General features: G+C 45.5%; 1 protein-coding gene and 1 non-coding gene across 4 annotated transcripts; both read right to left on the bottom strand.

Moving 5' to 3' along the window:
* Window positions 1-51574: 51574 nt before the first annotated feature.
* Window positions 51575-117748, bottom strand: UCHL3 (ubiquitin C-terminal hydrolase L3). Of its 3 annotated transcripts, XM_055121726.1 has the most exons (10): window positions 117570-117748; window positions 117432-117443; window positions 100711-100839; window positions 99153-99309; window positions 98381-98466; window positions 96525-96572; window positions 68984-69175; window positions 63252-63327; window positions 52745-52803; window positions 51575-51793 (listed from the first exon to the last, which is right to left on the bottom strand). In XM_055121726.1, exons 1-10 carry the CDS (start codon window positions 117609-117611, stop codon window positions 51710-51712), a joined length of 885 nt encoding a protein of 294 aa, XP_054977701.1. In that variant the 5' UTR covers window positions 117612-117748; the 3' UTR covers window positions 51575-51709. The 3 variants fall into 3 exon arrangements, with proteins under 3 accessions (XP_054977701.1, XP_054977710.1, XP_054977705.1); XM_055121735.1 differs by lacking the exon at window positions 68984-69175; XM_055121730.1 differs by lacking the exon at window positions 117432-117443.
* LOC129400950 (small nucleolar RNA SNORA9) lies at window positions 79333-79464 on the bottom strand. The gene has a single exon (XR_008627996.1). It is a non-coding gene; the product is annotated as a small nucleolar RNA SNORA9 (small nucleolar RNA).
* Window positions 117749-144179: the final 26431 nt, after the last annotated feature.

Here is a 144179-nt window from a genome sequence, read left to right as displayed (position 1 = left end):
GTGACCGTCCCGGATTCGATTCCCAGCATCCCTTATGGTCCCCTGAGCACCACCCGGGGTAATTCCTGAGTGCAGAGCCAGGAGTTACCCCTGTGCATCGCCCGGTGTGACCCAAAAAGAATAAAAAAAGTAAAAAAGTTTAAATGGGAACTTCAATAAATTCAAGGGCCAGAAATATAACACAAGGGTTCAGGTGTTTTTTCTGCACGCAACTAATACTGGTTCCATCCCTGGATCCCTCACTTATGGTTCCCTGACTACCGGCCATGAAAATCACGGGCTGTGACCCAACGCCCCCCCCCTCAAAAATGAAATTCAAGTCAATATGAAAATAAATCCTTCTGTCACAAACACGTGCACATGTGCGCGCGCACACACACACACACACACACACACACACACACTCCATGAACTAACAATAATGCAAATGAACCAATGTCTCAGCAGTGTCAAAATAAGAAACCTCATGAAATGGCAGGACAAAAGTGCAGTGAGAGAGAAATTATGGAGAGGGGCCGGAGCGGGCAGGTTCAATGGACAGGAAGCTTGCCTTGCAACTGGCCAATCCCAGTTTGATCCCCAGCACCCCATACAGTTCCCTGAGCCCATTAGGAGTGATCCTTGAGCACAGAACCAGGAGTAAGCCCTGAGCACCACTGAATACAGCTGACAAAATAAAAAAGAAGGAAATCATAAAGAGACTCGGGGGAAAAAAAAAACAGAAAATCTGAATAAAAACAAAAAAATTGCCACCCCCCCACAAATAAATGTGAATGGTTATTTAACTCATAGAATCAAAATTTCAGAGTCAGATAAAGCTGTTATTTTGAAATAAAATTGCAATAAGAAAAGAATTCATAATAAACTTCCAGATAAGACCAGTTTTTTAAAAAAGAAAGACTTCTTATCTACATCATTAATACACTGAAAAACACTCTAGTCTTCAACACAACTAATTCTGTGATCTTGTAGACAGTTTTGTAGATAGACGTGCAATCATTCATATGTCAGATACAAGAAAGAGATTTCTGATATGCAAAGATTCAAAAACTTTTTCTCCCAAATCAGATCTAAGTATTTGAGAATTGAGCATAATTAAGTATAAATGAGATGTTTTGAGATTGAGGAGAAAGCAGCAGCAATAATTAGCCAATGTCCTGGGTAATGAGACTGGAACATAGAGGTTAAATCAGGACTCATAAGGCCAAAATTCTGCCAGGAAACTTCTCAGTCCAGCCCTCCTGTTGGACTACAGGGACAGGAGAGGGCTAACGGTATTCTATACGGGTTAGTTCATTTATGCTCATTCCCACAAGGGCCTATTTTTGGCTTCTCCCAAATCTAATTACACCGACTTCCAAGGCCATCGAAGGCTGCCTCCAACAACTACATCATCTTGGTTATTTGGTCAGTAGACTTCTGATTGGGCTGAGCCAATGATTATGCGTGTCAAACGGAGATGAGAAGGAATAATAATAAAGTCAGTACCTCTCTCCCCACCCCCCTTCCTGTCTTTCAAGAACACTGCAAAATTAAAACTTTCAGCAGTTTGCTTCAGATTCATCTTTCTGCTTTGGAACTACAGTATTTCTTTCTCTACCCTTCCCAGCCACTCTCAAGAAGCCTTCCCACTGTAGCTACTCTCTGGGCCCTGCCAATCCCTAGACGTCTGTAGAGTTTCTTCGTGTAAATCATGTGACTTGTGATCTTGCTAAAATCCTGCTGGGTACTCCAAACTGACTTTTTGGGGGATACCACTTTAATTAAAAAAAACAAAGAAAGTGTATTCTGGGGCCAGAGATATTACAGTGGATAAGACATTTGCCTTATAGGCAGTCAACCCAGGTTCAATCCCCAGAAACCCTGCTGGGAGTGGCCCCTGATTGCAGAGCCAGGAGTAGGCCCTAAGCACCATTTAGTATGGTAAAAAAAATTTTTTTTAATTAAAAAAATATATATATATATGTGTGTGTGTGTATATATATATATATATATATATATATATATATAAAGTAGGGGCCAGACAGTGATTCAATTAAAAGTTTAAAAATAAAAATAAATACAATAAAAACAAAAAACTTAAAAAAAGAGTAGGGGCCAGAGCAATAACACATCAGATACAGCACTTGCCATGCACACACTAACCATTCCCAGCACCTAATTAGATCCCCTGAGTCCCGCCAGGAATAAGCCCTGAGCACCTCCAGATATAGCCCAAAACCCAAAAAAATGAAATAAAATAAAAATAAAGAGGGAGGGGAGAAAGGCAGGAAGGGAGGGATGGAGGGAAAGAGGGAGGGCATTCTTAATTAGATTCAGGGCCAGAGTTTGGCTCAAAGAACCACAGCCCATATTTAGCCCATCTGAGCTGAGTCCCCAGCACTGAATGATCCCCGAAGAATGGATCAGGACCAGTGCTTGAGCACTGCTGGGTATAGGCCAAAATACTAACAAACAACAAACAAAAAATGAGGTTCGTGGCTGGCCCAATAGCACAGCGGATAGGGCATTTGCCTTGCATGTGGCCGACCCAGGTTCGATTCCCAGCATCCCCTATGGTCCCCCGAGCACCACCAGGAGTAATTCCTGAGTGCAAAGCCAGGAGTAACGCCTGTACATCGCCAGGTGTGACCCAAAAAGCAAAAAAAAAAAAAAAATGAGGTTCAAAGTTGTCATATAAGTCAACTATGCTTAAAGTGAGAAAAGCAAACAATCAAATTTCATTATTGACCTGTTGACTTTAAGAACATGATGCAGGATGTCAGGGGGATACTCCGAGGAGGCCAGAGTGTATGCTTTGTCTGAAGGAGGCCCAGTCTCAGCCCCAGCAACAGTCTCAAGGCCCCTCTGGCACCACCAGGAGCAATCCTGAGCACTGAGTCAGGAGGAGTCACAGAGCACCCTCCAGCATACCCCCCCCCCACAAATCAAAAGAAATCAGGAGGAAACAAAAATTGTGCTTAATTAAAAAGTCCATGCGATCTTCCCAGTTTGTCTGAGTAGCATAAAAATGTCCACTACTTTAATGCTGAACTGTAAATTATGTACTAATGACAGAAGAATCGCAAGTCTAAACTTACTAGAATAACATCAAACTATGTCTTGGGCTCTGGCCTCAGACACTTGCATACTCTCTTGGGCCACAAAATACCAAAACAATTCCAGACAGCTTCCAGTTGTATAGCTGGCTTCCCACTCTTACTCAGCGATTTTCCCTCCAGAAGCTCTGCATCTAAAAAAACTCTCATCAAGTCTCAGGACTTGACAGGGACTGAGGAAGACAGCTGGATGTACAAAGACTAGCCGTTTCCAAAGAGAAAAGTAAAAGCCTAGAGAAGTAGGAAAGTGGTCATCAGATACTTAAAAAGAAAACTTCCAACTTGAAGGAAATCAATGCCAAAAGGCAGAGAATGGGAAAGAAACTTGGAAGAAAGACACACAATGCAGGGATCAAGAAAAATAACTTACAGAATTTAATATCCTCAGAGAACTAAGACACTGGATTATAAGCACAGCAAAGTGCAATGAGAAACAATTTTTTTCCAAAAAACAACAGTGTGACAGCAACCTCACCAGCAACCCCCAAATAAATGTCAATGTTTTCCACCTGACTCAGAGAGTCTCTGCATTGTTGGACACAGTAATGTGGGAGCATTCCCCAGACTCCCTTACAAATCCAGGTGACACAGAGCAGAAAACGTGACACAGTAGCTGAGCACATGCTTTGCATGTGTGAAGCCCCGGATTTGATCATCTGTACTACCCCACATTAGCAAATACCACTGCATCACCACAATCATTACAATTTTGGAAGTAAGCAGAGCTCTCCTGATGAGCTTCCTAGAGAATCTCCTTCATGACTCGAGCACATTCTGTGCTTTTTCAATTTGGTCTTAAAGCCTAAACTAGCCACAAGCAGAGAAGCTTGACACTTTGCAGTTCCAGGCAAGGCCAAACGCTGAGGAGCTGGCCACATCGTCAGTTTGGGTGGCCCCCAAATGGCCCACCCAAAATGCAATTTTCCCCCCAAGATGTTTCCGTTTTTGCAAAGACTTTTAACTTTACATTGGCCATTACAAGCACAGAGAAGGTTGCTATAACTAAATTGAATAATGAAACCTGAATTTTAAATGACTTGGAAATAAGCAAGGGGCCAAAAACTCATCTGGAGTTTATTAAGCCAAGTAGATTCATTTCCTTACACGAAAAGGATTACTGTAAATTGCAGCGCGGCTCTCAACCACATTCTTTTTTACCAGAACCCAAGCCAAATTTCAAAAGTATCAGCTATTTGGCAAGTTATACCTTTCAAGTCTTATAAGCATTTTCCACGTCGAAGAATGTTTGCAAACTGGCTTAAAGGTTGGCCGTTGTATCAACTTCACCCCATGAATAAAACACCTAGAAAATGATTTCATTTCTTCACGGAAATTATAAAGGCTTCTCTTTCCAAAAATAGCTCATTGAGCTCACTGTAGGGCGACTATATACGATGTCCTTCTTGGAAAGGTCTTTCAGTGGCACCTTCCAAAGGGAACAGAGGAACAGAGCCAAAGAGACAAATGAGGAAGACAACGTCAGGTCACACAGAACATGAAAGGAGACTTAAAAGGGGGAGGGGGGCGGAGAAGAACAAAGGATAACTAAGATACCAGTTCTCCAAGGAGATTGGAAAACACAATTTAAGTGGAAAGGAGAAACTGACTACATGGACGTTATAAAGCTTCTCTTTAATCTGAAACTTCACGTGAGGGATGCCAAACGGAGGAGCAGGGCGCATTCGACACACAGCAAAGGCTGCCTTTCACGGGGTCATAAAAGTGGGATTCTTTTCCTTTGACTTGAAAGGTCCTAGGCAATCCAACTTGCCTGAGAGTTATACTATAAATTCATTCACAGGAAAGACTGGAGAGTCGAGCAGCGCTCAAATGAACAGGAGGCTCCCTGGAGACCAAGGGGTAGACGCCCCACCAAGAAACAAAATCCTCTCTGAAGGTGTGCGTTCATTTCAACCTTCCAGCCTCAATTTCTAGAGATGAAAGGATTTTTTTGTTTTCACTTTGGCTGGGTTGGGTTTTGGGGGCCGCAACAGGTGTGCTTGGGGTCTGCTCCAAATCTAGTGCCTGTTGGGGGGGAGCTCCCACATAGCTTGGGGGACCATGCAACGTTAGGGATAGAACTGCATCTTTACGTACAAATCATGCACACTTAGAGAGAGAGCACTTCAAGGGGAGGCCGGGAAGTTTGAGGGTGGGCAGATAAAATTTTCTGAACCTCCTTTGTCATCAGTTAAAAAATAAACGGTATTGAGCAGAACAATATACTTCAATCATATGACAGCAGAAAGAGAAAGCCTTCTGTGTTTTGCAGGAGATGCTCCCAAGCAGTGATTGGGGGGGGTGGGGGGCGGTGATGCTCAGCTAACCTCACCAGATGGTTCAAAACTAGAGAACTGTGCTGAGGACCCCCAGGGCCACATAGGCAGTGCTTGGAGTCTTCCAGGGCCATATCCAACAGAGCTAGGAGCAAGGAGACCAGGCAGTGCCCAGGATTTGACTCGGGGACTCTTACATGCAAGACATGTGTGCTAGCCCTTTAAGTGATCTCCCTGACCTCAGGAAAAAATCCTTTTTTTCTGGGGGGGGAAAACAAGGAACACCCAGGAATGCTTGGGGGCCACTCCCACATGTGTGTTCAGGGAGTCCGTGCAACGCTGGAGATCAAACGTGGGGCTCCTGCCTGCAAAGCATGCACTCTAGCCCACTGAACTATTTCTCTGCCCAGAAATCTTTTTAAAAAATAAAACAAAATAAAACCCCAGCTTGACTAAAACAGGCAAGGAGTTTCACCCTCCCTTTCTCCATTTCTGAATAAGTTTTTTTTTTTTTCCCCTCTTTTGGGGACCAGGCAGGTTGGGCCATGGCTATGCTCAGGACTTACTCCTGACTCTGCTAAGGGATCATCCTGGCGGCTTTGACGACACATGCAGTATATGAAGGATTGGACCCAGGCCGACAGAGTACAAGGCCAGTCCCCCACCACTGTGCTACCTCCCCAGGTCTTTTAAAAAGCCTTCATCTTGTGCTAGAGCGATAGTACAGAGGATAGGGTGTTTGTCTTGCACATAACTCCTGGTTTGATCCCCGGTATCCCATATGGTCTCCCGAGCACCACCAGGAGTAATTCCTGAGGACAGAGCCGGGAGTAACCCCTTAGCATTGCCCAATATGACCCAAAAAAGCAAATAATAATAATAATAATAATAAATTTTTAAAAATAAAAGCCTTCATCCTTAATGGGTGTTCGAGCATTGTATAACTGAGACTTAAACCTGAAAGCTTTGTAACTTTCCACATGGTGATTCAATAAAAGAATAAATTAATTAAAAAATAAATAAGCCTTCATCCTTAGTTTTATTTACCATTCCAGAATGATTTAAAAAAAAAATACTATGAAGCCCAACACTTTGAAAGTGTGAACCAGGACTGATGTTGGAGTTGAGGAAAAAGAGAGAAACACTATTTTTATCTTTTCTTGTTTCTAATAGTTTCCTGCGTGCAGTCCATGATCAAGCTGGGAGACACTAGTAAGTGGCCAAGCTCTTATGACAGACTAGTCGGGTTGGAAAATAATGCGTTGTCCCCCACACAAAGTGCTTAGCTCAGACGCCTCGTGTCAGATTTTCTTGGGTGCCGAATATCTCATGATATTTGCCTGCCTTTGGGCATCTTGACAATTTGATTAAACAGTCCGTTTCTCCTCGTTTAAACTTGCTTATTTAAAAACATGCTTCAAACGTGCTTCATCTAGAACTGAACTTGAAGGGAAAAAAAAAAAACACCTATTACAACAAAACCAACTTGACTTGTTGAGTGAAGCCTGGCCAGAAAGTCCGTCATGACACAGGACTTAAAAGATTTCAAGCACAAAGAACTGAAAGACTTTTTTTTTCTAATTCCCCCATTTATTTATCCAATGAATATTTATGGAGTGCCGACCACGTATCTGGCACTAGTCAAGGGCTGAACAGAAATGCAGGCCATGCCCGTGAGACACTCTTACTCTAGCGGGAATAACAGCCAAACAGAAAATAAGTCAGACAAGAACAGAAAATAAATGACCCCAGGGGCAAACGCGATGGGACACGGAGAATGGAGTTTCATGGAGTAGCACATGCTGTAAACACACAGAGTGTGTCAGAGAACACAGAGTATTATGGAATACATGATGGAGTGGATTTTGCATTGTGGAAAGCAGAACACGGAGAACCGTATGGCAGGGAAGGTAACTTACAGGGAAGGCGAGGGGACACGGATGAGGGAAACAGTTTGGTGAGTGGACGGGCAATCTAAAGGCCTTAAAACCAAACCCTTCTTGCCCCGCTTGAAAATGAGCAGAAAGGCAAGCAAGCAAGGTGAAGAGAAGGAGCAGAAAGGAGGGAGGTCTATAGGAATTGGATCACGTGTGTGAGGGCGGGCAGTGCAGGGGTCAGGGGTGGGGTGGAAGGGCACATAGGTCATAGTTTAAAAATCCAGATTTGAGGGGCCAGAGTGATGGTACAGCAGTTAGCCCACTGGCCTTGCACGTGGCTGACCTGGGTTCGATCCCTGCCATCCCACAGAGTCTCCTGCACACCGCCAGGATTGATTCCTGAGGGCAGAGCCAGGGGTAACCCCTGAGCATCGCCAGATGGAATCTGAAAAGCCCATAACTAATAAATAAATAGAATCCAGATTTGAGAGCCCCGGGAGATAGCCAAATGGTAGCACACATGCTTAGTGCAACTGAGACCCTGAGTTTGAGTCCCCACACTGCATGTCAATCCCACCTCAAACACCACTGAATGGAGCATGGTGTCCCTATACCCCTGCAGGTACGACCCTGGTGACCACCAGCATGGCTAGGTGTGGGCTGTATTAAAAAAAAAATTGACTTTATTCCAAATGTACTGGGTAACTTTAGAGAATGGTAGCATTGGATTTATAATTGTGGCAGTGCAAGAGTCGGGAAAGGTTGAGCCACCTTCGGGGGACTCAGGCATCACTCCTAGCACTGCTCAGTGGACCACGTGTAGATGCAGGGACTGAACCTGCAGTCAGCCATGTGTGAGGTGAGCACCAGAGACCCTGTTCAATCCCGCCGGCTTTTGGCTTACATTTCTAACAACGAATCTGGCTGTTACTTTGGGAACAGGGTGGGGATGCTGAGTATGGAGAGTGCTTGACAAATCTAAATGTATTGGAAGATACAGCAGCATTTTCTGATTAGACTGGACGACTGAAAGGGGGGAGCGGGGTGATTAAAACAAGAGCCCATAAAGTCTTCAAAGGTCAGGGAGATGCTCTAGGGACCAGAGCACATGCTTTCATGAGGGACCCTCGTTCAATCCCTAAAATCCTCACAGTCCCCTGAGCACTTCCAGAAGTCCCTGAGCACCACCAGATTTGGCCCCCAAAGAAATAAACACTGAGCAATGGCTCTATAGTTGAGGCCTTGAGCAGTTGGGTAAATAGTGGTATTATTTACTAAGATGTAAAGACAAAGGTGAACCAGTAAGAAGATGGAAGGGAGAGAAAATGAGAGCACAGAAAGTAGATAAAGGACCAAAAGTGATGACCTCTCGGTACCTGTGTTGCAAACCATAATTCCCAAAAGTAGAGAGAGAGTATGGGGGAAACTGTTTGCCAAGAAGGCAGGAGGAGGGTGGAAAAGGGGGGGTATACTGAGGAGATTGGTGGTGGAGAATGTGCACTGGTAGAGGGATGGGTGTTTGATCATTGTGTGATTGTAACTCAAACATGAAAGCTTGTAACTATATCTCACAGTGATTCAATAAAATAAATTTTTTTAAAAATAAAGAAAATGAGAGCACAGTTCAGATTAGTAAACTCTTATTAGATTACAATTAGAAATTGTGTGTGTGTTGAGACACTGTCAGAGCAGGGTATATAAACATGGAAGTCACATGGATTTGACAGCATCTACTAGGGACTGGAGGGATAGCACAGTGGGTAGGGCGTTTGCCTTGCATGCTACCGACCCGGGTTCAATTGTTCCGTCCCTCTTGGAAAGCCCAGCAAACTACCAAGAGTATCCTGCCCGCATGGCAGAGCATGGCAAGGTACCCAGGGCGTATCGATGTGCCAAAAACAGTAACAACAAGTCTCACAATGGAGATGTTACTGATGCCCATTCGAGCAAAGCAATGAACAATGGGATGACAGTGCTACAGTGCTACTAGAAACAGAAAGACATGGAGGGGGAAGAGTGGGTATGATGCTTGTCTTGCATGGGGCTGACTCCACTGGCCCCCCAAGCCTGCTAATCCCTGTGCATCACAGCTAGAAGTGGTCCAAACCCCCATCCAAAAAAAAGACAAAGAAATATGAACTCAGGGATGCTCAAAAGTACTAACCAAAATAATCAGGGGAGTTTCAGCCAAGCAAAATCAGAAACATCAAGTCAGTGGGAGAAAAATTCAGAGGGCACGTGATATGGACAGATATGTTTCAAGAGGGCTGCAGAGATAAACTAAGGCGCTCACCTTGCAGGCAGCCAGTCACAATTCAATCTCTGGCACCACAGGCGGCTCCTCAAGCCCCAGCAGGAAATAATCCCTGCACACAGAGCCAGGAGTCAGCCCTGAACATAACTGGGGAGGGGCAAAAGTTAGAAGAAGAAAAAGAAAGGCTTTTTCTTTTAATATAAAGGAAATATTTCAAGAAGGAAGGTGGGACATGGTTCTGCTGATAGACTGACAACATCATCCAACAATAAGGGAAGTTTCTAAGTAATTAGGTGCCACTTAACATGGCACAGGCAAAAATGTTTGTCTGCCTATTCCCCCCTTTCGCAGAAAGAAGAATTTTAAACTCAAAAGCAGTGTTTCTTCACTGGGGGCCATATGGCCCCATGGAGAGGTCGAGTAGGTCACTTGTGAAAGAATGGGGGACAAACCAGAGAGGGTGGGTTCCACACGCTGGAAACCAGAGACCGGGGTCGGAAGAGGAGCACAGTTTAAAACAATTTTTTTTTTGCTTTTTGGGTCACACCTGGCAATGCACAGGGGTCACTCCTGGCTCTGTACTCAGGAATCACCCCTGGCCGTGCTCAGGGAACCATATGGGATGCTGGGAATCGAACCCGGGTCAGCTGCATTCAAAGCAAACACCCTACCCGCTGTACTATTGCTCCAGCCCCTAAGAACACTTTTCTAAAGGAGACCGAATCAAGTTTATAGCAAGGTCCACAATGATTGCCCACCTTGCCTTGAAATATTATTAAATGGTAATATGACAAAGGGATTAAGATTACTTCCTTCCCATCTCAGTAGTGAGGTCAATTTCAGCCTAGTCAAGCAGGTGAAATCTTTGATAATGACCTTTGCTTCGGAACTTATAGGTCTCAAATATTAAGTAGAGGGTCCAGAGAGATAGTGCAGCAGGTAAGGCACCTGCTTTGCATGTGGCCAACCCAGGTTTGATCCCCAACAGCCTTGTCCCCCAAGCACCGGCCAGAGTGATTCCTGAGCACAGTACCAGGAGTAAGCCCTGAGCACCATCCAGTGTGGCCCCAAAGCCAATAAAACAAATAAATACAATACTGACAACAAAGTTGTCGATATTGACACATAGTCATCAAAAACATTGTTTTTTAAAATGTTAGAGAGGGGGCCAGAGCGAGAATAGAGCATGCGGGCAACCCGGGTTCAATCCCAGGCATCCCATATGGTCCCCCAAGCACTGCCAGGAATAATTCCTGAGTGCAGACTCAGGAGTGAGTAGGGCTGAGCAAGACCCCAAAATTTTTTTTAATTAAAAAGAAAAAAGAAGTTAGAGATTCAAAGCACTGTGTAAAAAGGCTCTTCATTTATATACTCACCCCCCAAAAAAAGTCATACAAGAAATTGATATTTTAATAAATTACCTTCTAGGGGCCAGAGCAGTGGGTACAGTGGGTAGGGTAGTTGCCTTTCATGCAGTAGACCTAGATTAGAGAACCAGCATCCCATATGGTTCCCTGAGTACCACCAGGAATAATTTCCAAGTGCAGAGTCAGGAGTCAGCCCTGAGCTTCATCAGGTATGGCTCAAAAAAGACCAAAATAGTAGTAATAATAATAATAATAATAATGATAAATTTTCTTCTAGTGGAAACCAGACATAATGAGTATAGTTCAATGTCATCATAAAAAGTATTTCCCTTTGTGGGGCTGGATAAATAGCACAGCGGGTAGGATGTTTGCCTTGCACACAGCCAACCCGGGTTCGATTCCCAGCATCCCATATGGTTCCCTGAGCACCGCCAGGAGTAATTCCTAAGTGCAGAGTAACCCCTGAGCATCACCAGGTGTGACCCAAAAAGAAAAAAAAAATTTCCCTTCGTACCTTCGCAGCACACTGGTGGCCGGGGGTGGGGGCCAACCCAGAGATGCTCAGAGTCACTCCAGGGACTACCGGGCAGACTGTGCAGTGCTGGACACTGGACCCGGAGCTCCCACAGGCCACGCACCAGGCCTGCCCTTTGAGCGCCCTTCCTGGACCCCTTTGGCAATGCATTATACAACCTGTTGAACCCCCATCCTTTACCTAGACGGGCCAGAGTCTATCCACTAAAAGGCTGCAACTCCTGAAGAGCCTTTATGGACAATTCTGAATGATCTGCTTTCCTTCTCCGAGGCATCCCTGTGACTGACACCGCCAAGCACCTCGCACCATTGGGAGGGGGACACTGGACACCCTGGGGCCAGGCAAGGCCCATGAAATCACATGGTCCGGCCCCGGGGAGGGACAGATGCAGATGCTTCTCCTCAGCTGCTCACATCCGAGGGTGCTGGAAGGCCTGTGAGGGGGTTATTCAAACCCGGGCAGGAAAAAGCTTCCCCACCTGTGCTCCACACGCACTTAAGCAAGTCGCCAGCCTTCCAATTCCCAGTAATTGGAGCCAGTGAGGGGGTCCCTGATCAGAGAAGATCTGATAGTCTTTGGAAAGGTTACTTGTTCCTGGGGTGACCTGCCATTTGTTTGTAGAATTTGCTAACACCCGTCTCCTTAAAGTGACTGAAGGAGTTAACCCTCTTTTTTTTTTCAAAGTTGAGCATGTGTGACAGCAATTATCCTTATTAAGAGCTTTGAGTACATCAAAAGTGACTTGATTTTGTTAGGCTTTTTTTTTTTTCAAGAAACACACCCAATAATTACCTTTAGAAACTAAAGAGTAAGCACAGGTTCCCCATCATTTATCATTTCCTCAGGCTCAAATACATTTTTGAAAGTTATTAGACTTAAGGAGATCTGCAAACATCAATTAAATAAGCCAGCCTTTTAATCGGAAACAAAACATTCATTCCTTCAGCAAACACTGGAGAACTTTCCTACACAGCGGCAACCGGGCACAATCTAAACAACTCTGCAGATGGCTGGAGATAAAATCGTTCAGCCACAGAGAGAGTTTGCTCCTAACTAAATGGGCGGGGGAACTGAGTTTGTGGGGCTGTTTGTCTTACCTACATTCTCCCCCAAAAAAGGACGTCATTTACTCATTGTTATGCTGAGCAGCTGTGCGTGTATCTTTTAAATAATTTTTTATTTAATTAAAGAACGCATGAAGGTACCAGCAGAGGAACCCAGGTGTGTAGGACCCAGGGCTGAGACCTCCAAGCCTGCTCGAATTGGGACTGGGCCTCTTCTGCCCAGATTCCCCATCTACCTGTAGCTAGACGGTCACACCCAGGGACTGCCCCCGGCGCCATGTAATCCCACCAATGGCCAACATCCAGAGACTTTAAAACCAAGCTCCCCCAAAGCGGCCTCGAGACATCTTATGGCCTAGTTCTCCCTCTGGGAGAGCCTGGCAAGCTACGAAGAGTTTCCTGCCCACATGGGAAAGCCTTGCAAACTCCTCATGGAGTATTTATATGCTAAAACCAGTAACAATGCTGGGTCTCATTCCCCTGACCCTGAAAGAGCCTCCAATGCTGCACCATTGGAAAGGACGAGTAAAGGGAGGATTCTAAAATCTCAGGGCTAGGACGAATGGAGACATTACTGAGACCACTTGAGAAATTCGACGATCAATGGGATGATGATGATGATGATGATGATGATGATGATGAATTAAAAAACTGTAATTTAAAAGTTGATAGCTGGGTTTTCAGTATATGTAGTTCAACCCCAATCCCACCACCAGTGTTCCCATACTCCATCCCAGACTCCCACCCCACACACCCCCACCTCTGCCTGTCACCTTGACAGGTACATTACAAAATTCCCGTGGTTGCAGCTTAGATCTCCTGTTTTCATTGTTGTTGAGTCTGTGTTCTGAATGTGTGGCTACACCAGACTCATCACCATATAACTGAAGCTTCGAACCCTGTTCACCCAGTCCCTTTCTCTTTGATCTTGTTGGGGTTTTGTGTTTTTGTTTTTTTGTTTGTTTGTTTTTGTTGCTTTTGTTTTTAAGAAACACACCCAGTAATTACCTTTGGAAACGAAGGAGTAAGTTTCTCTTTCTCTTCCTCTTTCCTTCCTTGATTTCTTTCCTTTTCTGTTCTTCTCCTCTCTAAACTCTGGGGTCAAGGGTGATCAAGGCATCTTGCTACATCTTGCTACAATACGTTCCCCCCTCCAGTTATCCTTTGTACCACCGATAAGTGAGCTCAACCTGTGTTTGTCTCTTTCGAGAAGCAGGTTTTCAAAGACATGTCAGGGGTGTAAAAGGAGTCAGATGATCTCAACATAAACAGCTCCCCAGCCATGCATGCTGGTCTCCCCAAGGTCACGTGTAAGGACTAGGACCAAATGGATCAAGTACATTGGCACACTTAGCTCTTTATTCCTCTTGCAGCCGTGGAGAAGCCCAGAGGAAGGCTATCCATGACAAATGGCTAAAGAAGCATCAAGACATTCGTTCCTCTTGCTCCCAATGGCCATTATTCTGGTCTCCAACACAGAGGTTCAACATGGAAAACACCTAAATGCAAAGTGAGGCCACTCCAGGAAACACGTCCTTAACAGCTGTCCACACTCAGGATCTCGGAGACCCCTTGAGAGGAGGGATGTCCTGCACCTCAAGTGAGCTCACAGCAAAGGATGGACCCTTGGGTGTCAACTGCATACTTCCCCAGTAGCAGAACCCAAATGTCATTTGTTAAATGCTTACCATACCTGGGGACCTCTGGATCATGCTTTTATTTCCTCTTTACAGGGGAAGTGTAAGTGACGATGTCCAGCTCTGCCCTTCCACCCCTCTTCCAGGCTGCAAACCAGCGAGGCTTCTAGAAGGTTCATTTGCTGATGTGTATCAGGAACCAGAAAAATCACTTATTCCCTTTGCTGCGGGGATCCTGCTTTCCTAGTGAGTCAACAGACACGGTCTTATTCCACTTTTTGCTTTTCCTTTTCCCACATTTTTGGGCCACATCTGGTGGTACTCAAGGGCCATTCCTGGCTTTATGCTCAGCAGTGACGCCGAGCAGTTCTCAGGGGACCATATGCAGTGCCAGAGATGTGGCCAGGGTTGGCTACATTCAGGTAAGCATGTGCTGTCTCCCTGGCCCTCTTCCTCCTTTTTTTAAAAAAAAAAAAAAAACTTTTTCTTTCTTTTCAGTTTTCCGAGTACCATGGAGGGATTCCGAATGAGTGACACTGTGCTGGAATCCTCCCAGTTCCTCAGGAAATACCAACAAGGGTCTGTTTACACTTCCTGGAACCAGGCTGTTCTAAAGGTATCCCTGCCTGGGTTTCCATCTGTGTGACCTGGTTCTGGGGAGGACTTTAAGAACGTTCTGGCTCTCTGTTCTGTCCCTCGTAACCTTTTTTCATGCTCCAAATAAAGACAGTGCAATCAAGAAATTAGTAAAATGCTGCATAAATTAAAAAAAAGAAATGGCATCAAGGTATCTCTTGGCTGTTATGCCCAGAAATACCAGAGAGAGTGGAAGAATGGCATCTATAAGAGCCATCACTTAAACCACTTAGGTGATTTTTTTTAAGGGTTGGGCTGGAGTGATAAAACAGCGGGTAGGGCATTTGCCTTGCACGCAGCCAACGCAGGTTTGATTCCTAGCATCCCATAAGGTCCCCTGAGCACCGCCAGGAGTAACCCCTGTGCATTGCCAGGTGTGACCCAAAAAAGCAAAAAAAAAAAAAAAAAAAAAAAAAAGGGTTTTATTTTCTATCTTGGATGGTGTATTGAGCACATGGGTATATACATTGGCCAAAACTACTGTAATTGCGCAATTAAAATCTGTGCATGGGGACCCAAGGCATGACTTAGAGGCTAAGAGTGCCTGCTTTGCAAGTGTGAGACCCCCAAGATTGATCCCCGATACATCACGTATGCCAAGCATCTCCCAGGGTCTCTGCTGGCTGGGGCTCCGGGCACTGCCAGGGAAGTGCTGGAGCACACAACAAGCATGTGTGGACCGCAGGAGCACACGTGAGAACACCACAACAGTCCCAGCAAGCACTACCACCAGAACGCGTGTGAGCACAACTAGATGACGGCGACTGTGACCCGGCAAGAATGTGTACAAAGCTGCAACAACAACAACAAAAAAAAAAAAAAATTGAGGGGGGTGTGCCGAGAGGGAGGGGAAGAATCTGTGCGACTCACTAGAGGTAAACATCCCGAGTGGAAACATACAACTGAGGACAAGTCCTGAAAGTGAGGTCGTGGACACGGGACGCAGAGGGCCCGGAGCCCCGAGGGCTTAAGTGGGAGCCCCAGTCCAGCCTCAACTCAATGCTCCCTTCTCTGGGAGCTTGCCTGACTCACCAGCTGCCTGCCTAAATGCCATCATTCACACTGGGCAAATTCCGCTACTCGCTTATCGGAAAGCTGTGTTCGGTTCTTCGCTTATCTGATCCTCGCGAGGATGAGCTTCTTTCTGGAGGTTTCTTTTTCCCCCTCTGAAGAAGCCCCTGTTGGTTGGTGTCTGTTTTTCTTTTCTTTTTCTCTCTCTCCTCTCCCCTCTCCCCCTCCCCCTCCCTCTCCATGTCTTTAGAAAGCCCGCAGTCAGTCGGAGCACATAATTCATGAGCACAGGATGCCCAGGTTCAATCCTCAGCACCACACACTCGCTAGATCACCCCCCGGGAGCAACCCCTGAGCACCACACTTTGAGAAACATTTAAGCATCACAGGGGATGATTTCCCCCTCCCCCCCCAAAAAAAATAAAAGAAAAATTGTCAATGAGGCTGGGGATGTGACTCAGTGACATGGCATGTGACTCACATCCGTCAGGCCTGGGTTCATTGCCTGGCACCACACACAGGAACTGGAGGCAAGGGTCTGGTATATAGCGGGCACATCCTACGCTCTTCTTTCGTGGCAAAGTGACCAAATGCAAGGTCACCGCATTCATGAGGGTGCCAAGGCAGAAAGTGACTCGGGACCCACGTTGGAGCTGAAGAGGAAATGCTGAGTCAACGGGCAAGCAGGCACCAGCCCTGTGCCACAGCTGGTGCCCACCAGACGACAGCCCAAGCAAAATAAGTCGGCGAGGGACACTGAAGCAAGTTCCCTCTGGGAAAAGAATGGGCCGCTCCTTGAAAGTAAGCTTGTTGGCACATATGCTGCCCAAACCCGTGTGCTTGCTCGGCCCACATGGCCGAGCACATGTGATGCCCGAGGACATGTGTCGCCCACATCTCCCTTCTTGACATGTGGACTTTTATGCCTTCATGCCTAATGCTGGGATGTGTGTAGGGGCTCTCTCCACCCTTGGAGAAGCCCACGCTCTCTCTTGAGCACGTTACTCTCCACTCTCTCCCACTTTCTCTTCCTCCTCTCCTCCAAAAACCTCCAGATAAAATCTTTCTTCAACAACAGGAAAAAAAAAAGAAGAAGAAAGTAGGTTTGTTTTCTGTGAAGCCCAGAAGACACACCACAAGCACTCACCAGTCCCATGCCAAACCCCTAGCCCGCGCTGAGATGCTGTCTGGCCCTCGCTGTGCTCAGAGTCCAACATGGGAGAACAGGCAGCACCGGACCAGAGGGCTCCAGGGGCCAGCCGGGCAGAGCAAGAGGCCGGGCAGAGGAGTGCAGGGCTCCAGAAAACGTGCCACATAAAGACTGGCGCACTGGGGAAGAGTTGAGGCCAGGGCCGTGGTTCAGGAGCTAAGGCACCTGTCACTTCTACAGGTTGGACTCCTGGTCTTCAAGCCGCATATGGGGCCGCAAGTACTGCCAGGGGTCACTCAGCTCAGAGGCAGGAATAGCCCCTTCCCCACTGGGTGTAGTCTAACCCAGCTCCCCCCCTCCCCCCGCCACAGAAGGCGGGAGGGGATAAAGTGGAGAAGCTGGTAGTAGGTGAACAAGAAATGAGGAAGAGTATTCCAGGCAGGGCTTGGAGGAGACGCCCTCGGCTAGGGAAGCACAGGACAATGAGGACCACAGATTAGGACTAGGACCTAGCGAGGACCTCTGCTCTGCATCTCCTTCACCTGCCATAGGAGGGAGGGTCCATAATTAGTTTTAAGTAGCAGAGCCAGGACTTAAACGATGATTTGATTCCAAAACTCTACGGGGGTGAGGAGGGGGGTCATGTTTTTTATTTTTTTCAATATTGAAATCAAATTGGTGTGCAGCATTATGAAAGTTTAAGGTATAGCACATAAGGGCGAGACTCAGATACTGTGAAATGCGCAAAATGGCAAGATGAGTGAATATTCAGTTCCTACAGTAACACACACAATGCTGTTTGTGTGGGGGGGTGGGGGACTGGGGGAGGTTGTTGTTTTGGTCCTCTTGGGATGGGAACTTTTTAAATCTACATTCTTGGCAACTTTTGAATACCACATAATAGCACTGTTAAACTATAATCATCATAAAATGAATGAAGGTGATTAAAAGATAGAATCTTCCAGTTAAAAGATAAGTACTAGGCATGTAGTGTACAAAATTGTGATCGCTTTCATATTATTTCGTTTTAGGCCACACTCAGTTCAGGGGTTGCTCAGGGATCATATGCTGGTGCCAGGGATCAAACCCATGTCAGCCTCATGCAAAGCACATGCCTTACCCGCTCTCCTCTTTCAGTGACATGCAAAGAGTGTGCTCGGGTGCTGAGCTAGTTCTCGGGCCCCCAAAACTGTCATCTTAATTTTTCTTCATCCTTATGCTGTTAGCAACTATCCAAAGAATTGTGGAGAAAATAACAAAAAAATTCAGATTGATATCTGAGCAGAGACAAGTCTGGCCAATGCTGCGAAAGCTACACTTCATAAGGTTTGTGGAATTTAAGCGCGAACTAACAAAATTTTAAAACTTAATTTTGGCTGTAACAATGCGTCTAAGAATTTCTAACATTTATAATCTCTTTTTTGTTTTGCATCACATCGGGCTGTACCCAGGGTTTACTCCTGGCCCTGAGCTCAGGGATCACTCTTGGCAGTGCTCAAGGGACCAGATGGAGAGCCAGGGTTGGAACTTGTGTCAGCTGCATGCAAGGCAAATGCGCTACCCGCTATATTATTATTTCAGCCCCTGTCAGGGGAAAATTGTAAATGTCATTTACAAGTTTTAACAAATCTGCATCATCATGGAAGCTTTTCTTCTCTTTATGTTGGAGGGGTGGAGCTGGGATCACACCCAGTGGTGCTCAGGACTCACTCCTGGCTCTGTGCTCAGAGGACCACGTGCAGAGCCAGGAGCCACACCAGGTTCCGCCACAAGCAAGACAAACTGCCTTAACCTCTGTACAAATGCCTCCAGACCTTTAACATCTAATTTTTAAAATTATTACCAATTTCCAGAGATTTTTTAAATGAATTTGTCCTCAAACAGTTCTGTTCTACATACATTGAAAAGCAAAAAATTAAAAAAAATAAAAATTAAAAAAAAGAAAAGCAACAGTATGAATCCATAATATCTTCATGTACACTCCAGTACCAGGCACTAAGAATTCATGTCTTAAGCAAACCCTTTCATGGCAAAGAAATGGGTGGAAAACTAGAAGGCAGAAGGAAACTTAGAAGGATCTGCCTGTATCAAAGGGAAGCCTTAATAGGTGATGTTTTAAATAAACAGCTGGAACAGCAGAAATGACATCTGCACCTGTATGTCCATTGCAGCACTGTTCACCAGAGCCAGGATCTGGAAAGAACCTGAGTGCCCGAGAACAGATGACTGGTTAAAGAAACTTTGGTACATCTACACAATGAAATATTATCCAGCTGTTAGGAGAGATGAAGTCATAAAATTTGCTTACAAGTGGATGGTCATGGAGAGTATCATGCTAAGTGAAGTGAGTCAGAAAGAGAGGGACAGGCATAGAAGTACTGCACTCGTTTGTGGAATGCAGGCTAACATAATTTGAGACTGACAGCCAAGGACAGTAGACACAAGGGCCAGGAATATTGCTCCACAGTTGGAAGCTTGTCTCATGAGCTGGGGGAGAAGGCAGCTGGAATAGAAAAGTGATCACTAAATCAATGATGATTGGAGGAATCGTTTGGAACGGGAGATGTGTGCTGAAAGCAGATAAAGAACCAAACGGGAGAGCCTCTCAATATCTATATTGAAAACCATAATGCCCAAAAGTAGAGAGATAATGAGGGAAATTGTCTGCATAGAAGCAGGGGTAGGGCTGGCAGCGGGGGGTGGGGGGGCACGGTTATACTGGGGAGATTGGTGGTGGAAAACATGCACTGGTGGAGGGATGGGTGTTGGATCATTTTATGACTGAAATTCAAACATGAAAGCTTTGTGACTATAGCTCACGGTTATTCAATTAAAAAAATAATAAATAATACTAATAACACAGCTGGAGAGAAAGCACGGCAGGTAGGGAGCTTGCCTTGCAAGTAGCTGACCCGATTTAAATCTCCTGCACCAGACGGTCCCTACTAGGAATATCCCTGAGTACAAAGCCAAAAGTAAACCCTGAGCACTGCTGTGATGCCCCCCAACAAAATCAACATCAAAGACAAACCAAGTTGGTGTACAGCACATCGTAGAAGGGAACAAACTGGAGCGTGTGGAAATACATCCCCACTGGAAGAAACTCGGGAAGGATTCCCATTCCGGTGCCAGGCTTGGCAAGAAGCTCGAGTTGGCATCCCTGCGGTCCTGCTACAGGTGACAGTGATACTGAAAACACTGAACCCAGAGATAACAGGAAGGACGGGGGAGGAGCAAGTTAATTAGTTAAGTTAGTCTGCGCTGACACGGCCATAAAAATGAACACTCACCCTAGATAACATCTGCACGCAGACTGCAAGCTTGTGACCATCCAACACAACGAACATTGGACCCGGTTTCCAATCACACTGGTATTTTATCTATTTATGACAAGGTTTTTCAATGCCACAACAAGAGACAGCTATTAAGTACAGAAAATTTAAAAGGTGCTGCAAGAAAAGAACTGAAAATTAGAGGATCCACACAGCATTTTCCATCACTCTCTCACCAGTTCCTTGGCCTTGCTAGAATCCGGCTTCACCTCTGCTTCTGCGTCCAGATCAGCTCAACTATTTGCTCTTAAATGAGGTCTCAGGGTTGGAGACATGGCTCAAATGGCCTGAGCATATGTTTGCATGCAGGAGGCCCCATTCAATCCCCAAGGTGCTGTGATCCCCCCGAGCATTGCTGGGAGTGACCCCTGAGCACAAGGCAGGAGAAGGCCCTGAGCACCACTGGGTACGGCGCCCAAAGAATGAAAATAAATAAAATCAGACAGAGAAAGGAAATGACATGTTCATACTGACACGAACGCAGCCCATCGAAGTTTTACATGGTTATTACTTTCTTAACCTTGGGCTAATCAAAGGTGAAGCTAAGAAGAAAAGGTAACCGACTATATGTAAGATAGAATGCACATTTAATATATCATATTGATGTGCGTGGACTCACACATATATGAAATACTTACGTTTCATGATATGCAATGGAAGGATAATAGAAGCAAATAAAAGTGAGTATATTAGCAAAGAGGAAAAACTACATCATAATCTTCATCTATATCCAAAGTTCTTTCTGTGGCAGGATAGTACACGAGGCATGGCAGTTGTCTGTCTGCCAGCCCTGGTTCGTATCTCCAGCAACACATATGGTCTCCCAAACACGGCCAAGAAGACTCCTGAGCACAGAGTCAGGAGTAAGTCCTGAGCATGTGGTCTCCCAAGCACCGCTGTGACCAAAACAAAGCAAAATCCCTTCTAAGTTACCCCTTGAAATTAATATTCCATCTTTAACTTAGAGGTAAGGGGCCACAGTGATAGTACAGCAGGTAGGATGCTCGCCTGCACACAGCCAAGCTGAATTCAACTCCCAGCACCCTATATGGTTCCCCAAGTCCCACCAGAAATGATCCCTAATAACAAAGCCAGGAGTCCACCCTGAGCAACACTGGGTGTGACCCCAAAAATAATGAATTAATTCATTAATTAGGGTCTCAAGGCGTTAAGAGGATGTAGCAATGAATCACTCATTCTGTTCATTTTTTTGTTTTTTGCTTTTTGGGTCACACCCAGCGATGCTCAAGGGTTACTCCTGGCTCTGCACTCAGGAATTACCCCTGGCCGTGCTCAGGGGACCATATGGGATGCTGGGAATCGAACCCGGGTCGGCCGTGTGCAAGGCAAACACCCTACCCACTGTGCTATCACTCCAGCCCTCATTCTGTTCATTTTAACTGAATTAAATTAACTAACTTTTAGGGGCTGGAGCGATAGCACAGCGGGTAGGGTGTTTGCCTTGCACGCGGCCGACCCGGGTTCGAATCCCAGCATCCCATATGGTCCCCTGAGCACCGCCAGGAGTAATTCCTGAGTGTAGAACCAGGAGTAACCCCTGTGCATCGCCCGGTGTGACCCAAAAAGAAAAAAAAAATTAACTAACTTTTAAAACAAGCATCGGTTGTAAAGACAAAGCTAAAGAGAGAAATATGGACATTAACTGAAGAACTAAAAATAAATCCAACAGTGAACCACTGCTGTCACGTCAAATACCCAGGAGTATCCCCAAAGTCTATGTCGATATGGAAGTTATCTTCAGTGCAGACACTGCCCTACTCCCTGTAGTATTCGGAATATTTAATCTTAATGCCCTGTACTATATTATCATGCAGTGATGTTTTCAAGCTCACTGCTGAAGAGTGTCCAATGACCACTGAAAAATGCGAGTGGGACGTTGGCACAGTGACATACCCGGAAACTTCTGTGTAGGAATGGGTCAGGGTTTGGGTCACATCCAGCAGTGTGACTCCTGGTTACAAAGGGATCACTCCTGGCTCTTGAGGGGACTATGGGGAGGCGGGAGGGGGAGTGTGGAAGGGTCTAGAAGAGCATCTGCCCTGCCAGAGAGTGAACTAATCAGACATATGCAAGCCAAGATGGTACCTTATCCCTGTACCATCTCTCTGAGACTTTTGCCTTGACACGATTCCCCAGAGTTTAATAAATAACAAATTTCTCATAAAACCCCAACCCACTTATGACCGTGCTATAATAAACCTTGACAGATTTCAAACAACTGTACACCAGAAATGGGTGGAAAATCACACACCACCGATTTCCTCAAGAATAAGCAGATACAAACTCCATGACCAAAGAGTAACCCCAATTTTCTTCCCTTCTTCCTCTCTCCATCCCTAACACAGCACAAAAGAGGCAAGCTTAACTTATTTTCTAAAATTATGTAAGACAAATATTACTAATGGAAAATTACCTTTGGAAAGAAACCTTGACTTTCCAAAGTGTATGAATGAGGGAAGTTATTTCTCTTAACTACATTGCTGGAATTTTTCCACTCTCATTTCAATTCAAAATAAGGTGTTTATTCTTCTCCCAGCCTCCAGGCCCTCCCCTTACACCTTTCTAAGTCACCTTCAGACTTGGTCAAAGTTTCAGTCCAAAATGACATTAAGAGCTCATTTCTTCAGCACCCCCTCCCTCCTCAAGTTACCGGGCAGACTCACAGTTCTTTATACTGTGTAAGAAATATGGCCTTTAGTTGACTCTTGATCTTTAGTTTACTCTTTTCTTCTACATATGGGCATGTGTTGCTTTAGGACAAATGTGTTCTTTTGAAACGCTGTTCGAGCTGGGACGCTGGAAGATCTTGTTTCTCCCCCATGGAATAATTTTTACACCTAATTTGAATCATTAAACACTCAGCACACGTGACACCCATAACTTCTAAATGTCTGCAAGGCCGCTGCGGGGTCCCAATTTTTCTGACAAGCAGCTGATCCCTGCTGCGCTTTCTGCTGGGAAAGCCTTCTTTTGCCTCGATTTAAGTCAGCTCGCGTTGATTTGTAAAACGAGGCACACCTGAAACTTACAGAACGTCACAATGCAATGGTACCTCCAGGAAAGCAACTTCCTGCCCTCCTTTTCACCCTGTTAGAATAGCGGCAAGAAAGAAACTGATGGGGACCAGCAGGAAAACGGAGCCCTGGGGCGCTGCCAGGAGAACCTCTCTTTGCCACGGGAAAGGTGTGAGGCTATCTTGTCTCTCAGGCTCTGCTGCCAAAGGAACCACCCTCCCGCGCGTACCCGCAGGACCTCTCGAGTCCAGCAGCTGCAGACTTTGGGGCGTGCTCGACCGCTCCCTCCCGCGTCCCCCCACCCAGGGCTGCGGGCGCAGCGGCGCAGAAAGCATCCCCGAGCGCGCCCCAAGGTGCCTCCTCCGCACGCCCTGGCAGGGGCACCCACACTTCAGACGCCGCCCGAGCAGCTGTCTGTCGGGCTCTTGGCGCTTCGAAGCACCCCTAAAGAAGCCTCTGCAAAGCCTAGCATCCTGGCGGGGGGAGGGAGGGTATGGAAGGGGGGGTCATCCGAGGTCCTCCCGGGGCCAGCTTGGCGCCGCAGAGCGGTTCACCGGGAAGTGCGGTACCGGAATAGGGTGGGCGAGGTCCACCTCTGGCCCTGGCGAGAACGGCGGGGAGAGGGAGAAGGGAGTGGCGGGGGTGGGAGGGAGTGCTTCGCTAAACTTCGCAGATGTGTAAAGGAAGCAAGCGGGCTCGCCCCACGAAGTGCACAAGCCACCGCCTTCTAACGTTTCTCTGCGCGCGCGCCAGTCCCGGGGTGCCGCCACCTCGCAGCGCGCGCGGGAAAAGGTTTAGGGGGGTCGTGGGGCGGCGGCCGAGGCGGGGAAAAGACACTCACCTCCACCCATCGCTGGGCCTCCGCGAAGGCGAGGGCGCAATCGGCCTCGGCCTCGTCCATCCCTGCACGCGGGGGAGGAAGGGAGCGAGCGAGCGAGGGGGGCGCGTGGATGGGACTCGGGGTGGGGGGGTCCCGCGTGCGCCCTTGGTGAGCCGCCGGCCGGCTGCGGGACGCCCCGACTCTTCTCTCTCTCTCGGTGTCTCGGACTCTCTCCCTTTGTTGCGCTCCGCAGCTGGGGCAGCGGCGGTTTGGAAGGCTCAGAAGTGGCCAAGACCAGACTGTCCTTGGAAACTCCTGCCCAGGAGCCCCGGTCCGCGGGCAGCGGGGTGGCCCGGCAGGGGACGCGAGGCAAGGTGGCGCGCGCCGGCCGGAGCACTGCGGGGACTTCAAAAGTCGCAGCGCCGCCGCCCTCCTGGGGATGGCCCCGCCCCGGGCCGGCCGAGTGGCCGCTTCCGTCCGCCACACCCCCCCAGCCCTGCCACACCCACCCCAGCCCCGCCACCCGGGGCTCCCCGGGTTCCCCGGGCTCCGGGCCGCCGCCGCCGCCGCCGCGTCTGCGCCAAGGGATGCCACAAAGCACCACCACGAGGTCCCCACTCCGCCCCGCGGGGATGCTGCCCCGTTCCCCGCATCCTCTTTCCCTACCCCCCACAACACACTCTCCCGGGGCTCCTTGGAAGTGGCGTCCCCCCACTCCCAGCCCCCCTCGGCTGCGGCCGCCCGGCCCGCCTGACATACCAGGAATAGCTGCACACAATTGCACCTTTCCCGGCCAAGAAACTTCCCCCGCGGAGAAGCGCGGCCGCCCGGACGCCCGGCCCGCTGCGCCCCGGCCCCGCCGCCAGGTGCGCGGCTCTGCGCCCGCCGCGCCGCCCCGCGGCCAGGTGGGTGTCCCGCGGGAAGGGATCCGCCGCGCTTTTGCAAAGGCTTCGAGTCTCCTTCACGCTGCTGGCTCAATTTCGGGCCATTTGGCCGCCCCCTGCCGACCCCCCCCCACACACCCCCGGTCCATTCTAGCATTCCTGCCTTGGATCCACGCCGGGGACCGGGAGGTGACAGGCTGTGCGGCGGCGACCGCCGCCCCCGGGTGGGTGTGCAGGTGGAGCTTAGGAGACGCCAGGGTTAGCTTCTGGGGATGCTCTGCACACCCCAAATCAGACCTGCGGAAAAGCACCTGGCTCTGTGATCCAGAACCCCATCACCTTGGAGGGAAAATCAGCTCCTTTCTGACTAGAAGAAGCGGCCCTGTCTTTTTTCTGTCTCTCTTTTTCTTTTCCTGGTACTTTGCAGTTTGTGATCAAAGACGAGTTCAAACTTAAAGATACCACTGTAGCGGCGGGAAGGCTGAGAGGTGGCCCAAAGACTTAGAGTTCTTGGCAAGATCTCTGTCAGGGCATGGTCTGGCATTGCATGGCCCCCTGCAGAAGCCGCAGGCAGGAGCTTCTGAACACCACGGACGTGTGACCCAAGAAAATAGCTACAGTTTTAAAGACCTTGATCCCTGCCTGCTAAACATCCACTTTTGCCAAACAGGATACTTTTCTATACAACCGTTAATATCATGCTTACACCTAACAAAACACAATAATTCTCCAGTATAAGCAGTCCACACCGGCCCCTCCAGCTACTGTCCCCAAAATATCTTTTACAGCTGACTTAGACAAGACCCAATGACCACACATTAGATTTAGTTATGACTTTTAACCTAAAATAGCCTCTTCCTGCTCCCAAATGGCCCCTCTCCACCCTTACAATGCCCTTGATTTGTTAAAAAAAAAAAAAAGGCAGCTTTCTGAATTTGATTTGTCTAATGATGTCTTCAACCTTTTTCTCTTTTCTCTATATTTCACGTTCTGGGACATTAGATCTGAAAGTCTGGCTTAAGGAGCGGGCGCTGCAAAGATAACTCAAAAGTTGAATTAGCTCAATGATTCAAAACTATAGTTTTCTCAACCATATTAGAAGTGCAAACTTGGCACGCAGGAGACTTGGGTTCTATCGTCCCCTAGCAGAGAGTACTGCAGGCTGCCAAACAGAAACAAATAAAAATTTAAAACTTATGGCTGGGTTTGTATTTATAAGTAATAATACAACTTTTTTAGTTAAGCCTTTACCCACTTTCTTCCACTCTGGGGTGACTCCCAAAGGATGGGTTTTGTTAGATTTATTTTTGGTCAACCCTTTTTTTTTTCATCAATGCTGCCTTTAATCAGTGGTTCTTTTGAAAAGAGCTGCCAATTGTTTCTGCTAAAGTGGAAGGCCATTGACTGGACCATCTCTTTGCCTCTTGGCTACACTATGATCAGGCCAAACCCCAAATGAGGATGGGAGGATGAAAGAAACTGGAGAGATGTTTTCCTCTTCTGGCTATTTGAAAGCTATCTTGCTAAATAATTACAAATATTATATGTGTCATAAGTGATACAGAAATGGAGGGGAAACATGAAACACGAAATCCTGTGGCTTCCGTGTCTGGAAGTGAACCCCACTTCCAGTCCCCAATGAGCCAGACCTTCCACGGGCTACGTGAGCATCATTGCTACTGTGGCTACTGTAGGTTTGTCTCATCCTTTTAACAGAAGTTGGGCACAGAGAAAGCACCGCAGAGGCTTGAGTCAGCCACAGGAAGTCTGTTGGCTGTGAGGCTTCTGGGGTCCCTGTTCCCCCACATTCCAGCCCCCACGCTGTGGCAGCCTGTGGAGGAGCCCCAAGCCACTGCAGGAAATGAAGTACCCACATCCACATAACAAAAGGGAAAAAAAGACATTCTTTTCCATGGATATATTTTTTACATCCTGATCCTTGCCTCTGCCCCTACACCTAGGCAGCCCCTATACGCAACTCATCTTCAGCTCTGATGTTAGAAATTATCCTGTAAACCCAAAAACGAATGCTTTATGACTTCAGATGGCGAATATAAATATGCCCTCTACGAAGAACAGACCGACCCCATGAGCCGGGGTGCACAAAACTTGGAGTAGCTCCTGTGTCCTGCCAGATGTGTCCCCAAAACAAAAGAATTGCCTGCCTGCGGCCCAGGAGATAGCTCAAGTAGTTGAGCACATACTAGCATTTGCAAGACCCTGAGCCTGAAATAGAACCCACTTGCTAGCACCATCGAATGCCTGTGTCTCTTAGTTAGTAAATAGAATAGTCTGCCTGTCACCATGATACAGAATTAGGATCCTACCTTATAAGGATAGGGAAGCAACTAAGATCACTCTGTGTGTGTGTCTGTGTGTATGTGTGTGTGTGTGTGTGTGAGTGTGTGTGTGTTTACTCCAATCTGGCCCTTAACCCTGACTCTGAAAATAGAGTTTTTTTCTATGGAAGCACCCTTGGGAGGGGAGCAGGCCCAGTCCGCTCCACATCAAAGTCCTGACAGCTGCATTTGTGTTGTTATAGCTGCAGCCAGGCCAAGGGCCCAACTCCACTGCGTCATGATTAAGCTCTGCACAGACGCCAAACTGCAGAAAATTTCGGGGACACCAGTTTTTAGGCTGAGAACTCTGGGGTCTTCTCCGAGCAGATGCAGACAGCCTCCCTTCCCCCGCTGAAGCCACACCCCCAATCCCACAACCACTGCCATGTAAATTCACTGCCCAGTCGAATATTCTGGGATTTCTGGAGTGTGCAGCCGCATTTGCAATACTGACAAATTCTACAATACTGACATCCCAGTAGGACCGACCACATTAGATGGAAAGCAACATGTCAGCCAACTAAACTCTATAAAGAAAAACAGTAACAGAGGGTTCAAGGAGCAATGAATAGCTCAGTAAACACCCCCCCCCCCCCAGACAAGGACTTGATGACCCCATGGTGAGATATAACAATTTTTACAAATTTCCTTTTACTGAAGTATTTTTTGATAATTCCATTAGCTATTAGTTGTAACAAACACAGTAGAAAATAAATTATTTTGATTGTGCCAAATTATTTTGTGCCAGTTGGGGGTGAGGGGCTGTTTAGTTTGGACAGTCTTGAGAGGGTGGTTGGGAAAATGGGGACAATGTAGTGGAGGAAAGCCACATTGGTGGGATTGGTGCTAGAACATTGAATTCCTGTAACTTATGTATCACAAACAGCTTTCTAGACCACGGTGTTTAAGTAAAGGGGAAGGGGGATGGTGGATTAAAAAATTTTTTAAAAAGAAAGAAAAAGTATTATCCTCCATTCAGCAAGATTTCTTTTTGTTTTCTTTTTGAGTCACACCCGGCGATGCACAGGGGTTACTCCTGGCTCTTCACTCAAGAATTACTCCTGGCAGTGCTCGGGGGACCATATGGGATGCTGGGAATCGAACCCATGTCGGCCACGCGCAAGGCAAATGCCCTACCTGCTGTGCTATCGCTCCAGCCCCAAGATTTCTTTTCAATGAACACATTGAAGATTTTTTGTGTGTTTGGGGTTTTGTTGGCTTTTTTTTTTGTGGGAGGGGAGGGTGTTGACTGGCTTTTTTGTTTGGGGTTTTGTTTTTGTTTGTGGGGCCACACTCAGTGATGCTCAGGTGATGCCAGGGCTTGAACCTGGGGGTCTTGAGCCCAGGTCTCCTGCATGCAGAGCACAGAGCATTCAGCCCAATCAGCTCACTCTCCAGCCCCAACATGTAGTTTAAAAGTGCTGCAAAGTCACTGGACTCACAGCTTTGAGGCCAGCAGCCAGGATGGTAAGAAGTGCATAGGCTTGGACATGTGAATGACTTAGATATGAAACACTGAACTTCCATTTCCTCACTTGAAAAAATATATACAATAATAACTATGTCAAAGGTTTGCTGTAAGACTAAAAGGGTATATGTAAAAGCCCAGGACCTTGCTAGCATCCAGTAGGCGCTCCAAGATGAAATTTATTTCCCATTAATTTCTAAGAATAGTTTGTGCCAGATATGGGTTAGTCCCATCGGACTAAGCATACAAGGATGTCATTTATATGCTCAATATGTAGGAAAGTCTGCTGTGTTTGCAAATTCTGCTTCAGGTCAGCTTTGCCTTGGCCATTTCTGGCACTTTAAGGTTGCAGCCCAGAAGAGCCAAATCCAATTTCTTATCTCCTAACCTGAATCATTACCATTCTATTCTTCTGGAAAGACTTGTGAAAAGTAACCTGCCTTAGGAATTTAAATTATATTTACAATGAGAGAGCATCGAAAGCATTATTTTCCCAAAGACTGCCATGTACTTTTCTAGGTTTAAAAACTGCACATTCGTCATGTTTCTTTCTGCTAGCAATGAAATAACTGCTTGGTAGAGGGTTGGGGAGCGGTTTAGAAAATGGCATAACCTCCCAGGAAGGTAATTTGACAATAAATATTAAATGTTTTTCAAATGCTCATTCTTTATTGCACACTTTTGCACTTCTGGGAGCTTTTTCTAAGATATGAGCAAAGATGCATGTTGGACACAGTCCACTCCCCACGCCTGCCTCCAAAGGAAGCCTGGTGGGCAGACAACCTGCAGACTTCAGCTGCTTGGGAGGGTCTCTCGGCTGCCGCCCTCTCCCTGTAACCCCATGACAGGGGCATGGGAAAGCCCAGTCACCTCCATACAATCTGGCACGGCTCCGCTGGGTCTTAGTTCTGCCTTCCCTGCCCTTTGTCATTACTGGCATTGCTGCGAGGGTTGAAGGCAGACTTGGTTTTGGTGCTCTTGAGGTTGGTCCGGGTGCTACCTGGAAGTTGCTTGCTTAGTACAAGTGTGAAAGGCCTGGAGATAGGCTGAAGACACAGGTGTGGACTGCTTGCCAGAACTGTTGGCAAATTACCTTCCTGGTGCTTGTATTGTTTTCTCCCACCAACTAATTATTTCATTGCGTATGTAAAAGACTATGACAGGGGCCCAAGCGATAGCACAGCAGGTAGGGCATTTGCCTTGCACGCAACCAACCCGGGTTCGAATCCCAGCATCCCATATGGTCCCCTGAGCACCGCCAGGAGTAACCCCTGAGCATTGCTGGGTGTGACCCAAAAAGCAAAAAAAAAAAAGACTATGACAGATGTGCAGCTTTTTTGTTTTGTTTAGTTTCGTGGCCATACCTGGCGGTGCTCAGGGGTCACTCACTCCTAGCTCTGTGCTCAGGGGTCACTCTTAATAGGGCTTGTGGAGCCCTTGAGGGTGCCATGGATTGAACTCGGGTGGGCAGCATGTAAGACAAGCTCTCTACTCTCTTTACTCTCTCTGGCCCCCCAAATATGCAGTCTTTAAGTATTGATAGCACTGTAGCACTGTCCTCCCATTGTTCATCGATTTGTTCGAGCGGCCACCAGTAACGTCTCCATTGTGAGATTTGTTGTTACTGTTTTTGCCATATTGAGTATGCCACAGGGAGTTTGCCAGGTTCTGCCATGAGGGCAGATACTCTCGGTAGCTTGCCAGGATCTCTGAGAGGGGTGGAAGAATCGAACCTGGGTTGGCCAAGTGCAAGACAAATGCGCTACACACTGTGCTATCACTCCAGTCCAGTATTAATAAGCACCTTGAATTATTTGGGGGATTGCATCCTTGGCTACTACTAGATGCTTGTTGAACCTCTGTAGATATGACAGCCAAAATTACTTCCAGATAGTCACATGTCCCCCGGGGGAAGGTCACCCCCAGTTGAGGAGCACTGCCCGGATACACGGCTTTGGTTACTTAAGGCTTTGATGCCGTCAAAGTGGAAATGGGGCCAAGTTTCTTGAAGCAAGGGTGGAGAGAAACAAAGCAAGGCTAAACTATTTTGTGCTATAAAGAAAGAAGATCCAGGATAGAGTTGAGCTGAGAGATGCCTGGAGCAAATGTTTTATGAGAAAAGGGACACTTGGTGTCAGGTCAGAACTGCAAGAAGATCATGATAGATTGGAAATTCTTCTATCAAAGCATGAATTGGGCGGGGTGGCGCAGGGAGGCCAGCAGAGCAATAATTGTACAGCAAATAAAGCTTTGCTCATAGCCAGTCCAGGCAACCTGGGTTTGATCCCCAGCACCCCATCTGGTCCCCGGAAGCAGCCAGGAGTGATCACTGACCACAGAGCCAGGAGGAAGCCCTGAGCACAGCCTGGTGTCCCCCTGCCCCGCCAAAAAAAAAAAAAAAAAGGAAGAAGAATTTTGCATTGTTGTTGTATAAAAATGTGAGTCCTGATAGGCTCAAGACAATATCTGGATTACAAGTATGTTCCTTATGCTTACATAGCATTCATTACTAACAGAAAATCTACTCATATATGAAAAATATATTGAATGTAAGAAATTTTGTGTATTTTTATAGATGATATGACCTTTAATAGAGAAAACTCAAAAGACTCCACTGAAAAATTTAGAACTAAGAGTTGAATTCAGTAAAGTTGCAGGATACAAAATTAGCATATAAAATCAATTGCAAGATAGGGAGCTGACTGAAAGAGCACGTGTTTGCATGTGGGGGGCCTGGATTGACAGCCTGCATCACTGAAGTATCACCCTCCCCCACTTTATGAGCATCTAACTGGGACAACCTCTGACCTACACTGGGTCTGGCCAAAAACCAAACAAAAATCAGTTGCATTTCTATGCAGTAACAATGAGCTATCTGGGCAAGAAATAGGAAAACAATCCAACTTATAATTGCATCAAAACCAATAAAATACTTAGGAATAAATTTAACAAATGAGTAAAGGATCTAAACAATGAAAAATGACAAAATGTGACAGAAATAGGGCTGGGGCCATAGCACAGCGGGTAGGGCATTTGCCTTGCATGCAGCTGAACCAGGTTAGATTCCTCTGTCCCTCTTGGAGAGCCCGGCAAGCTACCGAGAGTATCTTGCCCACAAGGCAGAACCTGGCAAGCTACCCGTGGTGCATTCAATATGCCAAAAACAGTAACGACCTTAACGACGAGTCTCACAAAGGAGACGTTACTGCTGCCTGCTTGAGCGAATCAATGAGCAACGGCGTGACAGTGACAGTGACAGAAATAAAAAAAGTACCGATAAGTGAAAAGACATTCTGTTATGGATCAGAATCTTGGTAAAATAACCAAACCATCTACAAATTCAGTGACTCTTTTTTTATTTTTGTTTTTATTTTTTTAATGTTTTTGAGCTATTCTTGCACGTGTTCAGAGCTTACTCCTGGCTCTCTGTTCAGGGCTCACTCCTGACAGGGCTCAGGGGACAGGGCCAGGGAAAAAGCTGGATGTCCCATACTCAAGTTAAGCACCTTCCCCACTGTACAATCACTCCAGCCCTTCAAAACACTTTCTATCAAATTTTCAATGAAGTTTTTCTTCGAAGTGGGAAAAATTATAAAGTTCATATTTAACCATGCCTCAGTCAGTGAATCAAGGCAATCTTGAAGAGGTCAACAGCCAAACTAATCTAAATGAAAATTGGAGGCACCATGCTTCTTGATTTCAAATTTTATCAGAAAGGTGTAGTCACCAAAGTAGTATGGGACATAAGAATAGAGATGTAGACCAATAGGAAACTGAGCTTCCAGACACAAACCCACATCTATATGATGAATATTTGACAATATGGCAAAAAGCAACAAATAGTATTGGGAAAATTGTTTTGGAAAAATTGTATATATTCATTAAAAATAATTAAATTGGACCTTGATTTTATACCATCCACCAAAACAAATAAAATTAATTATCATAATACCTAAAGCCATAAAACTCCTAGAAGAAAACAGGAAAAAAATGTTCCTTAGCAACGCACTTCTCAACAACTTTTAGGCATAACACCAAAAACATGGGTCACAAAAGCGAAAATAAATGAATACAAAAAATAAATGAGTAGAATTAAATCAATCTAAAAGACACACCAGGATGGGGCTGGAGAGATGGATACGGGTAGGGTTTACCTTTCACACACCTGACCCAGGTTCAATCCCTGGCATCTCACATGTTTCTCCAAACACTGTCAGTAATTCCTTAGTACAAAACCAGAAATAAACACTGAGCATCACCAGATGCAAGTGGGGGAGGCAAGAAACTTCTCCCTCCTCTAAATAAAAATTCATCATCATCATCATCATCATCATCATCATCATCATCCTGTTGATTGTTGAATTTCTTGAGCAGTCTCAGTAACATCTCCATTCGTCCTAGCCCTGAGATTTTAGCAGCCTCTCTTTACTCTTCCTTCCCAACGGTGCTGCATTAGAGCTTCTTTCAGGGTCAGGGGAATGAGACTCATCACTGTTACTGTATTTGGCATATGAATATGCTATGGGGAGCTTGCGAGGTTCTCCCATGCGGGCAGGAAAACTCTTGGTAGCTTGCCAGGTTCTCTGAGAGGGAGAACTAGGTTATAAGATGTTTCATGGCTACTTCTGGGAGCTTGATTTTATAGTCTCTGGATGTTGGCCATTGATGGGATTACACGGCGCGGAGCCCCCTCCCCGCCCTGGGGCAGTTTCTGGGTGTGACTGCCTAGCTACTGGAAAATGGGGAATCTGAGTAGAAGAGGCCCAGTCTTGATCCAAGCAGGCTTGGGAATCTCAGCACCAGGTCCCGCACAACTTTGTTCCTCTGCTGGTTCCTTCATGCGTATATGTATATAATATGTATATAACATATATATGTACATGTGTATATAATATGTGTCATCATCATCATCATCCTGTTGATCATCAAATTTCTCAAGCAGTCTCAGTAATGTCTCCATTTGTCCTAGCCCTGAGATTTTATAAGCCTCTCTTTACTCGTTCTTCCCAACGATGCCACATCGGAGGCTCTTTCAGGGTCAGGGGAATGAGACCCAGCATTGTTACTGGTTTTGGCATATGAATACACCATGGGGAGTTTGTGAGGTACTCCCATGTGGGCAGGAAACTCTCAGTAGTTTGCCAGCTTCTCCCAGAGGGATAACTAGGCTATAAGATGTCTCGCGCTTACGGGAGCTTGGTTTTAAGTCTCTGAATGTTGGCTATCGGTGGGATTACACAGCGCCGGGGCCAGTCCCTGGGTATGACTGTCTAGCTACTGGAAAGTGGGAAATCTGGGTGGAAGAGGCCCAGTCTCAATCCGAGCAGGCTTGGAGGTCTCAACCCCAGTCCCACACACCTGGGTTCCTCTGCCGGTACCTTCATGCGTGAGGATCATCCAAACATGTGGAGAGGGCCTTGAGCATGGCTGTGGCTAGGCTCCGGAGGTTTTTGGCCATGGGAGCTCTCTGCTCAGGGCAGGGAGGGAAGCTGGAGCCCATCCCCTCCGAGGGACCCCGGGGAAGACAGCCAGGCATGTGGCTATCTATATGTGTATAAATAACATATATTTATACACATATAATGTGTATAACTATATATTAGCAATTTTTCAAAATGAAAGAAAGAAACTTTATTTTCAAGAACAGAATAAACCTGAGTGCATTATGCTAAGTAAAATACATAAAATAAATACAGCAAAATAAATACCATATGTCATGTCCTACATATAGAATCTTGAAGTCATACAAACAGAAAAATGTTAGTTGCCAAGGACTAGGGGAATGGGGGAAGTGTGTAGGTATTGATAAAAGGGTATAAACTTCCAGATATAAGATGAAGAAATTCTGGGGATCTATTGTATGGTATAGAAACTATAGCAAACCATAGTGTACTATATGGTGATTATGTGGAAAGAAGGAGGTATTAATTAACTTCCCTTGTTAATCACTATATAACATATACATGCATCAAGTAATCATGTTGTACACCTTAAACTTTACATAATATCAATTATATATATATAAAAAGTTGGAAAATAAAGTTCCAATAAGCAAAATCTGTATAATAAAATCTTACATCTCCATCTCCATAAAATATACTTTTCAAGGTGTCAGTAATTAGAGAATTATGATGTTGTCAGTACTTACAAAATGATATTCATACAGATTCAATTCTGTATTTGGAAATGGATGACAAAAGAGAAAAAGAAATAGAAGCCAAAACAATTCCCAGTAATGGGTAAGGGATGGAGATAATGGGGGCGGGGGGGTGTAGTGTTTATGGAGTAAAAAGCAGAAGGGGAGGGAAGTGGTGAATCTGAGGTTATGTGACTTCTCCCAAACCTTGAAGTCTTCATTATTTTAGGATGATGATGAGCACTTTGCCCACGGGATGAGGAAGAAAATTTGAATTTGTTCTTCTGAATCTGCTAGATGATTCTGAATCTGCTAGCTGAAAAGAGATGAACTTGAAACCCTAGCTCTTATCAACCTTCCCACTGCATGCTCAGACTTCTCATTACAACATCAACTGAGAAGGTCACTTTCAAAACACAGAACCAACCCCATAATCTGAAGAGCAGTTGGTTATTTTCTTCCTACTGTAAAGATCTTAAGGGTTTAGGTTTGGGATTTTTTTCCTTAACATGTAGAAGAGTTTCCTATCATTGAACTCAAATTTTTTAACATCAACTCTAAGACTTTTTTTTTATGTTAAGGTCTTGCAATCTAGCCAGAATTGCAGGTCCTCACTATAATTTTCCAAGTGATAGCAGTGAGATCAAAAGGACTTACCCTAGAATTAGCTTTAAAATAAACTATTGAGGCTTCTGAGGAAGACAGGGAGAATATGTGTTTACTAAATTTCTCTTCCTGAAGCCCAGTGAAGAGCCAAATGAACTGTGTTTTCCTTTAAAAAGGATGCCTTAAGTAATGATAACCAGAGATAAAAATAGTCAAGCCCAGATTTGTCTAAAGCGCTTTTTTCCTTCATGTTTTGGTAGAGAAGTTTTACCTGGCCTCTCATTAACTGACTTGAAAAGAGAAATAACTTTGTTCTTGCTCTCATGGGTCTTCTACAAAGGACGGGGTGGGAATGAAGAGTGTTTATTACATGATTCACACTTGAGAATTGTGAAGGCATTTTTGTTTGCATTTTAAAATAGGATTGTTTCTATGATTTTAATGTAGAAAACTTACAAACTTTCAAAAGACCATTTTTTGAGGGGCCGCACACCTGGCAATGCTCAGGGACTATTCCTGGCTCCATGCTCTAGGGGTTATTCCTGGTTCTATGCTCAGGAGTGACCCCTAGCGGTGCTCAGGGGTAAACTTTCTTTGTTAATCACTACATAACATGCATGTATCAAGTCATCATGTCTTACACCTTAAATATGTGGTATGTGGTGTTGGGGTTTCAAACCAGAGTAGGTAGGATGCAAGACAAGCACCTGCATCACTGCACCATCTTTCCAGCCCCAAACTATACTTTTTTTAGCATTGTCCCTCTTCTGTGAATATTGGGATGGTACCAGTATTATATAGGTTTCAAAAGAGGGAAGGATTGAGGACTACAAAATGAATGGCCTGAGGAACAATAAACCTAAACTAAGCTCCCTCGTCTATACCTGGGATTGGCCTGAACCTCAGAGGCAAGTTCATAATAATCTAACAAAACCCAAGCTCACCTTCATGGCTGTGAAGAAATCTTACATATAGCTCTGAAATGAAGCCCAGGGCTTAATCTCGAGAGCCACAGACTGGCAGTGAAATCTCAGGTTGTGTGGAAATTTGTCAGTTGTTCCTTGGAAAATTGGAGATAATGACACAAGAGAACAGTATTTGGATGCAGGTCATCTCAAAGTTTCTGTGTGAATGAGGTAATGGGATCTCTTTGAATGTGGTGTTACACTGAGATTGTATACAAGGACCCTAAACAAAACCACATAATCCCTGAGGTATGTCCATTGTCTTTGAAGAGATCCTAGCAGAAGAATATGAATTTCATCCATGACTCTACTATAATTTTTTTGGTTTGGTCCTTGTGAACAAAAATAAGTCAACCACTGGGACAGAGAGATCTATAGGAGGTAGGGCATTTGCCTTGCATGCTACCGACCCCAGCTTGATCCCCAGCATCCCATATGGTTCCCAGAGCACCAACAGGGGTCCCTTCTGAAAAAGGAGCTGGAGTAGCCTCTAAAAACTGCTGCGGGCGGCATAAATGAAAGAATGGATGAATAAGTCAGGCCAAGCTATTTCCACTCATATAGCACTGTAGCACTGTCATCCTGTTGTTCATCGATTTGCTCGAGCAGGAACCAGTAACATCTCCATTGTGAGACTTGTTACTGTTTTTGGCATATCAAATATGCCATGGGTAGCTTGCCAGGCTCTGCTGTGCTGGCGGGATACTATCAGTACCTCTCTGGGCTCTCTGAGAGGGACGGAGAAATTGAACCCGGGTCAGCCATGTGCATGGCAAACGCCTTACCCGTTGTACTATCTCTCCAGTCCTCCATTCATGAAAAAAATTTAATGCATAACAGGACTCGGGAGGCAGCTCAGTATTAGGGCATAGTTTTGCAGATAACAACAGGTTCTGGGGTCAGTCCACAGCAGCATTACACACAGACACACACACACAGACACACACACACTTCTGTGAAACACACAAATATATTTTCACTGGGTCTTTGACTTTTTAAAGGTAGTGATTAGGGCTAGGACTCTGTTATTTGAAGAAGTATCATATTTAATGGGTTCCATTTAATTTTCACAAAGATAGGCCTCTAGTCATGGTCTACATAATCAGAAAAATATGGGGAGGAAAGACCTTAAGATTTACTGTATAAAATGTAAAACAGGCTATTTAACCATGGACAGAAAAACGTTTCAGCAGTATTGGTTTTCAATTATTAGTCCCCTTCCCTTTTTATTTTTATTTGTTTAATCTTTTATTGAATCACGATGAGAGACCATTACAAAGTTGTTCATGATTGGATTTCAGGCTTACAATGACCTAACATACCCATTCCTCCACCAGCATATGTTTCCCACCACCAAGGTCTCCAGTTTTCCTCTCACCATCCCCCAACCCTCCCCCACACTCTGCCTCTATGGTAGGCACTTTTCTTCTCTCTCTTTCTCTCTCTCTCTCTCCCTCTCTCTTTCCTCTTCTCTCTCTCTCTCTCTCTCTCCGTCTCTCTTTCTCTCTCTCTCCCCTTTCGTGCATTATGGTTTGCAATACAGGTACCAAGATGTCATCATGTGTGTTCAGGGAGTTCAGTATTTTTATTGGAAAGATACACCTAGAGCAGTTTTTATAACTGGGTAGCGCCCTTTGGGTATGGATGTGACTGTCAGGGCTTCCGGAAGTACAGGGAGGTGCAAGTGTGGCAGGGAAGGTGCAGGGTAGGTGACTCCAAGAGAAGCCTGGAGATTTCAGTCATAAAACTTGCATGCCTGAATTTTCAGCAGATTAATATCTTGGTGAGGTCCATCATGATATGGTGGAGTCCGGCTGCCTTTCCCCTTTTTATATGGTCTAAGATGATCTAACCTCTGAGATAATTATTTAACCTCGCGGAAACAGAGAGTAAGAACAGAGTTAAGTCTCTGCCTTGTATCCCATTGACCCTGGTCCATCCTCAACACGTATGGTCCCCTAACACCACCTTTGGGCATTTATTATTCCCTTACCCAGTAGAAAATGATGGTCTGTTCTCTGTGTGTGTGTGTGTGTGTCTGTCTGTCTGTCTGTCTGCCTGCCTGTCCATTTGTCCGCCTTGTCTATCTCTCTCTAATTCATTCCTTATCTATCTCTTGCTCTCTTGCTCTTATTCTCTTATTCTCTTAAGTTTTTTTTTTTTGTATCCTCCCAGTGCTCTTCAGGGTATACTTCTGGTAGTACTTGGGGGACCATGTGTGACACCCAAAACTGAACCAGAGTTGACTACATGCAAAATAAACACTTTAACTCTTGTTCTTAAAATAAGGTAGAGACTGACTGTAGAGTTATTTTTCCCCACTTTTTTAAAACTGAATTATAGGCACCATTGTTTACAATGCTACTGATGGTAGAGTTTCCTGCATAACACATTCCAGCACCACAGCCTCCACCAGTGTCCACTTCCCTCCACCAGTGTCCCAATGCCCCCCCCAACCCGGACCACATGTCCCCCATCTCTTCTCTATGGTAAGTTTCCTTTTAACGACCAGTTCTCAGTTTCTATTGCCTTTGGGCATTTGTTATTTCCTTACTTTATTTCTTTATATATAGGTTCACTGAGTGTCCAAGACACTAAGAGAGATAAATAAATGCTGACTAAAAAGAAGTCATATGGGGTTTGGGGAGATAAGAGAAGGGGTAAGGCATGTGCTTTGTATAAGGCTGACATGGGTTTGATCCCCGGCACCAACATACGACCCCTAAGCAATGCCAAGAGTAACCCCTGAGTACAGAATTAGCCTGGAGCACCGCTGGATGTGACACCTAACCCAAAATAAAGTCAAAGACAAGAGAATACCTGCTAGAACAAAGAATAGTTTGACTTGAATTACAGTCAAGAAGCACACGAGATTACCAGTGCTTTCCCTTCCCTTTGCTTTTTGATTTCTGATGACACGAGGACTCACCGTCTTGGTTGTGGTGCTCGCCCGGAGGTTGCTGTGGTGCTCACATAAGCCTGGCTGTGTGAACCAGAGAGGACACAGTCAGTTCAGGTGGCTCGAGGGTCCCAGGCAGTGGAGCAGCAGTGATGTGCTCGGAGCATGCAACAGATTGAACCCATGGTCTCATGCTTGCCAGGAGATAACTGGATGCTGAACTATGCCAGGGCCTGAGACATAGCTCAGACGACTGAAGCATGGCTTTTGTTTGCAGGAGGCCTGACACAGTCTAGTTCCTTAGCACTGCCGGGGTAACCCTCAAGCTCTGGAGGACCCCCTGAATATTACAGGGTAGGGCATTTGCCTTGCACGCGGCCGACCCAGGTTCGATTCTTCCTCCCCTCTCAGAGAGCTTGGCAAGCTACCAAAGAGTATCTCTCCCGCACGGCAGAGCATGGCAAGCTACCCGTGGCATATTCAATACGCCGAAAACAGTAGCAAGTCTCACAATGGAGACATTACTGGTGCTCGCTTGAGCAAATAGATGAGCAACAGGATAACAGTTACAGTGACAGTCCTAAAAACAAAAACTTAAAATATTACTTTTTGCTCCTCTATTGACTTGTAGAAATTGCATATCATCTGCAAAATCATTGCAATGTCAAGTTAAATCTTACATATTAATTTATGCAAAATATTTTTTCACTAATATTTTATGTCAGAGCAATTTTTTTCTCCCAAAGTCTACATTTTGCATTAAACCCACATGGCCATGGAAGTTTATGGGATGTGATACCAAGAATAGCAGTTATTTTAGATCTTTGAGTTATTGCTAACATTGTCAACACCACAGGAGAAAAACTCTTTTAGGAACCAAACTCTTTCTTTGGAAGTAAGACATTTTGTTCTCTGTGTTGATGGATATTCTTGTTAAAGAGAATAAATTGAGACTAAGCTAGAGGTTGCAGCGGCCTTCAGCATCCATTTTTACTCTGGCCCCTTTTAACAGAGCCTGGGCTTCTAATTCTATTTTTTTTTAATAATGTAGCACTGTAGCACTGTCATTCGATGTTCATCGATTTACTCAACGGGCACCAGTACCATCTCCATTGTGAGACTTGTTACTGCTTTTGGCATATCAAATACGCCACGGGTAGCTTGCCAGCCTCTGCTGTGCCGGTGGGATACTCCTGGAAGCTTGCAGGACTCTCCGAGAGGGACGGAGAAATTGAACCTGGGTTGGCCACGTGCAAGACAAATGCCCTACCTACTCTGCTATAGCTCCAGTAACTCTGGACTGTGGACTGGAGCGATAGCACAGCGGGTAGGGCATTTGCCTTGCACGTGGCTGACCTAGGTTCGATTCCCCCATCTCTCTGAGAGCCTGGCAAGCTACCAAGAGTATCACGCCTGCACGGCAGAGCCTGGCAAATTACTCGTGGCATATCTGATATGCCAAAACCAGTAACAAGTCTCACAATGGAGACGTTACTAGCGCCCACTCTAGCAAATCGATGAACAACAGGATGACAGTGCTACAGACAGTGCTAATAATGAATGTAGGAGTACTGCTATTTGTTCAGCCATTCATTAAGCTGGTTGAATTGGGCATGAACTCCACATTACTTTATTTTTTAATTGTATCACCGTGAGATAGAGTTACAAAGTTTTCATGTTTGAGATCCAGCCATACAATGATGGAACACCCATCCCTCCACCAGTGCACATTCTCCACCACTTACATCCCAGTCCTCACCCTGCCTCTATGGCAGACAATTTCCCAAATCCTCTATAATTTGGGGCATTATGTTTTGCTCGAAATTTCCCACCACCATTCAAGCCTACCTGCCAGGGACAGATGCTAGATAATTCATTTTCCATTGCTCATTTTGAGTATCATGAGAGCTTGCACGGCTGCAATTGTAAGTGTAAATTTCTAGATTGTAAATAGTTGGGTTCCAGAGACATCTCTGTAGGGCACTAATTCGTTTTGAGATTCACTTGGGAGTCTCTGGGCCAGGGTTGTTGGTGCACTAAGATGTCACCCGGAGACAAATTGTGGACCTGACAGCCAGTCTGCTGGGGGAGCGGGGACCTGGAGATTCAGTCCTGGAACCCACATACCTGGGCCTTGCTTGTGGAAGCTCTTGGTCACCAGGACTCCATCTGGAATAGTCGGGGAGACTGCACCTGCTCCATCTGGGGTGCCCTGGTGAAATTGGCTCGGTATGGGGCCCAGAGAGATCTCTGGCACTATGTTGTCTTTCACAGACTTGCTGCTGTGTTTCTGGGCCAGGGCTGTTGGTGCGCTAAAATCCACATTACAAAGTTTTTAGCAGATTATATCTTGGTGAGGTCCATCCTGAGACAGTGGAGTCAGGCTGTGGATATGGTGGAGATTTTGCATTGTGGAAGCAAGTGGCTGCTGGGGACTCTGCTCGGGCAGGTATAGGCCAACCTGCACCCCACCCCCACCTGCAATTTATTCCGGTCTGTTAAGCTGTGCATGGATCTGAGCTTTTCTGCAGCTTTTGATCTCTTTCGAGATTTATTTTGGGGTCTCTGGAGCAAGGCCGGCAGTAGAGCTTAGAGGGTGATGCTGGAGTTGGTTCGTGCGGGTGACTGTCAGTGCTTCCATGTGTATGGGGAAGTGGGGGGAGGTAGCCCACCCCAACTCTGAGAAAACCTGGAGATTTCAGTCACAAAACCCGCATACCAGAATTTTCAGCAGATTATATCTTGGTGAGGTCCGTCCTGAGATGGTGGAGTCAGGCCAGGGATATGGCAGTGATTTTGGATTGTGGAAGCAAGTGGCTGCTGGGGGCTCTGCTTTGGCAGGTGACCAGGCCAACCCGTCACCCTCTGATTTACCTCAGCCTGTTCAGCTATGTGTGGGTCTGGGATTGGCTTTGGATCTCTTCATCTATGGGTCTCTGAAATAAGGTCAATAAATGAGCTTGCATAGCTGAGTCGGATGTGGTTTGTGGGCATGACTCCCACACAACTAACTTTTGGTCTTTTAATTTCTCGGTAAACTTGGTCCCAGGTTGTTGGGGTCTGGCCATAAGCACAGCGGCAATGTTGTAGTACCAGGAAGCCTGAAGGTGCCATCAGGCTGCTGATGCCCCACAGGTACAGACTGACCTGAGGGCAGCACCATACCCCCGAGGATTCTAATTCTTAAAGCTGTTCTTTTGTTTGTTTATTTTCTGTCTTTGCAGGCTAAAAGGACTGGACTGGAGCGACAGCACAGCAGGTAGGGCATTTGCCTTGCACGCAGCCAACCCAGCTTGGATTCCTCCGCCCCTCTCGGAGAGCCCAGCAAGCTACTGAGAGTATCCCGCCCTCACAGCAGAGCCTGGCAAGGTACCTGTAGTGTATTCGATATGCCAAGAACAGTAGCAACAAGTCTCACAATGGAGACGTTACTGGTGCCCACTCGAGCAAATCGATGAACAATGGGATGAAAGTGCTACAGTGCTACAGTGTCTGGGTGTCTGGCAGGGACACCCAGCAGTGTTCAGGACTTATTCCTGGCTCTGCACTCAGGGATCATTCCTGGAGGGGCTCTGGGGACCATATAGGGTAGCAGGGATTGAATCCAGGTGGACTGCATGCAACTCCCTCTCACTGGACTCTCTCTCTCTCTCCAGCCTCATAATTCTTAGGCTCTTAAAGGCAGGATTAGAGCAGAAACATGAACGAAGCATTTATAGACAGTTACAAGATTAGAAAAAGAATCTGGGGGGTGGGACATTTCAAAGCAAAGCCCAACAGGATCTAAATAATACCAGATCCAAAAACCAAAACTAAGACTGTCTTTTCAGACTAGCTCCTCAGACATGTCTGCATGTACTTACCACTTTATAGTGAAAGCACCCAGCAAACTGCAATACAGTTCATTAATATATTCTATAACCCAAGCATACACTACAGAGCAAGAACCCAACAGTGATTATCAAATTGATAAGAGAGAACAGTATTTTGTTTACTAACAATAGAAGTTGAAATTCAAGTCCGGACATAGTCTGCAAAATTGGCTAAATATTTTCCAGTATGCAGCATCACTTTTTTTTTTTTTTAAGAAGAGGCACAACTCACACTGTTTACAATAGCCACAATATGGAAAAAAACAGAGTGCCCAAAAACAGATGACTGGCTAAAGAAACTCTGGTATATCTACACAATGGAATACTACGTAGTTGTCAGAAAACATGAAGCCATGAAATTTGCATATAAGTGGATCAACATGGAAAGTATCATGCTGAGTGAAATGAGTCAGAAAGAAAGAGACAGACATAGAAAGATTGCACTCATATGTGGAATATAAAGTAGCTGAGAGGTACAAGCTTACAATGTTGCAATTTCTGGCAGATATTTCTCTGGACTTAGTTACTAAAATACTAAAATACAGAAATCCAAAACCATGCGGCTGCTAGTGTGGCCTCTCGACCTCATATCTCTTCATTCTCAGCAATGGAAAACAAATTATCAAATGCTTTCTTTTCAGCAGGTGGACTTTGGGGGGAGAAACTCCAAATCAATAATAGTGAGTCTTTTGTTGAAATATTGAATGTAACCAAAGTAAAGTGGAAGTAAAGTGAAATTTACCAGTTACACAGGTGGGGTGGGGGGCTGGGGAGATGGTGGGTGGGGGGAGGTATACTGTGATTCTTGGTAGTGGAATATGTGCACTGGTAAAGGGATGGGTGTTTGAGCATTGTATAACTGAGACTTAAACCTGAAAGCTTTGTAACTTTCCACATGGTGATTCAATAGAAGAATAAATTAAAAAAAAAGAAGAAGAGGCACAACCGTCAGTACTCAGGGGTTACTCCTGGCTCTGTGCTCAGGATTCACCGCTGGTGGTACTTCGAGGACAATACATGGTACTGGAGATCAAACCAACGCTGGCAGGATATAAATCAAGTATCTGAAGCTCTCTACTAATTCACTGGCCCTCTGCAGCATTTTTTTTCTCTCTCGCTTTTTTTTTTTGTGGGGGGAAGTAGTATTTACTCTTAACTTCCTAATTTTCTCTTTTTCCCCTGCGCATGTTCCTGCAGAAAGCCAAATGAAGACCCTCTGCCTCTAAGTGGTTTCAGAGCAACATCGGCGTAACCAGAGACCTGTTCTCTTCTCTGCTGCTGACCGCCCCCCCCCACTACCCCACCCTGCAAATAGTCAGCACACACATATTCAAAGATAGGTCCTGATTAGCTGCCACCAAGTATCCATCCAGAGCTGAAGATCTGTTCTCAATACAGGAAGTCCAGCCGCCAAATGCAGAAACAGGGGCAGGAATGACAGGACAGGGGTTACGGTGCTTGCCTTGCATGTGGTCAACGTGTAGTGGTTTGATCCCCAGCACAGTATCTACTGCCCCCTCCCTGCTGCTCAGCACAGAGTCAGGAGAAGCCCCTGAGAACTGCCAGGTGTTTCTGCCTCCCAAAGAAGAAATACCTTATATCCCCATTTTCTTCATAGCTGTTGTAAGAAATTAAAGCAAGCTTACACCACAATCATATACTGAACTGATCTGAACTTTCCTATCACGAGCATCGTATTGAAACTCATCAAGATTCAAATAGCTACAAATGAAGCGTGAATAGTAATAATAACTTGAAATGTTAAAATAATTGCTTGGGGGTGATTTAGACTCTGCAAACACAGCTATCGAAAAGAAAAACAGCATTCTTGGCTTGCCCCCGCAGAAAAAGAGTCAGATAAAAATGTTTTCCTAAATAGCAATATGGTTCTGTATAGTATTATTACAGGAAAGACTAAATTCCAATCATCCTTGTTAAATTGTAGGTCTGCTAACTTCAGTTATTTGAGCTTTTTTTTTTGAAGTTAAAGCATATCTGAGTTACAGAAGAAATATGCTCAGATCTCTTATGCGTGGAAATGAAATGTGATCTCTTCAGTCCATCCTCTTATTTAAATTCTTTTGAAAATTAGGTGAATCTCATGATTCATAAAATAAACCTTCCAATTACTTCCATGCCGCATGTTGCCCTATGGGGCTCTGGGTGATAAAAAGTCAAAATGCCCAAAAGGAGAGAGAGACAGAAAGAAGAAAAGTGCCTGCCTCTATGGGTTGGGGGCGGAGGGGGGGGTAGGTTGAGGGTAGTGGGTAGCAGGAAGAAAACTGGGGAATATTGGTGGTGGGAAACCAGGTGCTGGTGGAGGGATGGATGTTGGAACACTTTCTGAAACCTGATCCTGAGCAGCTTTGTAACTGTGTATCTCATGGCAATTCAATTTTAAAAATTCATTAAAGGACTATATAAAATGAAAAAATGTAAAAAGAAAAAATTTAGCCCTTTTTTTTTTTACTTTTGGGGTCACACCAGCGATGCTCACTGTTACTACTGGAGCTACACTCAGGAATTACTCCTGGTGATGCTCGGGGGACCATATGGGATGTGGGGGATCGAATTCAGATAGGCCACAGGCAAGGCAAATGCCCAGCCCGTTGCAATATCACTCTGACCCTACCATTCATTTTTTCATGCTAACTTGTAGGTACTACGTGTGTAAGTACATTTCTTCTTCTTCTTCTTCTTTTTTCTAAGTTTTAGGGATTGAACTCCTGGTCCGTATATGCAGATAATGCCCTCTCTTCCACTGAGAAATCTCCCTCATCCTCTCATCCTGAGAATACTTTTACTCACAATACTTTCACTTAAAATGTTAATAGTCTGCTCGTTGTCTGAGCAGACAACATGCCACAGGGTGAGTTCTGATCATGAGCAATGATATTTAGATCATTGTTAGAGTCTAATAATGCATATTTGATAGAACCATTCTATTTTATGCCATACATTTAGTATAATATCATGCAAGCACAGTGAGAATGGTGAAAACTTCATATATCATAGCAATTCTGATAAAGTCATTCTTGTAGAAAGGCTACTAACGGGATATTAGCGGGGAGAAATCTTTTTTTGAAGAGTTCCCTCAGAGAGGCCAGCCAGATGGCTCAAAGGACTAGCGGGTAGTATGTGCACGCTGCAGCCCTGGGCTGGATCCCCAACACCAAATGGTCTTCTGAGCACCTGGGGGGTGAACTCTGAGCACAGACCGGGGTTGCCCCCAAATCAAAACAAAATGTTTGAAGTTCCATCAGGATGGGAGAGACTGCTCAAACAACAGAACCCGTGTCTAGCATATGCCAGGCTCAGAGTTCAGTCCCCTGCACAGGTGTCCCTGTCACACCACCACCACCACCACCACTGCCTCCAAGCTGTCACTGTGGTAGCCCCCAAGTACCACTGGGAATGGCCCCTAAAAACTAAAGAAATGTCCCACCAACTGGTTTCTTCAAGTGTGTTGGAATAAGCGTGTACACTTCCCGCTCAAGTTTCTCAGCTCTCCTGCAGGGTTGTAGAAATCAGCGCAGAGCGGGGTCCTCTGAGTGCGCTGCTGGTGAGAAAGGTGCAGTCCCGCACTTGTCCTTTCCAGCCCGAGGAGCCACATTGTAGCAAGCTCTGGCATCTTCATAGCGTCCAAACGCTCTGCCTGATGTTACATCTTAACTCCCACAACCATCTCACTCCCCCTGGGGTTCTTGATTGCTCTTTGTTTCATTCCTTCGTAATAAAGCAGTCTTCGTCTTTTTTTAAAAAAAAAATTTTATTTATTTTATTGAATCGCCATGAAATGGAGCACTACAATGCCGTTCATGATTGGGCTTCAGTTATCAGTGTGCCGATACCCATCCCTCTACCAGTGTCATTTCCCAGCACCAATGTCTCCAGTTTCCCTCCCACCTCTCCCCCACCCACCCTCTATGGCATGCACCTTTCCGCCCCTCCCCACCACATTTTGGGCATTATGGTTTGCAATACAGATATTAAAGGTTATCATGTACATCTCGTTACCTACTCTCAACACTCAGTTCTTTTCCAGAGTGATCATTTCCAACTATTGTTGTCATACTGGGCCCTCTGTCCTATCTACCCTCCACCCCTCCCCCACCCCCTACCCCCCACCTCACACACATACTTGTAGTACTTTCCAACTACTGACCAGTTAAAAATCTGTTAAAAGACGTCTGCTGAGAGACAGAGAGACAGAGACAGAGGGAGAGAGAGAGAGAGAGAGAAAGAGAGAGGGAGAGGGAGAGGGAGAGGGAGAGGGGGGGGAGAGAAAGAGGGAGAGAGAGAGGGAGAGAGAGAGGGAGAAAGAGAGAGGGAGAGGGAGAAAGAGGAGGGAGAGAGGGAGAGAGGGAGAGGGAGAGGGAGAGGGGGGAAGAGAGAGGAGAGAGAGGGAGAGGGGGGAAGAGAGAGAAGGAGAGAGAGAGAGGGAGAGGGGGGAAGAGAGAGAAGGAGAGAGAGAGGGAGAGAGAGAGGGAGAGAGAGAGAGAGAGAGAGAGAGAGAGAGAGAGAGAGAGAGAGAGAGAGAGAGAGAGAGAGAGACGTGCCTACCATAGAGGCAGGCAGGGAGTGGGGAGTTGGGGGGGGGCGTGATGGAAGGGAACCTGGGAACACTGGTGCTGGGAAACGTACACTGGTGGAGGGATGGGTGTTGGAACACTATGACTGAAACCTAATCGTGAACAGCTTTGCAAGGGTCTGTCTCACAGTGACTCAATGAAAAACTTTAAAAAATAAAGACCTCTGCTAATCCTGCCCCCACTTGGCAGTATTGGGGCCCCGCTCAGTACCCTGGCCAGCCCTCTGGGCTACCTCCAAGGCCATTCTTCTCAATTTTTAGTTTTGTTTTTCTTGAAATAAAATTCCATGTATGTGAACATATGGTAGACTTATTTTTATCTAAATTCAATTACTAAATATGGTGGAAATATATTTTAATCTTGAATACTTACAGCTCAAAAGATATCCCTGTAAAAAGCTCTCTCGGTCTCTTAAGAGTTTTTAAAAATGTTAAGGAGTTTCTGAAACCAAAAACGTTGTTTCCATACAGCCAGATGCCGTTTAAGCCAAGTAGGTGCTGGTTAAGTTCCTAATAGCTACCCAGCTATCAACTATGGAATATTGGAAGGATGGGAAACAATAGTGTCAGGCATTGTTCCTTGTTCCTGTCTTATTCATGTAGCTAAAGAAGTTTCTTTCTCTGGGAATTTCAAGCATGGCAAGAAAATAGTAGGTAACTACTGGGCCTGAAAAAGTTTCCATTGGAGCACCCCTGGGGGACACTCATCCATACCACCAGGTGCGGCCCAAAAACTGTAGCACTGCACTGTCTGTAGCACTATCATCCCATTGTTCATCAATTTGCTCGAGCGGGAACCAGTAACGTCTCCATTGTGAGACTTGTTGTTACTGTTTTTGGCATATCGAATACGCCACGGGGAGCTTGCCAGGCTCTGTCGTGTGGGCGGATGCTCTCAGCAGCTTGCCGGGCTCTCCGAGAGGGATAGAGGAATCGAGCCCGGGTTAGCCGAGTGCATGGCAAACGCCCTACCCACTGTGCTATTGCTCCAGCCCCAACACTAACAACAAAATTATGTTAACATTCCTGGTGGAACATTAGATGCCCAACGGCAATAGAAATCAAGAGCACGACAACTGGTCTTCATTGGGAAGTGTGTCACTGCGGGGGCATAAGTTAGGAAGAGGCCACTCAGACAATGGTGGAGGGACAGCACTGGGAGGCAGGAGGAAGAATGGACACTGGTGAAGAGACTGATATTGGAACACTATACGCCTGGAACACCATCATGAATATTTATGGAACTTTGTAACTCAGTGATTCATAAAAAAAATAGTAAAAAATATGCAAACAAAGAAGCCTTCACTGGAATATTGAAGGATGTGAACACACCCTCATCTTGTGTGAATGAAATGCACACACGCTGTCACTGTCATCCCATTGCTCATCAATTTGCTCGAGCGGACACCAGTAATGTCTCCATTTTCTTTTTTTTAGACTTGTTGTTACTGTTTTTAGCATATTGAATACATCACGGGTAGCTTTCCAGGCTCTGCCGTTCGTGCAAGATATTCTCGGTAGCTTGCCGGGCTCTCTGAGAGGGGCGGAGGAATTGAACGTGGGTCGGCTGCGTGCATGGCAAACGCCCTACTGCTGTACTATCGCTCCAGTCTTAATAAACCTTTCACACACACACTAAGAAGTGAAATATCAGGTTGGCTAAGTGTTCTGGATTTGTTCTCCCATAAGCAGCACTCTAGATCTAAATTCCTAAATTTAAAATAAAATCAGTATCTTGTCTACTTCACATGAATCTGATTATTAAATCATACCAGAATAGAGCTAGAAGGGTAAAGTTGTTTTTTTAATATCAGAAAAACTATTTTAGGCATTTGTAGTTCATTAGTAGAAGAAACACATTCTTTCAAAGAATGCATCTTTGACATTACAGCCTGACCATGAACAAGCATGCTTTGGTCCCTAGAGTAACACTGTCATCCTGTTCTTCATTGATTTGCTAGAGCAGGCACCAGTAACGTCTCCATTGTGAGACTTGTTGTCACTGCTTTTGGCATACCAAATATGCCATGGGCAGCTTGCCAGGCTCTGCCTTGCGGGCAGGATACTCTCAGTAGCTTGCCGGGCTCTCGAAGAAGGAAGGAGGAATCGAACCTGGGTTGGCTGTGTGCAAGGCAAACGCCCTACCCTATAGCTCCAGTTCCTAGAGTAAAAACAAAAAAATAACATTGTGGGCCTGAGGAGAGCTCCATGGCACAGTGCTTGCCTGGCAAGTATGAGGCCATGGAAGCTTCGAGACTCACATAGGCTCTCCTGTTTGGGATCCCCGGCATCACAGCTGAGTCTGTGCAAACACAACTTAGAAAACATGACACTGAGAAACGTGTGCAGCCAAGGTGTGTGACCACCTGTCACTACAATAATAATCAAAGGCAAGAAAACAGTAAGGACTGGTTTGGGGGGCCACACTGGGCAGTGCTCCTCTGGGCTGACTCTTGGCCCCTGCTTCAGGGATCACTCCCGGGGGCGGGGGCAGGGGGTACAGAATGTGGCTGAATTGGAGTTGACAGCATGCAAGACAAACAACTAGCCCTTGGCCCTTGTACTTTCTCTCTGGCCAGAGAAGAACATAACATTTTTTAAATGTAGAAGCAGCATCTTGGGGCTGGGGAGATGGCTCCAAGGGCCAGAGAGGAGGCTGTGAGGGCCAGAGAGACCTGGTGTCCATCCCAGCATCACCTGGACGCCCAGTATAAGTCATGCTCTGCTTAAACTCCTCCACTGCTATACCATCACAACTGCAATAAATCCAGATGCTTTTTCCTCTTTTTCTTGGGTCACTAATCCCCTACATCTCTGACCATACTGCTTGCTATTTCTCCCACTAACTTTCTACGCTACAGTCACAAGAACTTTCTGGTCCTATATGGCGGTGAGATTTTCTTACCCTAGGGACTCTGCATTACTTATTCCCGTCAATTTCTCACTGGCAACATAGATATTTTTTTTGGGGGGGGGGGGCAGTGGTTGAATTTGGGCCACACCTGGTGATGCTCAGGGGTGACTACTGGCTTTGCACTTAGGAATTGCCCCTGGTAGTGCTCAGGAGACCATATGGGATGCGGGGGATTGAACTTGGGTCGGCTGTGTGCAAGGCAAACACCCTACTCACTATCTCTCTAGCCCCTACGCCTGACAACTTTTTGCTATTCAGATCTCAATTTCAAAATTATCTGTCCTGATCACAAAATTAAAGCATTCACTCAGTTACTCCTAACACAAATCCTTCTTTAGTTTCCTGCAAAGCATCCATCAAAGTATCTATCACTGGTAGGTATCTGATTAATGTGTTGGTATGTATCACTGGTAGGTATCTGATTAATGTGTTTGTATGTATCACTGGTAGGTATCTGATTAATGTGTTGGCCTATCTATCTTCTCTCAAAAGAATAAAGATAGGTTCTGTGACTATGGAACTTGCTGAAAATCCAGCACCTAGAACAGAGTCCAGCTAATTCAGATGAAATGCTCAGCGAAATAATACTAAATAAAAGTGTTAATATAAATGATCCTTTTATGATACAATATTCCAACTATCAGGTGAAAATCATGGCTGTGTCCACTATGTGATGTCGCTGAAACTTGAAGAGAGTAACAAGTTAATGTGAGTCATCAAACACGGTCCACTCTTCACAAAGAGAACTTTCTTCAAAACCACTTTGGTTTTAATTTGTGACCACAAGTAACATAAAACACAGATCAAGTTAAAGTTTAATTCACATAAAGTTTAATCAATCAAGTTAATGAAAATATCAAAAATTCTGCATTAGTGTATGGCAGCAGACACTCAAGTTTTTGTTGTAAATAATACAGCACTTGGTGTTTCCATTACTGACAAGCTATGCTGCAGAGAGAGCGATTGCATTGAATCTTAACTCATCAGGGTCACGTTCCATAAACTTCTTGCAAACTTCTATGGCATCCTATAGAAGGGAAAGGCAAAATTTACCGGTTTATAACCTTTGTTTTACTTACAGTTTATAAGTATTGCATTATTTCCCTGACTCATACTAATTTCACACTATACTTATTTTTCCAAATGAAAAATAAAGAACACAAGAAACACTGGTTCAATTTACCTAGTATGAAAGGCTAAGGTAGTTAATTTAATTATTCTTTCTTTAGATGCTTTTAGGAAATCTTTAATCTGAGAGTCACTTATTTAATTGCTTCTAAGCAACACATTTTTGTTCACAGTAAGCATTCAAGGCCCAAATGAGAGTATCATGGACTTAATGAAATGTGAGGTAAACTCAAGTTTTGTATTTTGGGCCCCACCCGGTGGTACTCAGGGCTGACTCCTGGCTGTGTGCTCAGGGCTCATTCCTGGAGAGCTCAGGGGATCATATAGGATGCCAGGGATCAAATTCTGGCACAGACTGGCAGTTTCAGTCCCAGAGCTCTAGGACGCATTGCGGTCCCAGCCCTGCAGCACTGGGACCAGCCGGCCACCCTGGCAGTGCCCCAGGGGAGAGGGGGAAGATGGGCGCCATTCAGTGCTGGGAATCAAACCGGCCCCTCTTGCTCTCTTCTCTCTCTCTCCTCTCCCCCTCCTTCCCCCCTTCTCTCTCTCTGTCTCTGTCTCTCTCTTCGTCTCTGTCTCTCTCTTTCTCTCTCCCCTCCTCCCAATACCCAATACTATTTGTACCTTTATTAGATTCGTCACTTGTTTGTCCCTGGGAGCCCTGAAAACTTCTCAATTAGCTATAATTGCCACTGACTCATTCTAAAAAATAAAGTTTTTTCCCAAGTGAGTCATGACAAGGCTGCCAATCAGAACACGAAGGCAACACCACCCGCCTGCTCGTTAGGGCTCTCTCCATCTCTAAAGGGACAGGGGCGGAGACGCGCTGAAGGGACGCCCGCGTGGTTACCTCCAATAGCGTGTCATCACTAGTCTCGCCGTGGTTAATCGGAAACGGTTTCCGGCCATCTGTGGAAAACAGACAGAGAGCTCAATGCTTAGTTGTTCATACCGTATTTTTTCAATTTCCATTTTCATCTGTCCACAGAAAAAGAAAAGTTGGAAGACAGCAGAATAATCTCTCTGTGCTGCTGTGGGGCTTAGGGCCACGGCTGGTCTGAGAAAGTCCCCTCGGTGCCGGGTGCAACTCTGGGCAGTGCTTTGGGATCACGTGGTGGCAGGGGTTAAGCCAAGTCTCCATGAGAAGCCCACACGCAGCCGTCAGAGCTGTCTCCTCAGTCCTATGATAACATCCTTCATTGGGGCCACATCCAGGAGCGCTCAGCGGCTACTCCTGGATCTGTGCTCAGGGCTCATACCTGATAGTGATGGGACCATCCTCAATGCCAGGGATTGAGTCAGGGTGGGCTGCAGACAGGACAAGCACCCTAGCCCCAAAACCATCTCTCTGGGCCCTAAAAACTCTCTTCTCGGACCGGAGCGATAGCATAGCGGGTAGGGCATTTGCCTTGCATGCGGCCGACTCGGGTTCGATCCCCGGCATCCCATATGGTCCCCCAAGCACTGCCAGGAGAAATTCCTGAGTGCAAAGCCAGGAGTAACCCCTGAGGATCGCTGGATGTGACCCAAAAAAGAAAAAAAAAAACTCTCTCTTCTCCTCTCTCTGTCTCTCTCTCTGCTCAGGGCATACTTTTGGCTGTGCTCATGGATCACTCCTGGCAGAGCTTAGGGACCCATATGTGGTACCAAGGAATAAAACTGTTAGGCTGTGTGCAAAGCAAGTGTCTCACCCACTGTACTGTCTCCCCAACCCCTAAAATACTATCGTAAATGTGCTACCTGCGCTTTGATATTTGAAAGCCTAAATTGTCTTCATAAACAGAATTAGAAATACATATTGGCTTCAATCCCCAGAAAAAGAACAGACAAATTTAATAAGATCAAGTTTTTTTAAAGTTCAGACTCAGCCGGGAAGAGAGCTCTTATGACTTCTCCTTTCTCAACCACATTCTAAATTAATGTACATATTTTATGATTTCTAAAATTTCTTCAATCACTCGTTAGGTTCTAATGAGCTAATAATCTCTAGTGAGTAATTTTTCCATTATACGTAGTGGCTGTTTATAATAATGTATTAATTTCAATTAACATTATTCAGAAAAATTATAAAGTGATCTGAAAATGTCATTTTATAATAATAACTATTAAGAACAAAGGTTAATTATAATTTTTAAAGCACTACATACATGGAAGACCAGATATTTTTAGTTTTACTTGTTTCTTTTTGGTTTGGGGGGACACACCCCCAAACCAAAAACAGAAAAAGAAAAGTTGGAAGACAGCAGAATAATCTCTCTGTGCTGTGGTCAGGGATCACTACTGATCCCAGCAGTGGTCGGGGATCACTACTGGAGGGACTCAGGGAACCATATGGGGTGCTGGGGTTGAACCCAGGTCATGTGCATGCAAGGCACAGGAGCGCCCTACCACTGTACTACCTCTTTGGCCCCAAGGCCAGATGCTCTTAAATCTTACTTAAACCTTATAAAGTTCAGAGAACAGAAGAACCTGTAAGATTAAAAATACACTAGTGGAATTTAGAAGTGTTAAATAGGTTGGAATAAGCAGTTCAAGATAATCCTCATATACCTCATATACCAAGTAATTTTTTTAAAAAAAATAGCCTAGGGCTGAAGGTAAGCTCTGCAAGGGAGGGTCCCAGCGTGATCCTGGGCACAGCGCGCTCCCCAGCACTGCCGGGAGTTACTGCCACCCACTAAACTGTGTGTAACACGAAAGTCAGTAAGAAAAACAACTATAGGAGAAAGGGAAGAAGTTCCAAAGTCAGATTATGAATAAGAGTTCTGGAAACAGACTCTAAGAAAAATTTGAAGAAAATCAATTTCTCAGATTGGAAGATAGGAGTTCCAGAATCAGAAGACCTACTGAAGAGTCAAATTTATTGATTAGGGGAGGGGGAAAAAAAAAACCCAATAAAGATACATCATCATGTCAGACCACTCTGGATAAAAACAAAAGATCCCATAAGCCTGCAAGATGTGCTGAAAGAGTCACATCAAAGATTGTGGAATCAAAACGAGCTTCTTTTGGTTTTGTACGTACGCTCTGTTTTGGAGGTTAGGTGGAGGACGGGAGAGGGGGGTCACACGCAGGGGTGAGTGGGGGGAGGCCTCTCCCAGCTCTGTGCTGATCTTGGGAGTCACTCAGAGTTGGGGGTAAAACCGGGGCTGGTCTCATGCAAGGTGGGAGCTTTGAGCCCTGTACTAGCTCTCCAGCCCTGGCCTGAGCCTCCTCACGGCAAATCATGACTCGATGGTAGAGCAACTGCCTTGTCTTTGAGGCTCTGGTTCCACTCCCGCCCCGCAAAACAAAACAAACACAAAAAGAACAACAACAGTGATCATCGCCAGTCCCCTCCAACAGGTACTTGCGGACAGGTAAAGCGAACATTAATATTGGGACTGACTGGGGGTGTGGCCTCCACCGAAGGGGGCGTGGCCCCATCAAAAGTGGGCGTGGCCTTCTGTGGAGCGGGCGGCCACGTTATATCCTCCACTGCCAGCACCTTGGACTCCCATCCCAACCTTCATTATCTAATTTTGTGGAAAACATTCTGGCCACCTCAAACACAACACGGCAACAATCTTCTGGCCGACTACAGTTCCACCAAAAAACAAGTGTATTCAAGAAGTTTCATACAGCCCAATTGGAAACAACATCTCTTCCAATGCTGCACTAGATGCCTATCATAAGTCGCAGAATAATATACATGAGGAAAGAAGTACTCTAAACTAGGAGAAGGTGGACCACCGTGGATCTTATTCAGAAGTTTTTCTGGCAGTCAGAGGGAACAGTTCCAGTGAGCCTAAAGGCTTTACCCTTTAGATCTACAACAACATGAAGAAACAGCGCAAATCTCCACTACGAGTAGAGGACGAAGAAAAGAGCCCTGAATCCTCAACAGGAGGTGCCCACAAGTATGATCTCTCGACAAAGAATTCTGAGATGAAATGCTGAGGATGTTCAAGGAACTCAAAGAATCAGTGGAACAGTCGTACAGAAAATTAAAGGAAGAAGTGAAAGAGATGGGGGAACGGATAACTGAGAAAATACAGGAAGAAATGAGAGCAGAAATAAGAAAACAACAGAAAGAAATGTCACAAATGAAAGATTTGATAATCTGATGAACTTAAAAACTCAATAGGTGCCCTCAACAGTAGAATGTCAACGGCCAAAGACAGAATCAGCTATCTTGAAGACGAACAGCAGAATTCGTACAGGCAACAACAAACAATGAGAAAAGACCTCAAAATGGTGCTAAGGCGAATCAGAGATCTAGGAGATGACTCCAAGAGGAACAACAATCGAATCATCGGAGTACCGGAAGGACAGGGAGCCAAGCCCAATGAAAAAACCACAGTTAAAAAAAATCATCGCAAAAAAGTTCCCAGAGTTAGAGAATGCAAGCATCCAGATCCAAGAAGCCAGAAGGGTGCCAGCTAAAAGAAATCCTAATAGAAACACTCCAAAGCAAATCAGTCAGAATGCTGGATGCCACAGAGACGCAATACTGCATGCAGCAAGGTCAAAGAAAGAAATCACATACAAAAGAGCACCCCTTAGATTTACAGCAGACCTATCTGAGGAAACCCTCCAAGCCCAAAGACAATGGTGGGATATAGTGAAAAAACTCAATGAAATGAACGCCTCACCAAGAATACTTTACCCAGCCAAACTCTCACTCAAACTCGATGGAAAAATACATCATTTCATAGATAAACAACAGCTCAGGAACTTCATAGATTCAAAACAAGCCTGAAAGAAGGACTAAAAGGGCTCCTGTAAGATGAGGAAAAAACCCATAACCGCAACAAACCCTTATAGAAAGATGGCACAAAACCCCATGACAGTAATCTCTCTCAATGTCAATGGTCTAAATGCACCTATCAAGAGGCACAGATTGGCAAAATGGATCCAGAAACTGAAACCAACATTCTGCTGCCTACAAGAAACACATCTGAACAAACACATCTGAACAAACAGAACAAATACAGACTCAAAGTTAAAGGATGGAAAACAATAATGCAAGCAAACAACTCCCTCAAAAAAGCTGGGGTGGCCACACTAGTATCCGACAACATAGATTTCAGGTTGGAAAAAATCAGAAAGGACAGAGAAGACCATTTTCTATTTATCAAGGGTTATGTACAACAGGAAGAAATCACACTCTTAAACGTATATGCACCTAATGAGGGACCAGCTAAATACTTAAAACAACTGCTGGCAGACCTTAAGGAGGACATCGCCAGCAATACAATAGTTGGAGACTTCAACACTGCCTAGTCACCTCTGGATAGAACAAAACTCAGCAAGGAAACACTGGCTCTGAAGGAATAAATAGAAGAGAGAGGGCTAACAGACCTATACAGGGCCTTACACCCCAAAAAGAAAGACTACACATTTTTTTTCCAGTGCACACGGAACATTTTCTAAAATAGACCACGTGCTGGGTCACAAAACATACCTCAATAGAATCAAGAAGACAGAAATTATGTCAACTATTTTTTCAGACCCCGATGCACTGAAGGTAGAAGCTAACCACATACAGACGAGGAGAACCAAATCAAACAACTGGAACTTAACGACTCAATGTTGAACAATGAGTGGGTCAGGAAGGAAGTCAAGGATGAAATCAAAAGATACCTGGAAACAAATGAGAATGAAGACACAAGCTACCAAAACCTATGGGACGCAGCTAAAGCTGTGTTAAAGGGAAAATTTACAGCTTTGCAAGCATTCCTCAGGAAGGAAGAAAGGGCCTACATAGATAACCTGACTTCACAGCTCAAGACCTTAGAAAAAGATCAACAAAGGGAACCCCAACCCAGCCGAAGGAAAGAAATAATAAAGCTTAGAGCAGAAATCAACGACAAAGAAATCAAAGAATTGCATCTTTTTTTTTCAGCTGTCATAAAAGATGAAGTCATAAAATTTGCATGTAAATGGATCAACATGGAAAGTATCATGTTGAGTGAAATGAGTCAGAAAGAAAGAGACAGACTTAGAAAGACTGCACTCATATGTGGAATATAAAGTAGCAGAGAGGTACGAGCTTGCAATGATACAATTTCTGGCAGAAATTTCTCTGGACTTAGTTACTAAAATACTAAAATACAGAAATCCAAAACCGTGCAGCCACTATTGCAGCTGCTCGACCTCATATCTCTTCATTCTCAGCAATGGAAAACAAATCCTTCCTTTTCAGCAGGTATGACTTTGGGGGGAGAAACTCCAAACAGTAATAGTGAGTTTTTTGTTAAAATATTGAATGTAATCAAAGTAAAGTGAAAGTAAAGTGAAATTTATCAGTTACACAGGCGGGGTAGGGGGCTGGGGAGGTTGGGGGGTGTTGGGGGGAGGTATACTGTGATTCTTGGTAGTGGAATATGTGCACTGGTGAAGGGATGGGTGTTCCAGCATTGCATCACTGAGACTTAAGCCTGAAAGTTTTGTAACTTTCCACATGGAGATTCAATTAAAAAAAAAAATTGCAAAAAAAAAAAAACCAACAAAAACCAGTCAATGAAACAAAGAGATAACACTCAAATAGGACAGAGAGCAATGCTACTTTGAAATAAAATTATTTTTGAGCCTTGAGTTTTAGAAACAACCAGGTAATTCAACTTCAAGATCAATTTCAAGATCGAATAATTAAAAAAAAAAAAACCTAAACCCAAAACACATCTTGCTCTTATATCCCCTTTTAAACACCCACCCAAGGAGTTGCTCAGAGCGAATCAACAAAGGGCGAGGAAGCCACGCAGCTAAGGAGTCTCAACACGACAGAGTCCACAAGGATCCCCAGAGGCTGATGAAGGGACGGTCCAATCGAGCACCAAGTGTAAGGCCTCAAGTTGAGAAGGCAAGGGGCACTCACCAAAAAGACAAAACTCTGGTAAAAAAACATGCCAGAATGCCATCGCCCCAATGGGCTAAGGGAATTAGACCAATGGGGAAAGCCTGGGACTTACTTGCTGATAAATACGTTTTAAAAAATAAGCAAGCAAACAAACAAAAAACCTGCAACCCCAAACCAAAAAGCAAAACAGAGCAATTATTCACTGTAGAAATAAAAAAGCTAAGAGAATAGTGCATCAATCACGATCTGCTGGAAACAATTTCCCCCCGCCCTGGGGACTATAAACAACAATGACCCTGAAGAACAGGAACTTTTTTTTTTTAATTTAAGATTTAGGAGTAAGAAAAAAAAAAACATTAACAAAGAAATGCTCAGCTTTCACCTTCACTGAGGGCAGCAGAGCGAGTGTCCCCTCTTGCAGGGGCGGAATGAGGAGTGCCACGAGCACAGGCAGCGTCACACAGAGCGAGCCCGGTTTTGGAAAGCAGTTGCTGCTGGTCTGAGTCAGACCGGGATCATCGTGCCAGGGCAGGGCAGGGAATCGCGTGTCTGGAACGGAGTTTGAGACCGGGCTGGCCAAGCCCATTTACACACAAGGGAAAGAAATGTCAGAAAAAACACGTAAGGGCTAACTGGGAGTCAGATTTCTATTCAGGAAAGGGTGTCACAAACATGGAGAATGCTAGGATGAACTGTATTTTTTTCTGTTTTGTGATTTTAGGTCAAAGCTGGTGGTGCTCAGGGCTTACCCCTGCTTCTGTGCGCAGGGCTCACTCCTGACCACAGAGGGTGCTGAGGACTGAACCCGGGCGGGCTGGGTGCAGGGCAAGCACCTTAGCTGCTGGGTTACCTCCTGGGGCCCAAACAGCAGCATCATTAGAATGAGGAGCCTTGGCATAAATGAAACTTTTAAATCAGAGAAAACTGTGTGTGCATACCCACGTCCACATGTGTGAGTTTAAGAATATCCAGAGCAAACACAAATATTTCCCAGCTCTGTCCTCTGGGAGGACCTAGAAGCAATGAGCAAACAGCACCCAAATCTTAATTCAAATACTGTGTTTTACTGAAATAAACCAGAGCTCCCTGGGAAATGGCTAAACACAGTACTGGCATAGAAAAAAGAAAAAATGAGCCTGGAACACCTTGTTCCAGTTTAAAATGAGAACATCAGGATCTCAGGGACATGTCAAAGGCCCCGCCTGGAGAGGCCCCTCTCAAGGTCAAGTCTGGGAGAGCTTGATAATAAAATAAAGGATATACCAGACTGCACTCTTCTGAGTAAAATATGAATCCAAAATTGACAATGACTAAAAGAAAAAGGAAAGCTTCTAATGTAGAAGAATGCATTTAAACTGCCATTTTTCAATAATATTGTGAATAAATACATTTAAAAATTGTCATTGGGTGCTAAATCTGGTAAAAAGTTAATGGGAAACTTTATATTTACTTAGTATAACACCTCTACCATGTTAAGTGTAACATAGTATTGAACATAGCATTGAAATGGATTAAAATTAATAAATTTTATCATGAGAAATCAAGCAGATACCATTTAAAGCCAGGAGTGCAACTCAGCAGTAAGGAACAGAAGACAACATAAGCCTGCTGAGAACATAGAAGCACTTTCCTGCTATGTCAAAAATAATGACTAATAAGAACACACCACGCTGAATTCAAGAATAATCTCCAAGCAGCTTTACTTGCTGCTTCCGAGGCCTCCCCAGTGCCTGGGGGACCGTGAAGTGCCAGGGATCGAAGCCAGGGCCCTGCTGATGCTAGACACGTGCTCCGGCCCTCAGAACCATCTCCCCGTCCCTGTCCTGTGCCCTCAGAAACACGAGAAGCAGAAGAGATTAAAAGGCTGAGAAACATGACAAATAAGTGCAATACACAGTCCCAGGCAAAATCCTCCACCTAGGGAATTTTAGTGTGAAAATGAACAATTTCCAACAGGGAATGTAGACTTGCTGGTAATACTGGATTAAATGTTAATTTCCTGAATTTCACAGTCGTACTGTCTTAATGCAGGAAAACATTCGCTGCTTTGAGGGAAAACAAAGTCTTTCGGGGAGGGGGGACACACTCAGCAGTGTCAGGGGCTACTCCTGGCTCTGTGCGCATGGATCACTCCTGGTGGTCTGGAGGTACTCTGGCGATATGCATGCTGCCAAGAATCAAGTCACGGCTGTCTACATGCCAAGTGGGCACCTTAATCTCTGAGCTCGCTCTACTCAACACGCTAAAGCTGTGGAGCTTAATGGGTCCCGTGTGTGCCACTGATTTTCCAGTGGCTCAGAATTTTCTTAATCTAGGAAACCGGAGCGGTTTGTGGTAGAGTTCCATGGTACACAATTTTTGTAATTAGCGGAAATTTTTAAAAATTACTTAAAAGTATTTCAATGTTCCAGAGTATTTTTATTACTCTGGGTAAACAATAATTCATTAGTTAACAAATTTTTTATCTGATTGTTCAATTAGTTCTGCATTCACTTCCAAACCATTTTGCTCTAATTTAACCACAGAATAATTATGTTAACTATAGTGTCACACATACACACCCCTCCTCTGCAAATGCCAGGAACATGGAGAACTCAGTTTCTTTTCCTTTCAGTCGCTACCTTTACCATACAGCAATGAATGAACATATTAAAGACAACCACTATCCTTAGATATATCAGTAAGACCCTCTATAGATCAACTTACACTTGACTTACAATTATGCAGCCTGGTATTTTAAAAAATAAGATGACGTTGGGAGGTGGGGATAAGGCTCCACAGCAGAACTCACATGTCCTGGGTTTTATCCCCAGCACAGCCCCCCAAAAGGTCATTTTAAAATTTCATTAACTTTCTGAAACACTCCCTGCCAATCTCGGGATCCCTATTCTCTGCTCACTGACTCAATATTTCTCTTAGCTCAACATTTCGTACTGACTGGGGATGGGCACCAGGATGATGGCCAGCTGTCCTTGCAGCCAATCAGGAAGTGCCCATTTTCATTGGTTTTGCACTAACCCTTGTTCTCTGTGACACTGTAGAGATTATAGCTATTCCTTTTTTGTACTGTTTTGCGGCCACACCCTGCGGTGCTCAGGGCTCACTCTTGGCACTGCATTCAGGGGGAGCAGGAGGTTGGGGGGGTGCTTAGGGGACCATATGGGGTGCCAGCGTTGGCCACACACAAGGCAAATGCCCTCCCTGCTGGACTCTCTCTGGTCCCAAGGCTATTTTTTAGATCCTTCAAATTCTGTAAACGCGTTTGAAGAAAGTTCTCCCCAGAAGGGTTCCAGTCAGACTGTTTCCATCAGCCATAGCCATACTGACGGTTCTGGCTGAAGAACACGACAACCCAAACAAGACCTCGCTTGTGCCTTTCTTTCCTGATGTCCTTCCTTCAGACCCATTTTGAAACCCTTTTGTGCGGACACTGGCGTGCTCTCAAGAGAGCCATTCTTCATGGGCCCTATTCTTGCTCTGTGTCTATTCTGTCTTTTCTCCTACGGCCTTTGAGCCTGAGCAACTCACCAACCAGTAAAACTGAGCTTTTGCAGTCAACTCTCCCCTTCCCAGGGAGGTGATCAGAGGCTTTGTCAAGCTATAATTATCTGGTAGATCAATGCCTCCCAAAGTGGGTGACGCCACCGCCCCGACTCCCTCCTGAAGAAGCTCAGCAACAATCCCGAGCGGCGGCAGTAGCCTTGGAGCAACCGGGGTCGCCTCTGTGTGTCTGCATACAGAAGGCAGCCTTCCAGGGCCGTGCTGGATGTCGGTTTTCCTGAAAAGGTGGCAGCAGAGCAAAGACGTTCGGAAATCTCTGTTCTAAAGGCCACGGTCTCGGGGCCAGAGGGATAGTACAGAGAGCAGGGCTCTCGCCTGGCGCACTGCCTACCCGGGTTCAGGTCCCCTCCTCACCCCACAGAGTCCTCGGGAGCACTGCCAGGAGTAATTCCTGAGTGCAGAGCCAGGAGCAACCCCTGAGCACTGCTGGGTGCGGCCCCCAAACAGAATGAAACTAACACCAAACCTAAAACCAAAACCAAAACCTAGAACTAAGGGCTGGAGAGGCAGCTCAACAAGTTGCTCTGCGTGTAAGGAGGCCCAGGTTTAGTCCCCAGCAGCAAAGCCCAGCCAGGAGCGAGTGAGCGATGAGCAGAGTTGGGGGTGTGTATCCACAAGTGCCACGCGGTGTGTATCCAAACCACCCCAAAACAAACCAACAAAAATACTAGGTTTAATCTCACACAGATTAGGTTCAGATGATGGTCATTTACTAATGACTGTACTTTACATTCATCATAATGAATTGTACTGCTTCTACGGAAACAGTTTTTAATTACAAAGAGTGCAAACATCAAAATGTTTTAGCATTTTCTAGCAGAAAATCTTAAGTAAGAATTTGTATTATGGCAATAATAGTATGTAGGGCAATTCACTAAGTAATGACAATAAATGCCAAAGTTCCCACTCCCACTGTACATATTTCTCCCCAGGGGACAAAAAAAAAAGTTCTTACCTAATTCATAGAGATGCCCGTCTACATGAACTAACGCAATAAAATGAAGATCTACTTTTTCATCTATACTGGGTGCCTGGAATAGGAGGGAAAAATAGATACATATTAGTAGTCAAACAAATTAAGCCAGTACACGTAAACTCATATAAATAACAGCACAGGACATGAGAGAACTTTCGCCTGGTGTAATTCAGGGTTCATCGCTGACAGGGTGAAGAGGGAGCATGTCTACATTTCCGTGCCTAAACACTCCAGTATATGGGGAAATTGTACTGCAGGACAATCTTGCAGATACCTGGTGCCTAGCAGATGCACAGCGCAAGCTTGCCGGGTGCGGTGGAGGCAGGCAATGCTTAGTCTAATGACGGCAGTTCAAAATGCAAGACTTTAAATCTAACCATAGCAAAAACAGACCTAAGGAAATTCAAGGTATAAAGAGATCAAGAACGTGAACAGCGAGGGCTGGACAGTGACATCACGAGCACCACACACTCCCCCTGAAGGCCAGTGGGCGGGACCCAACCCAGGAAGAATGGGTTGGCCCTGTCACCACGGCGACAGAGCAGCACAGCATCCCGCCAGCCTGCATGGCCGAGACCTGCCTGCAGGGGCCCCTGGGCTTCCGGAGCACTACTTCGGGAGCCTCCAGCAAAAAAAAAAAAAAAAAATTAAATTAAATTAAAAGGAAGTTATTGAAGATTTAACTCATTTTTAAAACTATGCAATGCAGAAAGTCTTAGGATAAAGTAAGTGCCATTATCTCAAATTCAAAAAGACAAAAGTATGAAAATAGTTCAAAACTTAAAAGTAAAAGAGAAAGGGTACTAAAAACAAATTTGAAAAATAGAATTTACTTTCTCTTCTCTTGCTTGCTTGGTGAAAACTCTCTGAAACAGTTCTTGGGTTTTATTTAGCTCACCAAGTTTATTTTGCATGAGCAGTATTTTTAAGAAAGAAAAAAAAACAAACTCAAAGGAGAGCCCAGGAGACAGCTCACAGGTCTGGAGCGAACCCTCTGCACGAAGAGGCCCGGGGCTGGGTCCCTTAGCGCCCCCAGGAGGAGCCCCACACACTGATGGGTATTTCCCCCCTGCCCCCCAAGACAAAACCAGGACCTCTAAAAGTAAGATCCAGTTATATTCCAGTTCTAGCATCCCTTAACACTACATTATCTCAACTTAGAGAAACGGTAGAATCTTCAGTTGCGGTATTGGGAAGTCTTCGGAAGCGGACTTGGAAAGGCCCGGCGTGAAACACAGCTGCCCTGGGCTCGCCGAACGCTTCAGAACACTGAAAGCCAGGCTTCCCCACCTGAACTCTGGCTTCCTTCGGAGACTGGCTCCCTCCGGTCAGGAAAGGGGAGCTTCAACGCAGCCTCAGGAGGCACGCGAGCTCTTCCTAACTTCAGAATTCCTAGCTGGCTAACTGCGCCCTCCACCTCTCTACCACAGCCTAGGTGCGCGAGGGCTCCTGCCCAGGCCGGGTCTGGAGGCAGACCACTCCACATCTGGGTGCTTCTCTCCCGAGTCAACCCTCAGGCGAAGGCTAGAACCCGCCTCCCAAGGCTTTCAGAAAAGTCTAATCCCTCCTAAGATGTGTACTTGGCTCCTTCCACTCAGGAAAAATCTCTTCTTACACAGTCACCACTCTTTCTCCAGCCACTCACCACCACCCCCCCATATAAATGTATAATACTTAAAAAAAAAAGCCTAATCTCTCTTAAATTTACTATTCCTTTAAATAATTAACAATGTGAAAACTTTCCTGGTAAAAGAATCAAACAAAATTAGGGATTTCTTAACCCAAGCCAACACACCTCTCATTTACCAAGGAACAGAAGAGAATGCTGTTTGTCAGGGCTTATCCCAACTGCTTCGACATTATTCTACTGTTTCATTTCAAGAAATAGCCAACAAATAACTAAACAGAAAAAAAAAAAACCCTGTACATTAAATTTTACAACAAAAATACTAGAGTTATTTACCCATCTAGGAAAGGGTTTTACTTTACTCACTTTAACTGTCAACAAGATCGTTAGTTCTTTAAAATTGATTAGTCTGGGAGGCAGCGCAATAGTACAGTGGGCAGGGCCCACTGTACTATTTGCACACGGCCAGCCTGGTTCAACCCCTGGAACCTCATACAGTTCCCTAAGACCTGCCAGGAGTGAGCCCTGAGCACAGCAGCATGAGTAAGCCCTGAGCACTGCCATGTGTGATCCAACCGCTCCTCCATTGCAAATTAAAAATAAATGAAATTCGTTGATAGATTACACTTTAAAAAGTTATCTCAATATCATCACTTCTTTAAGAAGACATCTCAGGCTGGGGGCCTGTCCCAAGCACAGGTGTATCCCTGGCAGTGCCTGGCTCGAGTCTGAGCAGCCTGGCATTGCTGGGTCCCAACAGTGATCCATCAGGTCTCACCAAGGCCGGGGGGAGTGGCCCAGGTCCCCAGGGCACTGTTTGGGAAACCTCCCTGCCCAGATGCATCTCAGGGCTCCAATCTACCCACCGTCAGTGCACACGACTCTTCTAGAGGTGAAAGCCGTACAGCAGGAGTCACGGGTTAGCGTTAGTATGGATACCCAGGCCTCAAAGGCAATGGGGGTCTTACATTTTAAGGTTCAGATGAAAGCATCAGTCTACGTGGTAGACTACTGAGTGCTATGAAAAGCTTACAGAGTGGTCAGAGTGGTATGTTAGTACGAATCTAGGAAAGCACTGAATCTGGCGAGTGAGAAAGCTGTAAGTCACTGTGACTTCTATGGAAAGAAAATGCATTAACAGGTAGCCAGAGAGACGGGTCAGTAGGCGACACTAGAGGCTGAACTGTACACAGACACACCTGGGTTCAAATCCCAGCACTGAGTGGTACCCCAAGCCCTGAGTTGGGAGAAACCCTGAAGACTGCTGAGTGTGGCCCCAAAATAAAAAAATTTCAAAACAGCCTAATACAAACTTCTAGAGGGGAACTAAGACCTTCACAATATTAAACAGGCAAATCAAACTAAAATATCTAAGCCTTTCACAAAACCTCAGTACTCAGGCCTCTTCCTTTGGGCAAATTTAAATAATATGAAAGCTTGAAACCTGCAATTATACAATTAAGAAAAATCAATCCACTAAAAGTCCTTTTAAAAATTAGCCCCAAGGGTTGCAATGATACTACCGCAGGTAAGGCACTTGCCATGCACGCAGCTGATGCAGATTCAATCCCCAGCACTGCATATGCCCCCCTGAGCACTTCTAGAAGAGATTCCCCGAGCAGAGCGCCAGGAGTAAGCTCTAAGCACCACTGGATGTGGAAAAAAAAAAAAAAAGTTCCAGAAAAAAATAACTATACAAAAGACAAAAACCAAAAATGATAGGCTTGATCTGCAGGGCTCAGAACTTACTCCTCAGGGGATATTGAGATACTGCAGATCAAATCTATATCAGGTGCATGCAAGGCAATCACCTTAATCCCTATACTAGCTCTCTGGTACCCCACCTGTTTATAAATATAAATATATGTATATGTATATATATTTTTTTATAAAGTTCCCTAGTAAATACAATACTACCTATTATCTCAAAGAACATGAAAGTGATAACTGATTAGATAGAAATGAAGTGCAGAACTTAAATTTCACACCATAAAAATATGGTTTAACTGTGTATAATTATATAAGAATACACGCCAGATACTATTCTAAATGCTTTATTTGTATGGATCACTTATTATGAATACCCAGTGAGGTAGGTACTATGATTATATCCTGCTTATTTACTCTCAAGAACACAGAGGCACAGCAGCTGTTAGAATCTCATTTCAAACATGGGGTGGCATAGTTCTAGAGTCTGTTAATATTAACCACTATTCCAGTAAAATACTCACAAAGCTATAAAGCAATAAAATTAATAAAAAGCAAACAGAGATAGAAGCATAAAAACATAAAACAGAAGTGCAACTTTTTATAACAAGTTCATTTGTATTTAGAATATTTAAGTATAAAAACGACCTTAATCCTTAGGATTCAATCTATTGCACACAGATCACAATTTAGAAAATTAGATTCGCACCACCTAATTCACCCTGGGTTTCCTACTGGGCCAAACAGTCTTATGTACGGCACAATGGGGAAGCAAAAAGAATCAGACATGCAGGAGGAAAACATGACAGATGCATGTTCTGACCCGATGAGGGAAATGAGCTGGAGAGACGGCAGCTGTGAGACTCGGCACATGAAAGATCATTTGGATGACCAGCCTGCTCTCTGGTGGAAACAGACACTTAAGGGGGGGAAATGCCAGGATTCCAGTTCATAACTTGAGTATAGCTCTAAGATCATAAACTGGGGGTAAGAAAGAATGTCTGACACCAATTTTTTGGAATTTTATTTAAGCATTAAAGATATATATGCCCTCGGACTTCCACTGGCTTCAAATGTCAAGATTAATAAAAGTGTCAAGTTTCTTACAAATGCACGGCACACAACCAATTTCTCAGATACAGCATTTCTTTGTAGATGCTGCCAAACCACAGTCCTTGCCATTCACAGTCTCATACAGTGGTTTTCAACAGCTGGTCCACGGATCTGTGCCGGTCCACAAAATTTTCCTACCAGTCGGCAAAAAAGCTATTCCTAGTTGATACACAGCATGCTTAAATACAATAAAGTTGGCTGTATATCAGATGTAAAAACCATTACACAAATATCATTATAAAAATTATTTTTAATTTCTGCCTTAGTGTTTTGTTAAGTGGTTTTCCTATTTTCACCAATCCACCGGTGTACAACAGTTGAAATCCACTAGTCTAAAACATCAGTCAGGTCGGGGACGGGGCTCAGTGTCAGAACATAAACCTTGCATGCTCTGAGTTTAACCACTGGCACCAAAAGGGGGGGGAAATTAAAAAAAGAAAGCAAGAGCTGTATCATCTAATTCTGCAATTAATAATTAGAATTCCATCAATGGCAGCATTTAAAAACAATTAGCAAGATTATAAGAACAAATGTACTTTTAGTCGTTTTCTAGTATTATCAAGTTTAAAAAAGTGGTCATATACATTTGTGGGAAGCCTACACTGATTCACAAAAAGAAACTCTTCACCTCTACTTAGAAAAGACCTTTAGAAACTGAATAGGCAGGGAAGATGGGATCAAGATTAAACCAAGTACCATAGGCCCTGAGGGAATAATTTAGACACAAACACCCTACACCAGGAAGCATTAGATTAAGGACAGAGTAAGGAGAGTGACCCCTGAGCATGACAAGAGACTAGCGTCATGTTCAGAAACATGGGAAAAATAAAGTAACAGATGTCAAAGAACTCAGAAGCAACACCGCATTTTGTTGACCTGCGTCAACTAAATGAAATGGGAAAGATGAGGCGGGGGGAAGAGAATACCCTTTAATAGCCACCGACAGGAACGTAAAACATCATCATGAATGCCGCCCAGTACTCATCCAAAGGCAGGCACCTTTGCGTTGGCAGGACATGGAGTGAAAAGATGGATGTTCACCGGGGCACTGGTGATGAAAGTCAAGTCAAGACTGCAGAACATAGAGGTATGCTTGCAATCTTGCGCAGGGAGGGGGAAAAAAACGAAATGGCTGAGTGAACAAAGAGAGAGGGGAGGGGGAGAAAAAAAAAAAAAGCACTTGGAAGACTTGAAGAATTTTAAAGGAAACAAAATGGAATGCCCTCGCCACTGGAAGAAGAGATGGAAGATTGACTACACTTACAACAGAATGGAGACCCAAAGATGGTAGGCGTAAGAAGGGTCGCCAGCGACGAAGACGGAGAGATGGACTGGTTGCCTTTGCAGGGCCTACATGGTTACGTTTGACCCAGGGCAGGGATGCATGGTGACACAATGATGAGGCCTTCGCTCTGCAGTGGCTAGAATGAGGCTGTGATGAGGATGGCGAGGAGGACTACATAATTAAAAAAGAGAACATTTTACTTAGACCACGTCACTGGGCGAGCGCTTCTTCTTAAAAGCAACGTCTGGTCATACTTGTACTGATATGGTCTAGTATTTTTTCATCAGCCATTATCCAGAAAAAAAAAAAACTGTCCATGAATACTGGTTAAGGGTGGGGAAGTGGAAATACATAACCAAGGTATCAGGTTATGGGCCGTAGCTTCTGCAAGTGCACGTCTGAATTATTAACATAGCCTCTCGGCATAGCACAGACTCGTGGGATGACTGTTTAAAAGCCACTAAAACGGAGTTATTAGATCACATTGATTTTTCTTTTCAAAAGGAAGGCACACACATGAAACATGTTAACACATACAAAACAAAGAGTAACGTATAGAAGAAAAGGGAATGGTGACAAGTACTAGTAAGTACAGTGGCGGTACTGTTCTCTTTTCAGGGAAAAAAAAAATCACCTAGAAGCCCCTGAAAAAATACCCTTGTTAAGTGAATAAAGTGCCACCAACCACACCCCAGGCTATCACCGCTGTTCTTGGGGGGTGGGGGGGGTGTCAAGTACCACTGTTGGGCAGCAGGACCCATTTTGGAAAACACTGCCTCGGTCCTAAAGAAAACCAAACACCTTTCAATACAAAGAAGAGTGAAATCAACACTTTTGAAGTTGATGACCTGTTTAAACACAAACCTCTTAGGCTGAGAAGTTAGATGGACACTATCATGGCCGTTTCGCCCCCTTTTGGTAACCAGCAGGCGTCAAAATATGTATGTATCACTTCCTTTGTTGTAGACACTCCTTTGGACTGCACTGTGACGCAATTCGTTGAGTTTCCCAGTCACACACTGACAGCACTCTTAATTATTCCCATTTTACCAGAGAAGAATCAAAGAACATAAAAGTTAAGAAACATAGCCAGTGCCACACTGCCAGCAAGTGGCCGACTGGGAATCAAACACACAATGTCTGATGCTTGAAACCAATGAGCTAAGTCACCGGTGGACAGTGTCAATGAGTGACCAAGAGAAAGGACATTAATGCTAACTTATTAGAGAAGAGTCTACTGAGGAGAAATCATCAAAAAATTAGTTATTTTGTGAGTCATCCTTTCGAACGCTCTTATACCACCAAAGTCAAATCTGATCCAAGTGTTTTCCACAAAATGTTCAAGCCCTAAATTATAAATTTTGAACTGTGGCGTCCAGTAAGTAACACTGTGAAGTAACAAACAACACATGAAATAAAATTTAAAGCTATTACAAAACTGTAATTATTTAGAACAATAAGGAGCAGCAGCAGTCAGAGCAGTGATTGCTTAGTTAAAGCAGATTTCACAAAATATGACCTAATCTCTTTAAGAAAATGAAGGACTTGGGCCAGAACAATTTCTAAGGCTATTTTAAGTCTTAATTTTTTTTTTCATTCTACTTAGTACTTTGAATCTACAGAAACAACACAGCCCTAAAGCTACCACTACGGTGGAAGTTAAAAACCCATTTGTGAACATATAAGCTGCTTACAGTAATCAATCAACCAGAATACATAAATTAACTCAATAACTGGCTCCATGTGGAAATAAAGCTGAACTGAATAAAGTATCTGACCGGTATCAGGCAGACAGAGTCTAACGAAAAATTTGTAACATTCAATCTGCTTACAGTTACTGTTTTGGTTTGGGAGCCAAAGCCAGCACTGTTCAGGGCTTACTCCTGGCTTGGCGCCTGGGGGTCACTCCGGGCAGGCTCAGGAGACTATATGGGGTGCCGAGGATTGACCCGTGGTGGGACACATGCTAGGCAAGTGCCCTACCCGCTGGACTCTCTCTCCAGTCCTGGTTACATCTGTGGACTGAGGTCCTCAGCAGGGCCTGGGTGCTACCCCTGACTCTATGCTTGCGGGTCCCTCCCCAGTGATGCCCGGCAAACCATGCGGAGCTGAGGATCAATCACAGACCTGTGACATGCAAACATGAGCAAGGCCCTTTGAATTTGCTCCCCAGCCCACCATCTTGATTAAGGAAAGGAAGGAAAGAATGGGGGAATAGGAGAAGAAAAACAGATGAAGAAGAAAAAGGAATGGAGTAAAGGAAAGACAGGCAGGGAGAGGTCATGGAGAAAACTAAAATTTTCTAAGAATCTGGGGAGAGAAATACTACTTGGACAGTAAGTAGAGCTGAAGGACTATACTGAAAACTACAAAAGAATGGGTCAGGTGAGCCAGGAAAGGGACCTTACGAAGAATTTAGTAAGAGGAGTTGGAGAGATCGTATGGAGGGTAAGGCATTTGCCGGGCACTCGGCCAACCTGGGTTCTATCCCCAGCATCCCACATGGCTCCCCGAGGCTGCCAGAAGTGGTCCCTGGGTGCAGAGCCAGGAGTAACCACTGAGCACTGCCCGCTGTGGCCCCAGAACAAACCCAAAACCAAACACAACAAAAAATAATTTAATGAGAGAGCTGGGGCTGGAGTGGTAATACAGCGGGGTAGGGCATTCACCGTGCATGCATCCAAGCTGGGTTGGATCCCCAGTACCTCATGCAGTCTGTCACCTGAGGACTGTCCACAGTAATCCCTGAGTGTACAGCCAGCAGTAAACCCTGAGCACCGTGGGGTATGGCCCAAAAGCCAGAAAAAAAAGAAAAAATTAACAAACTAGGAGCGAGCAGGACATGTGGAGAGAAGCACATAACTAGCTCTGGCGCTAGACTCCATGCTTTCACCTCCAAAGCTCACCTGCTCGTTTCTTCCCGGGGTGATGAGAGAGGACTGCTCGAAGAGCACAGATGGGGGTGGTCACCAGCACGGCGGTGTCCCCTCACAGAACACTGAGCTTCCAGACAGGTGGCTGGATGCTACGCTACAGAGGCATGGGCGGGAAAAATGATTCTACAGCAAGGAGTGAACTCACTTTACGCTCGAGACAGACATCTCGCCGCACGCTTACTATAAGAAACGCAATTTCCAACCTCAAAAGTAACGCTTACTTTGTCATTTTGAGTTTTCAAAAACTGAAACAAAAAAGTTCAGATTTAATGTAACATAAACAAAACTATACAGGAAGCACCTAGATTTGCCTATGACATTTTTACCCTGATTTGTATTGTTATTGGCACTTGTAAAGCAGTAGGGTGTTTGCCTGGCACAAAGTTGACCTGGGTTTGATCCCCAATGTCCCTCACAGACCCCCAAGCCCTGCCAGGAACAAGCCCTGAGCACTGCCAGGAATAGGCCAAAACCCAAAAAATTTAAGGGCAAGTTATAAGTTTGTCCCAAAATATCCTTTATTCCTAAATACTAGAGTATTTTCTACGACAAGGAAATCTCTCATATAACTGCAATATAATTATCACCTTCATAAAGTTATATTGATATACTTTAGACTCCCATCCACAATTTAGTTTCGTCAGTTGATTAATTCATGCATTCATGTCTTTTGTAGCATTTCCCCTCCGCATCTAATTTAGAAGTGGATGTGTCTTTAGATTTTATTTTATTTTTGGTGGGGAAGTCCTAGGGTCACACCCAGTGTGCCCAGAGTTTATTCCTGATCACTCTTGGCAAGGTTGAGGGACCATATGTGGTTCCTAGGTCAAACCCATGTCAGCTACGTGCCAGGCAAATGCCCTGCCCACCTGCCCACTGTACTCTGTCTCCGCACCCCCCCAACCAGGTACTTCTTCAATTACTTGGTTAACTTCTTACTATAAAACAACATTCTTTGTGTGATTTCCATTTTTAAAAAATTTGTTAAGATTTCACTGGTGGTGGGAAATGCCCACTGGTGAAGGGACAGGTGTTCGAATAGGATATGGCTGAAATCTAACCATGAACATCTTTGTAACTCCACATCTCACTGTGACTCAACTAAAAATAAATACATAATACATTTGTCAAGGTTTATGTTCTGATCCAAAACGTTTTATCCTGATAAATGTCCCATAGACACTTGGGGGAAAAAAAAAAAACATATTCACTTGTTGGAAGATGTGTTTCATAAATATTAACAGGGTCAAGTAACTCCGGAGTTGCTCCTGGTGATTTACAGAAGCCCATCTGGGATGCCGCTGTTCAAACCAGTGGTGACCATGTGCATGACAAGTGCCTCACCACTTTCCAGCCCCTAAAAATGAATTTTCTGTCTTTTTTTTTTTTAACCAGTTACCAAGAGAAGTGCTTAAAAAAAAAAATCCTTCAAATACAGACCCAGAGGACTAGGGTTGGGCCTTTGCCCTATAAAGTAATTCCTGAGTGCAGAGCCAGGAGTAACCCCTGAGCATCGCCGGGTATGACCCAAAAACTAAAAAAAAAATTTTTTTAAAAAGGGAAAAAGTCGAAGTGACACAGCTAGCTACATGTGTAACCTCACTCTCACCTGCACACCCGCGTAATGAATAGTAAAATCAAATCTGCAAATGTAACTGTGAATTTCTCTTCTCCTCCTTTTGAGTTTTTGTTTTCTTAAACATAGAACTCTTTACAAAATCGTGCATCACCCTTAGCAGGGGCGCTGCTAGCCTTCCCTGTATCCGTCCAATTCCCACATACATGCTGGCGACGTGGGCACGCCCCTCAGTGAGCTGTAGCAGCTGCGTATCCCGTTACATTTAGAGGCTCCTGTTTAATGTGTGTCATTAATGCATTACAACAAATTCCTATATAACACTTACATTGTATCTTCTCCTTATCCAATGTAATGTCCTTTTTTCTGTCACTGTCACTGTCATCCCGTTGCTCATTGATTTGTTCGAGCGGGCACCAGTAACGTCTCTCATAGAGAGACTTATTGTTACTGTTCTTGGCATGTAAAATTCCTTGATCCTAGAGTTTACTCCACCAAATAATATTGTGATGCCAATTTGTATGTGTGTGTGTGTTTGCACTGTATACCTTATCATTCTTTACAGTTCAGTATTTCCACATTTTGTATTTAAGGTGACTTTCTTGTAAACAGCTTTTTCACCACTGTGATCCTCTTCAACTTTGGCTCATAACTAGACCATTTACATTTTACAAACAGGTAATGGCGCGTAAGAAGACTGCACTAAAATGGATCAGTTTTATAAAAAACATAATGGTGGAATGACGAAGACCCAAAGACACTAGAAACCAAGAACATGAGAAGTGGTTTTCAGTAGGAAACAAGCCACTGGAGGGGGCTGGGGGCAGGTAGTGGGAAGGAAGAGTCCCCCCAGGAGGAGGCGGTGCGGGGGTTGGGGGGTGAGTGTGAGGTATGAAGTATGAAACCCTACAGCAGCAGCACTGCCAAGCACACTGCAAACACTGACGGAAGCCTCTCACCGGCGCAGACTGACGGGAAGGAGGCAAATGGGGGCTGGGGGGGGGGCAGGACCAGTGGAGGGAAGTGGGCACTGGGGAAGGGACTGGTCCTGTAACACTGTAGGCCTGAAACCTAATCGTGAATAACTCTGTAATTTAACGGTGACTAGAAAGCAACAAATTAAAATACAGTATCGATTGGTCAATTTTCCCTTTTCCCATCTGTACTTTTGTACCTTTCTCTGTGTTACTTTAAAATAACAGGCATCGGGGCTGGAGCGATAGCACAGCGGGTAGGGCGTTTGCTTTGCACTCGGCTGACCCGGGTTGGATTCCCAGCATCCCATATGGTCCCCCAGCACCGCCAGGAGTAATTCCTGAGTGCAGAGCCAGGAGTAACCCCTGTGCACCGCTGGGTGTGACCCAAAAAGCAAAAAATAAATAGATAAATAAAATAAAATAAAATAACAGGCATCACACCTGGTGGCAATGAGGGGGCAGGCTGCACCAAGGCATCTGCTCGGCCACTCAAGTCACTTCCACGGCTCCCTCTATATTATTTTTATGAGTCAGTATTATCTTTATACCATCTTTTTGTGCTTTTTAGTCTTTGCATTAAACTCCTCTAAGGCTTTTCAATACATAATTTTAGTCATAGCCTGGTTTCAAATACACCACTTCATATGGCGTGTAAAAACCCTATGAAAGAATAATACTGATATTTACCTCTACTTGTTCCATTTCCACTATCCTCCAATACTCTGTGTAGATCCAAGCTGTAGTGTAGGTGGGGCGGTAATAAATTCTCGTCTTTTGGGTGCAAGTCTTTCTTTCCCCCTTTATTTTCCTTTGTTCCGCTGAAATCTTTCAGCATTTCAAAAATATCATACCACTGCAATATGGCTTGTGTGATTTTTATGAGAAGCCCACTGTAATTCTTATCTTTGTGTCTCTGTCTAGTGTCTATTTCCTTCTTGCTGCCTTGAGGTGTTTCTACTTGTCTCCCTTCAGCAGTATTTGAGGATTGTATATTTCAAATGGTGCATGTGGATGTTGAAGGCTACGCATCACTTACCCTACCAAGTTTCCTGAAATTCTAGAAACTTCTATAATCACCCTTAAAACCCTCTAATAGTTTCCAACTTCCCACTGAGAGCGCCTCCCTTTGATGGTCTATGCGCTCTGCCTTTCCTAGCTGGGCCTTTAACAGACAGAGCATCGTCATACAAGCAGGGGCCGCGTAGTGCTGGAAATCAGACGCAGGGCCACGCGCTCACAGGGCCACCACGAGACTCACACTCATGGTCCCATCCCAGCCATAGTTGTTCTGAACCGCACTGGATGTTACAAACCCAAACCTATCTGTGTCTGATTCTGCTGACCATCTTGTGTCAACATGTCGTTATTTTTCTTGTGGTCTTCCTCACCCTATAGTTCTTCATGAAAAAATCTCACACCTTCTGCAGGAGCACAGGAAGTGAGAGGAAAGCAGTCACTCTTGGGGACCGGCAGACCTTCAGAGAGAGGGGCCGAGCAGGTCGGCTTATGGTTTCACTCAGGTTGCCCCAGCAACCCCCTGGCCGACGACTAGTCTGGCATTACTTTCATGTTCAGGGTAGGAGTTGTTGTATGCTTTCTTCTTTTTTTTAAAAAAAAGTGTTCCTACCACACCCAGAACTTTAGTTTTTTTTCTGAGAACTTTAGCTCCAGACGGAGTTTCTCTATGGTCTGTACCTCCACACACTCATGCCTTGTTCGGTGATGCTTGATGGTCTAAAGACGGGTCGGCCGAGGCTTTGTACCTTGTGCAAGTGTAGCCTCTGTCACGGGCAGGCTCGGCATATCACGGACAAGGTCTTCTAAAGCAGCGGTCCCTCTCTTGGGCAGAAGCAATAGCACCGTGGGTAGGGTGCCCGGCTTGCACGCGCCTAGCCTGGGCTCGCTCCCTGGCACCTCATACGGTTTCAGCTCTGAGCCCAGAGCCAGAAGTAAGCCCTGAGCACCACTGGGAGTGGCCCCCAAGCCAAAAATAAACAAAGCATTCTTCCCTCTCCTTCTCTCAGTGTTTTCTCTCACAGAAGTTCTGCTCCTATCCAAGAGGGAAATTTTCTCTGTTTGCCTCTCTGGGGAAGGACCAGTGAAGTTCGCTTTGTCTTTAAATGAAGAATCCAGGACCGGAGCCTTTTCCAAAGTTGAAGCTACTCTTTACCCCCCGCCCGGGATTTGAGGATGTCGCCTGCCTTATCCCAAGCCTATCTTGTAAGTCCCCAAGTGAGACAGGTGCAGTTGATGGCAGTGCTTGTACCCTGCTTACAGGCATCGTACAGTCTCACCTTAGCCAACACTTGGCTTTTATATTTTCTCAACATATATTTTTTACAAAAATCGTACTACTAATTCATGCTGCTTTTTTTTTCACTATCCCAATATTTTGGTATCTACCCCAATAAGTACACATACAAACATACATACATACATACACACACATATATACATCACGATCATGATCACAAAATCCTGCTGATCATCGATTTCTCAAGCGGGCTCAGTAACCTCTCCATTCGTCCTATCCCTGAGATTTTGGAAGCCTCTCTCTACTCGGCCTTCCCAACGATGCTGCACTGGAGGCTCTTTCAGGGTCAGGGGAATGGGATCCAGCTTGTTACTGGCTTTAGCATATGAATACACCATGGGAAGCTTGCAAGGCTGTCCCATGTGGGCAGGAAACTCTCTGTAGCTTGCTAGTTTCTCCCAGAGGGAAAAGTAGGTTACAAGATACATACATACATACATACATACATACATACATAGGATTATTCATGACAGCACATCACTTGTACGAAATGTATTTTCTGTATCTGTTTTTTTCTGGTTTTCTACAATAGATTTTAGTAAATATGGGCACAAAAGTATCTATATAAATCCACGAGTCAATAGTAATAGCTAACACTGCATACCTGCCACTGTATTCTATGCTCAATATTCTAAACTACGGATGCTGCAAGCCATTGGTGTGGGATGTGCAGACCAAGGGTCATATAAGCCCTGCAAAATCATGAGGTCTGACCCTGGGTACACTATGGATGTGTATGCTTCTCACTGGCTACCCAGGGTCCCTCTGCCTATATTTGTATGGCCCACAAATATTGTTATAAATATTTACAAATGGCCCTTGACAGGGAAAAAAAAACTCCTCTCCCCTATTATAAAACCTAATAGTAACCCTAGGGTAGAATTTATAAGTATTTCTATTTTGACAAGATATAACTTTTGCTCACACATGATCAAGTTACATCTGATTGGTTTTATTTTTAATTCTGACTTATAGTGGGGGCTACACCCAGCACTGCCAAGCAACCCAGTGTCACATCTGGCAGTACTGGGGTGTCATATGGTGCTCAGACTCAAACCCAGTACCTCACGCACAGAAAGCCTGTGCTGTACTAGTTACCATGTCCTGACCCTCTATGGGGATTTTTAAGCCCCCTTCTCAAAAAGCTCACCATGTTTCCTAGGAACTCTACATAAAAGAGAAATGAAAAAAGAACACCTTGCTGACTGAATTCCAAACATCAAGGGTGTGTGTGTGTGTGTGTGCGCGCGCGCGAGTGTGGGTACGTGTACATGTATCTCTCTCTCTCTCTCTCTCTCTCTCTCTCTCTCTCTATATATATATATATACACACACATACACAGGGGTGGCTAATGTTCTAATGTTCTACAACACATAATATATGTTGCTGTATTATGACCAGTTCACTTAAAACTATTTCAGAAGTCTTTAAGAAAGGGAAACCTTTTATTGCTGTCTTAATACTTTAAAGTCAGCATGCTATATATTTTTATTTATTGGAAATATATGAGTATAAGAAATGTTAAACATAAGAACCAGTATTTCAAAATTTTAATCTGGTCCTAATATATTTCAACTTCTAATGCTAAATAATCACAACATAAACATTACTTTCTACATCTGAACATTATCTAATAAATTTAATTCATAATACAAATTATAGCATACACAGTCTATTTCATTTGCAATTAAACTTTATATGATACTTCAGGAAAAGGCTTTCAAGTAATTTTATTTCAAATAGTGGAATAATTGTGACAGGAATTATGTCATTATGTAATCTCAAAATTTTGATGCTATACTCCTAGAAATATAAAGACATATATACCATCTAAAAATGGTATATATGGGGTGGTATATATTTGGTATATATTACCACACCATATTTGATGGAATTCAGACAGCAGGCAACAAATCATAAAGAGTAAAATATATTTTATATACATACATATATATATATATATATATATATATATATATATATATATGCACCTCTCGGAGAGCCCAGCAAGCTACTGAGAGTATCCCACCCACACAGGCAGAGCCTGGCAAGCTACCTGTGGTGTAGTCGATATGCCAAAAACAATTAACAATATGGTCTCATTCCCCTGAAAGAGCCTCCAATCGTTGGGAAAGACAAGTAAGGAGAGACTGCTAAAATCTCAGGGCTGGGAGGAATAGAAACCTTATTGGTGCCCTTTTGAGTAAATCAACAAACGATGGCATGACAGTGACAGTGACAGTGATATACTGGGGGTAGGAGAGTGGGCAGAGACAGTACAGCAGGTGCTTCACACACAGCCAACCAGGGTTCGATCCCCAACATTCTGTATGGTTCCCTGAGCACTCCCAGGGAGTGATTCCTGAGTACAGAGCCAGGAGTAACCCCTGAACATTGCTGAGTGTGCCCTGGGTCCCCCCCGCCCAAATTTTTTTTGTATGAGCTCTCAATGCAATTACTTATGTTCACCTTGCTTTCTTGATGAAAACAAATGATCAACTGAATCTCGAGCACATTTTTTTTCATTTGTCTGAAATTTCTATAACCTTGCTCTGAACGGAGCAGGGCAAGGCCTCAAACCATTTCATAATGTTCTTGCAAGCGCTATAGGAATGCACAGGGCCACTCCAGACCCCAGCACGCTGGAGGCTTGCCAACATTTTCATTTTTACACGATTTTTTGTACTAACAACAAAAAATTATCTACAGTTAATTCTTGAGGCTTTCAGGAGAGTCTCCATCCATAAAGAGCTCACTCACAAGACTGAACAAAAAACTCAAGTTCAGGTCTTTGGCATATAAAATATAAAAATGCTGTGTTTTATATTTCATCATCACATCACAGTGTCTGATGGCATGTTTCACGCTGTGGTTACTGCAACAGTATAACCACTTCAACTCTCTGATTCAGTGCAGAAAAGACAGAAGAGGCATTTCAAGAACCCTAGCAATTTTTTAAGCACACTGAATATTTTGCTACTCAGACTGAGTTCTAAGGAATTTTGTGAAATTCGTGTGTATGAAGGAATTAGGTATAGATATTCATTTTAAGTGAACAGGATGTAGGGGGGTTGCTAAAGGCTTACTTCTGGCTCTGTACTTGGGAATTACCCCTGGCAGTACATGGGGCACCATATGGGGGGCTGGGGATAGAACCTGGGCTGGCTGCATGCCAGGCAAATGCCCTACCTTACTCTACAATTGCTCTGGCCCTTTGAGTGACTTTTAAGCATGCTGACTCTGAGTTAAAATCTCTCAGTGATAAAAAAAAAAAAAGAAAGAAAAAAAATTACAGAGTGACCGTATGTGGATACAGCTCATAAATATGACTGCTGTGTAGGGTTTCAGAAGTGCACGGACACAGCTGGTTTGCCAGAAGTCCTGTAATGATGACAGTTACAGCCAAAGAATCGTAACTACAGACCCCAATTTCATTCTTTTCTATGTGCACAGAGCTCCTCGACCATGAATTATCAACTAACTGAAGTGATTCAGAGAGGCAACTCTATTAATAATTTTTTTTTTCTTTTTGGGTCATACCTGGCGATGCACAGGGGTTATTCCTGGCTCTGCACTCAGGAATCACTCCTGGCGGTGCTCAGGGGACCATATGGGATGCTGGGAATCGAGCCCGGGGTTGGCTGCGTGCCAGGCAAATGCCCTACCCGCTGTGCTATCATTCCAGCCCCTCTATTAATAACTTTATGTATGTTCCCCATGAAGGAAACAGCAGAGAAACCCAGGTGTGTGGGACCCAGGGCTGAGACCTCCAAGCCTGCTCAGATCGGGACTGGGCCTCTTCCGCCCAGATTCCCCATTTTCCAGTAGCTAGGGGGTCACACCCAGGGACCCAATATCCAGAGACTATAAAACCAAGCTCCCGGAACTAGACATCTTATAGCCTACTTCTCCCTCTGTGAGAACCTGGCAAGCTACCGAGAGTTTCCTGCCCGCATGGGAGAGTCTCACAAACTCCCCATGGTGTATTCATATACCAAAACCAGTAACAATGATGGGTCTCATTCCCCTGACCCTGAAAGAACCTCCAGTGCGGCACCGTTGGGAAGGATGAGTAAAGAGAGGCTTCTAAAATCTCAGGGCTAGAACGAATGGAGACGTTACTGAGACCACTCAAGAAATTCAACAATCAATGGGATGATGATGGTGATGATGACGTTCCCCAAACACGATTCAGATATAGTTTCTATTCTCAAACATAACTATTTCAGGGGGAAAAAATAAACCCAAATATACCCATACAAAACCAAAATACCCATGCCTGAAAGGCCAAATAATTTTCTTTCAAAGTTAACATGTATATCATTTTGTACATAAAAAAAAAAAAGATGAGCCAAGTACTGCTTGATAACCTAAAAATGTTTGAAATGTCAAGGAGGTTAAAAAAAAAATCCAAATCTTTCATAAAAAGGTGTTAAGAAGTTTGTCTAAAAAGACAACTTAGTTTTTCTTCAGTTATAATGTATGTATCTTTGGCAAGAAAAATGAAGATATTACTCTAATAACCAAGAATCAGAAATATTCTAAAAGCTAAAAAGGAAATGATACATATCCTATTAAAAAGAGTGCCAAAGGTCTGTATAATAGCAGTTCTATTTAAAAAAAAAAAACCTATACTTTGGAAGTTATCATAAGTGCTTCTAAACTATCCTAAATTGCTACAATAAAGTAAGAAGATGTTGGCTTACACCCAAACATTTTCTCATTCAAATGCACATCCTATTATTAAGGAAAATATCATCACAACTATGTAATCTCCTAAACACGAAGGGATCATTAGCTAGTAGATACTTAAAATAATTATTGTTTTCCAAAGTATACACTACATGACTGCCAAAGGCCTTAGCTGATTTATGTATAAGATTTTGTATTTAAGAGAAAAAAAGCCTACCATTGACTAAGAGTGAAGTCAGAAGGGTAACAAAAGTATTAAGCACCACACTAAATGACCACTGCAATTTATTATATATTTGAGTTAAATTATTATCTACGAGTGACTCTGTTTTTAGGAAGAAAGCAATGCTTTGCAAAGTGAAAACCTTCCTCTCTGTTTTTGTTCCGCTATTTTGATTTAAGTATCTGTTGCCATAAGAGACAGGGCTGGTGCTGGAGCGATAGCACAGCGGGTAGGGTGTTTGCCTGGCACGCCGTCGACCCGGGTTCGATTCCCAGCATCCCATATGGACCCCAAAGCACCGCCAGGAGTAATTCCTGAGTGCATGAGCCAGGAGTAACCCCTGAGCACCGCTGAGTGTGACCCAAAAAGAAAAAAGAGACGGGGCTGGAGAGCGTGCTTTGCATGTGGGAGCTGCAAGCACCTTGCAAGAACCTCACCATGTCCCAAAAGGAGCACTGAATGCCCGAGCATCACCAGATAATAAGGCTCAGAAAGGGAAAAAAGGGAAGCCCGAAAGAGAGCACAGAAGGAAAGGCACTTGCCTTGTACTTGGGTAACCTTGGTTTGATCCCTGCCACTACATATGGATGGTCCCAGAGCACGAGAAGTGACCCCTGAGCACAGAAGGATATGCCCTGCCCCCACCAACCCCATCTCCACCAAAGAACAGGGACGACATATCCTATTTGTATGACCATCGGACAAGTTACTGATTTTTTTTTCTTTCTGAGTCATGCCCGGGGATGCACCGGAGTTACTCCTGGCTCTGCACTCAGGAATTACTCCTGGCGGTGCTCGGGGGACCCTATGGGATGCTGGGAATCGAACAAGGGTCGGCTGCATGCAAGGCAAACGCCCTACCCAAGCCGCTGATTTCTTAAGTTGATCTACTTGTACGAGGGGAGAGCGATCCTACAGCACTGAAAGGATTCTGGCACACCAACTCCATATAATGCCTCGTGCAGTCACGCGCAGCACATGGAATCATCGTTCTATTGGGGTGCCAGACCCTTCCAAAGCTGCGGGAATGAAGAACACCTGGGCTCTGATAAGCGCCTTGGCTTCCATCGCATTTACCCGTATGTGGTACTTCTTCACAAACAGGATAGCACTGAAAATGTTCTGCTGTGTTTCCAACACCGGCCATCTCCAGGGGAGAACCTGCCGGCTTAGACACACGCCGCAGTGAAGGATATACAGTAGAGAACAATGTGTACATTTCTCATGGTATTTTCTTCTCGTAACTGGGGCTACAGAAATAAAACACTGAGGGGCCAAAGATACAGCACAATGGGTAGGGCGCCTGCCTTGCACTCGGCCAAGATGGGTTCTATTCCCGGCATCCCATAGGACACCCCTATCTCACCCCAAGCACTGCCAGGACTGATTCCTGAGTACAGAGCCAAGAGTGACCCTTGAATATCACAGGGTGTGATCCAAAACCCCAAATAAATAAAATAATACTAAAAAAAAATGAAATCCAACTTTTCTAAGTAGGGCTTTCGGTATATAACACTTAAAAATCACAGCTCCTTTTATTGACCTGCTGATAAAACATGAGCTTGATCATGCTAATTAAAGTCACTTCCCGCATATATCAAGTTCTTTCAGACTTTCAAAATATCACAGGGTTCTAAATTTGCACACAAAAAGAAAAGAACTAATTAACTTCTCTACTTCAGAACTTTCCAAATGCTGTGAAGATAAGCAAAATTCTAAATGTGTGCGTACCACATATGAGGACATGTCATGTATGAGGCAACATATATGCCATATAAAACGTTAAGTGTTTAAAATTACAAAGGAATTCTAAATGGTTTTCTGCATTTCAACAGAATACACGGGGCTCTACTATGATTAATGCCCAAATTTAAAATAGGAAAGCAAAACCAGATTTGTATGAAAGATGCAAACTTTCCTACAGAGTATCCATGTGCAACTGGCAAAGAAGCCAAAGTAAAACATGGGCTAGATATCAAAATACACAAAATGCCACTCTATAATATTCTATGGAAAATGTGAATAATGGAATTTCTTCATTTTGCTAGCCTAATAAATCCAGATGCTCACAGATGTCAACACAGCCTTTAAAGACATCTTTCCCCTGCTAGGTAAGCAAGTGTTTACAATTCTCCACGCCAGGAAACTGTAAACAAAATGACCTACAGGCCTACATGTTATAGTAGTCTCAAGCTTACTACTGTTGACCTGGCCAAATTGATTCTCCCAGAAATTCTCATTTATTATTATTATTTTTTTTTACAACTTGAGACCCCAAATAAAGCTCTCATTTATTACAAATTAAAAACTATCCACTCATAACATTACCATCTGTTTTGCAAAAATGTGGTCAAAAACCAAACAGAAAAAACCTCAGCACATACCCCTCCCTTCCCCCCTCCCCAAGAGAACTCTTACTGCTACAAGTATTTTCACAAACAGTTACACTTAGTCAAACCGAGAAGAGTAAATCTATAAGGCCGGTCTAAGAATTTTCATTTAAAACACGTAGTATTTGGTTGGGAGAGACAGTACAGCAGGTGGGGCGCGTGCCTTGCACCTCCCTCACTCTAGTCTGATCCCCGAGCATCGCCGGGAGTGAAGCCTGAACACAGAGCCAGGAGTGAGCCCTGAACATGGCTGGGCGTGGCCCCCAAACCAAAACAAAGTTAAAATAATATAAAATTAGATTAAATTAAAATAAAATAAAGCAATATTTAATGTCTCCATGTCTAAAACCATTGGTGGGGACTGGGGAGGGAGATGGCAAAGAAAAAAAAAAACCCTTCTATTCTGGCTAGGGTAGGAAAGACGAAAAAGCAAATTTTTAAAATCAATTTGAGGACAAAATACTTGTCAACATAAGGGAGGGGAAGGTGTAAGCAAAATGGACTGATAACTACACTCCCTATTTGAAGAACTCATCTAGCCCATTCCAACACCACTGACCCGGGCTGGCGGGGAGGGAATTGGACCCCACTAAGTGGTTCTCTCGGGCTATTGCAGACCCAGGTGGTGTTTAGGAGACTGTGTAAGGCTGGGGACTGAACCAGGGTCCACAGGATGCAAGGCCTGGACCCCTGTACACAACTTTCGGGTCTCATCATTCACTTTGTTGTTTGTTTTGGGCTACACCCAGCTGGCTTGAGGGACAATAGGGGGTGCTAGGGATCAAGCCAGGTGGGCTGCATGCAAGCAAGTGCCGTACCTGCCAAACTAGTGCTGCAGCCCCCCAATCATTAACTTTTTCATTGTATTAGAGAAGAACTGACTGCATGCAAGGAGACATAGCACCAGGGTTGAAAACAGAAGGGGTGGGGAGGAGCCTGGGAAGATGACCTAAAAGGCCAGAGCACATGGTTTACATGTAGGAGCACTGGGCTTTGAGCCCAACAGCACATGGTCTGCCACCTGAGCACAGCCACGGCCGCCTGGGGTAGCTCACTGCACCACCAGTGAAGCTCCCCCAAAACAAAGAAACTCTAATCTGTACCACTCTTTCAAACTTAGCTCTCCCGTTCAACTCCGTATACACCAAACACCTGTCTCTATTCAAAGCATGACAGAAAGGGGAAGGGGGGAAGGGCAAAAGGAGTTCCAGAACATTTACCACTTTTAAGAGTAAAATTAAATAAACAAAAGAATTTTCCCTCAAGCATTGCTAGAATAAAGAAAATGAGGTATGGAGTTATTGGGGGAGAATGTTACTGGGGAGAGAAAAAGAAAAAGAAAAAGAAAGATTGGAAAGTTAACTTTGGATCTCCCTGATGAAAACAGGACTCTCCACGCAGACAGCTTAAGATGCAGGATGCTTTTGATTCGAGTTCCACATGCTGTCTGCAGAGGATTCTCTCAAGAAAATAAAGGAAGAAGATTGTACACTGTGTAAGAAGGCTTCAGTTTTCTTCAATCCGGAGAAGAAGAAAGGGACTGGGAGACAGCACAAAGTTCCTCGGTGCGCTGATCACTGAAAATGCATGTCTGCCCCCAGCCCTCAGGGTCTCCTGGGAGACTACCCCGCCAAAAAGAAGAGAATAAATCCTTACAGAGGGGGACTAAACGCGTCTCTCTAGTTAGAATTCTAACTTAATCAACACATACCTCAGGGCAAAATGTTACCTAAACTATATTTACACATCTGATGACAATTAAAAGGGCTATTTTTGAGATTTATCTCTGCTAACGCGATCCTTGAAGACGCGACTGTGTCCCACTCATCCCTGTACACACAGCTCCTAGAGATTTCTGACAGAGTGAACGAAGACAATTTCAACTGCACAACACAGACCTTAAAACTGCCCAAAGGTAATGGAAACAAAGAGCCTGAGAACTGGTCTTCGATCCAATGCCAGCCACTTGGCGAGGCTGGGGGGCAGGGCAGGGCGGGGCCACAGTTCTGGTGAAGAAAGGAGGAGGGGGCGTGGACAGGGGTCAAGTGTTATGGATGAGACCCTACAAGCAATAGGACAGTAAACCACAGTGCAAAAGTCTATTTCAAAAAGTGCCTCTATGGACTGCACTCATTTGTGGAGTGTGGGGTAGCATCACATGAGGCCGACACCCAAGGACAGTAGATACAAGGGCCAGGGGGATTGCCCCATAGTTGGAAGGCTGCTTCATGAGCGGAGGGGAGAAGGCAGATGGAATAGAGAAGGGATCACTAAGAAAATGATGGCTGGAGGAACCAGTTGGGATGGGAGATGCATGCCGAAAGTAGATAATGGACCAAACATGATGACTCTCAGTGTCTGTGTTGCAAACCATAATGCCCAAAAGTAGAGAGAGAGTATGAGGAATATTGTCTGCCATGGAGGCAGGGGGAGGGTGGGAAAGCGGGGGGGGGGGGGTATACCCGGGATATTGGTGGTGGGGAATGTGCACTGGTGGAAGGATGGGTGTTTGATCATTGTGAGATTGTAACCTAAACATGAAAGCTTGTAACTATTTCACGGTGATTCAATAAAACAAAAAAAAGTGCCTCTATTTCAAAATGTGGAGCTGGAGGTGCCGAGGATCAAACTCAGCCCTCCCCTAGCCGCACTGGCTGCTGCCCTGATGTTCAACCCTCCTGCCCGCACCAGCAGACAGAGCACTGTGCAGAGGGGCCCCCTGGGGCCCAGCGTATATGGAGGGAAGCCCTGTTGAAAAAGAAACTGTAGCATGAGACTAATGTCCAAGGCCAAGGAAAACAGGGGCCAGGACTGGTCAGTGGTTAGAATCTACTACAAGTGTGCAGGGGCCGGAGGGTCAGTAAGATAGAGAAGGGGCCAGTATGGCAATGACAGCTCAAAACGACCACGCTGGGCAAGAACCGAGTATTGAAAGTAGGTAAGGGGGATATGTGTGATAACCTTTCACTCTCTGTACTGCAAACCACAATGCCCAGAATGGCGGGGGAGGGGCAGGCGCTGGAGGGTGATGATGGGAGTGAAACTGGGACGCTGGTGCTGGGAGATGTGTGCTGGTGGAGGGATAGGTGTTGTATGGCTGAAACCCATCATGAGCCATTTTATAATGGGCTATGTCATGGCGATTCAACTTAAAAAAATTTTAAAAATGAAGAGAAAAATAAACCAAAGAGCTGGGCCAGTTTTGTTTTCCACTTGTTTCTATGTTACTTTAAGAGTCACACCCTGCGGTGCTCAGGGGCCAGTCCTAGCTTGAAGCAGGAGAGTGAGGGTGGGGGTGGGGTCTTGCTCCCGTGATGCAGGGGCACACAACAATGCTAGGGGTCAAACCCAGGCTCCACATGCAAAAAAAAGCATGTGCCTCAGCCCTTTGAGCTATCTCCAGTCCCAGTCTGGGATTGTCCTGATACTATCAATTTGCAGAGGGGCCTTCCTAAGCAGTCTGATAAAGGTATTCTATTTAGGAAGAGTCAAACAAACAAACAAACAAACACCAGATTTATATTTATCTGGGTTATTGGGGTTGACTCTAATATTAGTAGGGACAAACTGCAAGCTCCTGAAATTGCTTTCGTAGAAAACAAGCACAAAGTGAAATTCTATTTGGAAAGCAAATAAATGCCCCAAGGGATTTTATTTTTCCTTGCCTTCACATTTGACTTGCAGATTGCAGCATTTCTTATATCACTGATATTTGCTTATAACTGAAAGCTTCACTTCATGTAATTTCCCCACAGCCCTGGTTTGCGGAGATAGTACACTTACCGTGTACGAGGTCGGCCTGGGATTGATCCCTGGCACCCTCAACCCTGCCAGAAGTGACGCCTGAGTGCAGCAGAGCCAGAAGCAAGCCCTGAGCACCACCGCAGGTGGCCCCCAAACAAAACAAAACAAAAAATGATTTTCTCATTTCCCATACCCCATTACTGTTCTCTTAGCTTTCCAATCTTAAGTGAAAAAGAAAAAAAAAATGCAAGCAGTAAACTTCAGTATAAGGAAATGCGTGCGATGAGGCTCCAGCCCCACATCTCTGGGTCAGCCTGACGGTCTGACAATTACGGTGAGAGGAAGGGTAACTCAGGAGTAAGCCAAGGCCCAGCTTGTGAGACGACCCGTGTGTCCTGGTGCCTCGATGTACAAATCTCGGCCAGAACGGAGGCGCCTGCCTGCTCTATTCCCAGGACGTGTCCCAGGGAAGCACGGCGAGGTGGGGGGGAGAGAAGACGGCCTTTGCTGGGCACAGCTGCGAGGCTTCCCCCTCTACCCACTCCCGCAACGACACCCACCTGCCCCCAAGGAGCTACGGGAGCCCAGGTCGATCCTCCTGCCATGGCACTTTCCAGATTCTATCTAACTACTATCACGTGGGGACTGGAGTGATAGCACAGTGGGGAGGGCGTTTGCCTTGCATGCGGCCGACCCAGGTTCTATTCCCAGCATCCCATATGGTCCCCTGAGCACTACCAGGGGTAATTCCTGAGTGCAGAGCCAGGAGTAACCCCTGTGCATCGCCGGGTGTGACCCAAAAAGCCAAAAAATTAAAAATAAAATAACTACTATCACGTGACCCCCCCAGAGCATCAGCGCCATCTCCAACCTCTAATCAGTGACACTCAGGGCTTACTCCTGGCTCTGCACTCAGGGATCACTGCTGGCAGGGGGCGGGGGGACCGTATGCGATGCCAGGGGCCGGCTACTCTCCTGCTCTGGCCCTGAACACTATCGCTGGTGGCTCCCACTGTCCAAGTTCTGCTGCCACGCCCACCCAAGAGCAGTCCAAGCCCTACGGCCATTCCACACTCGATTTTCTCCAAGTCCAGTAAAACAAAACCGCCACCTCGTGTTTACTCAAGACCCACTAAGAGCAAGGTACTACTCCTATGTGATTAGCTCATTCGCTCCCACAGTAATCCCATCCGGTAGATGCCAATTCCGTTTCATTTTCCACTTAGACAATACCGTGCCTGAAAGGCGAGGGAGAGGAAATCAGTACACACACCTCAATCCTTATCTTTACCCTGGGGAAATCCTCTTACAGGCCCACAGAAGCTAAATGCTGTCTTGAGGATTTCAAGAAAACGTGACAAAGAACAAGTGAGATTTCTGTGCGACTAATGGTCTGGTAAATAAACAGGATAAGCAAGAAAGAAATTTACGAGAAAATAAACATTGGCGAAGGCAATGGAACCAAAAACTGGGCTACAGAGCTGAGCCTTCCCAGCCCGGGGGCGGGCGGAGGGGCCCGGGACAGTGGTGGAGGAAGTGGTGGGGGCCCTGCGGTTAGGATGCTGTCCACACGAAACCCCATCATTGGCAATACCCTGGCGCATCCGCTGCCCGAGCACAGGTGGCGCCCGCATCTCCCCCCTTGAGATTGGACTCTCAGGCTTCCATATCGGATGCCGGGGTGTGTGTGTGGGGGGGGCTCTCTCTGCCTTTGAAGCCCGTGTTCTCTCCTGAGCGCGTGACTCTTGCTCACTTTTTCTCCCTCTTTCCCCTTCCTTTAGTAGTCACCTCTAAATAAAATCTGTTTTAAGTGACACCCAAGGACAGAAGAGACAAGGGCCAGGAATACTGCTCCATGGTTGGAAGTCTGCCTTGTGAGCTGGGGGAGAAGGCAGCTGGAACAGAGAAGGGGTCACCAAGTCAATGACGGCTGGAAGGATAGTTCCGGATGGGAGATGTGTGCTGAGGGCAGATAAGGGACCAAACACCTATCCCTCCACTGCAAACCACAATGCCCAAAAGTAGAGAGAGAGAATGGGGGCAACTGTCTGCCACAGAGGCAGGGGGAGGGCTGGGATGGAGGAGGGATACTAGGGACACTGGCGGTAGAAAATGTGCACTGGGGGAGGGATGGGTGTTTGATCATCGTATGACTGAAACTCAAACATGAAAGCTTTGTAACTGAAGCTCACGGTGATTCAACTAAAATTAAAATCTGTTTTACTCAAAACAAACAGAAAAACCCAATATTGTTAAATCAGGGTGTCTCTAATAAAATCTTTTTCCTGTTGTTCTTCTTGTGTCTTGGGGGCCACAGCTGACGGTGCTGCAGGCTTACTCCGGGCTCTGCATTCAGGAATCACTCCTGCTGGGCTCAGGGAACCCTATGCGACACCGGGAATCCAACCCCGGTGGGCCGTGTGCACGGCAAACCCCCTACTTACCGTACAATCGCTCCCCCGCGTCCTCCTTTTTTACAGAGAAAAACAAGGGCCACAGGTATGGTGCAGTGGGTGAGGCATTTGGATGCAGCCAGCCCAGGTTCAATCCCCAGCACCATAATCTGGTCCCCAGAGCACTACCAGGAGTGACTCGTGAGCGCACAGCCTGGAAAAAGTCTGAGCACAGCCAGGTGTGGCCCCCAAACCCATAAAAACATAAGTAAGTATATAAAGACCAAAACAACAACAACAAAAAAGCCATTTCAGGACAGAAATAGGGTTTTATAACAAATTCAAGGGAGTGTAACAACAATACTAAAAGATCCGTCATGTGCCACGATGACCATGACAGAGGGGAGTGATCACTGGTGCCGGGAGGAGGCAGAGTGACATGCACGACCGTTCTCGGTGACAGTGCTGTAAACCCGGGAGGCAGGCTGGGAGGGTGGTAGCAAAACAGGGAACAATGGCGGAAGGAAGTGGACACCGGGATGGAACTGGTAATGGAAAATTGTTCACCTGAAGCTATCATGAATAACATTGTAATTCACAGGGATTCAATTAAAACACACACACACACACACACACACACACACACACACACACACAAAGAGATTCTGAAAAATGACTTCCATGAGGGACTTCTGGGTGAGGAGTCACCATCTGTGCAGGAGTCCCCAAGTCTTGATCCTAAGACAACATAAAGGTGTGCTCCGAGCTGAATCTAACCACCTGAGTCACACGGCTGAGGCCCTTCACCACCAATGTGGGGGGCTTGCTCTCAAACTCTCTCTCTCTCTCTTCTCTCCTCCTCTCTCCTCTCTTCTCTCCTCTCTCTCTTCTCTCCTCCTCTCTCCTCTCCTCTCTTCTCTCTCTTTCTCTCTCTCACACTGCTGAGGCCCTTCGCCACCAATGTGGTCTCTCTCTTTCTGTCTCTCTCTGTCTCTCTCTCTCTCTCCCCTTTCTCTCTCCTCTCTTACCAAGCTTCATTCCATTAAAAACTACCTTGCATCACCAAAACCCAACCCAAAAACCTGATGTCTTTACTTCGGCGCGAGGGTCTTCAAGGAGGGAACGGGGTGAGAAGGTGCGACGGATGGGCCGAGCGGGCAGGGCTGCGGCCCTCCGAGGAGTAACGACACCAGCAACTCTTCCATCTCCTTCCTCCCTCCCTCCCTAGCCCTAGCCTCCCGATGCCAAAGGCCCACCCACGTGGCCCACACTTAGGAGCACCATGTGGCTCCCCAGCGTAAGAGGGAAGCCATCCAAATCCAAAGCCTGGGTCCCTCCGGGAGAACACACTTGGGACAGGAACGAGGGGGCTGACTAGATTCCGAGTACTGACCGCTGGGTCCCGAGGCAACACCCTAGCCAGGGGCCCCATCTGCACAGAGAGCCCGGCTGGCACAGGCCCGGGAAGGCCTTGGGCATCAGCTCCCCCAAGCAACTCCCGGGCACATGCGTAGCAGGCCAAGCTCCTGTCTCTCGGTGTGCCTGTCTCTCCACGTGCAGACGGGCCACGCCAAGAAGCGAGCGGGAAGAGCCATCCGGAGTCACAGCGCGCGGTCTCCCCAGACACCGACCAAACGGCTCCAGACAGCAGACTTCCCGTGAGGAACCCTGCCTGCAGTTACCCTCTGATGGCAGGCAGCACGAGTCAGTGGGCTAGGAAAGAGAAGGCCACGGGGATAACCACGCCCCGAAGACTGTCATGCCCACGGACATGGATACAGCCGCGGAAATGGACATGAAGTGAAGACATTACTAAGGCAGTGCCTGGTGTAGGAGCTGGCTTGGTTTTTGTTTTCTTTTGCTTTTCATTTGGTTTTTGCTAGAATCAAACCCGGGGTCTGACCCGTGTCTGGGGGAGGGTTCTGAACCTAAAGGAGGTGAGATTTGGAAACGTGTGGTATGGATCTCTGAGCCCTGTGACTGGGAGTCACTAACATACAGTGACTAGAATATAATAGTCTGCATTTATTCTACCCTGGAATGCACAAAACAGTTCCACACAACCAAGAATTGAGCTGTTACCAAAAAAGAAAACACTATCCCTTAGCAACAGCTAATGGCCAAGTCTTACTACAGAGAGAGAGAGAGAGAGAGAGAGAGAGAGAGAGAGAGAGAGAGAGACAGAGACAGAGACACAGAGAGAGAGAGAGAGAGAGAGAGAGACAGAGACAGAGACAGAGACAGAGACACAGAGAGAGAGAGAGAGAGAGAGAGAGAGAGAGAGAGAGAGAGAGAGAGAGAGAGAGAGATTTAACTATTTCAGCTTTCTTTCTCTTTTTTTTTTTTTAAATCTTTTCATCTGGTTTCTAGGGCAACAACAGTGTCAGGGTTTACTCCTGACTCTGTACAACTCCTCAGCACACCCGGACATCAGCTGTCCAGCCTGGTGGAGCTCAGGACGCTCTAAGCAATGCTGGTCTAGCAATGACCTAGCGCAAGGCAGGGGACTTAGCCTCGTGCCACCTCTCTGCTCCTTAGTCATTTTTTCTGTAGATCATAGACCACTTTAACCTGTTTCTCATTTATTAATAAATGGATATTGTTATCTGTAGGTAAGGAATGGTGCTGGATACTTTGGAGCGACCTACACAAACGAGACACCAACCATCAGTCTAAGAGTCACGGGGAGAGAAAGATCCGGCAGCATTCACCTACCTACTTGAAGGCACCATTTGTCAGCGGTCGTTGTTACGGGCCACTGAGGAATCAACACCAAATAAATCAACTATAAAATACCGCCTCATCTTCAGAGCTGTTACAACGTGGAGAAACAGGGGCTGGGGGAGAGCTCTTAAAACTGGAGTGTATACTCCTATATGCTGCAGAGGCCAGGCCCCAAGTCTGCTCCCCAGGCCCAGAGGTCTCTGGGTGTGGCCCCGAAGGCCCCCGGCATCACTGGGTCTTAGGAGCACCGCACTGCTGGACTTCGGGGCCGGACCATGAATCCCACGGGCTAAGCATGCCCAGGAGCAACCCGCAGTGCGTCTGAGAGCTACCTGGGAGACCTCCCCTAGAGAATAAATAAATAAAATGCAAAAAAAATGTTAAGTAAATGAAAAAAAAAAACAAAAACGTATTTTGTAGTAACCAACACAAGTCAGTGGGCTAGAAAAGAGAAAGCAACTGGAAAATAACGCACCAAAGACTGCCATGCTCCTGGAGGTGGATAAGACGGAAATGAGGCCGTTACCGAAACAGTGCCTGGTATGGAAGCCAAACAGCTAAAATAAAAATAGGCATCATACATGTAAGACTCCATGCGGGGATGGATGGCTAGAGAGTGAAGGTGATCATTTCAAATCCTGATATATGGGAAGTAGTATTTTTTTTTTTTTAAAAAAAAGGCAGAGATGGAGAGAAGGAGTCTACTTGTAAGAGAGAGAAGGAACTGCAAGAGGCAAAAGAGAGCAACATGAAGTCAGAGACTCTCAGAGGAAAATTTGCGCAAGTCAAAACTTTCACGATCTAGTACATCCCAAACTTCACCTCCGTGTCACCTCAGATTTACTCTGCACTCACTAGAAATACTGAGCCCCCAAATTGTTCAGTTTACTTTTCAGGAAGGGTAACCCAACAGAACTGCGTGGAAATGAATGAGAACACAAAGAAGGACTAAGAACCTGTATCAGAAACTGGTCTTCCAGGCAGGCGAAACGGATTTGTATTAGACTGGTGGTGCTGGGGGAAAGGTTTGTGGACCTATTATAAGAAATAAATAAAGGAAGGGCCAGAGAGATAGTACAGCGGGTAAGACACTTGCCTTGCATGCAGCCGACAGGGTTCAATCTCTAGCACCCCATAAGGTCCCCTGACCACCACCAGGAATAATTCCTGAGTGCAGAGCAAGGAGTAAGCCCTGAGCACTACTGGGCGTGGCCCAAAAAACAAACAAACAAAATAATATTAAAGAAAAGGAAAAGTTTAAGGTACAAGTTAAGTTCAAATAAGAATAGTGTATTCCAAAACACTGGCAATCATTCCGGTGATATCTAACGAGCTTCTAGTAGGGGGAAAAAATGAATTTACTTCATTTAGTTTCTTAAGAACAGGAAAAAAGAAGTACCAAAGCATAAAATTGCTTTATTATAAGTAATACTACTTTCCATATATTACAAAACTATCATGTTGCCACTGCCATCACTAATTTCAACATTATAAATTTAAAACAAAAAAAAGGAAAGCATATGTAAGATTAATATGGCCAAGATCGTATGAACCAAAATAACAGCAATTCATTAATCTCCAATCTGATGGTAACTAAACTACTACATGACCTACAGGTATTTTGTGTGTGTGAACTTAGTCAAAAGAGCAGCATCAGCAAAACCTTTTAAAATCAGACATCTAAGAGCAAATATAAAGGTCTGAGATAATTATAGGGAGAATTAGTGTTCAGATTCCTAAATAAACATTTAGACCCGTCATCCAGTTCAGCATAAGAAAAACCAGTTATACTATCAAACTGTTTTCTCCTGGAAAAACTTTTTGAAGATAGTATGAACACTTAAGATCAGAATCTTTTTTAAAAATTTTGGGGCCACACCCAGAAATGGTCAAGGATTACTCCTGGCTCTGCACGCAGGAATCATTCCTAGAAGTGCTCAGGGGTTGCAACTTCTGGCAGATATCTCTCTGGACTTAGTTACTAAAATACTAAATTACAGAAACCCAAAACTGAGAGGCCGCCAAGTGTGGTCACTCGACCTCACACTTCTTCATCCTCAGCAATGGAAAACAAATTACCTAATGCTTCCTTTTCAGCAGGTCTGACTTTAGGGGAGAGACTCTCCAAACAATAATAGTGAGTTTTGTTGAAATATTGTATGCAATCAAAATGAAAGTAAAGTGAAATTTATTAGTTACACAGGCGGGGGGGCCTTAGGGTGGGGGGGCTAGGGGGGTTTGGGGTGTGAGGGGGCGGGGTGGAGCTATACTGGGATTCTTGGTGGTGGAATATGAGCACTGGTGAAGGGATGGGTATTCGAGCATTGTATAACTGAGATTTAAACCTGAAAACTTTGTAACTTTGTAACTTTCCACAATAAAAAATTTAAAAAAAAATAAAAAAAAAATAAAATGACACAGAATTCCAACTGAAAAAAAAAAAAAAAAAAAGAAGTGCTCAGGGGGATGCCAAGGATCGAACGCAAGTTGGCTGTGTGCAAGACAGAAGCCTTACCCATGATACTATTGCTCCGGACCTAAGATCAGTATTTTGAAATAAAAAAAATTTTCAAAAAAATACTTTTAATAAGAAAGTATAGGGTAATGGGATATGATGACTCAAATAACAGAAACTGAGAAGAATGTGTGGAGCCCTGGTTCAAAACCCACTTCCACCATTAAAAAAAAAAAAAAAAATTGAGGTCAGGGATGTGACTCAGTGGTAACGCGCACAGCTTGCAGATGTGAGACCTGGGTTCAATCCCCACCGTAACATCAAAGAAAAAACATTAAAGCACTGCCATTTTTGTCCGTAAAGTATGATTTCAATTCACAATAAGATAAAAATCTGTAATTCTCTGGGGTTGGGATTTAAATGTGTGATCAAGATTCCAAATAGACTTTCCTGAAAGCCTAGTCTTTGCTTCAATACTTTCTAACAAACTTCCCTCAGGAGTGAGAGTAGGAGAGATGAAGGAAGGGGGGGGAGACAGAAAAGAGAGGAGGATAAGAAGAAATGGAGGGGGTGAGGGAAACCAAGGGGGAAGACAGGGCAGGGGGCAGGGTGCAAAAGAGCCGAAAAGAAAACAACATCCCAGCTGAAGACGAGCTCGGAAGCTGATAGTGGAGACCAGGCTGCCCCGGAAGGACTCATTCAGGAAGCGGCAAGCAGCAGGGTGTTCTAGAAGCTGGGCATGGTACTCCTGACAATCGTCAGGACTGTCGCCAATTCTCCACCAACTTGCCAAAGACAGCTATCTCAGAGGGAAGAGGCAGGCCCCTCGGTCACACAAGGTGCAGTGTGTCCACATTCGGCACACCAAAACAGCAGACACCAAGGAGTGAGTGCATTAACAGGCTGGTAACAACATGCTAACAGGTTGTTAAAAATGGCCTCCCGTTATGTTGCCACTATTAATACTTCTGCTTGAGAAGAAAGCTCCAATCAGAGTGCATTGTTACTTTCTACAATGACAAGCCAACAATAACAGGGTAAGAACACTTAAGGTGGCAAGAAAAATTCTGAAAAATGAAAAAAAAAATGAAATACCTCAGTTTGACCTTCGTGGGCACTTGTCTCGTGAGTTACTCGTATAGCCTGCAACAAGAACACAGGGAATTAACAGCAAAAAGTGACTTCATTGCAGTTTTAAAATGAAATACAAGGATGCTTAATTTTAACATCTAACGGCTTGCCTTAAAAAAAAAAAAGAAAGAAAGAAAAGAAACTGAAGGAAAAATCAGCAACAACTTACTACTAGGTATTTAGGAATTGATTTCTGGGAAACCAAATGAACTCCTGTCCTTCCCAACCCACAAGTCCCTGAAGCATAGGGCATTAGGTATTGCTTATTTGCAATTTCTAGATGTACGTGGGAGGCATTTAACTTCCGTAATTGCTAGAACTGATAGTCAAGATTGCCTCCAGCTGGAATTAGAAGCAAGCATCCCCTGGAGAGCGGAAGAGGACTTCCGCGGAAGAGGGGAGGACCCTCTCGGTGCTCGGTCTTCACCATGCAGCTTTAGTCAGCAGTTCAGAATGTGGAACAAAACGCATGCACTGATCAGAAGCGAGAGGTCTCAGTCCTGAAAGGTCCGACTCTCCCGACTATTATTAGCAAGGATGAAGAGAAATGGGCCAAGTAGTAAATTACAGATAAATTTAGAAACTATATGGGATGGAATTTTGGCAATATGGAACAAGCCATTAAGACATGCAAACTGCTGGGGTCTAAAAATTTCTCCTCTAGTTAACATAACTCACAACTGTTCATAATTATAAAGAAAATGCCTATTAAAAAATGTAACTACAATGATATAGAATGAAGAATAAATAGTGAAAAAGGGGGAGAATATAATATCTAACAATTTATTGATTAAATAGTATGGAGTAATAGTAAGTTATGCAATGATTAAGTGATGCCACATTTATACTTACTGGTATATTTACATTTGTGATCAATTATGTGAAAAAAGCAAGTTATAAGGCAGTATTACAGTGTGATCATAATTTTGAAAAACTGTATATATATCTTATTCCCTGTAAAAAGTACAAATGGTGACACCATCTCATTGGTGAGGTTATTAGAGGTTTACTTGTTTGTATTTTCAGGTAAGGAAAAGATGCTTTGGGAGAAGAAGGCAAAAGATAAAAATGCTTTATAAACTCTACAGGCTCTTCAAATGAATGTTAAATAAACAAATATACTAGAGAGCTCAAACAACATAACAAGTCAACGAATCCTGAGGGACACAAGCAGCATCAGGCATTATCCTAACAAAACAACCTGGCACACTATACTGCTGCTAGTCTCAGAGAATTTACCTGTTATTCAAGACCACTAAAAGCTAAAGGTCTCTGGAAGAAAAACAGATTTAAAAAAAAAAAAACTTTAAAAAACATTCTGAAACAATTTTATGAACTGCTTAAAACTATACAGCTGGCATAATGGCTTAAAACTATAGTATGTGGCTTGTGTCTTCACACATGCAAAAATATTATGCTGATAAAATAAACAGCTAGAGTATGGTCTAACATCTACCTTTAAACCTCTGTGTTTTCCTTTGGTCTTCAGCCTTGTTCCAAATTCCCAGTGAAAGACACAAGGTCTTGCCAAGCATATATTTATTAAAGGGAGGGAATGGTAAGGAACAGTGAATGATAAGAAAGTTTATAAATATGTAAATCACACTACTTTTATTCTTTCATTCGGTTCTAGATAGACATGGCAATTTATCCACATCTATGGATATTTCAGCTGTTACCTGAATAGTATGAAAAAATGTAACAAAATCTTTATTTACTCAAAACTAGTTTCAAAAGACCCCCCCCCCCAGCAGAACAGAAAGTACTAGCCCACAAAAGCCTGCCCACGTATGAAACCAAGACAGAAAAAGGGTACGGACGTCATAGTTCTCCAGGTATCTGGCTCGCTCTTCGGGGCTCATTGACACAGAGTCTTCCAGGAATTTTTTCAAGGTTGATCCTGATTCTGAGAATTTTAAAAGAGACAAAATTGAAGAGGTTTGATATCTTCTCGATGAGATGCTTGTGAGACTTGCAGACGCATGCTATGTGTCAGTGCCCTTGCACTGTTAAATTAGGAATCTAAAGAAGCTGGGATAAATACTAAGTCCAGGCTGGTCGCTGAACCAGGTTCTCTACCATACAAAGGGAAGAATCCATATTTCTTCTACGAGTACGTTCATCCCTATTACTGGGGGCCTGGGGAGAACTCAGTGGTAGTATCTGGTTTGGGGGCATGAGTTCTAGGTCCAGCACCATCCCGTCAATCGACGGTGACCCCTGGCCCCGAAAGGTATACAACCTCTGGTACACAGCAACCCATTCTGGGAAGCCCCACTAATGAACTGAGTGTCTCTGAGATGTCACAACTAAGTGTATGAGCCCCTCAACCAAGGGGCAACTTGCAGCCGGCACGATGGCTGGCTGAATGGAAAGTGGGCGGGCACTCAACCAGGCGTGTGAGAGCCCCCCACCCCCCACCCCAGTACCACAGATGACAAAGGGAAGGAGTGGGAGAAGAAAAGAGGGAAAGGAGGGGAGATAAGGGTTTGCTTCACTCTCTGGAATCAAAAGGACTAGGGCACCACCTGCTGTGCACTGCCATTAACACAGCCAGAGGAAGGACTCCGGTCAGTGGGGGGGATTCCTTACCAAAGTGCATCTTGTCTTTATTGTTGGCGATAGCATGGATCAAGCCGATGGTTCCACAGGCGTTGCTGATCGTCTGCTTCATAAAGTACACTGAGGACGTGACATCCTGGCCCTGAGACTTTATTTTTTCTTCCTCTTCTGTCCTGAACACTTCGTACTATTAAGAAAGAAAGAAAAAAGACGTCAAAAGAACATATAAGACACATACAAGATTGGAACAAAAAAGCCACAGGGAGGACTCGAAAAATTCTAACTATATCCATCCAGGGGGTTTTATGTCGAGGCTATGGCGTCTCTTAAAGGAACACCGGGAGAGGGACAAGGGACTTTCATGATCTGATTCAGAATCTATCCGAGATGACAGGGTGGTTATGCAGATCACAACCATATGCTAATGTAGTTGGATGTACTGAAATGCAAGAGCTTATAAAAACCTAACATGGGTAATCTCTGGACCAAGAAATTACTGCAGAATTTTGATTTTGTTGTTGTTTCCTGTTGGTTCTGGTTTCTGATGCTCAGTAGTTACTCTTGGTTCTGCACATAGGAATGACTCCTGAGGTGCTGGGGGGGGCGGGGAAACATATGAGATGCTGGAGACTGAACCCGGGTCAGCCACTTGCAAGGCAAGCACTGTACTTTTTGCTCAAAAATTTGATTTTTAATGTTTACCTATTGTTATTAGCACTCATTACCAAAAACTTATTAACAAACATCACACTATCATCTTTAAGCATGATATTTTTTTTCCTTTTTGGGTCACACCTGGCGATACACAGGGTTACTCCTGGCTTTGCACTCAGGAATTGCCCCTGGCAATGCTCAGGGGACCAGATGGGATGCTGGGAATTGAACCCATGTCAACCACGTGCAAGGCAAACGCCCTACCCGCTGTGCTATTGCTCCAGCCCCATAAGCATGATATTCTTAACTATCGGTTATAATAACTGGTTATAAAAACAGTATGGTACGATAGCAAATGTCAAAAGACCAGGTTATAAATCTGACTGCCTGAGTCCACATCCTGCTTCTTCATTTATTAACTGTTCCACGAGGGCAAATAACTGAAGAGAAGGAGGAGCAGGGAAGTACAAAGAGAAGTTTAAAGCTTGAAGCTTGGCTTCATGATTTCCTATAATGTTCAGCTTGACACAGCGTTGGGGCAAACAACAGAATTCACCAGGGCAACCTTTGAGCTCCGGGCATCCAGAACCAACCCCTACCTACACAGCGCCCCACGGTGGAGATTTCCTCTAAGAAGGGAGTCATTTGTTCTCAGCTGAAAGCGTGTTTTTGAATCTCTGAACAAAACAGAACTCTTTGTGAAGATTTACATCTTTCAAATGATGGGGCTGAGGAGACGGCACGGTTGGGAAGGCACTTACTTGCCTTGCACACAGCCAGTTCGGGTGGGATCCCCGGCATCCCATGTGACCCCCGAGCAACCACTAGGAGTAATTCCTGAGTGCAGAGCCAGGAGTAAGCCCTGAGCACGTCCAGATGTGACCCACCAAACAAAAATAAACAAATCCATCCATCAACCCATCAACCCAATCACCTTTTCTGTAATGGGGAAGAGCAGTAACACTGCGCACACAGGCCGTGGCACCATGCTAAGGAGCTCAGGATCCATTCCATACACATCGACAAACTGCCAATTCGGATGCAGACCTAACTGCTTGAGAAACTGAAGAGGGGGGAAAAAAATTGGACAGTGTTGAGAGGGAAATAACACACATGTACTGTACACATAATACGTAAGAGATTGCCACGTAGCAAATATCACTAATGTTGAAGAATAAAGCAACGCAAGGTTCCATGAATAGGATGAGAAATCAATTTTGCTAAAATTGACAGTAATCAACTTTATCACTTAATGAACACTGAAAGTTCATATAATAAGCAGAACTCTTTTTACAGTCCATTATTTAAAAGTTAGAAACAGGCCGCTCTCCGCCGAGATGTGACCTGGGTGGCCACACGTGTGCGGCCTCTCCGTTGCTGGGTGACCATGATCCAGGAGGCCAGCTAAACTACTTTTGGTACCAGCAGCTTCTTGCAGAAATGTCTCTAGACTCTGAAGTAAGCCACGTCCTCATGCCGCCCCAGGAGGGGAAATGTTTTTCTCTCTCTGTTTTTCCTTTCCGGTGGGGGAAAAGGCGTGGCAACCGCCATCTTATAAGGACCACTAAAGAGAGGTACGAGCTTGCAATGATGCAATTTCTGGCAGAAATTTCCCTGGACTTAGTTACTAAAATACTAAAATACAGAAATCCAATCAATATTTTGTGGAAATATTGAATGTAATCAAAGTAAAGAGAAAGTAAAGTGAAAATTACCAGATACAAAGGCAGGGTGGTGGGGGTGGGAGGGGAGGTTTACTGGGGTTCTTGGTGGTGGAATACGTGCACTGGTGAAGGGATGGGTGTTCGACCTTGTATAACTGAGACTTAAGCCTGAATGCTTTGTAACTTTCCACATGGTGATTCAATAAAAAAAAAATTTTTTTTAAAGTGAAAATACCTGACACCTGAAACTCAGGATAAAAAATAAATAAATTAAATAAAATTAATAAAAGTTAGAAACAACCAGAACTTTACTAAAACTGGTAAGTTATTTGATAGTTTTAAACTCATTTCCATCTCATTTTTTAAGGAAATAGATACACATAAGCTCTAGTAAAGAATTATTTTTGTTTTGGGGCCATACCCAGCAGCTCTGAGACTGCACCTGGCTCTGCACTCAGACAGCATTCCTGGCTGCAGCTCGGGGACCATATGAGGGGCTAGGGATCAAGCCCAGCAGGCAAGTGTTGCCCTATCACTCAAGCCCAGTAAAAAATTATTTTAATAGAAAATCAGAACACATTCTTGGGAGCCAGAGAGAGAGCACAGCGGGTCGGGCGCTTGCCTTGCACAAGGTCAACCCAGGTTCAACCCCTAGCATCTGGTCCCTGACATCTGGTCCCTGACATCTGGTCCCTCGAGTCCGCCAGTAACTCCTGAGTGTAGAGCCGGGAGTCAGCCCTGAGCGCAGCCGGGTGTGGCCCCAAAACCAAAACCAAATTCTCATAATTACCAAAAACGAAAAGATCGATGGATGGACAGACACCCATGAGCAGATAAGGGAAAAAAAAAAAAAGGTTCCAAGAAATCTGAGCAAATACCAAAAAATGCTTGACCAAAGAAGTAAATTACTAACTTCCTGAACCTCCAGCACACAACGAAACCTACTCAACCTCACTGTCACTCTGACATCTTGGCAAAAGAACTGCAACAAAAGCTCAGTGCTTTCTAAAAACTATTAAGACTTCATTGTAAAATAAAACATGACACCAAAATCTACTGCAAGGAGAAAAGAGGAAAGAATGAAAATGATATCAATTTCACAATTCTTTAAATTTTAGGTGATGGGGGAAAAGAACAAAAGAAATTTTCAACACCATATTTAAAAATGCATCATTAGAACGTACTTCTAGAATACATTATACCAGCTACTTCTCTTAACATCTGAAATGCAAAATCAACCAGGCCTGGAGAGACAGGACAGGGGTTAAGGTTCTTGTCTTGCATGCAGCCGGCCTATTTGATCACTGGTACCCCATACCTTGCACGCGGCCGACCCGGGTTTGATTCCTCTACCCCTCTCGGAGAGCCTGGCAAGCTACCGAGAGTATCCCACCCGCATGAAAGAGCCTGGCAAGCTCCCCGTGGCATATTCAATATGCCAAAAAATAGTAACAACAAGTCTCACAATGGAGATGTTACTGGTGCCCACTCGAGCAAATCGATGAGCAATGGGATGACAATGAGTGACCCCACATGGTGCCCTGAGGACAGAGACAGGAATAAGCACTGCTGGAGGGTGACCCGATAAAAAGGAAAAGGAAGGGAAATTGTGGATTAGGTATTTCTCCCTGAAGAATGAGCGATCATCAAGTGAGATCTTGCAAAACCAATAGAAACCATGTTTCATCTCACTCTGTCAAGTCAGTAAGAAAAGACAGGCGGGGGCGGGGCGGTGGGAGAGGTGCAGTGTTGGAGGGAAACTGGAGTCATAGGTGGTGGGAAAGGGACACTGGTGGAGGGATGGGTGTTGGAACATTGTATGACTGAACCCCAGTTAAGAACAGTTTTGTAACCATGTATGTCCTGGTGACTCAACAAAAATAAATAAATTCTTAAAGAATGTAAAAAGGCCTGCAGGCGGAATGCAGAGACAGGAGAGTGGGGAGGGTGCTCACCTGGCACCACGCTGAGCTCCCCAGTCCTGCCCGGAGTGATCCCTGAGCACCACTGGATATGCCATGCCTGCCCCCCCTTCAAAGAAAGAAAATCTCGCAGAAGCGACTCTCCTTAGTAAATTTCTAGAAATGCTTAGTGAGAAGTATTTCTAATCTTTTTTAAAAAAGCTTTTTTTTTTTTTTTGCCACGGCCACAAAGACAGCTCCAGGAGCTGGAGCACATGCTGGGAGTTCCAGATTCAACCTCTCACACCATGTGGCTCCCGAGCACAGCCAGGCACGTCGCCTGGGTACCATGAAATGGGGCAAGAAAGGGAACAAAAATGATTCGCAGAGGGCCAAAGTGAAAACTTTGCATGCAGGATGCCTGGGTCTGGTCCGACACCACGTGGCCCTCTGAGCACTGCCGGGAGCCAGGTCGCCACATTCAAGCACTGAGCTGGGAGTAGCCCCTGAGCACGGCCAGGGGCAGCCCCAAACAAAAATCATCATCAGTAACAACAGGTGGGATTGGCGTTGGAATAGTGCATGTAAGAAATCATCTTGAATAACTTTATAAAAACAAAATTAAATTAAAAAAAAAAAAAGGCAGCAACAGCAAAAACCATGGGAATGCATCCACCATTTAAAAAGGCAGTTAGGTCATGCACCCCACAGAGGGAGGGCGCCCGGAGAGGAGGGGCACCTCTGCAGGATTACACCCTGCCTTCACGAGACCTACTTGTGATTTCAGGCTCTAATAAAGTTCACAAAATGACTCCAAACGACTTCCCTTCCCTTTTCAAACAGCAAAAATTCTTTTTTTTTTAATTGAATCACCATGTGGAAGTTACAAAGTTCTCAGGCTTATGTCTCAGTTATACAATATTCAAACACCCATCCCTTCACCAGTGCCCATATTCTACCACCATAAACCCCAGTATACCCCCGCCCCCGCCCCCACCCCCAACTGTATAACTGATGAATTTCACTTCATTTTCTCTTTACCGTAATTACATTCCATATTTCAACACAAAACTCACTATTGTTGGAGTTTCCCCTCAAGAAAGACAGCCCTACTACCAAGGAAGCATTTGATAATTAGTTTTCCATTGCTTAGAATGAAGAGATATGTAGCCCCACTAAACAGCAAAAATTCTTAATATCCAATTCTACATAAGCCAAAAAGGGAAAAAAAAAATCACGGGCAGAATATGTGTCTTATTAGGCTCTTGCGTTCCAGCCCTTACGGGAGTCAGGAGAAAGAACACAGCAGGAGGATGCTCGCCTTGCATGCACTCAATCCGGTTCAACCCCTGGCATCCCATATATGGTCCCCCAAGCACTGCCAGGAGTGATCCCTGAGCACAGAGACAGGAGTCAGCCCGGAACACCACCTGCTGTGGTCTGGAAACAGGAAGCAAAACATTCCTTGTCTTTAGGGCTCTGACTGGCCACACAGAAGACACACACAAGTTTTATTCATGAAACAGCACTAACATTACAAAACTGCTTCAATAAAGCACTTTTTTTTTCTTTTTGAGTCACACCCAGCGATGCACAGGGGTTACTCCTGGTGGTGCTCGGGGGACATATGGGATGCTGGGAATCGAACCCGGGTTGGCCGCGTGCAAGGCAAACGCCCTACCTGCTGTGCTATCACTCCAGCCCCAAAGCTAAGCACATCTATGTCTACATAAATCCATTAACTTATGCCTATTTTTTGTCACTACTGTGGAGGCCACAGTCGGAAGGTGCCCTGGGGCTCAGGGTCACTTTCTGGTGGTACTGGGGTAACAAGGGTTGCACCCAGCAGTACTGAGGGGTGGGTTGCAATCTTCAATCTGGAGATCAAAACTTGGGCTCAAACCCAGAGCCTCACACGTGCAAAGCATGCACTCCAGCTCACCTTAACTTATGACAAATGTTTAAGATGTCTTTGTGCCGGGTCAGAGAAGTAGAAAGTGCCACACTCTAATTTCATTACCAGGCGTTCATGTCATCAATTTCAACCCCTATCAGACTGGCAGCCCTAAAGCATGGACTTTTGAGGAAAAATTTAAAAACCTGGCAAGAGAATTTATTTATGTGTCTCTCCCCAGGTCATAATGCTACTCATTTGCAAAACCAGACGGTATCCCTGTAAGAACTCTGCAAACTGTAAGGAAGAGTTAAGCATCTTGGCGAGTAAAGATGGGGGACAATTTGTGAAGTTACTGAAAATAAAGGAATTTTGTTTTAAACTTAACTCCACGTCAGCTAACGTGAACAAAAACAAAAAGTACTGAGATCCAAAGAAAACCACTGCAGTGAGACTGATCAGCATCCAAGAGAGAGAACAAACGATTAAATAACAGATTAAATAAAATAGGAAAAAAATCCCTTTTTAACTTTTTACTCATACCTTTATTCAAAGGAAACTGATGTGATTCAATTCAATTAATATCAAGTACATCAGTTTCATCTTTGACTCCAGATTACTGAGTCAGACTCCCATAGGAAGTCATCAGATGAGTAAGAAGAACAAAAGCATCTATTAATAGTAGTTACAGCAAGGAAGTGGAGAAAGGGAAGGGTCTTCAACTTCCTCCTCACTTCTTAGAACATGAAGATCTCCTAGACTTTTCATCATCAAAAAAAAGAAAAAAAAAATAGAAAGGAAAAAACCCAAGCTCATGTTAAAAATGATTGCACACAGAAAAAGGAGGAAATTCTTTGAAATATTAACAACGGATGTTTGAATTCAACTTTTTATATGCAGGGGATTTCGCCCCCACCCCCAAAATATGTTACTGCAGTCAGGGGTACGTTGCAAGTAGCAAAGAGCAGGCCTTGCATGCAACAGACCCTGGTCTAACCCAGAGAACTGCAGTAAAACCTCAGCAAAGTTTGCATGGCTCACTGAGGGGGAGAAGGAGGCAAAAAAAAAAAAAATTTTTATGGGGGGACTTGGGCCATAACTGGAGGTGCTCAAGGCTTACTCCTGGCTCTGCACTCAAGGATCACTCCTGGAAGGGCTCAGATGCCACAGATCCAACACAGGCTAGCCGCAAGCAAGGCAAATACCCTACCTGCTGTACTCTCTCTCTGGCCCACAAAAAGGTTATCTTTAAGATAGTTAAAATTAAGATATTTATAGTTTGCAACTTATGTACATCAATAGGTGTGTATACATAGATACACATTCGTGTATCTTACACTTAGTTACTCTCTGCTTGGTGTTCTGGGGTCACGCCCAGTGACACTGGTGGGGGAGGAACATGCAGTATAGTGTGGACTGAAGCCCTTCCAGGTCTCCTCCTGGCATCCTCGACACAGTACCCACAGAGAGAACGCTGCCATGCCTGCAGCGCCAAAGCCATTCCTACACTATCAGGTATGTCCTGTTTGAGAGGCTGAAGAGAGAGGACAGCAGGGAGAGCCTTTGCCTTGCACGCGGCCGATCCAGGTTCGATCCCTGGTGTTCCAAAAGGTCCCATACGATACCCCCAAGCACCACCAGGAGTTATTCCTGAGTGTGAGCCAGGAAAAAGCCCTGAACATCACCAGGCCTGGCCCCACAACCAAAAAATAGATAAATAAATAAGAAAGAAGCATCCTGTTTGCATCAAGCAGGACAAAGTGATGTTTAACCTGATATGAGTCTCCTGACATTTTCTACACACTGGGTAATAAAACTTACAAACAAACAAATTCTGTATGCTCAGCCTAGTACATTTTCACAATGCTGCTAAAACTTTGGCCAGTCAAGAAAAAAAAAAAAAATCAATAAATTATGTGCCCATAATAGAAACCTCAGTGAATTTACCAGTTTTACTCAGAGAGCCAATCCACTAAACAAAAATTATTTTAAAATCATTTTAAGATATGAAATTAGTTATTAGTGTTTTGAGGGAGGGACCCACCCGGCAATGCTAAGGGCCTACTCCTGTCTCTGCACTCAGGAATTACTCCTGGTGATGCTGGGGGTGGCAGGGACCATACAGGATGCTGGGGATTAAACCCGGGTCCGCTGTTTGCAAGGCAAAGGCCCTACCCAGTGTACCCAAGCTCCGGTCTTTATTCGCAAATATTTTAAGAAGCGCCAGGACTCTGAGACCTTGTTTTAATGCACTTTGACTGAGAGTAAGCGTCACAATGCTGCAGCAGGTAAGGTAGGCTTCGTTATGCAGGTTTTTCTCCGTGAGAAGAGTCTGAGAGGCTCAATGACTTGCATTTCACTTCCAACACCCACATGCAGCACGCAAGCCTGCACACCTTTTGATTTCCCGGCCTCAGCTCCCAGTTAATCATATTCCCGCCACCTGGTCTCCAGCCACAACGATCTGTCACCAAGTTCTCAGGGAATCTCCAGCCTTCTCTTCCCTCCTGGGTTGGGCATGTGAACGGCATTCCTCTCTTCCAGAGAAACTGCCCACCTCAGCCCCCAACTTCTAACAACTTCCTTCTATTCCTTCCCTGGGTGACAAAGCAACTGGGACGTTATAAATTTAAAGTAGCTGGTAAGGCAAACAAAAACTTCCAGCTTGTTTTTGTCTCATTTCCCCCACACACACACACCCACTTGTTCCTTTTATTTTTGGGTTTTGGTGCTCAGGGCTTACCCCTGGCTGTGCTCCGGGGACCATCTGTGATGCTAGGGATTGATCTAGGCTTGGTGACTTGCAAGGCTTCACCCCAGGATGATATCTCCAGCCCTATTTTCTTTTTGGCTTCTGTGGGAGAACAGGGCTGGTGACTGGGCCACACCCAGACTGTGGGCTGCATGCAAGGTAAGTGCCAACCTGCTGTACAATCTCGACCCCTCCCTTTTTACCCCCTTTGGCACTCAGGAGTGGTCCTGGGGTACCACGTGGTGCTGGGGACTGAACCCAGGGTTCCCACATACCAAATATGCGCTCCAGTTCTCTCAGCCATCTCCTTGCCCTGTTCATCTTCTTTTTAACTTCCCCTCCACTGCGAAGGTCTAATTCTGTGCACAGCACACCCTCTGCCGTCACATCCCTGACCCTTCCAAGTTGTGCCAAAGCCATATTCCCTGGTTTTTAACGACGCAGGTCAGAGCAGCAGTAGACTCTACCTTGTTATTAATGTACTAATCATCTAAGTTTTGAGGAAAATTACACCTATCTTGAAATCTCCGGACACTATGACCAGCGAAAGTACTGTGAGATAAAGAATCTGGTGAGTTGGGGCTGGAGAGATAGCACAGCGGGTAGGGCGTTTGCCTTGCACGCGGCCGACCCGGGTTCGAATCCCAGCATCCCGTCTGGTCCCCTGAGCACTGCCAGGGGTAATTCCTGAGTGCAGAGCCAGGAGTGGCCCCTGTGCATCACCGGGTGTGACCCAAAAAGCAAAAAAAAAAAAAAAAAAATCTGGTGAGTAACAGTTAAATGAGAAAACAACCGTTCTGAAAGCCCGGGAGCTAGCAAAGTAAATTTTAGTAAGAAATTGGGGGTGAGAGGAAATAACAAGAAAAAGAAAAATGAAATTGGATAGGCACAAAGCGGGGAAATATGGTCAACATTTCTGTGTGGGGCTTAAGCACAAAGAGAGATTTACTCCTCCGCAGGGTCTCCCACCTGTCAGCGACAGTGAGGCGAGGCTACTGTCACCACCAAGGACAAAGGGCTGTGGCCCCTGCTCCACACGACCCAGGCCCAGGTCTGTCCCACCCGGCTCCAAGGGCAACGACCGAGCACGAAGCTGGGAGGAACCCCTGAATCCCACAGGGTGTGTTGCTGCCCCTGCCCCCAACTAAGTGAAAATCAAAGAATCCTATCTGGGTAAGGGCTCACTCCAGCCCACCCCATCTACTACTCTACTGGATTCCTGTATCCGTTCCGTAGGCCTGTTTCATGAGGTCAGAGAAGCAGTGGGCTCAGAGAAAGGTGGGCAGGGGGCTGGGACCAGAGCACTGTGGGGAGGACACTGGCTTTGCCCAAGGCTGACTCGGGATTCAATTCCCAGCACCTCATAGGGCCCCCGGAGCCTGCCATGAGTGATCCGGGAGCACTGAGCCAGGAGTGAGCCCTGAGCACCCCCAGGTGTGGGCTTCCCCCCAACTCCTACACACACAAAAAAAAGAGGACCAGGAGTTATAGGGTTTAGGAAGACTTCCTAGCCTGAGAATCTGAGCATGCGTAGAGGTAGAGAAGGAAATTTATGGGCCAGAGAGACAGTACAGTGGGTAGGGCACCTGCCTGGAACGCAGCCAACCCGGATTTGATCCCCAGCATCCCATATGGTCCCCAGAGCAGGGCCAAGAGTAATTGCTGAGTGCAGAGCCAGGAGTTAACCCTTGACATCGCCAGGTGTGACCCATAAACCAAAAAGGAAAAAAAAAAAAGAAAACATATGATGATTCTTGTCCTCAGATAATTTCAGTAATTTTTTTAAAACAGTAATGCAATTAGACTTACTCTATATATAATTTCAGTGGGATGGCTGACAGACAACAGGAAGAAAGTACAGAAAGCAAATTTTTCAATTAAAAAAAACCCTATCATTCTTATTTTATTATCCTACCTTATTCTCATGATAACAAACAAATCACCTGGGGCTAGAAAAGTGCAACTGCGTCGCATGTGTGAAGCTGTGGGTTCAATCCCTGGCCCCAGAGCACCCTGAGGTGTAGCCTCGTGGCCCCTGAGGACCAAAAGCACCACAGGGAATGGCCTGGGGCCCCCTAAGAACTACCAAGTGTAGCTTCCACAATAAAAACATCTGTTTAAGTTGTCTGGTTCGATTTGGAGCCACACTCAGTGGATGCTCAGGGCCTGCTCCTGGCTCCGTGCTCAGGAATCACTCCTGGTGGTACCTAGGGGACCAAATTAGAGAGCAGGGTTGGATCCAAGCACAGGTGGAGGCCAGGCAAGCCCCAGACCAGCTGTACTATCTCTCCAACCCTGAAAAACAAATTTTATTATCCCCCATTATTAGACACACCATTGCTCTCTGCAGCATTTAAGCAGATGATTTATAATCACATTAACAATAATTAGGGAAAGGGGAGTTTGAGCCACACCCAGCAGTACTCAGAGTCTATTCCTCACTCCGTGTTCAAGGGGTCACTCACCGCAAAGCTCAAGGGAGGGAGGGGCCCTTTGGGATGCTAGGCATTCATCTGGGGTCAGTTGCACGCAAGGCAAATGCAGTACCTTCTGAACTATTATTTCTCCGGCCCCGAAGACTTTGAGAAAGTCTCTTTAGAGCAGGAAAGCTACTGACAAGCACTGAGCGCTAGGAGCCAGGCACTACTGGTACTTCAGACAAGTCCTTGCTCTAACACGGCTATGACCGAGTGGTAGGATACTCAGGACCAACCTCAAAGCACAGAGCAACGCGTTAAGTTCACGAGGTGGTACTATGAAGGAAATAAAACAAAACACTGCAGACCGGGGAAGGGGACGGAGGGGATGGACCTATTTTAGCTGTGTAACCCAGGAAAGACAGAGAAGGTGACTTTAAGGTGAGACATCAATGGCAAAGAAGAACCAGCCACGAACTAACGCAGAGGAGAATAATCAGAGCGACGAGGAGCACGGAGGTAGCCCGGAGCCGAGAGGGACTTGGCAGAGAGACAGCAGCCCAGCCTGAGGGGCACAGACTGCACAACCCCGCCCAGGGGCACCAGAGTGGGTGTCCGCAGAGGGCCATGGTGTTGCTTATAGAGAGTTCGCAGCAGGGAGACAGAAGAAGTGACGTGCGCTGTCGCGAAACCACGTTCGAGATCTCTGGAGAACAGATTTTAGAAAAGGGAGAAGGAAAACACACTACCATGGGGGCTGCCCTAGTTGGCAGAAGGACAACACTAGGGTGGGATGCAGGTGTGGGAGCGGAGCTGAGTAACCGGGTTCAGGATGGATTTTGCAGGAAGAGTCTAAGAGTTGCAAATGACGGAGCCTGAGGAGTCAGGAAAAGAGTACTGGCTGTGACTAGCACTCACAGAGCACATTCGCTCCCTTTTTGCTGTTGCTGCTGTTGTTGCTGGTTTGGGGGCCATACCCAGCAGCCTGGGGGTCCCTCCCAGTGGTGCTCCAGGGAACACATCGTGTTAGCAGAGCTTGAACCCGGGGCGTCGGGCTCACAGAGCCTGCGGGGCTCTCTCCCACGCCGGTGTATATACTCCACGTGTGGTAATGAACTGAACCTTTGTGTTAGGAGCGCTGAGAAACCGGAAGGGTTAGGGTGGTCTCCACGCTCACGGCGAAATCCAAGGAACCAGACGGAAACACTGCGGCCTCTCTGCATGAGCACGGCTGCAAAGGAGAACCTACAGCACCCTTTGGGGCATCGGCTACGGCGGTGTCCCCGGGAGGCTGGAAACGAATCGGGAGAGGATGGAAACCCAGATGCTTTCCCGCCGTGTTCAATCTGAGGTATCTGTGAGACTCCCGGGTAGAGCGATCAGAGAGGGAGAGGAACACACACATACACACATCTCCCATCGGGTGGAGAGGGCAGGCCCAGGGCAGTGAGGGGCCACACGGCAGAGAGACAGCAGCCCAGGAGGGGGGAAAGGCCGCACGTGGAGATTAGCCCAAAAGATCTGCGGCGCTCACTGCAAGTTAGAAAAGGGAGCCAGGGAGGCTGTCTGAGTGCGAGATTTGCATTCAGGAGTTGCAGGTGCCACGCCCGGCATCATCTTGTGTCCCTGGACCAATGAGGAGTGACCCCTAAGCATCACCAGGTGCGGCCCCAAAACCCAATAATTATATAGTAAAAAGAAGTTGGAAGGGACACGATCTAGTAAAGAGAGAAGTCGGCCAGAGAAACGGGGCGGGAAGCCAGAATGATCACAGAAGGCCAGGAAAGAAAAGGGCGCCCCGAGAATGGAATGGGCTATGCTACCAAATGCTGCGGAGAGGTCTCGAAAGAGGGCCGCAGGGAAAGGTCTCTGGACCCGACAAAGAGACACTGAGTGAACCCGGCAAGGTAACAGCGATGACGTGAGGACAGACGCAAACCGGGCAAGAGTCATCTGGGAAAAAGAATGAAGACGAGGAAAGTTAGTGGTGGCTCCGACAAACAGCTCTGAGAGCTGAGGGTGAAGGAAAGAGTGCGGAGGTGGCACGAGACGGCAGGGGAGTGAGGGAGCTTCCAGACGGAAAGTTTTGTAAGCTGCCAAATGTTGGCATAGCGTGGGCAAGACTCCAGCAGATAATATGCGATTCTTTCATTCGACGCAGCTGAGCTGAATACAATAGTTATGTCAAAGTAAACGATTTTTCTCTGGACACTGGACTTGATGACAGAAAATATTTTGCCTCAACATCACAATGAGGGGCTGGGGAGATAGTGCAGCACGCAGAGCACTGGCCCTGCACATGGCCGACCCGGGTTCAATCCCCAGCCCTCCACAGGGTCCCCCCTAACCCTCCCCAGGAGTGATCCCTGAGCTCATAGCCAAGCACCACCGGGTACAGTTCAAAAGCAAAAAAAAAAAAAAAAAGTAGCAAGGAGACTTCGAGGGAGGTTCGTATAAAATTCATTAGTGCTAAAATGCAACAACAGGTAAAATATAAATGTCACGGTGCTACACCCAAGTCACAAAAGCAAAATCAAAAAGAAAAATCTAGTACAGTCGTAAGAAGAAAGGCACTAATTGCCCACATCACAAACTGTGCCTTGTTAAAATTTTAACAACTCCTAAGCTCAAGTATCTGTAAGTTTCCATAAGATAGTGGCTGTTATTATACGTTTGAATGCGTAGGTAAATAAAAGAGAGTTTAAAGTCCATAATCTTCACATCACTTAATTTTGGTTCTAGGGAGGCCCTACCTACAGCACGAGACACTTTTCTTAGACGTCTCAGTACTGAGCGACAGTACAGCAGGCAGGGGGCTCGCCTTCCAAGCGGCAAACTGGGGCTCTAGCGCCAGCACGGCTTAGGGTCCCCCGAGCACTACCAGGCATGACCCCTGAGTGCTGACCCAGGAGTAAGCCCTAAGCACCACCAGATGTGGAAGCCTCTCCTTAAAAAAAAAAAAAAAAAAGAATTTCCTCAATAATTAATCAACAAGCAATCACGGCTTATCTCCGGAGACGAATGACTACTAGGCAATGTCCAACCACAAGGAAAGATGGCATGTGCGGGCCACTCAAATTCCTAGTAGGCATCACTTCTGCATGGAGCAGCGGTTGCACAAACTAAGCGTACAGGCCACTACAGCACGGCCGCAGAGCTGAAATCAAGAAACGTGAGCTAGGAGACACCCCGATGGACCGGAACACACAGTCTGCATACAGGAGCACTGGGTTCCATCCCAAAGCACCACGGGTTCCCCAAGCACTGTGACAGGGGTGAGCCTCTAGCCCCAGCGTGTTGTGGCCCCCCCCTCAAAGCAGGGCAGGAATTAAGAAAGCCTACAATGTCGCTAAATTAAAGAAATAAAAGATGGTGGGAGTGGATAACAACTTTTGAGGTTTATTTGTGGCTTACTGGACCCAGTACTCAAACTCCAAGTCAGTTAATTTAAATTTGCATGCATTTTCTCTTCTAGGTCCTGATATTAACACAACAAAGAACCAACCATCAAGTTTTTCTTTTAAATTGCAACTAATGACTTCTAGGGGCAAGAGAGAGAGCCCAGAGGCTGGACGAAAGCTTTGCATGAGAGAGGGCCACGTTCAACCCTGGACTCCCGAAGTGCAGGGCCAAGAGTAGCTCCAGAGCACTCAAAAAGAGAACCAAACAAAAACTCCCTGAAACAAAACCCAAGCCATCTCCCACTTACCCGGTCTCCCACTAAGCGTATTCCTTTTCAATACAGAGCTACAGCAAACTGAACCACCGCACCATGGCATGCCAGAAACTACATCATCATATCCTCATAACATCTCTTCCCTGCTTCTGTCACCCCACAGTGGCCCCCTGTCACTCTCCGACTCCCCACTGCTTTTCCTGACAAGTCTTCATCAGAGCACCCTGGGAACTTGACCAAGCGCTACTGGTCTGTTCGTCGCTGTCTTCCCTCTGAGCCGAAAAGCACAAAACCACAAACGTGTTCACTGCAAAGGCATGACGTGGAGCCTGCTCGTACCTGGCTTTACACACGCCCCACCCATACCACCGGATAATGTAAATAAGTGAAGGTGTCCCCACAGTTTCTTAAGATCACCTAGGAACAAAGTGCACGAGCCATTTAAGTGAAGGTGAAGCACATTATGTTTCCAGTTACATAAGCTCACTTATTAAAACATCTAAAAATAATTCTTCTTAACTCAGCCTCCCCCCCCCCCCCCACCCAACAACAGGAGCAGAAAAAGACAAGAATGTCCTCTCTTCATTCTATTCAGCTTTGTACTGAAGGTCACAAGCAGTACAAAGAGAAAACTACGAAAGGCATTATCAATTGTATGTTTGAAAAGAAATAAGTCTATTCATAGACAAAAAAATAATCATCTACAGAAAATCCCAATGCATCCATACACACATACACACACACACACACACACACACACACACACACACATACACACAAATCCCGACTGCAGAATAAGTGTATTTAGATGAGTGCACAAGATACAAAGAAACATACAGGGGCCACAGAGATGGCTCAACTGAATGAATGCATGCATGCACACACACACACACACACACACACACACACCCCGGCACCACCAGGAGCGCTTGTGCACACAGAGACACACACACACACACACACACACACACACAGAGGACTCACACAGTCAATACATAAAAATCAGCTGCATTTCTTTTTTTTTTTTTCTTTTTGGGTCACACCTGGCGATGCACAGGGGTCACTCCTGGCGGTGCTCAGGGGACCATATGGGATGCTGGGAATCAAAACCGGGTCGGCCGCGTGCAAGGCAAACGCCCTACCCGCTGTGCTATTGCTCCAGCCCCTCAGCTGCATTTCTATACACAAGAATAGAAAAATCTGAAACAGTGTGAAGTGGATGTTGGCACCGCACAGGGCCCTGGGTCTGATTCCCTGGCACCGCATGGCACAGCCCCACACATCCCTCAGACGACACAGTACCAATTACTAAAGCACCAAAAATCATTCCTTAGGATCATCCTAGTAAAACAGGTGCAAGGTCCACATGCTAGAACGACTAGCCACTGCTGACAGCTACCAAAGCCTTCCCAGGGAAAGGTATGCATGGCTCCTCTTCACGGATGGGTAAGGCTGGTTACTGCTGCTAGCCTGTCCTAACCAGGCACAACTAACCAAAAAATCGAGACTTTTTTTTTTTTGGATCACACCTGGCGATGCTCAGGGGTCACTCCTGGCTCTGCACTGAATTACCCCTGGCAGTGCTCAGGGGACCATATGCGATGCTGGGAATCGAACCCGGGTCGGCCGCATGCAAGGCAAACGCCCTACCCGCTGTGCTATCGCTCCAGCCCCAAAATCGGACTCTTGTAGAAATTAATAAACTGATTCTAAAATGTACATGCAAAGGGTACATAAAAGAACCCAAAATTTGTTTAAGAGAACACAAAGTTGGATAATTTCTACTATTTGATTTCACGACAATCCAACAGTGTGGTACTGATAAAAAGACACAAGGATCAATGAAACCGAAGAGTCTAGATACAGGGTAAGCTGATTTTTTTAGAAAGTGTGCACACCGGGGGCCTGGAGAGGGCCTCAAGATGGACGAGCACCGGCCACGCTCACGCCCGTCTAGGACTCATGTACGCTCTTGTACCTCAGGACCTGACCACCACACAGCAAAGAAAAGGAAATGACGCAGAAGTAGTTTTTTGTTAACTCAGAGAAATATACGTGTTATCTGTGCAGTAGATATACAACACACAACACAGGTGTGTTGCTTTTCAACTTAATTCAAGCTTACTTGCATTTTTTTTTTTTACAAAGCCGCAAATTCTAATTCTGCCTGAAAACTGTCTGGTCTTTACAAAGAGGTAAAAGTGTTATCAGGCAATGAATGAAAGGGAAGGCAATTTTTTTTTAAAAAGGAGAAAACTAATAAAGAAAATTAACATTAAACACCAAGTTAAAAATAACATATAGAAGAATGCAAGCTGGGTTTTAAGCTTTACATATTTCTAGATTACCAAACGGGGGGAGAGGGGGTGGCATAACTAACATGGCATTTCAAAAGTTTAATAGGCCTGAGAAAGAAAACAAAGGGTTTTCTGTAACCATCCAGTATTTCTACCTACTTTCTTTGCATAAAGGACCTTCTAAAGAGGTTGGAAGAAACCAACCAAGTTAAGCACATGAGCGAACTGCGGAGGGTGGGGTGAGGCAAACAGAAAGAGATCAGAAAAATTAATAAGAAAAAAAAAATGACCACCTGAGCAAAATCCAAAGTCCAAACCCGGTAGCACTTACTATTGTTCTTCTCTTTGGAGCCAGCTTTGGAGATATGTTCCCCACCCTCCCCCACCCATCCCCTTCCCTCCCCATCCCCACCCCCCCCCCCACCACCACCACCCCTGCAACCTCCAGCCTGAGTAGGTGGCCAGGAATGGCGTGGGGTGGAGCACTCTTTAGAAGGCGCTTGTCTAGGGTCTAGAAAAGCGACTTCATAGAAATGCCAGGTCAGGAGGGACTGGGAAGAGAAGAGGGGGCGTGGCAGGGAAGAAGGGGTGGGGGGGGGGGCGGGGGAGGGGGGGTGACTGGATGGGGCAAGAGATGATTGGGAGGTGAGTTCACAGTGCGGGCGGGTGGATGAAATTACCAGGGCTGGGTGGGCGAGTTTACAGAGCGTGGAGTCAGGTAGTGTCGGTCAATTAGTCACCCATCAGGCTCAGGGGTGGGAAAATTAGGGAACCTGGCACGAGCCGGGCGGGGGGGGGGGGCCCGAAATCAAGGAAAGAGGAGGCCGGGGATCGGGTGGGGTGGGAGGGCGTCCTTGCAATCTCCTACCCCGAGATGACGACGAGGACCCCCCTCCCCCCTGGCAGCAGGGGTGCACGGCAGCCGCGAGCATCCCAGGTGGGTGGGGAGGGGGTGGGGGGGCGCACGCCGGGCCGGGGCGCGCCGAGACCCCGCCTCCCACCTCCAGGCTTCTCCCAGGGGTGGGCACGCAGGGCTCCGGGGGTCCTCGCTCACCTGGTTGGTGACCTGGAAAGGGACAGAGAGAGAGAGAGAAGGCGGTTTAGACGCAGGTGGCCCCCCGGCCCCCGGCCCTGCGCGCGCGCGCGTCCGCGTGGTCCCCGCCGCCGCCGCCGCCCCGCCGCCGCCGCCCACCTCGGGGTTGGCCTCCAGCGGCAGCCAGCGGTGACCCTCCATGGCCGATGCTCCCGGCCGCCGTCCAGCTCTGACAGCCGTCGCCACCGCCGCCGCCGCCGCTTCCGCCCCCGCGCGCCCTGACCCGGGCCGGTCCACACCGCCGGCTCCCGCGGGGGGGGGGGGAGGAGGAGGAGGGCGAGAGTCGGGACGGAGGCGCCCGGCCTAGCGCCCCCCGCCCGGCGCGCCCCGCATGACAGCGCCCAAGGACGTCCCAGACCAGGAGCCCGGGGGCCGCGGCCGCCGCTGCCGCCGCCGCAGGCCCCGCGCGTCCCCCAGCCCGGGGGGCCGCACGCTTGGACTCTTCCGAGCCCCGCCGGGCGCGCCGCTGCTGCGCATGCGCCGCCCGCGCCGCGTGCCCGCCGGCCTGCCCCGCCGCGGCCTGCAGTGGCGGCCGCGGGGCGTTAGGGGGCGCGCCGCCGGGAACCCGCTCAGCCTCCATCCTCCAAAGGGGAAAAAAAAAAAAAATAGGTTGTTGGGGAGTCCTGCCTGGCCCAGGTTTCTCTGCCTTGATCAGGATCCAGAAAGATCGCGTTAGCCTGGCCTGCGAAGGCAGGATGCGGGGTGCATTTCGGAACAGCTAACTCGGGTTCTCTTTCTTTTTTTTTTTAATTTTTTTTAATTGAATCACTGTGAGATGGACCCTTTCAAAGCTGGTCAGGATTAGGTTTCAGTCATACAGTGTACATTTCCACCGCCAGCCTGCCTCTGTGGCAGGCACCCTTCGTGTGTGTGTGTCTGTCTGTCTGTCTCTCTCTCTCTCTCTCTCTCTCTCTCTCTTTAATTTTGGGCATCGTGGCTTACAATACAAATACTGAAAGGTTATTAAGAATAGCCCTTGGGGCTGGAGCGATAGCACAGCGGGTAGGGCATTTGCCTTGCACGCGGCCAACCCAGGTTTGAATCCCAGCATCCCATATGGTCCCCTGAGCACCGCCAGGGGTAATTCCTGAGTGCAGAGACAGGAGTAACCCCTGTGCATCTCCAGGTGTGACCAAAAAAAGCAAAAAAAAAAAAAAAAAAGAATAGACCTTTGCCTACTTTTAACACTCAGCTCCTGTCCAACATCATCATTTCCAACTATTATTGTCATACTATGCCATTTTCTATCTCTCTATCTTACCTACCTTCCGCTCTCACACACACTTGTGGTTGATTCCAACCATCGACCAGTGGCCTGCCATGGATATTAGTCTCATATAGTCTCATATATATATATATATACATATATATATATATCCCATTGCTCATCGATTTGTTCGAGTGGGCACCAGTAACGGCTCTCATTGAGAGACTTATTGTTGCTGTTTTTGGCATATCCAATACCCACGGGTAGCTTGCCAGGGTCTGCCGCCCAGGCGGGATACTCTCAGTAGCTTGCCGGGCTCTCCAAGAGGGGTGGAGGAATCGAATATATATAGTGTTTGCCTTGCAGGCGGCCAACCTGGGTTCGATCCTCTGTCCCTCTCGGAGAGCCAGGCAAGCTACCAAGAGTATCCCTCCCACACGGCAGAACCTGGCAAGCTACCCATAGTGTATTCAATATGCCAAAAACAATAACAACAAGTCTCACAATGGAGATGTTACTGATGCCCGCTTGAGCAAATCAATGAACAACAGGACGACAGTGCTACAGTGCTATATATTATATACAACAGATGAATGCAGTCATTCTATATCTGTCCCTCTCCTTCTGACTCATTTTACTCAGCGTGATTCTCTCTCCATGTCCATCCATTTATAGGCAGAGTTCATGACTTTATTTTTCCTCACAGCTGCATAGTAATGCATAGTGTAGATGTGTCATAACTCGGATTCTCTTAATAGAAGTTATTGGGGTTACCTAGCGTGAATCCGACATGGAACAAAATGTTGGGGACTGAAAGCTGAGCTCCTTGGTAGAATAGGAATTGGACAAAAGAATAAAGACTCACAGTGAAGTGTGATAAGGGCGAGATGGGAGTAGCCACTGAGACTGCAGGTCAAGGGGAAATTGGGGCATCCTGGAAGATTTCTGGAGAAGGGGGTCAGCTGGACAGAACCTTCAGCAAAGAGTAAAGAATAGCCAGGCTGGGTGGACCAGTTGCTTCTAAGACTAACTAGTGCAGCGTGGCTGCAGAGTCTACATCATAAAAGGGCAGTGGTTAGCTGTGACGCTGGAGAGATAAATAGGAACAAGTGGAAATCGAGAAATCTGGGCCAGCAACCGATACCTGGATAAAAAAGCTAGTGTGTAGACTCAATGGAATGCTACTCGGCCAGTTAAAAAGTAAATAACAGATAAAATTGTGCCTTCTGGGACAAAGTGAATGGAAGTTGAGATGATTATGCTAAAAAAAAAATAAGAAAGTTAAAGGCAAGTAACTAAGATTTCACTCATGTGGGAATGTAACTCACTGAAGTCAAAGGGCAAAAAGTCAACAATAAAACCATCTCTTTATTCAGTGGAAACTATGGAGCTTGGGGCTGGAGCGATAGCACCAAGGGTAGGGCGTTTGCCTTGCATGCAGCCAACCCGGGTTCGAATCCCAGCATCGCATATGGTCCCCTGAGCACCGCCAGGAGTAATTCCGGAGTGCAGAGCCAGGAGTAACCCCTGTGCATCGCCAGGTGTGACCCAAAAAAAAAAAAAGAAAGAAACTATGGAGCTTAACAGAGAGACAGTGAGTTGGTAATAGGAATAGAATTCAAGGAAGGGGCCCAAGGTAGAATAGCATTCACCCCTTGATGGTGGATGTGGGGGTTCCTACACATTAGAAGCATTAAGCTTTACCCCTGGAAATTTTATAGTATTGATGATTGGTCAGTCAGTTAAAAAAAAATAACTGATAACACTCATAGCTGTGGTGCAGGGAGTTTAGAGAAGAAAGCCTTGCTTAATTCTCCCAATAAATATTAGTACTCGTCTTGTCATTGGTGATGACATGTAGAAAGGTGATGAATGTAGAAAGGTTAAGCAATTTGCATAAGTCACCAAATCACTGAATAAGGATTCAAAACTAGGTGGGAGGCCAAAGCTGTGCTTCCATGATAGAGCACATGCCTTGTATGTGTAATATTCTGAGTTTGATTCCCCAGCAACAAACACACACATTTAAAAACTAAGTGTATTGTACAAGTTGATCTAATTGATGTGTGTGTGTGTAAGAGAGAGAGAGAGAGAGAGAGAGAGAGAGAGAGAGAGAGAGATGGATATCCTCTCCCTTATCCCTCTCCTATGACTTTGTGTAAACTATCTTCCTTATTGTTAGTTGTAACTGTTTCTTAGTGAACTAGAGTATAATAGTTATGTCATCAACAAATAATATGGGTAAATGGATTTCTCAACTTCATAAAAAGTAATGAAATTCAATTTAAATAAAATGAAATTATTGTATGAAATAATCTGAGCAGGCCCGAGAGATAGTATAGGGGTTGAGGTGTTTGTCCTGCACATGGCCGCCTTTGGTTTGATCCCATATCATCCCCTGAGCACTACCAGGATTGATCCCTGAGCACAGCCAGATGTGGCCCAAATCCCAACTCCATCCACTAAAATCTGGGTTTTATGCTGAAATCAGGCAAGAACCACTGCAGGATATTAAAGCAAGATTTTTAAATCTCTCTTCCACCAGACTATAAATTAAACAAGGCCTACAGGAGTGTCTTTATAAATACTTTCCAGAGTTTTTCCAAGGTCTCACCCAATGACTGATACAGAATAGAGGCTTCCTAAATATTTGGGATGTGAATGGAATTATCAGATGTAAGAAAACCCCATCTGTCAATCATATGGAAAATTTGCAAGCGTGAAATATTGATTTTTTTCCAGAGTGAGGAAGGAGCATCTGTGGCACTGAGCTTGCCTTGGGGAAGTTTTCAGCTTACTCACTCATAATCCTCTGGTGAGTAAAATTATTTGTTTCTCATGGTCTTTGTTATTTGACTTTCCTGGCCTCTCCCATCGCCTTACTTTTCCTCCTTCTCTATCGGGTAGCATAGAGAGGTACCCACTGATTGGGACTCAGTGAATCTGAATTATTCGGCTCATGGTGGACACATGTAGCCACGGAAGGTCTCATGCAGCATGTCTGTGTTCTCTGACACACCGGGATCTGCGCTTCCCCAGGTGCTGTCAGGGGAGTGGCTTTGCCTGAGGTTCTCTCTGGCTCTCCTGTGAGAACTTGCCCTGAGACTCCAAACAACGTGGGCTCCTCTCCCGTCACTGGCTTTGCTGAGATATATGCGCAAACAGCATGTTTGTGTCTATGTATTTCCCCACTCCTTCACACTATGTCCTGTCGTGTGACTTGTGTTTCTGCCCCAAGCAAACAGAACAGAAATATTGGCACGCAAGACCCAACTCTAAGCCTGAATGAGCGTGTGTCTCTTTGACTTATGACTTGCACTTTTACAAGTAACCTTGAGAAGATGTGCTTGGACTAGTTCACTGCTCCCAGGGGAAGAGTAAGAGACACACACAGCTGAGCAGAACCCCTTCAGCTGAGCCCAGCCTGGACGGGCCAACCCACTGCTAATGCAACCCCCCACACACCACCACCACCAGGTAAACTAAATAAACATTTGTTTGTAGAGGGACATCGAGAATTTGTGGCTCAGGGCATTTAAACAGCAGCAGTTCATTGCTGGAACTGCCTCCTTTTAAATAGTGAACTGGAAGATAATAGCTAGTTAATTGATACACCTGCCTAAAAGCCTAAAACCCAAATAAAAATGTGCGGTTTCACCTTCCCTATTTTTCAGGTGTATAAATTGATGCAACTTTAATTTGTTTAATTGTGTTAACAGAGATGCTATTTTGGCAATTAAAGAATGACTATATTCTCACTTGATTCACACTTTACACTTAATGGAAACGTTAACATTCCTCAGGAGTTTGTTTGATCTTCTCTAACATTCATGAAGCGGAGAGGTGTCAGCCCATGAAAGACAAGTTAGAGCACATGAGAGACAAGCATAACTCAGCGGCATGAACTTGCCTGGCATTTGTGAAGACCTGGGTGCAATCAACAGCACCCAACACGCATCAACACATGCACATATACACTTATACACACATGCACACATACACACACATGCAGTCACACATATACACACTCATACATATGTACATACACACAATACACACACATAAGTATAATCACACTCACACATATACGTACATCCCTACACACACTCACACATACACATACACACATATAATCACATATACACACTCATACATATATATTCACGTGCTCATACTCACACATAGGTGCACACACATCCCATCACACATATACACGTTCATCCATACATATGCACATACTCACACACATACACATAATCACCCTCACACACATACATACACACATCCCTACTCCCCCCCCCCACACACACACATACACACGCAGAAGCAACTGTGGCTAGAAACACTTAAATTGTTACCCAAAATTGCATAAGTGGCAGCTTAGGACTTTAACTTTGATTTTTCTCTAGCCAGCCCTGGAGCTCTTTTTCTTCTCTTCTGTTTAATAGTATAGAGCCATTTGCATGACACCATTGACTCTAGGTATTCAGCTATACTTAGAGACTTAAAAAATGTCCTAACCTACAAGAATGGCTGTGATAATCATCAGCAAATCAAAGAAAGGCAAAGAAAGGTAGCCTGTGAAATTCGGGGGGATTCTCCCAGGGCTTCTGGGGGGGACCATGCAGACAAAATCAAGGATTCCTGCACTCGAAGCACCTGCTTCTGTCCTTTTAGCCAACCTCCAGCCCCAGCTCCAGCCCCTAGAGTTCCTTTCAAAAGAGACAAGTTAAGGACTGGCACTTAGAAATGAACTGGGTACAGAGAAGGCTAAAGAGTAGAGAGCTTAGATTAGTTCGGAAACGCAAGCGCCTCAATTGTAGGTAAACAGTCGAGGGTTCCTTATATATAGACAATAAAGACGTCTTGGGCCAGGAGTGGGGCGATGGAGGCTCAGTATTAAGGCTAGCATTGAATTTGATCTCCAGCACCAAAATAAAATAATTACAACAAATACATACTTAGACCAGTATCAGTTTAACCGAAAATTGGGACTTTGAAAAGTTATTTTGTCTTTTGGTGGTGGTGCTGCACCCATTGCTGCTGGGGAACTCTGGGTAGCAGGGATGGAACCCAGGTCTCTCACCTGCGAAGCCAACGCTTCTGCCCTGGAGCCATCTCCATTGCGCAAGAATTGAGATTTTTTTTTTTTTTAAATATAGTCTATTCTATGTTCTGTAAACGAATGTAACTTTAACAAAGTTGAAAGTATTGCACAACAGCCGTAGCCAAGATTGCTCTCGGGAAAGAGTATCTGTGCAGAAGCACAGCGGAGCATTGGTGAGCTGCCGAGGCCGGGGCTCAGCGCCCAAGGCCATCTGAGTCAGTGGGAAGTCGTGCAAGGACAGAGCCTCTTAAAGCTCCCCTGTGAGAAAAGGTTAAGGGCAGGGTTTGAGAAGGAGGCGGGGAGAGAGGAAGAAAGAGCAAGGACAAGAGTGAGGGAGCGAAAATAAGGAGGTAAGAGCAGGAAGCACGAGAGCAGCCTTTGAGAGAAAGAAATCCCAGGACTTAGTTGGGAGTCGAGATTTCTCTTATGTCCATTGGCCACTTATGAGTTCGAACGTTTCCTTCCGTGGTTGAACCCAGGGCCTCCCATATGTGAGACGGGCGCCGTGCCACAGAGCAATATCCAGGGTGCAAGTTTGAACATTTTAAAAGTAATTAGTGGGGCTGGAGTGATAATACAGTGGGTAGGGCATTTGCCTTGAACTACGTGGCTGGTGCGGGTTCGATCCCTGGCACCCTAAATGGTCCCCTGGGTCTCCCAGGAGTGATCCCTGAGCTCAGAGCCAGGAATAAGCCCTGAGCACTGCCAGGTGTGGCCCCAAAACAAAAACAAGCAAAAAGTAATTACGGGCCCTCCCCTCAATTATTTTTCAAATTCTTTCTCAAACTTTTATAGAATTTAGTAGCTACTTCTGCACTTCCAAACATTTGCATCACATAATACACATTAAAAAAATAAAATGACCACATTTCATCACATCTAAGAGGCCACTGATGTTAATAGGCATAAATTTTATTTACCCTTAAGAAAGTAAAATAGATGCCAGAGGTATAGCATGGGGGTCAAGGCACTTGCCTTTTGTGCAGCTGACCCCAGGCCAATCCTCAGAATTACATACTGTGCCCCAATTACCCCCTGGAGTGATGCCTGGGGCTGGGGCGATAGCCCAGTGGATAGGGTGGATAGGGCATTTGCCTTGCACGTGGCCGACCCAGGTTCGATTCCTCCGTCCCTCTCAGAGAGCCCGGCAAGCTACCTAGAGTATCTCGCCCGCACAGCAGAGCCTTGCAAGCTACCCGTGGGTATATTCGATATGCCAAAACCAGTAACAACAAGTCTTACAATGAAGACGTTAACTGGTGCCTGCTCAAGTAAATCAATGAGCAACGAGATGGCAGTGATACAGTGACAGTGATACAGTGTGATACAGTGACACCTGGGCATGACCAGGCATGACCCAGTACTCTCCCTCAGCCCCCTCAAAAAAAAAAAAAAGGAAAATAGAGAGCTGGAGATGTAACTCAGCAATAGAGTACTAGATTTACACCTGTGCGGCCGTAGGTTCAATGTGCAGCCACTTCGAAGGAAAACTGAAGAGAGGAATTCAGACAGGTCCTGATCACAAATGGAAGGGCGGAAGGAAGTCAGGTCAAGTAGGATAAAGAAGGGGACGGTAAGACAAGAAGAGCTGGAAATCATTCTTTTGGACAAGAACTGAATGCTGAAGGGAAGGAAATACATGATGACCTCTCATGAATTTCACCTATATTGCAAATCATAATGCACAGAAGGAGAGAGAAAGAGAGAGAAAGAGGGGAGGGGCTTCGAAGAGAAAAGTTTCTGCAGTAGAGGCAGGCTGGGGTAGGGGGGAACTGGAGACATTGGTGGTGGGAAATGTACACTGGTGAAGGGATGGGTGTTGCAACATTGTATGTCTGAAACCGGATCATGAACAACCTCGTAACTGTGTATCTCACAGCGATGCCATTAAAAAACAGAAAAAGAAAACGACAGGCCCAGAGGAAGGCTCAGTGGCCTGGAGTGAGCCCCCCTGCAGGCAGATACCCAGAAGCTCAACGCCTCCAGAGTTGGCCCGTGCAGAGTTGTGCCGTCCTGGTAGCTGTGAGCCTCACAGCTCTGCCCTCTGCGGTTGATCCCCCGCCTACAGGCAACTTCCATCACTCCGGAGCAGGTGTTTGTAAGTGACGCAGGGTGAAGTGCTAGAAACCGCTGAAACAGTGTGCCAGCACAGGCCAGAAAGTAGAGCCCCTTGCAGGCATGGCGGATGAGCACTGTGGGGCTCCCCAGTGAGCACCACCACCACCAGAACTGATGTGCCTCTACTGAGGAGGGGGGGCCTTGGTGGGCACACTTGCAAGTACTGCCGCGAAGGGAGTGCAAACTTGGGGGGCAATGTGGCCACCTGGGCAAGCGCCGTAAGCAGCGCCCCCCGCCCCGTGAGTGCCACAACTGACACTGTGCGAGCACCTGGCCAGGTGTGTGTACCACGCCAGGTGGTTGCAGCAACATCACCAGTAATAGGAAGAGAACAAGGGGAAGTCACTAAACAAAAGTCAATCCGCTCCCTAATAAAATAGAAGACACAAGAAATATGGTTAAGGAGGGCCCCCCACCCCCATGCCCTGTAACCTGGGGTCTTCTCTGCTTTATTTTCTCTTCCTTTCTCTGAAGTAAAATCTTCTAAGTTTGGCCAAAATAAATGAATACAAATAAAAGTAAAATAAGATGCATTTTGTTTGTTTTGTGCTCGAGAGTCACTCCCACCAGCCCTCCGTCCCCTGCATAAGGAGTTCTGGGGACTGAGTCCGAGTCTGCCATGCGCAAGACAAGCACCCTACCTGGGATCCCAAGGGTGCATTTTCAGAATCATCCCTTTTCTTTTGCAATGCCAAGGATCCAACCCAGGGCCCCAGTCAAGACCTCATTCAGGAAGGTCTGGCCCTACTAGTAAGTCTGTCCATATCTCCATCAGCAGAAATGTCTAACTGTTCAAAGAGTATTAAGATTCCTTAGGTATACATTTTGTCCTTTGTAAATATATGTATCATTTGGGGCAGGGTTTGGGCCACACTCTGCGGTGCTCAGGGCTTGCTCCTGGCCTCTACTTAGGGGTCATTCCTGGTGGGGCTTGGTAGGTCATCTGCAGTTCCATAGATAAAACCCAGGTTGGCTGTGTGCAAGGCAAACCCCTCACCCACTGGACTATCTCTTCGACCCGATGTTGGAGGCACGGTGTGGTCCAGCCAGTAGTGGATTCTATGGTGTAACACAACAGTGCTCCCAGGGAACTGAGAATGCATGCGAGCACGAGTCTCCTAGCCTGAACGGTCTTTCCCTGTAGCCCACAGTCAACATATTCCCTGGGTCTCCTTTGAAAACTAATGGTAATATCGGCTTACACATTAACCTTGGGATTATTTTTAGTTTCACTGTTTTTCTGTTCCTGCACAGACCCCCTTCCCCTTGGCACAAAACCACCTTGGTGCTTGTTCAATAAGTGTTTATCTGAACAACGAGCAGGGGCTTACACCCAAAAGAGTGCCTCTCCACGATCCCCAACAGACCCAATCTGGAAACAACCCTAGTGTCCAAGAATAGATGACTGGGTAAAGAAACTGTGACATATATTTGTAGCTGGAATATTATACAGCTACACAAAAAAAGATAAAGTCATGACATTTGCTGCTACATGGAGGGACCTAAAGAGTATCTTGCTGAGTGAAGTTAGTCAGAGGGCGAGAGACGGACACAGAATGATCAATCATGTGGAGGATATAAAGAAACGGGATGGAGGCATAATGAATGCCCAAAGGCCATGGAAAGAAAGAACATAAGAATTGGTTTTCAGCAGTAAACTTGCCACTCAAGAAGGCCTGGAGATGGGACAGGGAAGGCGCAACATCTATGGCAGAGGGAGGGATTACATTGGGAGGAAGAGGAGGGCTGAAAGGTGGTAAATTTATGAAACCCTACCAGCAACAGTACTGCAAACCACAGTGCAAAAACCCATACACACATACACACACTTATATGTATATATATTCTCCTATATATTGTATATGCTTATGTACATATATATATGAGCATATACACAGATATGAGCCTCTGGTAGAAGCAGACTGGCAGGTGAGAGGCAAATGGGTTGGGATGGGGGATGTTGGGGAAGGGAATGGACGCTGATGAAGGGGTCAGTGTTGAAACATCATATGCCTAGAACACAGTCATGAATAACTTTGTCATTTCATGATGACTAAATTTAAAAAAAAAATAATTTAAATAGAGGGCTGTTCCCCAGCCACTCGATGTGCTGGAATACTGTGTGCTGTGTCTGATGGATCCATGGCAGCCCAGATAGAATTCATTATTTAACATCACCCTAAAATGTCTTCCTATAAAGCACGAATTCATATTCTGAATGGACTTTTGAAACCAGAGCCACCAGAAACTATATATGTCCTGTCCATTCTCAGCCTTCCCTCTTTAGTGCTTGTAGGTTGTTCTTGGTAGTACTAGAGGACCATGATATGGCTAGTGGTATCAAAGATACCTGATACTCCCCTGCATCAAAGGTCTTTGAGTTATCTCCCTGCTAGATCTCCTCTTTGTTGTTGTTGTTATTTGGGGTCCACACTTGTCAGTGCCCAGGGAGCACTCTGGTGGAGCTCAGAAGACCCATCTAATGTGCTGGAGATTGAGCCCAAGTTGGCTGTGTGCAAGGCAAGCACCTTACCTATCTCTCCGGCCCGGGATCTCATCTTTCTTAAAGCAGTGCATCGACATTGTCGTTGAAGCTTTTTTCCCATGCATGAAGACACATTATACACTTATTATTCCTGTTCATTTGATTTTACTCAAACACATTGTTATATGTTTTACTCATAATGCCAAATAATCTTCAAAGTATTTATATTTTTAACTAAAACATCAAAGTATTACATGTCTCCAGCAAGAGTAACCAAGTAGCCAAGTCAACCACACATCTTTCTTCCTTTTCTTTTTTGTTATTGAATCACCGTGAGATACCAGTTACAAAGCTTTCGTGTTTGAACTTCAGCCATACAATGATCGAACACCCATCCCTCCATCAGTGTACATTTTCCACCACCAATGTCCCCAGTCCTCCGCCCCCCATTCCAGTTCTTCACCCTGCCTCTATGGCAGACAATTTTCCCAAAACTCTATCTCTACTTTTGGGCATTATAGTTTGCTCGAATTTTCCCACCCCCACTCAAGCCTCCCTGTCAGGGGCAGATGCTAGATGATTTATTTTGTATTGCTAACTTTAAGTATGATGAGAGGTTGCATGGCCTCGAAAGTGGCCGAGAGCTTCTGGAATTCTAACATTGTAAATGGTCGGGGTCCAGCTACATCTCTGTACAGCGCTAATCCATTTTGGGATTCAATTGTGAGTCCCTGGGGCAGGACAGTTGGAGTCACACATCTTTCTTACTCATCCTTTAACCATTCAGATCTCTGCGTGAGTTGAATCAAGGACAGGCAAGAATAGATGGATTTTCAGGGCTCCTTGCTATCTATTCTATGTGACTTTTGCCAAGCCTCTAACAATATAAACATTGTTCATCTGTTCTTTGGGCTTACATAAAATCATCTCTATAGATAATTTTATTTGTAAGTGATATTTTACAGTTTTAAATTTAATATAGTGCCATGTTTATGCATAACTATGTGGATGACATGCCATGTATTTCTATAGCCCATGTACTTTTGTTCACTTTAACAGTGATAGATTGATTTTGATGATTGTCAAAGAACATTAAGATTTGCTGTCTTTTCCCATGTGACTAAGCTCAAATTCTTTCTTTTTATTTCCAGCTTCACATGAAAATTCATCAGCTTCTTTCTATTCAATAACAACAGGACTTATCGGACAAATTGATACACTGATTTTTTTTTTTTTACTTTTTGGATCACACATGGTGATGCTCAAAGGTTACTCCTGGCTCTGCATCCATTGGCCCAGGAATTACTACTGGCAGTGCTCACAGGAACTTATAGGATGCTGGGCATGAAACCCAGGTCAGCCACATACAAGGCAAATGTCCTATCCGCTGCACTATTGCTCTGCCCCCTGATATCTTAACAAAATTACTTTGACTCAAAGTACTAAGAACTATTTTCTTATCTTCAGAAATTTCTTCCTCTTAGTTGGAGAGATTTGGTGATTTTTTTTCTACTCTTAAAGTGAAAACATCCCTTTTCTATATCTATTCAAGACTATCTACCTTGGGAGTTATAAATTATTTGGTTGCCTTTTAAGGAAACATGGAATTTTGGTCATCCAATTATGTGTGTCTACCTTACTAATAAAAAGCTACTGTTCTCTTTCTTTACCAACTGCCATACCTAGTAACTATTGCTATGCCCAATCATAATATCTTTTTAAAGCTGCTTTACAGTGGATTAGTAAATATACAACCAACAATACCCATCACTCAACAGAAGTGTTGAATGACTATGACCATGAGCTCATGCGTGTGGCTGAGTCACAATAGCTTACCTGTCTGGAAAGAGCTTCTTTTAATACAGTGTGCAGTGTGCTTGCTGAGATGCTAAATGTAAAACGTGACTCTGGGAATTAATGTAATTCAGTATTTGTTATAACACCTTACTTAATTACCATATTTAAGTAGCTGTCAGCACAATTGTAACCAATCTGAGAAATCTTCCTGGCTTAGGCCCCAAACAGCTTTCCCAAGGATTAGAGGGATCAGTTTCTTCTGTGTCTGTAACTCCTTCACAGCACAACACTGAGGTGACTCACTATCTTACACTGTTTTTTTGTTCTATTTTTTACTTTTTTTGGCTTTGGGGATCATATCCGGCGTGCTCAGGCATTACTCCTGGCTCTGCACTCAGGAATCGCTCCTGGCGGTGCTCAGGGGACCATATGGGATACTGGGGATTGAACCCGGGTTGGCCGAGTGCAAGGGAAATACCCTGCCCACTGTGCCATTGCTGCAACCCCCATCTTACACTGTTTTTAAAAGACTAAATTCTGGGATGTGATTCAGTGGCAAAGTGCTTGTCTTCAGCAATGAGACTCAGATTCTAGCCCCAGCATTGCAAAACTGAAAAGGAAAAAAAAAGAATATATAATATATATATATAACATATATATATACATATATATATATGTCCAGCATTCTTTGTGCTTCTATTCGGGGGCTCCCAAGGGCATCCAGGGGATAGAGTCTACACACAGCAACACTTAGCAAACCTTACTGTCAGGTTACTGCTAGGGCAGGAGGTGTGTGCTGTGCAGGCTCCGCAGGGCCACTCTGGTGGTTCTTGGGGACATCCAGAGACATTCCCTGTGGTGCTGGGGATTGGACTCTGGTTAGTAGTACTAAGTCCCTAATACCCCTTACTTTTTGGGTTTTGTTGTTGTCATTGTTTTGTTTGTTTGTTTTGTTTCAGGGGTATTCCGGGCTCTGCACTCAGCAATCCCTCTTTTTTTTTCTTTTTGGATGACACCCAGTGATGCACAGGGGTTACTCCTGGCTCATGCACTCAGGAATTACTCTTGGTGGTGCTCAGGGGACCATATGGGATGCTGGGAATCCAACCCGGGTTGGCCCCATGCAAGGCAAATGCCCTACCCGCTGTGCTTTCACTCCAGCCCCTCAGGAATCACTCTTAGCAGTGCTCGGGGACAGTATGTGATGCTGGGGATTGAACCCAGTTGGACCCTGTGCAAGGCACTTGTCCTCGCCGCTGTGCTGTCTCTTCTGCCCCACCCACTATGCTTCTTATGGGTGTACCCTGTCACCTGCACTGGGCCTCTGTTGAATTTTCAAACCAGCACCCCACAGCCTTTTTTGCAGTCCTTAAGAAGCTAAGCCAACTTTATAGATTTGCCCTCATCCATCAAGGGTATGGTTAATCTCGTCATTTGGTCAGAAATCATGACTGCCTATATTTCTATAAGATAAGCACATAAAATACTCAGATCTACCAAAATAAATAATAACAACCACAAAGAATCCCAGTGTTCTTTGTTTCTGGTTTCTGGGCCTCACCTGGCAGTGCTCAGAGTATACGCACATTCTGGCTCTGTGCTCAGGGATCATTCCTGGGTTTTGTTGTTGTCATTGTCACAGGGGGACTGTGTGTGGTACTGAGAATCAGGCTTGGTTGTGTACAAAGCAAGTGCCTTAACCCTTGTGCTGTCTATCTCTCCAGCCCCACGACCTCATTCTTTTTTAGTTCTTATTTGTTTGGGACCACACCAGGTGGTGCTCAGGGCTTACTCCTGGCTCTGTTTTATTTTCTGTGTTCAGTGATCACTTTTGGAGGTACTCAGAAGGTGACTTGGAGTTTTGAGGGGTTGAATCCAGGTCACTCACATGTGAGGCAAGTGCCTTATCCTTTGCACTGTCATTCCAGCCCCTAAAAATGCATCCTTAATAGTAGATTCTAAGTTCCCCGTCAGCCAGAGTTTGAAAAGTATGTCTTCCAGGTTTTAGTAAATATGGGAACTGGCCAGGTGAAGTGAAAGGTAGATGTAGGTACAATGACAAAATGGAACACGTAAGCCTCTCTACATTTCCAGGGCTAGGGAATTGGTTCAAAAGCCTGGAGCACATATTTTTGCATGCAGGAGCCGGGGGTTCAAATCCTGGCACCACATGGTCCCCCAGCATTTCCAGGAGTAACCCCTGAACATCTAATTGAGAGTGGCCCCTGAACATGTTTGGGAGGTGCCCCCAAGCAAGGGAAAACACAAATAGGTAAATATGTTTGTATTTCATTTTAGATTGTTTTTGTTGTTTGGTTTTTTTTTTTTTTTTTTGCTTTTTGGGTCACACCCGGCGATGCACAGGGGTTACTCCTGGTTCTACACTCAGGAATTACTCCTGGCAGTGCTCAGGGGACCATATGGGATGCTGGGATTCGAACCCGGGTCGGCTGCGTGCAAGGCAAACGCCCTACCTGCTGTGCTATCGCTCCAGCCCCATGTTTTTGTTGTATTTTTTAATGCTCTTTAAAAAATTTAAACACCATAACTTACAAAGTTGTTTATAATACAGGTGTTTCATTCATTCATTCATTCAGGCATTCAACGGTTCCAACACCAATCCTACAACTGCTGTGACCTTTCCTCCACCAATGTTCCTTGTTCCACAGACAAATTTACTTCATATTGCTTGTTACAATATGGCAAATGGAATTTCAGAAAATAGACCCATAAAAGTTCATTTGTGACAGTTGTTATTACTCACAATGGTCTTTACCAAAGTCATTAAGTGGGATTTGCTGAGATGGTGGGAGCTGGTTGAGCCTTTCATGTTACTGTGTTTGCTCATTGAGTTTGGAGAGAGCTTCTGTGCAATTTTTCCATCAAAGCTGCTGAGATGTAAATACTGTGAAATATGGAGGAGGTGTCGAGATTTGGGAACTGTGGAGCCAGGCCATTTATATACTAGGGATGGTCAGGTGTGGCGGCTGCCGGGCCTGTTGGGAAGAGAGGAGAATCTGTCCATCCCCACTCCTAGAGGGCCTCAGAGTTTTCCACCCAGGACAACTGATTTGGCGTTTTGGTATCTTTTATTGTTCTCCTTTGTTTTAACTACATGGGTAGGCTGGAACCAACTCAAAGATGTAATTTGAATACCGTGGGTTGTTTTTGTTTTTGGGTCACACCCGGAGTTGCACCAGGGTTAATCCTGGCTCATGCACTCAGGAATTACTCCTGGTGGTGCTCGGAAGACCATATGGGATGCTGGGAATCGAACCCTGATCGACCACATGCAAGGCAAAAACACCCTACCCGCTGTGCTATTGCTCCAGCCTCTGACTACTGTGTTTTAAGCTCTCAACTCTGTATTATTATAGAATCAATAGTCATGCTTATTACCAGTTCTGCATTTTTCAGATCCTGTTGATCACTTACCACCTACCAACACTTCCCACTGCACACACACTCATTCTTCAATAGCCTGGACTACAAACAGAACATTCAATTAGCACAAGGAGTGGGGAAGGATTTCAGCAGGAACACTGAGAGTTTTGAATCCCTCTGGAGTTCTCTCAAATTAGATTGCAGACTAAATTAAAACCTGAATTCGTTTTACTTATTATCTAGGTCCTAGTTTCTGAAACTGTGGGTGGTGACCCTCATGGAACTAAATGTGGAGTGTGGCAAAAAAAATTAATACATTGTAGAGCATAGTTTTAAAGTAATTTAGTATCAGTAAATAATTGACTTGTGTACTTTTTTCTACACCTATATACTTGAGGTCTCAAACATTTCTCAGGCAAAAGAGGTTGTGAGTGAAAAAGTTTAAGAAGTCCTAATGCAGGTGATAATGCTTCACATTCCTAAATTTCTGTTTCCTCATCTTTGAAGTGAAGGAAACGCATAATCCTGATAGCTCTTGGGCATCTCTTGAGGTAAGTAGAATGATGGTGATGGCCTAACTCTTGGTCGCTTTTTCTAGGTTACAGGATTTAGCTGCTTTGCCTATTGATCTTATTTAACCTTTCATAAAAAAACACTTTGTGAAACAAATATTAATAGCACCACTAAAAATTTTATAGTCACTGCAATGTACAATAATGTTAATGACAGGGTTTCATGCATATAGCATTCTAACACCACACCCTCGACCAGAATGTCCATTTCCCACCACCATTTGTCCCAGGTCCTCCTCTGACACACCTACCCCACCGTTTCCCTGCCATGATTAGCTCAGTTCTGTAGACCAATTCTCAGATGCTGTTGCCTCTGGCCATTTGTTGATCCATTGCTATGCTTCTTTATATCCCACCTATAAGAGAGATCTTTCTAGATCCACCCCTTTCCTTCTGGCTGACTTCACTCAGCATGATACTCTCCAGATCCACCCAAGTAGCAACAAATGGACGAGTTCATCTTTTCTTAAAGCTGAGTAGTATTCCATTGTATAGATATACCATAGTTTCTTTATCCAAGTGTTCATGGATACTTGGTTCATTTCCAGATTTTGGCTATTGTACATAGTGCTGCAATAGAACAGAAGCACAGATGCCTTTTTCTAAGAGTTTTTTGAGTCCTTGGGAGTAGATTAAGTGGAAGTAGAAGAAGTGGAGTTGCTGGATCATGGGAAAGCTCAATTCTTAGTTTTTTGAGAAGTGTCCATACTGTTTTCCAAAATGACTGGACTAGCCAACGTTCACACCAGCAGTGGACGAGGGTCCCTTTACTCCCACAAGACCCCCCAACACACCAATGCTGGTTGTTTTTGTTCTTCTTGATGTGTACCCATCTCATTACCTTATCTTTACAGAATAGAGAACTGGTGTGGGGCTGGAGCAATAGGACAGCAGGTAGGGCATTTGCCTTGCACACAGTTGACCTGGGTTCGATTCCCAACATCCCATATGGTCCCCTGAGTAATTCCTGAGTGCAGAGCCAGGAGTAACCCCTGCGCATTGCTGGGTATGAACCAAAAAAGTACCCCCCCCTAAAAATAAGAAAAGAAAGTTGGTGTGCCAAAGGGTGACTTTTACAGAAGACTCATTGCTGAATGACTAGAGATGACCCAAAGTCATGCCTGTGAGACCCTCAGCTTCCAGGGAGCTGTCGTCAGCTTCTGTACTTACCGATGTGGCAAGAACTAATTGTCACATTGAGACTCAAAACAGTGCAAATGTTCTAACCAGTCTGCTCTGCAGATCAGATGTCTTGACATGAGTTTTATTGGGCTAGCATCAAGTTGTTGGTACGGCTGTGTGCTTCTGAAAGAAAAAAGTCACTTGGTAGACACCCACGTCCTGAGATGCCTTAGAAACAGAAATTTACAAGAGGTCAGACACTTCTCTGCTCAAAGTTTAACTGGGGAAGGACGAAGGAGAGGCCTTGTGTGGGACCACACAGGAGGCAGAAGAGAGGCACGTGGGGGGCTCGACGCAGGGGCTTGGAAGCTCTAGCACCGGAGATAATGAGCCATCTGTCTCAGCTGGTATGTTCCTGTCTGTTGCCAGAAAAGATTGCCCTTGAATCCAGGTGTTGACCTTGGTCCACTGGTCTGCTGTGACGGGTGGCAGCTGGCTGTGGCCTGTGGAGTGGCAGGCAGCATTTGCCTTGTAGAGATGAAGGGTGCGTGGCCTTCCAGGGTGGAGTTGCTCACGATCGCCACCTCAGGAAGGTCCTGTGGATCGGTCACTCAAGAGCTGGGGCTCAAGAATTCACACCTGCCTCAGTCAGGGGCACAAGGGGTGGGGGGTGGTGATCAAAGAGTAGCTGCCTAGAAGACCCTGGAGGCAGGCCAGGGTTTAACCTTAAAGCAGATTCCTGGGGGTACGGACAGGCTGGACTTGGTAGGGGCGAGGACCCAGGTCCAGTCCTTATTTTAGCTCACATCTACTTTTCTTTTCCAGGGTCTCCGGGCCACCTGCCTTCCCTGGCTCTCGGCCTCCCTCCATCTTCAAAGCCAGCAATGGCCAAGTTAAGTCTTTCTCACTATCACGGATGTTTTCTGACACCTCTGCCTCCAAAGTTGATTGAAGATGATTACTCTGGGCCCATCTAGGCAAACCAGGAATATCTGACTCAAGGTCCACTGATGAGCTCACTTGACTTCATCTCTTACCTTAAGTCTCTTGTCAAGAAATATATGTCAAAAATATATGTTCTGAGCAGTTGAACAATGACACCCCTGAAATTAGCTTTATTTTATTTATTGGTTTTTGGGTCATAACCAACAGTGCTCAGGGGGCTGGAGTGATAGCACAGCAGGTAGGGCGTTTGCCTTGCACATGGCTGACCTGGGTTCGATTCCCAGCATCCCATATGGTTTCCTGAGCACCATAAGGAGTTATTCCTGAGTGCAGAGCCAGGAGTTAACCCCTGTGTATCGCTGGACCGCTGGGTGTGACCCCAAAAAAGCAAAAACAAAAACAAAAAACCAAATAACCAACAGTGCTCAAGTTTACTCCTGGCTCTGGGCCCAGGGATCACTCCTGGCGGTCTAGGGGGAGCATATGGGGTGCTGGGGATCAAACCTGAGTCAGGTTCAAGGTGCAAGGGTGCAAGGCAAGCACCCTACCCATTGTACTATCACTCTGGCTCTGTGATTAACTTTAAAAGGAGCCCATTAGATTCAGGTCACTCTTCGGGTGTGATGGCTATGTAAGCGCTAGCCTCAGGCAGGTGAGATGGTACAGGGGTTACAAGATGCTTGTCTTGAACACTATGGAGCCAGGTTTAATCTCTTGCTCTGTATCTGGTCCTCCAAACACTGCCACGACTGAGCACAGATCTAGGAGTAAGCCCCCTGAGCAGTGTAGAGTCAAAAAGGAAAAATAATTAAGAGAAAGAAAAAGAAAAAGAGAGAAGAAAAAAGTTTCAGTCTCTTGAATTGACATGACCTCATCTTTGCTTGCATAGCTGTAAGTGAAGGTGGTTAACAATCCTAAAATATTGTTTTAAAATAAATTTGTGACTTATTATCAGCAAATGTTTGATTTAACTGCCCTTTATATATATTTCCATACCCCTGGATAGCATAAACATTTCTGGGGAAAACAAGGCTCTCAAGTGGAAAAAAACTTTAAGAAGCAAAGTACGAAAATCCCAAATCTCAGGTGTTAATGACTCAACAATAAGGACTAGCAATCACAGGCAGGTGGGGCAGTTGACTAAGTTACAGCCAATCAGTAACTGTCTTCCTGTGTGTCTACTGTCCATAAAAACGGCTGTGAGTTCCTGCTATTGGAATGCTCCTTACTGGCTTGGGGTTGGTACTGAACAATTTAATTTACTTAGCTCAAATAACTCTTGAAATTTTTAACATGCCTCAGTTTACTTTTATTATTATTATTTTTTTTTACTTTTTTGAGTCACACCCAGCAGTACCCAGGGGTTCCTCCTGGCTCTGTACTCAGGAATTACTCCTGGCAGTGCACGGGTGAACTATATGGGATGCTGGAAATCGAACCTGGGTTGGCCGCATGCAAGGCAAATGCCCCCGCGCAGTGCTATCACTCCAGCCCCCCTCAGTTTACTTTTTAACACATCCTTGGTCATTATTCTGTGTACCACATCCACTGATAATTAGATAGGGAAATACTAGGCGAGGGACGTCTGGCAATGGGTTCAGAAAGTAATAAAACCCGGGCTGGAGCAATAGCACAGAGGGTAGGGCATTTGCCTCGCATGCGGCCACTGGGGTTCAAGTCCCAGCATCCCTTATGGTCCCCCGAGCACTGCCAGGGCTAATTCCTGAGTGCAGAACCAGGAATAACCCCTGCACATTGCCCAGTGTGACCCAAAAAGCTAAAAACAAACAAAAAAAGAACGTAATAAAACCAAGACGTGTTCTGAAAAATGACGTTCCTATCGCCAGCCCCAAGCTCCGGACAGAAAACACCAGCCCAGCCCAGGAACTAAGGATCGCTCCCCTCCCAGGGAGGAGCCGCTTTAGGATTGCAGACTTGCAACAGGAAGTTCCCTTGATAACACGGAAAGAAAACTATCAGACGCTCAAAGTCCTTTTCCCTTGGCAGCCCTGACTTCTAAGAACAGAGGGGACCGGCGTGCCTAAGGTTGTGTGACACGAGGCAGCCGCAGGCTCGCCTCTGCACAGAGCCCCAACGTGGCAAACAGACCTAGAAAATGAGTTTTGTGAGAGCAAGTGGTTGAATTCCACACCGGGGAGTCACCCACATCCCCTCTATTCTCCATGTGCAACTTTCCCCCTTGCCCTCGGGGAACTCTCTTCATTCGGGGGGGGGGGGTCCTACCTCCCAATTTGGGGGTCTTTAATTCCTCGCTTTTACTTTGCGGACTAATCTGTCTCTCCCTCTCACACATTTCCTAAATAATATATTTTGCCTCACTGTCCTTTGGAATGTATTTCTGTGAGAAGAGACAAAGAACAGGGCTGGAGTGATAGGACAGCAGGTAAGGCGTTTGCTTTGCACGCAGCTGACCCAATATCCATCCCAGCACCGCCAGGAGTAATTCCTGAATGCAGAGCCAGGAGCATGGCTGGGTATGACTGCCCCCCCCCCAAAAAAAAAAAACAACAACAAAGAACCCAGGACCCTGTGAGGCTGGCAGGACTGTAATGCCAGGGTGCGGGGCCTTGTGCAGAATCTTACCTGTCCTGACCACAGCCCTGGTTGTGATGGGCCAGGCTGGAGGCAGAAGCTGTCACACTGCGTGAGTATTCCTGCCCCATTGGCCACAATAACTCAGGAGAATAAAGGTATCTAACGGCTATCTACGTGTTTTTCTCCCCCCCCCCACCCCTCCCCAACATCTTTTCATCCTGTGTTCTCGTTTGGGTGCAGGAGCTGCCAAGCAGTGTTCACCGAGCTCAGAGGCCGCTCCTGGAGATTCAACCAGGCTGGATATTCAGTGTTAGGGCTCGAGGACACAGAGCTGCCCAGGCCCAGGGGTGCCAAGGATAACCCGGGTTGCCCTGGTGGTTCCCCGGTTCCTCTGGCAATACTGTAGGCTGAGGGGACCAGGCGCTGCCAGGGTTCAAATCAGATTCAACTGCAAACAAGGCAAGTACCTCAACCCCTGTACTATTACTCTGGTCCCGCATCCTGGTGTATTGCATCTTCCTCTCCTCTATCTCTGAGATAGCAGGGGTGGGGAAGCTTCTCTGAGTGGGCCATTTGGATATGTATAATATGATTTGCTGGTCATAAAATACAGGCAGATGGGCTGTGGGCAGGCCACGAGAAGCATCTCTGTCTGTCCATCATGCACCACGGCCAGACCACATCACATAAAATCTCCTGGCTTGTATGACCTAAGGGCCTGTCATTCCCTTTTCTTGCTCATAACTGCCAATTAACCAGCTCTATCTGGTGTGACCACAACGTAGAGCATGAGGGAAAGAGCATTGCATCACCCTCTACCAAGGATGGGTCAGTGCCATGGAACCCAAGTTCGAGTCTCAAGGCCTATTGCTCAGAGGACAAGGGTTGACCTAAGAAAACTTGGCTTAATCCTAAGCTAGCAAACAGAAGATGGTGAACTTCTTGTCCTCAAAACACTCAGGCAGAAGGCTGGGAGATAATACAGCAGGTAGGGCACATGTCTTGCATGTAGCTGACCCAAGTTTGATCCCCAGCACTCCATAGGGTCCACAAAGCGCTACCATGAGTGATCCTTGAGCACAGAGCCAGGAGTAAGCCTTGCGCACCACCTGGTGTGCCCCCCACCCACACACACAAAAAAAAATCCAGGGGGGAGTTCTTTCAGATGGGGGAGATATATCTAGGGTTGAAAAGGGGGTTTCATAGGATTGGTTGGGAAATTAGAAGGAGCTTAATCTCAGTTGGAGTTTATAAAGGCATTTACCTAGGGTCGGTCAGGAAAGCTAGATAAAAACTTTCGGTTATAGGCAGAACCGGGGGGTTCTGTCTCAAGGCCATCCAGGCTGGCATCAGTGATTAATGGATCTTTGGAGGGTGTAACATGGCCAGGCACACATTTTTTTTCCAGGGTCCACACAATAATCTTGATGAGTCCTTCCAGGGTCCTCTCTGCAATGGTTCTGGGGCAGGATAAGTCTCTGGGGTATCTCAGAGGGCCTGTTTGCTCATGCCCCTTCCACCGATAACTACCTGATTCAACATCAAACATACAAAGCCCTGCTTAGGGTTGGGGGCCAGGGCAAAGACCAGGAGGCTGTAAAAAGTGTATGTGTGAGGAGCAAAGTTGTGTCTCTGATGTCTGTTCACTTACAAGAGGGTCAGCGTCTAATCCAAGAAGGCACAGGGACGCTGGGGTATTCAGACGGATGATCAGCTGGCTGCTTCTTCACTCTGGGTCACGGGCTGGTGACCATGACTTTAGATGCTGGTGCTCTCTTCTCTAAAGGCACAAATGCCTCCCTCACAACCTAGAAAGGCCTAAGAGTGAGTACAAAACCAACAGACAGGTGGCCAGGTGGCAGTAGGCAAAATCAGGCCCTTTGCTACACAAATTCCACAATTTGGAGAGGTCCTTGTTGCTTGTCACCCCTACATTTCAAAGCCACTCTCTGAGACACTGATTTTCTCTCAGATTCGTTTGAGTAGAACTTATACCACTTGATGCCCAAAAGCCCTAAAAGACTTAAAGTGAAGTATTACTTTGTGTTTCATTTTTTTTTCCTGTTATCATACTCTAGCTTATGTAAACACAAAGTTCATGTCATTTTCACATCTGACAGTGCCAGTTTGTTGTAAGAATTTCAAAAAACATTTTCTTGGACTAGAGTAATGGGGGGGGGCGAGGGGATGGCGTGTACGGCACTTATCTTGCATGATGCTGACCTGGGTTCAAACGTGGTCACCATACATGGTCCCCTGTGCCCCACTAAGACTGATCTCTAAGCACTTCTGGGTGTGGCCTCCAAACCAGCAAAAAGTATTTTTCTAATGTATTAATGTATTTTTCTTTTTTTTTCTTTTCTTTTTTTTTTTTTTGCTTTTTGGGTCACACCCAGCGATGCACAGGGGTTACTCCTGGCTCTGCACTCAGGAATTACTCCTGGCGGTGCTCAGGGGACCATATGGGATGCTGGGAATTGAACCCTGGTCGGCCGCGTACAAGGCAAATGCCCTACCCGCTGTGCTATTGCTCCAGCCCCTCTAATGTATTAATGCATTTTTAAGGTTTAAAAAAAATCCTACTCACAAATTATTACATTTTCCAGTAGCTAGGCGGTCACACCCAGGGACTGCCCCCGGCGCCGTGTGATCCCACCAATACCCAACATCCAGAGACTTAAAACCAAACTTCCGATATATTATAGCCTACTTCTCCCTCTGGGAGAACCTGGCAAGCTACTGACAGTTTCCTGCCCACATGGGAGAGTCTCGAAAACTCCCCATGGTGTATTCATATGCCCAAACCAGTAACAAGCTGGGTCTCATTCCCCTGACCCTGAAAGAGCCTCCATCTTGAGAAAGACAAATAAAGAGAGGCTTCTGCAATCTCAGGACTAGGACAAATGGAGATGTTACTGAGACCCCTCGAGAAATTCGACAATCAACAGGATGATGATGATGATGATGACAAATTATTAGAGAAAAGTAATTATGAAGGAGCCGAAACAATAGTACAGTAGGTAGGGCATTTGCTTTGCACACGCTCAACCCGGGTTCGATCCCATCCCGGGCATCCCATATGTTCCCCTGAGCACCTCCAGAGTAATTCCTAAGTGCAGAACCAGGAGTAACCTCTGAGCATCGCCAGGTATGACCCAAAAGCAAAAAGAAAAAAAAAAGTAAATATGAAGAGATAGTACAGGTGTTAAGGTACTTGCCTTACACCCTAGTTTGATCCCAGCACTACATATAGTCCCACCCCAGCACCACCAGGAGTGATCCCTGAGCATCCTTGGGACTTATAAATATGAATTTTTTTTAAAAAGTCACGAATCACAAATCACGAAATCCTGTTAGTCATCGATTTCTGGAGCGGGCTCAGTAATCTCTCCATTCATCCTTTCCCTGAGATCTTAGAAGTCTCTCTTGGCTGGGCCCTCCCAATGATGTCACACTGGAGGCTCTTTCAGGGCCAGGGGAATGGGATCCAGCTTGTTACTGGATTTTGCATATGAATACACCATGGGAAGCTTGCAAGGCTGTCCCATGTGGGCAGGAAACTCTCAGAAGATTGCCAGTTTCTCCCACAGGGAGAAGTAGGCTACAAAATATCTTCTGGAAGATTGCTTTTAAGTCTCTGGATGTTGGCTGTTGATGGGATTACACACACCTGGGTTCCTCTGCCTATACCTTCATGCGTGAGGCCCGTTCGAACGTGTGGAAAGGGGCCTCGAGCATGGCTGTAGCTAGGTTCCAGTAGTCTTCGGCCACCGGGAGCTCTGCTCAGGGTGGGGAGGGAAGCTGGAGCCCATCCCCTCCGAGGGGCCCCGGGGAAGACAGCCAGGCATGCGGGCAAGAGACTCTCTGCATACTTAAAAAAAATGTATGTATGAATAATACAAAATTATATCCATCTACTTTTAACTTTAGCACTTTTTTTTTGGCCTTTATAGTATTTGTATTCCCTAGTCCAAAGCTTGCATAAGTTTTGATCTTTTGTAAAAGACACAAAGTATATGTCTTGTTAGAAAACAGACTACATGGGACCTGAGAAATAGTACAGCGGGTAGGGTACCTGCCTTGTATGTGGCCATCCTGGTTTCAATCTTCAGAACAAGCCCTGAGCTCCACCATGTGTGATCCCTGAGTGCAGAGCCAGGACTAGCCTCTGAGCACGACCAGGTGTGTCCCCGAAACAAAACAAACAAACAAACAAACAAACAAAAAAACAAAAAAACTCAGAATACATGTCATTGTTAGAAAGGAACAGTTGATCCCTTGTGTCGCTGGAGTGTCGGGAGTTACAAGTACAGCAGTGGGCTGTGACGAACATTCCTGACCTTCTTGCTGTTTTTCTTGCAGCTCCCCAAAATAGATCGATAGATTTTTTTTTTTTTTTTTTTTTTTTTTGCTTTTTGGGTCACACCTGAAGATGCACAGGGGTTATTCCTGGCTCTGCACTCAGGAATTACCCCTGTTGATGCTCAGGGTGTTAGGATCGAGACAACCCCTCGGAATTCAGAGAGACAAAGAGTCCAGCGGGATTGCAAAACACACACCGAGGCTTTATTATTCCAGCTAGCTGGGGCGAGCTGTCCTGCCCAAGCAGGAGGCCAGAGCTCCACCCCGAGGGCTTACACAGAGGGTTTATACAGCCATCCTGGGCACAAAGGCCTCAGGAGGAGGCACAAAGATAAACAATTCCAAAGGCAGAAATAACTTCAAACATTTCATAAATGGACGAAAGCATACAGGAACAATGTATCAAGAAAACATTCCCAATTAAGGAAACATTCCCAGTTCCCATACATCAAGAAAGCAAGGCATTCCCATACATCAAGAAAGCATCGTGGGGCTGGAGCGATAGCACAGCGGGTAGGGCGTTTGACTTGCATGCCGCCGACTCAGGTTCGAATCCCAGCATCCCATATGGTCCGCTGAGCACCGCCAGGAGTAATTCCTGAGTGCAGAGCCAGGAGTAACCCCTGTGCATCGCCGGGCGTGACCCAAAAAGAAAAAAAAAAAACAAAAAAAAAAACCCACATCGTATCAGTAAGACACAGGATCCAAGACAAGGGTGTACGGCTCCTGACTCTCCATCTCCGTGTCTAGCAGGTAGTACTTTTAGTCCATTAGCTCAGTCATATATCCTTCCTAGTCCGAGTTGCCCCCCTACAATCTTTACGACCAGGGTGGGAAGAGATGAGCTAACTGCTTCTCACATTCCCCCGCTATTCTATGATCATACTGAAGAATCTTCTGCTTCTCACAAGGGAACCATATGGGATGCTGGGAATCGAACCCAGATCGCCTGCGTGCAAGGCAAACGCCCTGCCCACTGTGCTATAGCTCCAGCCTCAGATTTATTTATTTATTTATTTATTGAAAGGCACAGAGGACCAGGGAGACGGCTTAA

This window comes from Sorex araneus, chromosome 1 (genome assembly GCF_027595985.1).
Source record: "Sorex araneus isolate mSorAra2 chromosome 1, mSorAra2.pri, whole genome shotgun sequence".
Lineage (NCBI taxonomy): Eukaryota > Metazoa > Chordata > Mammalia > Eulipotyphla > Soricidae > Sorex > Sorex araneus.
The sequence above is the reverse complement of the archived record's forward strand: the minus strand, read 5'-3'. Positions and strand labels throughout refer to the sequence as shown.

Excerpts from the sequence above, each read along its gene's own strand:
- UCHL3 (XM_055121726.1), bottom strand. The coding sequence starts at position 117,611 with ATGGAGGGTCACCGCTGGCTGCCGCTGGAGGCCAACCCCGAG. Across the intron at positions 63,328-68,983 it reads CTTTGGGTCTCCATTCTGTT|GCACCCAGTATAGATGAAAA; the intron begins GTAAGTGTAGTC and ends CTCCTATTCCAG. Across the intron at positions 52,804-63,251 it reads CGGGCATCTCTATGAATTAG|ATGGCCGGAAACCGTTTCCG; the intron begins GTAAGAACTTTT and ends TGTTTTCCACAG.